Source organism: Malaclemys terrapin, chromosome 1 (genome assembly GCF_027887155.1).
Source record: "Malaclemys terrapin pileata isolate rMalTer1 chromosome 1, rMalTer1.hap1, whole genome shotgun sequence".
Classification (NCBI taxonomy): Eukaryota; Metazoa; Chordata; order Testudines; family Emydidae; genus Malaclemys; species Malaclemys terrapin.
This window is the reverse complement of record NC_071505.1, coordinates 79,160,801-79,283,275: the sequence shown is the minus strand read 5'-3', so window position 1 is coordinate 79,283,275 and position 122,475 is coordinate 79,160,801. Positions and strand designations below refer to the sequence as shown.

The window sequence follows — 122,475 nt, the reverse complement described above, 5'->3', positions numbered from 1 at the left end:
AGAGGAAGTCGAAATGCCCATTGTGATCCTGGGAGACCCCGCCTACCCCTTAATGCCATGGCTTATGAAGCCATACACGGGGCAACTTGACAGCAGCAAGGAGCGGTTCAACAACAGGCTGAGCAAATGCAGAATGACTGTTGAGTGTGCTTTTGGCTGTTTAAAAGCCTGCTGGCGCTGTCTCTATGGGAAGCTGGACCTGGCTGATGACAATATTCCTATGCTTATAGCCGCGTGCTGTAAGCTCCATAATATTTGTGAAGGGAAGGGTGAAAGTTGGCTGGACTGCAGAGGCTCAGCGCCTGGAGGCTGTTTGAGACCAGGGCTATTAGAGGGGCATAGCGTGGGGCCATAAGGAGCAGGGATGCCTTGAGGCAGCAGTTTGAAATTGAAAGCCACTAATATTTGTTGCTATGCTCAGGAGTGCAGTGCTTGTAATGCTAGGAGGTGCTTGTGATTGGTGCAGATGATACAATATGAAGGTTTAACATAATTGTCTGTTGCTTTGCAGGGCTCCGTTTGCTTTCAATTAATAGACTAAAGATTTCTTTGAAACCAACACAACTCTTTTATTCAAAACCAACAACCGGAGGAGACAGTCAAACAAAATACCCATAAACACCAAGGGTGGTGGTGGAAGGGAAGGTCCCATGAGGAGGTGGGGTCCCGGGGTGGCTAAAGGTTTGTGTATGTCTAAGGATCGTATCCAACCTTCTCCTTTGGAGTACAATGCAGCGGGTGCTGTACTTCAGCAGGGCCAAACTGCAGAGGGATGGGTGTCAAGTGCAGTGGGTAGTGGGAGTCCACAGTGCTGGACTGTGAGAGGGGAGGAGTGGAATGCTGCGGGTATGGACTGGAGCCAGGAGGTTGATAAGAGTGTGTTGGTGGTGGCTACAGCATGGGAAAGAGTTTTGCGACAGCAGCTGCATGGGAGGGTGGGTACGGAACTGCTTGGTTTGAAGAACTAGTATCACCTAAAGCGTGTCTGCTTGGCGCTCCATAACTTTTAAGAGCCTCTTTGTGGCTTCATTCTGGCATACCGCGTTCTCTTTTCAGTCCCTTTTCTCACTATCCCATCACTCCTTCAATTTCTGTTTCTCGGCGGCGAAGTGCATCATAAAATCATGCAGAAAGTCCTCCTTAGTTATTCTTGGCTGCTTTCTAATTCTGCGCAGCCATTCAGCTGCTGATAACAGAGTGAGGCAGGGCTCCCAATGTCATCTCTGTGAAATTTAAATGCAATATTTACAGAAGCAATATTGTTTGCAACACACACAACACTGATTCAGTGATTTAAAACACAGGCTGTCCTCTCACCTGTCACTAACTGGCTGACCCCAGGCAAGCACACATGAGCTGCAAGACCTCCAAAATGTGAGTAGCTGCAAGGCAGGGCAGGATAAATCACTCTTCCCAGATCCTGCTGTACACTGGGCACATGGCTCTTGGGGAGAGCCAGCACTGTAGGGTGGGCCTGATAATCATTCCTGTCCCCAGACTTTCCACAGGATGTGACCTTTATGGAAGATATCTCACTGCTGAGGGTAGGCAGTGAATCAAGGGTCTTCTCCAAGACTGCGGCTTCCGCCCTGGCCCTTATATGGCTCGCTTGTGTGAAGCAATGGTTCCCCTTCCCTCCCCCCGTGACAGCATGGTGGCGCAGGAAAGTTACCAAGAAACAAAGCAGCTCTGCCGAAGAACCTGCAGCAGCGGATTGCTCAGTATCTCCAGGAGAGTTTTCTGGAGATCTCTGAGGGAGATTCCTGTGAAGTGAGGGAGTCAATCAACAGCCTGTTCTGCCACTCCGACTAGGCATGCGGTGTGAGACAAGCCTGCTTTCTGCAATCCTCCTCCCCCAACAACTTGCTTCAGTGATTCCCAAAATCAAATCCACTTACCAGGGGCCTCCTCTCCTGTTTGCAATTCGCCAACATCTGACAGCTGTGACTGGCTAGCCTCCTCCAGAGTAGAAAAGAGCTCCTGGCTGCATGCATCTCTGACCTCAGAATCATCCTCTCCCTTTGGGTCCCCCTCCACATCCTCATCCAAGATTTTCTCCTCCTGCCTCGGTCCACTTTCGACTGACACGTGAGTCACCGAAGTATCCACAGTAGTCTTCGCAGTGGAGGTGGGGTTACTGCCAAACATCACATCCAGCTCTTTGTAGAATCGGCAGTTCGTGGATGTAGCACCGGAGTGGCAGTTTGCCTCCCATACCTTGTGGTAGGCATTCCGCAGCTCCTTCACTTTGACCCTGCACTGCAATGTGTCCTGGTCATGGCCCCTTTCTGTCATGCATCGTGAAATCTGTCCGTGGGTATCATAATTCCTATAGCTGCAGCGCAGTTGGGACTGGACATCCTCCTCTCCCCAAATGCTGATGAGGTCCAGCAGCTTGGCATTGCTCCAAGCGGGGGATCGCCTGGTGCATGGAGCAGGGATGGCCACCTGGAAAGATGCGCTGAGACCACTGCACACATCACTGAGCAAACAGGAAGGCGACTTTCAAAATTCCAAAGGAATTTACAGGGTGGGGATGATGATGATGATTGGTCACCTGAGGGTAGGGCAGTAGAGTTCAAACCGATGACCAGAGAGGCGAAAACAGGCATTGTGGGCCTCCCACAGGCCAATTGCAGCACTGTAATCAACGACGGTGTCTATACTGGCACTGTAGCCCCTGCACAGAAAGCTGTACATCTCTTGTTGGGGTGGTTTTTTTACAGCACTACAACTGCACAGTTTCTGCACACTGCATGGCAGTGTGTCCACTTTGGGAGTTACAGCGCAGAAAGTTGCTTTACATGCAGAAACTTCCCAGTGTAGACAAGGCCTAAATGTTAAGGCTGAAAGTTACTTACCCTCCATCAAAACAGCTGTGAAAGGGGAATTAGAAGAAATATGGCCTAAATTCCACATTCCCTTTTGAAAACTCTTAAAGGAACACTGTCAATAGGAGTTCTTTAATTTCCAAAAAGAAACGTTCAGGGAGCGCCCTTTAAATAGTATGTTCTGACCTTTTCAAAACACGGAAATCTCCTTTCCTGCTTCATGCTGATGATTATAAGGGTCTTTTAGGCAGGAGCAACACCAAATGTTCAGAAGCACACCTGCTTCTCCCTCCCCTTCATCTCTGCATACACCTACCTGCTATTTTTTCAGTTTCAGCTCTTCTGCTGTTGAACACCCTTTCACAGGGCCTGGCCAGAAGAGGCACATGAGCAATGCAAGACAAAATAGAGAAACTGCATTGACAGCACTTTATGTACAGTCAAAGCAAGAAAACAAACTTGGGGTGGAGGAGAAAATTTGTTTTTTGTGTTTTATAAAAATCTCAGATATTACAAGTAATACTACTTTGCAATTTTGAAATGGAAACTTTGTTTTTTAAAATAAAAGACATCAGCTTGAAGACAATCTCCAGTACAATATCAGAAGAAAATGAGAAGAAATAAGAGATATTTCTTTTAACAGACTGAGGCCCTCAGTGGGGTTGCAGGAACACACATGAATCTGCCCACGTGGTGCTCACTGCAGGATTGGAGCCTAAACTTTGTAAATGGAGGAGAAAGGGTGGTGGAGGAGAATTGGGGAGGGGAATGGCCTGAGTTTTAGAGTGTGTGTGTGTAGGCTAACCATGAGCTAGAAATGATACTGACATGTCTGGCATATTAAAAAATATCTGGAATGAGCCGTGCTCTGATAGCTGTATTCAATTCTATATGTAGGAGCCAGAGGATGAGAGGCAGGAGAAGGAGTAGCAGCCAGGGACTTGAGGGGGTATTCAGGAGTGGGGGAACTAGCATAGGAACTGGGAGTAAGGGAGAGGGAGCCAGGGATCTATAACCATAAGTGCACAGTCCCTTCTAGAGCTTGGAACTGAACCCAGGAGTCTTGAATCTCTGCATTCCTTTGTCAGCAAACAGCTCTGAAACTCACTGGCAAAGTGCGTCGCACCCCCTCTAGTGCCTAACCATATACTCAACCTACTGCTGCTACCAGTTACTCTGTTAAAACTATGCTGTGCTCTAAAGGTCTGACCCCTGCTGGTGACCAAAGTTGGGGGTCAATATGGTCCCACATAATAGGATTTCTGATATTTCAATTTTGTTTTAAAAATTAGGGAACTACAGTTAAAAAAAATCTATAAAAAGATAAATAAGGTTGCAAAGTAAAACACTCAAGCTAGGAAAGGACTGACTTAAGGTTGCCTCTGCAACTTTAATTCAACCACCTTGTGGATATGTATTATAGTAGTCTTTAATTACATGAGAAGTATGTGATCAGTAATTAACATTTTTTATCCTACTGTATATGCATAAGGTGGCAAAATGTAAGGTTACACAGGCAACCTTAGTTCTGTTCTTTCCTAACTTGAGTGTTTGACGTTGCAACCTTTTCATTTAGCATAGTTTTTTTTTAATGTTTATATATAAAATACAGTTTTCCCTAGGGATGTCAGCCATTAAAACAATGCTTTTGTTCCCAAGTTTGGGAAAAGACATTTTTTACGTGGTGACTTTCTCATTAATAATGACGAGGATTTTCATGTTGGACTAACACTTCTAGCAAAAACGAACCATTTTCACTCAGTACCTGAGGCACTTCCACACAGCTATTGGAGTGACTGCCAACTGAAACATAGTATTTTGATGCTATTTTTTGAGGCATCATTTATTACTGCCATCGAAGCTGTGCAATAACTTGGTACAGTAGATGGCACTTTTGTATCACAGAAGAATCATTCTGAACCTTAAAAGGACATAGGCAAATATGAGAATTGACAGAATTATTATAAATTTTGTTACCAATAATCTCTGATTACTCTTTTTTTTTAAATGAGAGGGGAACAAATACTTTCATTTGTTTATTAGGTATATTTGCTAGCTCTTTGTGTATAACTTTAGTTTACCTTGCTATCATGCACTGCTTTGGGGGAGCTCACATGCACATTCAAGGCCCAAGACCAGGGGTCGGCAACCTATGGCACGCCGCTCGCCAGGGTAAGCACCCTGACGGGCTGGGCCAGTTTGTTTACCTGCCGCGTTCGCAGGTTCGACCGATCACGGCTCCCACTGGCCATGGTTCGCCACTCCAGGCCAATGGGGACTTTGGGAAGCAGAGCGGGCCGAGGGATGTGCTGGCCACGGCTTCCCGCCGCCCCCATTGGCCTTGAAACAGAGTTTTTATCAGTAAAAGAGGCAGAGCTCCTGCTGTTTCTGAATTTTGGACCAAGGAGCTCAGGCAGGGTAAGAGTTGAGCTGGCTGTGAACAAGTGTCCGCTTCTTCAACCCCCTGCCTGCCTACCAGGGGAGGGGGAGGGCAGACAGTGGCAAGCCAAGAGACATTGCTGCTGTCTCAAGCCTATTGAGATGCTTCACTAATCAATGGCCTGCAAGCAGGGTGGTGGTGAAGTTCTGAGAGGCACAGTATTGTAGTTATGGGTAAACGCAGGTAAACAGTTTGTTAGTCTACCCACTTATTTTTTTTACCATTACACCACTGGTGAGGCCTGCAACAGCCACTCTCCTCTGCTACTTCTCTTCCTTTCTCTGTAGTCAGCTGAAATTTAGGAGGCGAGAGGACAGATCCCCATTGCTGAGCAGTGGAATACAATTTCCCAGTTCTCGAGAAGGAACACTCTTCCCTCTACTCCTTAAGACCCCTACCTCTGCTTCCTAATCATATTCATAGCTTCCAAGTTTTATGCAGATCCATGTAACATTTTATGTAAATTAGCTCATGAAATAATTTGCACATGACTGTAAACTTCAGCTTAAGGCCAATAAACCTTGCAGCGAGCACAAACTGGGATAAGACATGGAATTGCACAAAACTTGGCAGGTGGGTGGAGGGCTGGAGGCTAAAGTGTGTCGGGGGGTGTAGGGGGAGAAGGTGAAGAGAGAATTGTTAAGGGACAATGCCTAGACTACTAGCTTTGATTTTTGCCTCCCCTTTAGCTACCTTACAAAAGTGCTTTGGACCAGGACAGGAAAAGGCCTGTGATCCCAGGCAATCAAAAGAACTCTGGTGGGTTTAAAAGGGAACATTTGAACAAGGGTAGCTGTTTAGGGGAAACAGACTGAGATACGTGACACTCCATTAAGGGTGCCTGAAGAAGTTAGTCCTGCCTAGGATACAATCAGGGAACGGGAACGGAAGCCTTTAGGTAAGATCAATAGTCTTCTTAAAATCCTTTTTTAAATTGTAACTGCTTTGTTCCTACTATTAAAATAAATAATATTCTGGTTTTAAGAAGGCTGTCTCATTGTATACAACCAATTACAGCCTCCCTAAGGGAAGAACTGTGCAGGTACCCAAACACTGTCAGCCCTGCAGGGCAAGCCTGGTTTATAGACCAGGCTTTGAGCTACAGTACACCGTGGGGCTGCACTCAGAGGCCTGAAGTGCAGCTAGTCCCCTAACTATGACACCAAGATTTTCAAAAGTGACCAATGAGCTTTAGTATCCAACTTGGGACACCTTTTAAAGGAGCCAGATTTTCAGAAGAGAGGTGATCAGCCCTTTCTTACAATTTGGATCCCTTAAGGTCTCAAGTTGGATACCTAGAATCACTAGGAAAATCAAAAGTTTCTTAAAATCTTGGCCTTTGATATCTTCTGCTCTCCCCCACAACCACCTACTCCCAAAGCCCACCAAAGTCAACAAATCAAAAGAAACCTGAAGTTTATAGACCAAACCATTGTAGGGATATGAGCCAAAATTTAAATTTCCTGACTAGAATGAGATGTAGTATGTGAAATTTTAGGAGGATTAACTTTGTTGGGGGTAGCTGTGTGTGGGGAGAGAGAAGGGGTTGAAAATCAGGCTTGTAATTGGAAACTAGCCCAAACTATGAAGTGATTACTGCCACTCCATAATAAGCTCACCTTATCTGTCTCTACCAAAATATCAAATAACAAATAATGTGTTATTTTAGAAAGAGCTTCTAACTAAAATTCTCAGTGCAAATATGAAAGTTTGCCAAATCTGTTTACAGAAGCCCCAAAAATTTCATAAATGTTTACCATGAAAATTAGATTCATAAAATGACCAATAGGAAACTACGATGCAACCCCAGGTCCTCCCAAATCTTGCCCTTTTCCTGGTCCCTAGCCTTCCCATATCCTGGCAGCAAAATTTTAAGCCCCATCTCACCCTTTGTCTATGCTTTATCAAATGCTCAAGGTGCAACCCCTCCTCCTTTTAGCATTGATTCATTTCTTCTGTTGGGGAATCTCCTCAGTAACAGTCACCAGTTCCAATTACTTAAACAGAGCAATAATATTTGTCATAGAAAATACAGAAAAGTAAATCGTATAGAATAAAAGCGTACTAAGCTAGCTTATATTACATTACCTTTTCTGTAAGTAAGTGTTTTCTCCTTTCCTTGAGATCAGTAAGCAGTCTCCTTCGTGATTGCTCTATTCGGGGTTTATCCATTTCTTCCTGTCTGGCTTTAAGGAATGCAACATCTGGGAGAAGGAGTTTTTGTGATCTGATTCAGGCCATAGCCCATTAAATGATGGGTAAACAAATTTTGGATTCTGCCCATTTTCAGCCATTTCTATACATATTTTTATGGCAAGAGTCAATAGCTAGGACTGTTACCTGTAGGTTTAATGTTTTTTTTTAATTGGAAAAGTACTGTTCAGTCTTGAAGAAATGCTGCTGCTGTTAGTTTTGCAATGTTTCTTTTGGGGAGGAGCTGCAGGAAAGCAAGCAGCAGGAAAGGCTGATCTATCTTTGTGTCTCTAACTAGTCAGTTTTTGGGTTAGAGTTTCTCCCTGGGTATTGGTGAAAGAAGGGGTTGCTTGTGTGCTGCTTGACTGCCTTTGTTCAAGGAGTGGTGTAAATCTGTCTTTGAGGATTTATATGCCCTCCTCTATTACTGTAATTTCTGATCACCTCAATCTTTGAGATATTGATTTTATACAATGTAAATTAAAATAAGTAACCCTATTTAAAATACTTAGATTCTGCATCACTGATTTCTTCTATAAAGGGGAAACAAACCTGCAAGCCCCTGAAATCAGCTACTGCGCAGCAGATTCCCTAAGTATGTGGAGTTCATTCACCATCATACTACTTCAGGTAAAAGTAATTTTGGCAGAATTCATTTTTTTAAATTTTAAGCATTTTTTAAAAATTGAATACAATTTTCACAGTTGTGGGAAATTATGGGGGAAGACAATTATTTAATGACAATGAACAGTGAGATTTTAAAAGTTAAAGTTTTCTAACTGTTAAAATACAAACTCAATACCACCTGTTAAACTATACAAAGTGAATAGCCTTCAATTAAACTCTTGTCCTCAAGCAGCATTTTGCTTACGATGCCTGTCCTACGCTTTGAGTGGTGCAGATGAATGACTTTTTTCAACCCTGCCCGTGAAATTTAAATTCACTGACATTTGCCCACATTTACCATACAATTCTCCTTGGGCAACAATTCTCCTTTCCCCGCCCAACAGCTCCCTCGCCACAACACGGATGGAGCATGGCTGATCGAGGGGATTTGACTCTAACGCTCCCTGAATCTTAAGGCGCTAGGAAGGAAGGTGGGTCCCCCCTGAGTGCAGCTCCCCAAGCTGGCTCGGCGGGGTGATTCCCGGCCTACTTGCTTGGCCCGCTCCTCCTCCGGGCGGCGGGTCAGCAGCGCAAGCACCGTTGGGCGTTCAGTCCCGCTGGGCTCGTGCTGCTGAAGCAGAGGAGCCCGCGCTGCAGCGAGGGCGGGGGCAGGCCAGGGGCTAGAGCCGTAGCGCGCGCGCGCGCCTCTCTGGGGCCGTGAGGACTGCGCAGAGAGGGGGACACGGACGCTCATGGTAACCAAGCAACTGGGAGGGGGCTCACTGTCTCTTTAAGGGCGAGTCGAGTGCCTATCACATGGATGCGGCTCTAAGCTCGGCGCCGCGCTTACAGGGTTGGATGGGGCCCGCAGCCAGCCAGGGTCGAATTCGGGACTCGGCTAGTCGGGTCTGGAGCGCGGGGGGTTTGACTGGGCCGCGGCGTGGCTGCTGGTGTTTCAGGGCAGGGGATCGCAGCGCCTCGAGCGGGCGCGCCGGGCCCCTGTCCCATGGCGTCTGTGCTGGTAAGGGGGCGGGCCTGGGGAGACGCTGCCCGCCGAGCCCCGTTCCTGGGGCAGAGGGAAGGGAGGGACCTGGTAGCTCTGCTGTGCGCGCTGGGGGAGCCCCGGACAGCCGCCCGCCCGGCCCCGAACTGATGAGCGCGTCTCCAGCTGGGCACCAAGCGGCGGAGTAGGCTGGGGCCCGCGCCTTCTGGCCCCGCCCCATGCGCTGCCCCTTCTCCACCGGGACCCGCTAGTGCCCGTTCTTTTCCTCTACTCCTGCTGTTACCGCTAAGGGCAGCGCTCAGCTGCACGGTGATGGGCGTCTGGGGAGTGGTGGACGCTCCTCAGTGAGCGAACTGGCCAACTGGAAAGGGGCCTGGAGCCCAAAGAGAACGGGGAAAAGTTTGTCACAGCTCGCTCTGCCGATGGAAAACCCCTGCCCTTGAAACAGGGAGGGCGGGGGCCGTCCAACAGCTGTTCCAGGGTTTTCGTTTGCGGTAACCAAATCAAAACACATTCAAAACGCCCTCTCACTCTGATTTGTCAGAGGAGAGTTACAGTCCCTTAAAGGGGAGCAGGAGGGAGGCCTTGTATATGATTTGCTGTATCAGTCCTGTTTGTTGCAGGGCGTTTTACTGCCCTCCAGGGCCGGATTCCACACGGGCGGCAGGTTGTTGCTCGGGAACATCTGTGCTATAGGGACATTCTGTAGGGCCTGTCTTCTCGGGATTTTTCTCCATGTCAACATCTAGAGACCAGCACTTATGCCTGGGCCTCTTGGCTGTCACCGCACTTCTCAGAGCAATGCAACCTTGAGCAGCGTTCTAGCTTTTAGGATGCTTTGCAGTACTCTCCTTCCCCACTGTTATTATAATGGAAGGAAGTTTTATTCAGGGCCAAGGCGCTGCTGCTTTCCCAGAATCTATAAATTGTATCTGAGAGAAGCTACCTCCTTTCAATATTGATCTTGGTGTGATCTTAACATGGCGAGTTCCGGGTTGACATAGAGAACAAAAATCAGGTGGTGACTCAAAACTGAGTTCTCAGATATTACAACTTCTTCTCCAGGAGGATCCTATCTTAATTCGTCCCTTTAAAGGCCATAAAGCTGCAGTCACCGGCGTTGACTTCAGCCCGACCACCACGGCACTTGGTGAGTTTGTTACCTTTGGTTGCGCGTTAGAGTGCCAGCTTGTGCTGAACGCTTTGTGTAGGATCCAGACGCCCAGCTCCTGCTACGGGACTGTACTCAATGGGGAGGAGGGTATAGTGCCGCTGGAGCGCACGGAGGAGGAGCGAGAGGATGGCTACAGGTGGGTGGCCCCTACTGGTTGTCGCTTGGGTAGGAGGCCGTGTTTGCTCTCCGGGATGACTGAAGAAACTTTCTCAGCGGCTTCCGGAGAAGCGTGCTTGTGTGGCTGCGGGTCTAGCTCCGGCTCCTGTCGGGTGGGGCTGACGGAGGCGGGGCTGGCGCACAGGGTGGGAGGGGGGAGGCGTTTCTCTGGGTCGGACGGGCCAAAGGCTCCCTGCCCCTTTCTTAAGCGACAACTTTTTGAGCAAACCACAAGGCGGAGGGAGAGTGCCCGAGGGAGGGGCTTGTCCTGGGGACAGAGAGGAGGAAGTAAGGCACGAGAGAGCTGAGGCGGGGGCGTTCTGCACAGGAGGCGGGGAGGGGCCAGGGGAGGGACGCTGCTTCGTTGTTTTTTTTGCTCTGCATCCCCGCTCCGGACTCTATATCCGGGAAGAAGAGGACCTGCTGCAACCCTCCCGCCCCCCTCCACAGCAGCCTGAGCCCGGAACTGCTGCCCGTCCGCGGCTCCCGGCAGTGCCAGGAAGGGGCAGAGCGTTGCAAGAACTTACAGCTCTCTCGTCTGCCCGCGGCTGGTTTAATCGCTTGCAATGAGGATCCGTCTGGCCAGAAGATGGACTTGGCTTGGCAGAAGCTGCCTGTTGCTTGGCCTCTTGATGGTTGCCTACTTCGTAGTGGAGCTGTCTGTTTCTACCTTCCATGCCTCCTCCACCGGAGACAGCATCACCAATGGGAGATGGGAGAGGCACTTTTCTAATAGAGCAGAAAAAGCAGAGGATTTGGCTCGTCCAGTTTATGAAAAATCCCCCCCTGATTCTTCTGCGCCAGGAGAATGGGGTAAGGCCGCTCGTCCACAATTGACTCCTGAGGAAAAGAAACTTGAAGAAGAGCTGATTGAAAAATATGCAATTAATATTTATTTGAGTGACAAAATATCTCTACATCGTCATATACAGGACAATCGAATGTATGAATGTAAAGCCAAATCTTACAACTATAGAAAACTTCCAACTACATCCGTTATAATTGCTTTCTATAATGAAGCTTGGTCAACCTTACTGCGGACAGTTCACAGCGTTCTTGAAACATCTCCTGCAGTACTTCTAAAAGAAATTATACTAGTGGATGACTTGAGCGATAAAATATATCTGAAGGCTGAACTTGAAAAGTACATTAGTAACCTGAAAAGAGTTCGTTTGATAAGAACCAGCAAACGAGAAGGACTGGTTCGTGCACGCTTAATTGGAGCTACCTTTGCTACTGGTGATGTCCTCACATTCCTAGACTGTCATTGTGAGTGTAACTCTGGTTGGCTGGAACCACTTTTAGAGAGGATTGCTGAGAATGAGACTGTGATCATTTGTCCTGTTATAGATACCATTGATTGGAATACATTTGAATTCTACATGCAGACGGGTGAGCCCATGATTGGGGGATTTGACTGGCGATTGACATTTCAGTGGCATTCTGTGCCTGAACATGAACGTCAAAGATGGAAATCTAAAACTGACCCAATTAGATCCCCAACTATGGCCGGTGGGCTATTTGCAGTTAGTAAGAAATATTTTGAGTATCTTGGTACATATGACACAGGGATGGATGTCTGGGGTGGGGAGAATTTAGAACTATCATTCAGGGTGTGGCAATGTGGCGGCACCTTGGAGATCCATCCTTGTTCCCATGTAGGCCATGTGTTTCCAAAGCGGGCTCCATATGCGAGGCCAAATTTCCTTCAGAACACTGCACGTGCTGCCGAAGTGTGGATGGATGAATATAAAGAACATTTTTACAATAGAAATCCTCCAGCAAGAAAAGAAAATTATGGTGATATTTCTGAAAGAAAACTAGTAAGAGAGCGTTTGAAATGTAAGAGTTTTGACTGGTATTTGAAAAATATTTTTTCCAACTTACATGTACCAGAGGATCGTCCAGGCTGGCATGGAGCTATCCACAGTATGGGAATATCATCAGAATGTCTCGATTACAATTCACCTGAACATAATCCTACTGGGACTTACGTGTCTCTCTTTGGATGTCATGGTCAAGGAGGCAATCAGTTCTTTGAATATACATCGAGTAAAGAAATTAGGTTTAACTCTGTGACTGAACTATGTGCTGAAGTCCCTGAACAAAAGGATTTAATTGGCATGAGGAACTGCCCAAAAGATAGATCCCCTATCCCAGAAAATATCATATGGCATTTTAAAGAGGATGGGACTATTTATCATCCTCATTCAGGAAAGTGCCTTAGTGCTTATCGTACTTCTGAGGGTCGGCCTGATGTGCAAATGAGGACTTGTAATGCTGCAGATAAAAATCAAATTTGGAAGTTTGAGAAATAAAATAGCCACTGATGATAGTTATTACCTGAAGAACTTCAGAGTAAATTAGTGGCTGGCTATGCTTTGATACGTGGATGCCCTCTGAGAGCCTTCCCTATAGTAGTTTAGGAACTGAATCTCTTATGCTGAAGTGTACGAAAGTGGGTTGGCAAATACTGGGAATTAATATTTAAAAGTGCCTTTTCATACTGACTTAAGGTTTTTATTTTTGTAGAGTTTTGATTCATTAAATTCACAGAATAAATAATACGGTAGTACATGGCTGAGTTAACATTGGTGTGGGAAGTCGAACCTTAATCCTTAGTACGTTGTATAATCATCCAGGTGTTTACTTTATTGGAGATCTGCCAACTCCTAAAGGTGTTGAAGAGGTCATATTATTTTGAAAGGAATGAAAGTTTCTATTTTCTAACTACTTGGAAGACGGGAAACATTAGGACTGGCCGTGCTTCATTCCCTAATTCATATCCCTCTCCACACGTGAACACCTCTTCAGTCTTGCCCTAGTTCCTGAAAGCAACTTGGTTCTTCAACACCTCCTTCCTCCCCCCCCCCCGCCCCAATGCTAGAGGTAGTGAGGTAGTGGAACTAGGAAGATGGGCTAGCAGTATGAGAATGTTGGCCAGGTGGAGGTTGGGGGTGGGAAGGGGATGGTTAGGGGTGGGAGACTATAGAGTGTGTGTGGTGCATTTATCTTGAGTGTGAGAGAGAAAAGGATGGGTGTCATGTTGACATCTGTTTCTCATCTTTGAATTCTCAGAACTAGTATGCACATCCTGAGTGCTCTAAGCATTAGCTAGTACTCAATTTCTGGACACTTGTTTATATTCTCAACACTACCATTATGTTTACATAATCTTTTGCATTCTTTCTTGTGTTGTGTTTTATTTTTTTTGTTTGTTTTTAAATATATGTAATATTTTATATACCAGTATGTTAGGAGATTAAGGAAAGAGGTGCTTGTGTAGGTCTTTTCATAATGATATTAAGGCGGTGGTTCTCCACCTATTTACTGTTGCGGGCTGCATATGCAGCTCTCTATGTGTTATGTAGGCCACATTCACTCAATATGTATACAGCTTGTGTGGCCCTGAGGATGTCACGTGGGCTGCAGCTGTGTGCTGATTGGTCCGCAAGCAACCTGCAGTTTGAGAACCATTGCATTAAGGTGTTTCTTTAAATATGTGATCCTAGATAGGATGTTCAAATAAAGTTTCTTAGGTGTGTGATCATTGGATTGCATATTCTAGAAAAAGTACAATGCCAGTACCAAGCGTGTTGGGGCCTCTACATGATTCTTTGAGGCATTGGGCTTAAGCTTTGGCAAATCCAGGGTGGGGTGTTTTTTTTTTTCTTTTTCTTTTTCTTGTAGTCATCTTGTGGTGTCTATCAGTAGCCACCAGATACCAAAACTTGATCTTGGACTGACAGCTCTTACCTTCAGATGCTCACTTCCTGTCATTAATTTGTGACTAATAAAAATCTGGGGAAGGTCTAGTGGGATATAGTAGGTGGTGTTGGTTCATTACAGCTAGGGCTAGGCAGAAGGGAAAGGAGATGGCTATTTGGAGGGAGAAAGTGGGGTCGTAAAAGGGCTAGGGACTGTCTAGCAATAATGAGGCAAGAGGGAAAAGGGTGTGTGTTCAGGGGTATTTCTAAGGACTTTTGAAGGATTGGAGGGAAAGAAGTGGCCAGCAAGTTGAGGCAAGAGTCTCTGTGGCTGGGCTGAAAGAGGGACTAGATGAGGAAGATTCTGGATTAGTAGTGTAGTGCAGGGCCATACTAAAAATGATTGCCACTATGTGGCACTGGGCATTATAAGTCTCTCTGTAATTTATTTTAAAATGACTAATTTGAAGTCTGATTTGTGTAAATTGGTACAGAATAAGGGAATTGTAACATTATATTGATCAGCAAGGCACTCCTTGGCACATTCACCAAACCGATGTGCCAAGGAATACCTCTGCATTCCTTTGTAGACCTACTCCTTTGAGAGACTACCGCCCATGACATTCTGAAAGAGCAAGCTTTATATGGTCACATGTATTTGTGAAAGCCTTACCATAAATAAATTTGTTTCAGCATGCACACTTCCAAATGGATTCATGCTTGCATACGCATCTACCTTGTATGCCATGCATATTTATTTAGTGAGGGAAACGAAGTACTGTGCATGCAGACTATGCAATTTTTATTCAATTCTAACATTTATTATTTTTTTAAAACCTAGAAAATATTGTGCTCCTCTTGGAGGACTATTTTATGAATTGGAAGTTTAAAAATAAGTTGTTGAGCTATCTGAGCAGAAAATAAGAATGAACAAGTTTCTTAAATGTTACACTTTTTTCAAAGCACTTATAACTAACAAACAATTCAAGAGAATTTTCTTATCCCATATTTCAGGTTTTTTAAACAGAAAAATAAGACTAAGAATGCAACACTTCTGTCCAATCGGAGCAATTTTTATAATATTATAAATATCTAATAGGAACTTGGAAATGGCAATCTCAACCATAACTGAAGCATTGCTACTGTAATCTTTTAATTCTGTGTGCAGATTTCTGGAAAATCTGATACTCTGAGAAACAAAGGTATAAATATATCTATTTTTAATTCTATCATAGTTTTTTGAGAATTTTGGGGGAAATAAAATTACTGTATGTGGATTTTAAACTACTGATTTTAAATGACAAAAGAAACTCTGTAAATTTAACATTGATTAAATGTAATTTTTTTTAAAAACAGTAATAAAAATTATAATTGAACGTCGGTTAGTTTTCTGGCTTTTGTTTTGTTTTTGATCTTTGCCACTTATATTAGTGCCCACTACATTTAGAATGAACTCCAGTATTTTGGCATTTTATAAAGGTTAATAATATTAAACCTCTTCTGCTTAATACCCAATGAAGATTCGGAATTTAAGCAGCCTCTCCATCCCTTTGGCAGAAATTTATTTATCATTAAATAGAAACTCCTTAGAATTACTGTTGTATCTGTATTTACCACTGTAACTAATGATGAAAGAATATTTGATAGAGGCGTAGTTGTTTTAATGTCCCCATTTGATTTGAATATTTAAGTTCATCTACACTGTAATTTCTATTTTACTGCATGACCTTGTTACAGCAAGGTAGCCTCCTAATATAGTTGAGCATTAAGTAGATGTGTTTAACTGTCTAGCAGTTCTACAAAAGGTCAAAGTTGTAGCACAGTTCAGTCCTACTAAATCTTGTTAACAATATCAGCACTGCTGTGGTGTTCGGGGGGGCCGGGGGGTTGAGTACAGTAGGAGTTCCACTCTAGATGGAACCTTACTGTCTTTGATAGACGTGATCAATATGGCCAATTATTTTTCTTCTGAATTTGGCAGTATTGAGAGGTGGGGGAAAGCTTATATACTTCGAGAAGTAAGTCCAGATGTCTTTATTTACTGCCAAAGAAGTATCCTTGATTGAGTGCCCTTTTACTAATAATTGCAGCCCAGAAATGTATAAAACTGGTGTTTGCATAGACTATCATTCCATTGTTGGATGTGCAAGTCTTTGATTCATATGAAGAAAAGCAAAATATGTAAAGAAAAATCTATTGTTAATTTCTATTGCCTGTATCATTAGATACTTAAGTAAAACTGTGGTTGTAATGTTGTTTTTTGTATGCAGACAAGAATCAACAATGTTATGACATGAGGTTTGTGCACAGTCAAGTTTTTGCCCTGTTAAAACATGATTGTTTTAGTGTAGAAGGGTAGTTAACTAGAACCATGTTCGAACATGAAAGGTGTTCACGTACACCAGACGTGCTCGTGTTATAAACTGTTTTACAAACTAGTCTATGGACCCACCTAGTGTGTTTAAAGGGTGTAACATGGCAATGTATCATACCTATGTAAAGATCAGACAGCATTATACCACACTACATTTTCCAGTGTTGATGCATCCAGTAACACATTTTGTTACAATTAGGCTTGGTCTACAATGGCTTGGGACATCATATTTAGCCCCTGCCTGGGAACAGCCATGTTTAAATAGGTATTTTAACATTTTATTTGAATTTTGTAGAACTTAATGTATTTATAATATCTTAGGGGGGGGGGAACATGGTGCAAAAAGGGAAACAATTTTACAAATAATTCTGTGAAATACTTTGCTTGGATAACTCAGAGAACCATCTTAAACTGGAATAAAGAAACAGAAGACTTAATTTAAAGGTAATAATTATTAATCACTTATAAAGTGCATTTTGTTACAGATAAAGAATAATTTAAATTCGGTTGCAGCTAATATGGTTTCAACACCACTGTTGGAGAGCGAAGTTGTTGCTGTTAGCAACATTAACCATGGATGTATTTATAATACACCTCTACCTCGATATAACGCTGTCCTCGGGAGCCAAAAAATCTTACTGCGTTATAGGTGAAACCAGGTTATATCGAACTTGCTTTGATCCACCAGAGTGCGTAGCCCTGCTCCCCCGGAGCACTGCTTTACTGCATTATATCCGAATTCGTGTTATATTGGGTCGCATTATATCGGGCTAGAGGTGTAATTCTTTCCCGCCATGTCTTAATTATATATTATTGTGCTAAGGTATTCTAGAGGTTTAAGATAGTGTGAAATCTTATGTAGAAGGTACACCACAGTTAGTCCCAATTCCTGGAAGCGGAAATATTCAGGCTATCTCAGGATCCCATTGAAATTAATGGGACTCAGTTCTCCCAGAATCGGGGCCCTAGTTAAGGATGGAATGAGAGCTTCAGCTCAGAATTTCCTTTCTTTTCATTGTGCTCATCTCATGTCTACCTCTCTGTCTCCTTTTTTTTTTCCCCCCAGCTTAATATAAACAATTACTTATTTGTGGTAGTAAAGCAGTAAAAGGAAGGAATTAGAATGCAATTTAAAAATATGTTAATGTCTGAAAGCAAGGAAGAGGGCCAGTGCTATGTGCTTATGCTCCAGGGGTTGCTGGTGGTTTGTGGATTATATTTAGTTTACAAAGTAGTAGCCTAATAAATAATCTGTCCCATTATTTCAAAGGTGGTGAACTCAAATTCTCTCTTCTACAGCCAAAAAAAAAAGATACAAAATATTATCAGAGCCTACTATAAGTTTTTCTAAATTTGAAAGTACGTTATTTTATCACATACCTACAAACCACACACCCTCCAAAGTAGGGGATCCAGGGATAACACCTTGCCTCAGAGACTACCCTTCTCCTTGGCTTCTGGGAAAAGCGGGGATTAGATCCATGGAGAGAACTGTGTAGACTCTACTGGGGGGCTCATCATCTTATGTACTAGTCTTGTCTTGTGCTGTATATATCTCTTTAAATTTAGAGGTTTCTTCCTCATCTCTTGCTTCCCAAATTACTGCCGTCACTGGTGCAAGTTGGGCAGAGAAGTATTAACTTCTTCACATCTTCTGCAATTGCAAGGGAGATCCTATTCTCCCATCCCGTCTTTTCCCCACTTGCAGTGAGGAAGGAATTATTTGTTTCTTCTCTCCTTTCTTTTTTTTTTCCTTTCTGATTACGCCATCCCCACCCGCTACACACAAGTCATTCCCATGCCTTCCTTGCCTTCATCTTTTCCAAGCACTGACATAGAACTTTACCTAGGGTGACCAGATGTCCTGTTTTTTGGGACTCTTTCTTATATAGGTGCCTATTACCTCCCCTCCCCCCCACTCCCGTCCTGTTTTTTCACAGTTGCTATCTGGTAACCCTAACTTTACCAGACTGGTCATTTTCATTCAGCTGCTCAGAAACTTCCAGACAAAGTCTGGAAAACATTTTGCTTAAAAAGTTAAACACATCATTATACTGAATTATGTCCAGTATATGATCAGCTGTTCTGACTGCAAAGACACACAAATATGTTCCAGTGCTTGCTGTTATTTAACCAACAGCCTCAGTTTCCCATTAAATTCACATGAACTCAAAGAATGTGCAAAATGTTCAAACTTGAGTACTTAGATACCTAATTACTTTTTTGGACACGTTTGTTCCAATTTAGGTGACTGAAACAGATATTAGGAGTGGAATTTTCAAGTAGAGGTTTAGCACAAGCCTACCTCTGTGGAGTTAGGCCAACACTTAGTGCTTTTTGAAAATCCCACAGTAGAGACGGAACTTTAGGCACCCATCTGTGAAAATGTGGCTCATGTCACCACTGTGACTTTAAATAGCTGCAGATAGAAAAGGCAGTATTCGCTAGCCTGTTTCCAGATGTTTTAAATTTTGTTCAGCATTGTCAAACCTGTGTTATAGTTATTGGAATATTTACAGTATTTTCATCTTCTAAGTGCTTTGCACCCTAATTTGCTCAATACACCTCAAAAAAATGTCCTTATTTTACAGATGAGAAAATTTAGAGTGACTTGTCTGAAGTCACAGTGAGCCAATGTTAGTGTCAAAATGTCTGTTTAGGAGTTCCTGGCTGGCTCCCAGACTTTGTACTAGGGCCACTAGACCAAACCGTTCTCTCGAAACATTAAATAGATAATAAATTCAGTGGCATTGACAAAATCCGCAGTAATTGTTTTTGTAGGCATTTTGTGTCATTTGACTTCCATATTAAAAATTAACAGATTGTTAATGATAGTGGAATTTAAGGTACTGTCACCAGTTAAGTATGTAACTATTATGTATATTTTAAATTTGAGTAATTATCAGAATTCTTATAATTTCAAGTGATGTTGTTGTTTGCTTTTAACAAAAAATAGCTTTCAAATTATTTTTTGCCAGCCTCATCTTCTTTGGATAGATTTCTTATGATATGGAATTTGAAGCCACAGTCCAGAGCTTTCAGATTTGTGGGTCACGTGGAAGCTGTGACCAGTGTACAGTTTTCACCAGATGGGCACCTCGTGGCATCTGCTTCTCAGGATCGGACTGTTAGACTATGGATTCCCTGTGTGTGAGTATAACTGAAGTGTATTGATTATATATTTTGATACTGCAGTACCAATATAGGAGAAACTTCAGATCTGTAGATTATTGCCCCCTTCCCACATCAGGTGGACTTGAGGGATAATGGGAGTCTGTGGGGAGCTGGAAGCAAGGTTCTTCATTCTCGTTGGTTCCTCTGCAGTTCTATAAGAGTACAGAAATTAGGAGGCCTTAGCTCAAGGCAGGCAAGAATGAGTGGGTAGCAGGAGGAGGAAGGCCTAAATTCACGTGGCAGTGTTTCTTTCAAACTCAAAGGATACATTTACTTAAATGGGAGTTGTACGGCTAAAATTCTGTTCAACCGTTTGCAATTTGGGGGTAAGTGTTGAAGGAAGCCAAGACAACACAGCAACTTTTATTCATTCAATCAAAATTTGTCTGTTCCTTTAGAGAAAAATGGTAGTGATTATGAACAAAAAATATTTTAAAGACATTTTACAGTATAGAGGCTAGTGTTTACCTTCACTCTTAAGATTGTTAGATTATTACAGTATATTCAAATATTTTTATTTCATTAATTACATATTCTGAACTAAATAGCAAGGCAAATGCTGGCAAGGCAAAGTACTTTATGTTTTAGAGTTAGTCATCTAGATAAATAAACTTCTGCTAGATTAGAAAACCTGTTTTTTCAAAAATGTCTGTGTGGCTTTGTCTAAAGTCCATAATCAGGTTTTACCAAGAGAGATTGTTCTTGTGTATAGGTGTATTAAGGGAGAAATAGATTAATTTTGATCTTTTAATCAGTGTCAGATTATTATTGAGTTTTATATCCTCTACAAGGTTAATATTGTGTAAGATGTTAACGTATATTTTCAGTCATGGAGAATCTTCAGCCCTGAAAGCCCATACTGCACCTGTCCGTAGTGTGAACTTCTCACATGATGGCCAGTTCCTAGTTACAGCGTCCAATGACAAATCAATAAAAGTATGGAGTGTCTACCGGCAGCGCCTTTTGTTTTCCTTATCCCAGCACACACACTGGGTTCGCTGTGCCAAGTGAGTGTTGTGTTATTGTGTTCTTTCATAGTGCATTTGTAAAGGAGGAGCATTATATGCCAATTTCCTTGTTTAGAACTTCAAACAAGGCATTTTATTCTCCAGAGGCTGAACAAGCATGCAGAAAAATGTGTAAATGATAGAAAGCTGTTAAATGTGAATGATGTATCATAAGGTATGTTATTTCATTTTAATAAGTTTAGTGCTATAGGCCCAGATTTTTAAAGGTACTTAGGTGTTGCTGAGCTCAGTGTACAATGCCTAACTGATTTAGAAACCAAAATCCCCTTGCCAGTTGCTGGAATTTGGGCACCTAAGTTCCTAAATCCCCTTTGAAAATGAAATTTAGCCTCCTAAATCAGTTAGGCTTTGTACATTGAGCTCAGCATGCCTAAATACCTTTAAATATCTGGGCTGTAATACTTAAATATATCTAATTGTTATCACTGTACACAACAAATATTGAAAAAATAATAATATATATGGGAATTTTGTTTTTGAAGAAAAAGTAAGACTTACTGTATTTTTATCCTGTTTTTCCTATATTCTGTATGTGTGTGTGTAATTGTGTTTGAAACTTATGTTTTAGCTTTTCCACATACATACAGTTTCTTTCAAATTCCTGTTTTTCTCTTCAGATAGTAAGGTTACATAGGGATGGTTACAAGCCAAAGTAGAAAGCAGGTTGTTATTTATGACTTACAGAAGTGGATAGTGCACCAGAAAATGTCTTTAAATGCACAGTTGGTTGCAATGTTGAGGCTGTGTTGGTCCCAGGATATGACACTGACAAAGGGGAGGATGAGGTAATGTCTTTTATTGGGCCAACTTCTTTTGGTGAAAGAGCCGTGCTTTCGAGCTGCACAGTGCACTTCAGAGGAAGAAGAGCTCTGTGCATCTCTTTCACCATCAGAATTTGGCCCAATAAAAGACAATAACTCGTTCACCTGGTCTCTCTTTAAATAAAGCAAACAATAGGGCTGGCTCACTATTTAAAGGCAGGTTTCAGAGTAGCAGCCATGTTAGTCTGTATCTGCAAAAAGAACAGGAGTACTTGTGGCACTTCGGAGACTAACAAATTTATTTGAGCATAAGCTTTCGGAAATAAATTTGTTAGTCTCTAAGGTGCCACAAATACTCCTGTTCTTTTTACTTAAAGACAGAGCAAATCTCCAAGGACAGTGAGAGGGGAATTGCCCATTACTGTTCTGCTTGGTTCTAAAGAAGAGGTTCATCAATTGTTTGATTAACATCAGCATTGATATTGAATTTTGAAAAATATGAATATATTCTGATAGCAGCGCATAATGAAATTCACCTTAGAACACTAGAGGACTCAACTGGTGAAAAGAAGAACAGAACCATAAGGCAATCAGATTTGAAAACTCCCAGAGGATTACAGAAGTGCAATACTACACCTGTATTTAAAAAAGAGAAGTAATGAATACTGGAGAAACTAAACTAATAAGTTTGACTTTGATTTATGAAAAATTGCTTTTAAAAATAAGAAACAAAACAAATCAGATTAACCAGTCTGGGAGAGTTTAGGGTAATTATTGATGGATCATTGTTAGTTTAGAAAGACTTACTTAGTGAAAACTCGCAAGCATGTGTACGTTTAATACCATTAAAATATTCATGGTAGAGAAAGCCTTAGTTTAAAATTTAAATGCAGAGTTCTAGTATGACACTCTGTTTCCATTCACTTGTAATGTTTCTGCAAATTTCTCCTTTAGAGCTGAAACTTTCATACTTGGATTCAGCCTACAGGTCATTCTTCTACTCCCTCCCCCATTCAGCTGTATCGGTGTTTAAAAATATATTTTAGTTTTTAGATTTCAGGGGTGGAAAAGGTTTTTTTTTTTTTTTTTTTTTTTTTTTTTTTTTTTTTTATAAATGGCGTAGGAAGAGGTAATCTTTTCTGCCTAGTTTTGCGAACTTGAGGTTTCTCAGTAAGTATAACACCCTTAAACTGAAAACTGAGATTGTTCTAGAAAATACCTTTTAATATTTATTTACTATTCAGTTATCTTTATTACTGAATATTTGATACTACTTCTTAAATAGAAACCTTTTTTATACTTTTCAGATTTTCACCTGATGGAAGATTAATAGCATCTTGCAGTGAGGATAAAACTGTTAAAATCTGGGATGCAGCAAATAAAATATGCATTGATAGCTTTACAGACTATGAAGGGTAAGTGCCATGCAACAGAAGAATGCAGAAATATATTTAACATGATATGAAGTTCATCTTTTGTGCTGCCTTAAATCAAATTTCACCAACATCTCTATGCAATACTTGAAAATAGATGCAAACTTTTCTACCAGCAGATGGAAATCAAAGAAATGCAAAATTTTTTATTTTTAAGAAGCCAGCTGGCTGTCTAAATGTGCCCATCTGTTTTTCTGTCTTCAGGAGATGAGACCAAACCTGTCTTGAGAAGATGACTGGGTTAGACTTTTGACTACTTTTATCTTTGAATTTTTCCCCAATACTTTCCTTTCTGTTAATTTAGAGTAGGATGTTTGTTAGTGAAGAATTCTTAATTTTCCCCCTCATACTCATTAATTAGTTGATAAGGTTGTTAATATTCTGCAAGCTACAGTGTGTTCTGCCTTCTTTGGCTGTAGAAAATACTTTGGTTTCATATTATCCCATATTCTTTTAAACATAAAGGGAGTCAGAGCTTTTGGAATGCAAAGAACCTCCTGGAAGAGCCCAATATATGCACTTTATTAGTTTCACTAGTGCTATCTCTCTCCACCCTTTGTCTGAGCTGAAAAGTACTTTGAGCTCTGCGGCCTGTCACTATCACAGGCTAGGTCTACACTACCCGCCTAAATCGGCGGGTAGAAATTGATCTCTCGGGGAATGAATTATTGCATCTCGTCGGGACGCGACAATCGATCCCCGAATCGATGCACTTACTTCACCAGCGGAGGTAGGAGTAAGCGCCGTCGACGGGGAGCCGCGGAGGTCGATTTTTGCCGCCGTCCTCACAGCGGGGTAAGTCGGCTCCAATACGTCGAATTCAGCTACGCTATTCGCGTAGCTGAATTTGCGTATCTTAAATCACCCCTCCCCCCACCCCGTAGTGAAGACCTGCCCTCAGTCTTCCTGCATGTATAGCAGCAACAGCACTTCAATTTTCCTATTGAGAGCTTGGGACTTGCTTTCTAGAATGAAATGAGTTTTCTAGGTTTAAGGCTTCAAGCACTCCTCTAATGGAGAGCTTTTTCCTGTTGCTGAATTCAATGAAGGAAATTTAACTCCTATCCTTAGTAGGATGGCAGAAAGGAAACCAGATGATTTCCCTCTCTCCCTCCCCCCCCCCCCCGCATGTTTTTTGTTTTTTTCCCATTCTTGGTTAGTCCAAGCTGCTTATTCTAGTCATCTGCTGTTTGATACCAATGATGTTCAGATGTGGAAAAATAAGTGTAAACAAATACATAACCAGAGCTTTGGCAGATTCCTCAACAGTCAGACCGCACTGAGCTTTTGGGAATTCTTTTGTTTTTGTATTTGTCCCTAATCTTGCAGTAGATGCTCAAAATAAATATAAGTCAACAGGAGAATCTTTCAGAAATATTACAATTATTAAAATAAGCGAGTTCCTGGACAAAATTTTGGGAACTTCCCAAAATTCTACAAATTCTATAGCGGAACCCCCAGCACTTTGTAGCCATTGACATTGTACAAAATAATTTTAACCTTCCTCTATAAGGACATTTGCTAGTATATCAACTCTTTGAATAGTCAAGATGATTTGACCCATTGCTGTTCAATGCACAGCCCTTCATATTTCTGTGCAAGGGATAGATCATGTTTTTCTGAAGAAATCACTGTAATGGAACAGGAATGGTGGGCTCCCAAGTGTCTTACCTAGACCTTTGATGCTATGGAAGCCTGCTGTGAGTGAGGGGCAAGGTAGCATGGGGCTTTTCTTTGGTGTAACAATAAGAGTTTAGAAGCTGGGAGGGACTGCAGGAGGGAAATCCCTTTTCCTATTTTTTTTTCCTTTTGCTGCTACGATTGGTGATTATGTTAGGGACACTTGTCACTGCTGATGCTGCCATGAGAAGGCAGATTGTAAACTATTCTATTTTTCTAGATACTCTTCCTAGGTCTATTCTGTTCATTTGGTACCTCTGTGTGTGCTCCCACTGTCTGAGGAGACTTGAAGGGATGTTTGATAACGTCAGTTCCTTAGTTGTAATTTGTGTTTTCCAAGTCTCTGTGCCAGCCGAAACCTTCCGTTCTATTGGTGGAGTTAGGACTGTCTTTTGTCTAAGTATTTTCTTTAGAATAAATAGCATTTTAATTGCTCTGAAAGTCCAAAGTCCCTAACTGAGCAGAGTCAGCCATCTAGTGTAGCAGGAGTGTTCTTTTTTCCCCTATTTCTTCCTATTGATTAGGTGAATTTAGATCCATGACTAGAACTAGATGAATGTGAAGAACCCAAATTACCAGGTGGCAAATCACCATATAATGACCGCTTCTTGGAATAGCTAAGTCCTGGAACCCACAAGGGGAGAGGCAGTTCTTTATTTAGTCCTAAGTGGAGGACAGGATCTGGACCAGGAGGTGCATATATCTGAACCACTCAAAAATAGTACCTATAATGTAATTAAATTTAACATCCTTTAGGGAGGAAAATACCAAAGAAACCTACTACAGTAGCATTTAACTTCAAAAAGGGGACCTACACAACAGTAGTTAAATGGAAATGAAAAGGAATACTCACAAGAGTAAAATGCCTGCAAGCTGCATGGGGACTATTTAGAAACACCATAATAGAGGCTCAAATTAAATGTATACCTGAAATTTAAAAAAAAAAAAAAGGAAGAGGGCCAAAAAAATACCACTGTGGCTAAACAACAGAGTAGAAGAGGCGGTTATAGGCAAAAAAGACATCCTTTAAAATTGCAAGTCAAACCTATTGAGGAAGATAGAAAGGAGCATAAACTCTGGCAAGTCAATTGTAAAAGTATAATTAGGTAGGCCAAAAAAGAATTTGAAGAGCAACTAGCAAAAGACACAAACTAAAAGCAAATATTTTTAAGTACATCAGAAGTAGGAAGCCTGCTAAGCAATCAGTGGGGCCACTGAACAATCTGTGTATTAAAGGAGCACTCGAGGAAGACAAGAGTATTGCAGAGAAGCTAAATGAATTCTTTGCCTCAGTCTTTACTGCAGAGGATGTGAGGGATATTCCCCATACCCAAGCCATTCTGAGGAACTGTCCCAGATTGAGGTGTTGGTAGAGGAGGTTTTAGAATAAACTGATAAATTAAATGGTGCTAAGTCACCAGTACTAGATGGTATTCAACCAAGAGTTCTGAAGAAATTCAATATAAAATTGCAAAACTACTAACTCTGTTATGTAATCTGTTTCTGTGCCAGATGATTGGCAGCATACTAGCTATCATCCAATTTTTAAAAAAGGTTCTAGAGGTGATCCTGGCAGTTACAGGCTTGTAAGCCTAACGTCAGTACCACACAAAGAATTAATTATCAGATACATAGGTAAATAAAATATGTTGGAAAAAGTCAACATAGCTTTTGTAAAGGGAAATCATGCCTCACCAATCTATTAGAATTCTTTGAGGGGGTTCAACAAGCACGTGGACAAGAATAATCCAGAGTTTATAGTGTACTTTGACATTCAGGAAGCCTTTGACAAGGTCCCTCACCAAAGGCTCTTAAGTAAAGTAAGCAGTCATGGGATAAGAGGGAAGGTCCTCTCGTGGATCAGTAATTGATTAAAGACAGGAGGAGAAAAAGGGTAGAAATAAATGATCAGTTTTCATTGTGGAGAGAAGTAAATAGCAGTGTCCCCCAGGGATCTGTATTGGGACCAGTGCTGTTCATCATATTTATGAATGATTTGGAAAAGGGTGAACAGTCAGCTGGCAAAGTTTGTAGATGATACAACATTACTCAAGATACTTAAGTCCAAAGCTTCTGTGAAGAATTACAAAGGGATCTCGCAAAACTGGATGACTGGGCAACAAAACGGCAGATGAAAATCAATGCCGATAAATGCAAAGTAATGCATGTGGGAAAACATAATCCAAATTATACTTGCAAAATTATGGGCTCTAAATTGGCTATTGCCACTCAAGAAAGAGATCTTGGAGTCATAGTGGATAGTGTTCTGAAAACATCTGCTCAATGTGCAGCGGAAGCTTTTTTTAAAAAAGCTAACAATGTTAGGAACAATTAGGAAAGGGATGAAAGGGATAGATAATAAGACAGAAAATATCATAATGCCACTGTACAAATCTGTGGTATGCCCACACCTTGAATACTAGATGCAGTTCTGATTGCTCCATCTCAAAAAGGATATATTAGAATTGGAAAAAGTACAGATAAAGGCAACAAAAATGATTAGGGGTATGGAACAGCTTCCATATGAGGAGAGACTGGGCCTATTCATCTTAGAAAAGAGACAACTAACACGGAATATGATAGAGGTCTATAAAATCATGAGTGGTGTGGAGAAAGTTAATAGGAGAGTGTAACCTATCCCTTCACATAACAGAAGAACCTGGGGACACCCAATGAAATTCATAGGAGGTTTAAACACACGGAAGTGCTTCTTCACACAATGTACAGTCAATCTGTGGAACTCATTGCCAGGGGATGTTGTGAGGGCCAAAAGTAGAACTAGGTTGAAAAAAAGAATTAGATATGTTCATGGAGGATAGGTCCATCAGTGGCTCTCAGCCAAGATGGTCAGGTATGTAATCCCAGGGTTTGGGTGTCCCAAACCTCTGATTGCCAGAAGTTGTGAGTAGATGACGGCATGGATCACTTGATGATTGATCTGTTCTGTTCATTCTCTCTGAAGCTTCTGGCACTGGTCACTGTTGGAAGAAAGGATACTGGACTAGATGGATCATTCATCTAACCCAGTATGGACGTTCTTACATTCTTATTAATTCTCTTGAATTATAGATATTGCTTTTAAAACAGCAAAACTCATTACTATTTTCATAATTTCCATCTAGGTTTGCAAACCATGTTGATTTCAATCCAAGTGGTACATGTGTAGTTTCTGCAGGTTCTAATCATACAGTGAAGCTCTGGGATATTCGAATGAACAAGTTACTGCAGCATTACCGAGGTAAAAGCTTACATAGCTCATGGTAACTAAACCTGTTTACTTAATTCTTCTATAATTATATTATAAATTAAATTATATTAGAATTTCTTTAAAATGGAAGCAATAAAATGTCTTGTAACATTAAGAAATATTCCCTTAACTATCCTTTATTTACATTTTAGTGTACCTTGATCTCATTTTATACTGTTGAGAATACTTTTCCTTTTCCTTCTGCTAATTCTCCTTGAGAGAAGACTGGTGAAATTATGCCCAAAATGCAATTATAAAGTGGCTGCACAAGGTTGATTTCATTCAGTTTAACAGTTGACTTTTGAGGTTTTCTTGGCAGGAAATCCCACTGCCTCTTAGATTTGAAGACGAATGCTGTTTTCTAGTTTTTAATGCAGAATCTTCTACCTGGCCATTGTGAAAATGACATACGAGCTAGATTCCTCAATGACAATAAACGTCTATAAGAAAGTTGTTGCTTAATAACAGTTAACTCGGAGAAAGCGTGGTCCAGTGATTAGAGCGTGAGACTGGGAGTTAGAGCATAGGACTTTTGTCTTTTAATGCTAATTATGCCGCTGAGTAGTTCTCTGGTCTGGGACAAGTTACTTATCCTTTCAGTGTTTGGCTTTCCATATAGGTGTTGCAAGTAATAGTTAACATTTGAAAAGTGCTCTAGAAAATAGTTATGAAAAGATAAGTATTTTTATTATTCAAATAAGGCAGAATGTGGGAGAAATAAATGGCATGAAAATTAATGTTCAAGTAGTTTTCATGTTACGTTGAAATAATACTCTGAGTTTCAAGTTCTAGTCTATTGTGAGAAGATACAAATTTAGGAAAGACTGGAGATATGGGGAGGAGACAGATGCATCTATTCAGAATTTTTATTTAGAACTAGTAGCTGAAAGCTCATCCTGTTACACATTTAGGAATTACACCCATGTATGTCAAAAAGCTGGTAAAAAGGGCTCTTGTTTCCATGTGTTGTGTTGCAGGGAGCAATGTTGCTGTTTGTACATGTTCCCCAAAGTTTGTACACAGAGCAGCCCCCTGGTTGACAGCACAACCATCTCCTTGTTACCCCACATAGCTGTTACTCCCACTTTCTCTGATCAACTGTCACTTTCCAACCACCACGGAACCTTTGGACTCCAGCATTTGATCTGGTTCTGACAGCCAAACTGATGCTTGAACCTCATGATATTCCAAATAAAAAAGAGCCATCAGCCATGGTTCTAGCTGTTTCACTTCACAGTGACTCACCAGACATGCTAGGCTTTAGAGTGACACACAGACAGAGTGACAATCCTGGAAGATTTGTGTTGATTTTGTGCAGGTGGCAAATGAGCAGTGTTCGCTGCTGTGAGGGTCTCTGTGTTGGTTGTGTTGTTCTGTAAGTGGTTTTGGAAAAACTGGCAGTTGGGCCAAGTAATCCACCGTCTGTGCAGTCTCCTTCATACAACCAATTAAAGTGTTGCATAAAAATTAGTTGTAACACAGTGGTTTTCAACCTGTGGTCCCCAGACCTTTCAGGGTCCGCAGACAATATCTAAAATTTCCAAAGGGATCCACATCTCCATTCAAAAAAATTTTAGGGGTCTGCAAATGAAAAAAGGTTGAACACCATGTGAAAGGATGGCAATTGGTTGAGTTACCTCTGATATCACAATGGTGTAGGTCTCTTGGCGTACCATAGACACATGCTTTACTATAATGGTGTAGGTCTCTTGGCGTACCATAGACACATGCTTTACTATAGCTGTACTGCACAACTATAATTAGTAAAGTCAGAGTGGCTGAGAACTTAAAAATTGGATGGTAACAGACCGTGAAATTCAGTGATAATTTAACCAGGTGATATTCTGAACAAAAAGGGTCCTCAGTCATGTTTGTAGCTATTTCCAAGTTTGCGTTGACTCTGCAGACATTCTAGTCTACAGTGACAATCCGTGAATCTTATTAAGTAGGTGTTATTTTTCTTTGTCTTCCTCCTTTTGATTTTCAGTATATTACAGTATGAAAGTTTTAGAAAACATACACATCTGTGATTAATAGCATAAATCAATATTTATAGAATGTCAGTTTCCTATTAAGGGCTGATTTATACTACAAATTTAGGTAGGCGGAAGCCACTTTACATTGACCTAATATATGTGTCAGTACTACCAGGCTTCTTCCTCTGACCTAACTCGCCTGTAACATCGATTTAATTACACCACCTCCATGAGAGGCATAGTGCTTAATTCAATGTTGATGGTTCAACAGAGCGGCAATGTAGACACAGTGTTATATAAGGTGACTGAATTGGTCTCCAGGAAGTGTCCTACGATGCTCTGCTGTGACTGCTCTGGAGATCGTTTTCAACTGCGCAGCACAGGAGCCAGGTACACAGGAAACAGTCCCTCCCTTGTTAAAGCCCTGGGAACTTTTGAATTCCCATTTTCTGTTTGATCAGCATGGAGAGCTTGCCAGTCCAGCTGATCATGGCAACTCAATACCTCACACACACTCCAGCCTGGAGTACGCAGGAGGTGGTGGATCTTATTGCTCTGTGGGGAGAAGAGTCTGTGCAGGCACAGCTTTGATCCAGCCGAAGAAATGTAGTCATCTACTCAAAGATCGCACAGGGCATGGGAGAGAAGGGCTACAGCAGGGACATGCTGGAGTTCCGCGTAAAAATCAAAGAACTTGGCAGGCGTACCAAAAGACAAGGGAGGCAAACAGTTGTTCTGGTTCTGCATCACAGACATGCCACTTCTACAGTGAGCTGCATGAGATTCTCAGCGGCAACCCCATCACTACCCCCAAACATTGCGTGGATACCTCCCAGGAGTCTGAGTCCCGAGCTACCTCAGGCAACAACGAGGAGGACATTCTGGACAAGGAAGAGGAGGAGAATGGGAGACAGGCAAGGAGTGGATCCATTCGCCTCAAGAACCAGGAGCTATTTTTAACCTTGGAGTCCAGCCAGTCACATGACAACATGGTGGCTGAGCGTGATGCCAGGGAAGGCACCTCTGGTTAGTATGCAATTCCAATCAAACTGTAGGGGTTACATGCTCTTATATTTTGTTTAATCTGAAGAAAAAGTGAGGGGCAGTGGATATCTGCTTCACAGTGGCTGCTCCAGCTACATAAAGAGTGCCCTCCGGAAAAGACTGTGTGTGCACAGGGATTGCCCGGGAATCCTCAGTGGAGATCTCTAGGAAACTTTCTAGGGAAGGGCTGCCTAATTTCTTCTACCATGATAGGACACTTTCCCATGGCACTCCAGTATTAATTCTGCTGGCATTGCGATACACAGCATAGCAATGTAAGGACCGGGTCCGTTCACAAACGCTTGCAGCATCTGCTCTCTTGCCACCTCTGTTTCCTTCAGGAGACTGATATCACATAAGGTCACCTAGGGGAGATGGTGGAAGCTTACATTATGAGTGCTCGTACCGCAAATATTAGAGCATGTGATCCACCACCCATGGTGACTTTTGGGTCCCTCAACCACACTTCCTTTAACATGCTGGTGGTTTTGTTGGCAGGGATTGGTGCTGACCTCACATTCTGCAAGTCCAGGGTGACTATTACCAGCAGCATTAAGAGAAGTGGGGAGTGGGCTTCTGTGCTTTCTTGTGGCCACAAACCCCTGCCCCTCCTCCTTGGACAAAGACTGCAATTTGGGAGGCTTAACGCTGGTCCCTGGTCTCAAAGCAACATCCATGTTGCTAGGGGGAAGGGGCATGGTCCACATGTGCTCCTGATGTGGGTTTCCCACAAGTTACAGCACAAGGCCTGCGCCTAAGCCACTGAGCCGTGCTCCCCATGGGTGAAATAGCAAATCGGTTCGTTAAATAGCTAAGGATTCTGATTATGTTCTGGCTTGAACTTGAGTGTAATAAGGAAGTGATTTTTAAATAGCAACCTTGTGCTAGACCCATGGTATGCACTGACAATGGTTGCCTTGTGCTTTGCATGCCTTACAGTAGCAAGCTTGCCCTTCAGCACATCCTCCACACCAGCAGAGAGGCTTTCACAGATTAGAAGGCGGAAAAAGAGAACATGTGATGATGTGTTCAGCGAGATAATGAATGCCTCTGGGACTGCTGACATGGCGCTAAGAGCCTGGAGTATTTCATTGTCTGAAAAATTGGACATGGACATGGAGAGCATCCCAGGAGCATGAGGGTGGCATGCAGAATGAGATGCTGATTATGAAGGGCCAATCAGATATGTTGAGGCATCTGGTTGAGCTTCAAGAAAAACAGCTTGAGGCTAGACTCCCTTTGCAGCCCCTGCAAAACTGCCTGAAAGCATTGCCCTGTTCCCAATCCCCCTCCTGCAAATGTTCCAGGAGAGGGGTGCGGGGGGAAGTGCAGTATCCCTTTCACTCAACTCTGGGAGAGGGTACTAAGAACAAACAGCAGCCATTCAAAGACCTTTGATGGCAAGACTACTGTGCTTTCACAGACAAGCTGACTTGGTTTCTTCCTTCCCAATTTTATCACATTGTTTGCCCAAGGTTAAATTATTTTCCCAGTCTTTCAGTTTCTTTATGCTTGTGCAATAAAAATCAGTGTTTCAAGAATGAAATGCTCTTTATTTATTCCAATCGTGGGGACTTGGTGGTGGGAGGGGGGTACAGGGAAACTGATGCAACTGGGGGATGGTATGGGAAGGCACAACGCAGATAAGCGGTGCACGTTACTGTGGCTCATTACCGAAACAGGTTTTCAAACCCTCCTGGAGATGAAGAGCTCCTTGCTGGGCTCTTCTTCTTGCCCTGGTATCTGGGTGCTCAAAATTAGCTGTGAACCTATCTGTCTCCATGCCCCACCCCTGCAGAAACTTCTCTCCCTTTGCCTCACAGATATTATGGAGCGCACAGCAGGCAGTGATAAAAATAGGGAAAATGCTTTCACTGAGGTCTAACCTAGTAACCAAATTGTGCCAGCGACCCTTTAAATGGCCAAAGGCACATTCCTCCACCAGTCTGCACTTGCTCCGCCTATTGTTGAACCATTCCTTACTGCTGTCCAACGTGGCCACTGTATGGCTTCATGAGCCATGGGAGCAAGGGGTAGGCTGGGTCTCCCAGGATCACTATTGGCATTGAAATGCCATCAATAGTTATTTTGTGATCTGGAAAGAAAGTTCCTGTTTGCATCTTTCTGAACAGACTTGTGTTCCTATAGATGCGCACGTCATGCACCTTTCCTGACCATCCCACATTGATGTTGGTTACACGCCCCCTGTGATCCACCCACATTTGCAACACCATTGAAAAGTATCCTTAACGGTTTATATACTCTTTGGCTAAGTGGTCTGGTGCCAAGATAAGGATATGCATTCCGTCTATCGCCCTGCCGTGTAAAACCATCCACGATGTCCCGCACGTTGCCCACAGTCGTGACCCTTCTTAGCAGAAGTTGATTAATGGCCCTGCACACTTGGATCACAACAGCTCCCACAGAGGATTTAGCAACTCTGAATTGATTTCCCCCTGACTGGTAGCAGTCTGGCGTTGTAAGCGTCCACAGAGCGATCACCACTCGCTTCTCCACTGTCAGAGCATGTCTCATTTTGGTGTTGCTGCATTTCAGGGCTGGGAAAAGCTCTGCACAAAGTTCCTGGAAAGTGGCCTTCCGCATTTGAAAGTTCTGTAGCCATTGTTCATCATCTCATAGCCGCATAACAAAGCGATCCCAACGGTCAGTTCTTGTTTCCCAGGACCAGAAACGGCGTTCCACTTTTGCTCAGCTGCTGCGTGACTGCCAGAAGCAACCAGGAATTGTTTCTTTCTATGGCTTGCAGCTGGGCTGCTTGAATGACATTGCAATGTTCCACACTGTGGCTCCTGTCTTGGCTCTGGAAATACTGCAGGATAAGGCACAAGGTGTTTGTAATGCTCACAACAAGAATGCACAGCTGAGCGAGGTCCCTGCTTCTCAGGCTATTGCATATGTGTGGCTAAGCCAAGCTTTCAAAAAAAGACACAAGAAAATATGGGTTGTTTGCCGTTGATATCAGGGGAGGGATGGAGGAAGCGGGATCATGGGAGGCCGAAGCCATGTTCGCATTCCTCCCGGTGACAATGTTTTGGTCCCATGAGGTGTTGCAAGCCCTTCCCATAACCCCCTGCAGCTAGTTAAACTGTGGGATAGCTACCCATGGTGCACTACTCTGTGCATCAATGCAAGCGCTGCTAGTGAGGATGCACTCCACTAACACAACCGACCAACTTATTTAGTACAGTGTCTGAGTGTCAACTTACATTAAGTTGACTTAATTTAGTAGTGTAGACATGCCCTAAATCTATTTTCAAATGTTTAGAAAACAGCTAAAATACAGACATCTCCTTTTCTTCCTCCAAAAACAATTTTTCCTTAAAAATCATAATTTTGAGTTTTTATAGTGGCATGACTGCTCAAAGAGGCTTTTTTGTGAGTGGAGTTTAGTATAAAACAACTTTTTTCTGTTTTTGTAACTATTAAAAATAGCTACTACCCATTTGTAAATTGAAATTCACCAAGCCATTAGCTTGTAGCAAAGACTAATATTTTCCACTAAATAACCAAATTTTAAAAATGATTAAAAAGAGCTGTAGTTAGTGTGATACTTTGTTTATTGGGGCAAGGAAAGGAGATTCTTAATCTGCTTTTTATGCCTGGGCCACCATCCTTATGACCGAATAGGAGAATTGGCTCCATTCAGTGTCTGTTGCCACTCGGTAATGGGCAGGTCTTACAGTGTGCTGATTGTCCAGCTGCAGTTGGTTTAAAGTCAGTAGGATCCAAGGAAAATCAATAGGAGATTAATGTGCTCTGCATCTCACAAGATCTGGCCCTGATTGACTAGGGCCCTGATCCAGTGAAGCACACGTTTAAGCATATGTTTAACTTTAAGCCTGTGCATAGTTCCATTGAAGTTAGCTATGTGCCGAAGTATTTTGCTACATCAGGATGTGACAGTGTGATTAATATGACTCAGTCCCTCTTCTCCAAGAACAGAAACTGACAGTACAGAAAACAATAATGTAAACATTTAATATTTATTAAATGTCTTTTCTATATGTTTTAGTGACTCAATATTACATTTTGTCTACATTTTTAGCTTTCAGAAGAATGCCATTTGAGTTAAAAACTGCAACGTATTTCAACTTGGTCCCTTTGAAACTGTCCTATAATTTTACAACTCTGAGAAGTTGCTGTAATCTTAAGAATTCATATTTATTTTATTTTAAAAAGCCCCATGCTGTGAAAGTCAGCTTAACCATCTGAGTTTGGCCAATAAAAGATGGGACATTCAATACTAAGGCTTTCTTATCATCCTAAGCTCATGTTATTGGGTCAAGGTACCAGAAAACACACTCACGGGTATGTGATCATAAGGAGTTTAGGTTTAACAGTATGAAATTAACCACAGAAAATAGCCTTTGCTTTGAATTGCTTTATATTTGTTGGTTTGTCAAACTCTTTAATATCATGATTTTTAACATGCTATATGTTAGTGTCTGAATTATTTCTGTCTCGATAAATTTAATACATGATGCCAACAAAGCTCCTCCTACACCATGAATACTTTTTGTAATCAATGAATTGATTAGTATTACTATAACTGCAATTATACTCAGATATTTTTTCTTTGTTAAATTAATATCTTTTTAAATGAATTTAAATTAATTCCCCCTGCTAACTGGAAAGCAAACAAGTCTGCATCCTTTATTTTAATAAAAGCATTAATTACTTTAGCATCTCAGAATTTTTCTTCATTTTGTAATTTTTCTGTTGTATTAGCATGGAACTGAGTAACTGCTTTCTTTCACATTTGTTTTTCTTTTCTCTCAGTAATAATGGGAGTTGATTATTGTTTTGGGCACTAAAAAGCAACTACTATAAGAAACGTAGATTTTATTTCCAATAGTTAGTATCAACGTCTGAATTTTGTCTCTTGTGAATTAGTTCACAGAGGAGGAGTTAATTGTGTATCATTCCATCCTTCTGGTAACTATCTCATCACTGCTTCTACTGATGGTACCCTTAAAATTATGGATCTCTTAGAAGGAAGACTTATATATACGCTTCATGGACACAAGGTATAGCAGTACTGTAGTAGTTCTTTTTTAACTGAAATGTTAGTAGATTTTATCATATCGATATGTTTAATAACTTCATTAGAGGAGAAATAATACACTTGCGTGGTGGACTAATGATGCCAGTTATTTGCCAATGCACGGCATTTTCAATGGAAAATGCAGCTTCTCACAAGTTGACAGAAATTGCATAACCTCAAGTGACAGTCATGCCACTACAGTGTATGTTCTTTAATGCTGGGTAACAGTTTTCATACTGAATTAATATCTGAAATCAAGAGGGTAATGTTCTTCAGTAATTTTGCAGATGAACAACTAATCATCTACTAGATAAGTACATGTGCTGTATAAACCTTCTGTAGTTAACGGGGGAGTGTGTGACAGTCTTAACAAGAACCTCCTATCACCACTTTCCTTTTCTCTCTTCCTCCCTAATATGCAGCAAGCCCTACTTTCTGATTGAATTATTTATGATAAAAATATCAAATATATAGTAAAAATATAAAGTAAAATAGATATGGGAAATATAGTATTGTTTAGAATAATAAGTAATACGGCAATAATCATGACCTAATATTTTCCTGTGATTTGTAGTATTCATCTTTCACTCAACTTTAATTTTGTAGAAATCATCATTGCAATTGGACTATTTCTCATTAATTGTTTGCAGTGTTGTTGTAGCTATGTTAGTCCCAGGATATTAGAGCGACAAGGTGAGTGAGGTAATATCTTTTAGTGAACCAATTTCTGTTGGTGAAAGAGACCAGCTTTTGAGCTGTACAGAGCTCCTCCTCCTTCAGAAAATTTGAAAGCTTGTCTCTTTCACGAACAGAAGGTGGTCCAATAAAAATATTACCTCATCCATTTTGTCTATCTTATTCATTAGCATTAGAAAGTTGTTGCACTTCTGGAGTTCTGTTGAACAACAGATGACTATCTATATTTCAGTGTAAAGAGAGAGACTGTAATAGAAATAAATTATTTTAGCACATTACTGAACTTGTTTTTAATTTTACAGGGACCTGTGCTTTCTGTGGCCTTTTCCAAAGGTGGGGAAAAATTTGCATCAGGTGGAGCTGATGCACAGGTTTGTTTAAAAACTAGATGTTCTATATAAAACAATCATTCTTTCAGTATTTATTACAGTGAGTGAATGAGTTAGTGTTTTGAAACATGAGAATGACAGTAGACTTATTGGATCCATTTTGCATGTTTTTAGTAATTGTTTCTAGGTAGGCTTATATGCAAGTTTAATTTGCGATATCTTATACTATTTTTTGTTTTGTGTAATAAAATTACATTTTTACATTCACTGGTTCCAATTGAGTATTCCAGTAAAAAACAGGACTGCACTCCATTTGTATTTTGAGTCCCATATCATAAGAAAGACACCAGAAGTAATGATTCAAGTTCAGGGAAACAATGTGGATCATAATACAGCAATTCAAACAAATCTCTTCTATTCAGAAGTGCACAGCAGGAAAGTAATTTTGCTGTGCTTTGGTTAAAGATGATGATTTTGATGATGATTCACATAGGATAGATATATCTACATACATGCTCTGTTTGCTAGGTTGTCCCTTCTAATTAGAGGAAGGTACCTAGTCTGTTAGTGCACAAATTAATGAGATATTAGAAAATTTGGGCTGAGATAGGGCAAAATCTGTTTAGATTGTTGTTCTGCCAGTTTAAATTAGCCAAAGCACTAGATTTCATACAGAGTATCAGTTTAATAATTCCACGCAAAATAAGTTTTATTAAACCAGCAAGTCATATAATTAATCCTTATCCGGACTGTGGATGCAGTAGATTGTGCCAATGTGGGTAAATCTGGTCACTATGAAATGCCACCATATCTGGTCTTAGAGCTGCTTCTCCAGGTCTTTACATGGTAAAAGAATAAAGGGGCACAATTAAGGAAAATAGAAATCATCTAGCACTTGGATTAGAACTTTATATTCTGTAAAATGCTTCCTCAGTATTATGTGGCAATAACAAAAAAAGAACAAAATGTGTTTTGGGAGCCCATGATGGAGGCACAGAGAACAGCTTTGTGGAAGTGACACTCCGGGGAGTTACTACAAACATGTTTCATATTTTGTTGGGGGAAGAAAAGGGTGGAATTTTACTCAACAACTAATAGAAAACACAACTTGAAGGAATAAAGTTCAAACTAAAGACTCAGGTGGTATTGGAAAGAAGACATCACAGTCTTACTTCTAAAGTGCAATCGGATGCAAAGAACCAGAGATGTAGCTTCATGTGGCACCTTTTCTAGAAATGAGTTGGGGAAACTCAAAGGAAATAAAAGAACTGCTGACATGACAGTGAATCTGCAACAGCAATCAAAAGACTGGCAAATATTGGAGAGAAATAAACTCTGACTGAAGCAAGGATATGGATGCTGGAGGATTTTGCTAGTAAAAAAGATTGAAATTTGAGATGTAAAAGATTTGCAGAAAGACACGTGGTCAATAAATGAAATTATTATGAAAATGAAGCTAGATGTAACAACTAAAATATTTGAGCATAAAAGGAGGAAATCTTACCAAATTCGTGCAAATGCTTTTTCACTTTACTATGTGCTAATTAAAGAGTGCAGTTTGGAGGTGAAAAAAGTACACCAAATAGTGGAATAGTGAAACTGTTATGGTAAACTTAATAGTCTTCAAAAGGCAAAAAGTTCTTATGAATTTACCTGTCAAGGAACACAACACTTTGTTTATCCATACATCTCAAGAAGATGAATAGGGCACTTTGCATCTCTTGGAGCTATTAGCTCTTCACAACCGTGAAGGATAGAAACATTTTAAACTATAGCTTCTTGAGCATTTATTCAATGACCAAAATACTCTATTATTTCAATTGAAGTAGAAATGGTTAAAAATAACAAAATGTTAATTAAAAAAAAAAAATTAAAGTAGCCTATACCTTACATTTTGCTGCACCTGAGAAGTAAGTCAGACTTCAGATCTGAAAAATTACTAGGAATTTTATTTGCATTAAGGAGCCAAAACAGAGTTAGCAAAAACAATTCTTAAAGGGCTCATTGTAAAATAATTATAATTCATAAACTAATTAACAGATTTACATGGAAATTCTGAGGAGCATGTTTCTTACTAAAAATAATAAGTGCTGTTCTATGGAGGATACAGTACAGTATTCTGTGAGGGGCATATAAACCCTCCACTGTAACAGCCAGGAAGGGGTGAATGGGCAGAACAGTTACTTCCCAAGCTGACCACCCACAGCTGAGATGAATGGCTGTTCTTGGAGAGAAGAGTCTCCAGAATAAAAGAGAAGAGAACAGGGAGGAGAACTCGCAGGAAAAAGAATTTAAAGAGACTTCCCAAACAGTTGGAGAAGGCTCATGGTGCAAGGGGCTGCACGCAGCCAGAGAACTCAAGGGGAGAGTCCCCTTGGGCACTCTAGCAGCATGCAGCCTCTTGCATCAGCCTGACAGCAGGAAGTGGCACAGGGAAACAGCAGGGAGTCTATGGAAGCACTCTAGCTGCTTAATAGAGTCCCTGGGCCAGAACCCAGAGAAGAGGGAAGGCCTGGGTTCCCACACTGATCCTCCAAAGTTATCAAACCTACGGTGGGGCTGCCAGGTCATTAGACTTCTGCTTTATTGGAGTCTTTATTACCCTGGAAGGGATGGACTATAGATGACCCGACCAGAGGGCTGAGTCATAAAAAGGGGTGCAAGCTACCTCAGGCTCGGAGTGAGCAAGGATGGGGGCACCAGAAGAGACTGCTAAACTATGCTCCGCCATGGGAGGGGGCACTGGCCAGCCAGTGACCCTTCTATAATTCTTACAAGAGTTTTTTAATTCCTGGTCTAAGCTAAAATCTCAACTCAACTTTCTGGAACTGCTATAGTGCTTCTCTAATAATCTCTATACTAAATGTATTCATTTTAGGGGATGTCTTGAGGTAATTATTAAAACTTTTTAGTAAATAGCTACAGTTAGTAGCACAGATGATGCACATAAAGGACACAGATTTCCCTGTAGTAATGCCTTAGGAGATCTAGTAACATTTGTCATCTGTTGAAAAGGCTACTTTATGTAAAGACAATAGAACAAAAATGTTTTCCAAAATTTGTCATTATGAAGTGGATTATTTTGTCAGATTACATGGAATAGATAAAGCTCAATCAGATGTCACTTGCTTACATTTCCAGTCTATACGGAGGTTTAAATTGGAATTTGTTTTGGATTTTTTTCTTTCCTTTTAAAATGCTTAAGGAGCATAGTTGAATGATGCTTTTGCACATCATCTTGAAATCCTACTCCCCTCCCCCCATTACATAGTGTTTTCTTTATAGCTGTCTGTCTTCAAGCTATTATATGTTATAGTATTGGCATCTCTTGTTGTGTTCTTAAAGGCTTTTTAAAAAATATTTTTTAACTTTTGCATAAATCACTGTATCGTAGATATTTTCAGTTCTTAAGGGAGAACTTAATTTAATGCAAGAAAATCCTGCATAACACATGCTTTTTGATTTTGGGGGTACTGTTATTACATGGCATTTTTGTGAAGAGTTTTCATAGGAACATACTCCATATCATGTTGGCTATTGCTCTGTAAAATGTATAAAGTCTCTGTCAATCCTATTTTACCCTGTTTTTATTTACAAAGAAAGAGCTCTCTTTCTTTCCCAATCATAATTTTATCTGGTTATAATTTTCTTGGTGTCCTGTGTATTTTGCTATAGTTTACATTAATATATCTTAATCTTTAAAATTTGGCACAACAGACCATGGAACCTTTCATTTTTCTTTTTTTAAGAGTAGCAGGCTATAGTTGTTCACATGAACAGTGTTAACCAAATTCTCTCCAGTGAGAAGAGGAAATGGCATAGTTAAATTGAGTGGCCACCCACAGAGATGAAAGGGGGAATGTAATGGGGTCTACAAACCCCATACTGAACATAGACAGAGCGGGGAGGAGAGTCCCTCCTGTTTACAAGCAAGCATCTTGATCACAACCCCTTGCAGCTGCCAGACCCACTAATGATGGAGGCAGGCACCCACAGCTGCAACCAATAAAGGAAATAGGGTCTGCTGTAAAGAAAAGAGGGCAGAGAAAGAAGGGGAGGCAGAAAGGCCTGGGGTAGCAAAGTGGTGACAGCCTTGCACCAGGTTGGCTCCAAGAAAACAGCCAGAGACTAGCAGAGAGACACACCTAGGAAGTAACAGGCTTTAAGGAATGTAAGGGTCCAAACACTGACCTCACTGACAGCAAGTTAATGGGGGGAGGGCAGTTAGGTGAAGCTGAGGCCACCCCAAGAGCCCATGACAGGGAACAATTCCATAAGGAATGTGTAACCTTCTAGGACCAGTGTTTTTTTTCAAATGTTTTGTACAGTTAACACTTTAGATTTCCACTCAAGAAGCAGCAGTATGGAAGAGGTGAGACTTGAAACAATCATGTAATGAAGATTTTTAACAGTCAAAAGTAACAATAAGAGTCCAGTTATTTGGGAATAGAGTAAAGGTTGAACTGCCCAAAAACTACTTTAGTCTTTCTTACAAGAATTAATAAGTGATGAGCGCATTCTCTGTATCCTACCTGCCTCTGACGAGGGCATGTTCTGTGAAAGCTCCCAGTCAAGGGAGTAGTCAAATAGTTAACATTACTGAATTTCCATCAACCCTTTTTTTTCTTTTCCTGCTATACACACAGATATTGTAATTTCCTCCCAACAAACATTTTAGGTACTGTTTCCCTGGTGTTCTCTGTCATGACTGCAACAAATAACTGTTGAGTAGCTAGTCAAGCAGCTATAAAATGAACATGTGAACAGCTATAGATTAAAATGAAGAACAGGAGTACTTGTGGCACCTTAGAGACTAACAAATTTATTAGAGCATAAGCTTTCGTGGACTACAGCCCACTTCTTCGGATGCATATAGAATGGAACATATATTGAGGAGATATATATACACACATACAGAGAGCATAAACAGGTGATTAAAATGTTTCTCTCTTCTCCATACCAATCTTTCTTAAGTTGGAGAGAGGCTACATAATTGTCAACTTTTGTTCAAACTGGCATGTTGGAAATAATTTCCCCAATAGATTTATCAAGGTTTGCCAGGATTCTTTTTCCACGCAAACATTTCTTTCTTATTCCAGAGTCCATTTGGTGTTGGTTACATCAAAAATAACAATATAACTATATACACACTTATTCTCTGTATCCTACTAACAATTCAGTTATAAGCATTGGCCAAAATACTTACAACAGGATCAGGCCCTGGGTGATACCTTCCTATCATGGTATGATTCCAGAGGGGTAAGGAAAAGCTCTCCTGAAGACATTCATTCCTAAAGAACCCTGATTTTATATACTATAGTAAACAAGTGATGTCATTGCTGGTAATTGCGCCTTAGCTAAAGCCAAGGGAAGGAATTTTTGGGCTGAGCCCTGGACCTAGCACCCAATTGACCATGTTTTCTTAATTTCTGTTACTTCAACCTAAACCTTAAATAAGATAACACTGGTATTGCACGGGTCATTACAGCTTTAATACAAACAATCCTCCTTTCTTGTGATCTCATTCTTTTTGGTCAAATGCTTTGGGCCTATCACTCATGCTAATATCTAAATCCAACTTAAAACAATATCTCATTGAGGCCAAAACTAGGCCTATAGTCCTACATGGAGTCCTTCCACTAAAGAAATTTAAAGGAAACAGACATTTGATTTGGTACTGCATGACATTTTAATTAAAAAAAAACTAGAACAATACAAAATTAACATGGCCCATATTAAATGGATTAAAAACTAAGTAACTGATGGGTCTCAAAATGTAATTGTAAATGGGGAATCATCAATGAGTTGTGTTTCTTGTGGGGATTTGAAGGGATTGATTCTTGGCCTAAGCTATTTAATTTTCATCAATGACCTGTAAGAAAACACAAAATCCTACTAATAAAATTGACAGGTTACACAAAGATTAGGGGAGTGGTAAATAATGAAGAGGACAGGTCACTGATACAGGTGATCTAGATAGCGTCCAGCTTAACAAGCAATCAAAAATGCATTTCAGTATGGCCAAATGTAAGGTCACATAAAGAAACAAAGAATGTAGCTCATACTTACAGGTTGGAAGACTCTACCCTGAGAAGCAGTGATTCTGAAAAGGACTTTAGAATCATGGTGGATAATCAAGTCAATATGAGTTCCTAGTATGATGCTTTGGCCAAAAGGGCTAACACAATTCTCGGATGCATGAATGAGGGAATATTGAGTAGGAACAGAGCAGCTCTATTTCCTTTGTATTTGGCTCAGGTGGGACTGCTGATAGAATATGGTGTCCAGTTCTGGTGTCCAAAATTCAAGAAAGATATTGAAAAATCAGAGGGCTCAGAGAAGAGCCATCTACTAAATGAAGGATTGGAAAACGTATCTATAAGAAAATACTTAAGGAGCTCAATCTCTTTGGCTTATCAAAAAGAAGGTTGAGGTGCCTTGACAATAGTACTTACACGGGGAATAGAAATTTGATAATAGAGGGCTCTTCAGTATAGCACAGATTCATATAACAAGATCAAATGATTGGAAGTTGAAGCTAGGAAAAATTCAAATTAAAAATAAAGTGAAATTTTTTAACCGTGATGGAATTAATTATTGGAACAATTTACCAAAGATGGTGGTGGTTTAGGCTTAATCAATTTTTTCCCTTTATATAATTTCAGACAAAATTATTGTTACTTACAGTGTCTGAACATATATTTATGCCATGCAATAATAACAGAGAAGACAGAATTTGTAAACGACCCAAGTTACCACATTCTGGGGCACTTGTACCTTCCATGATGGTCATTGCCTCCTCTGATATCCTGGTCTGGTCCTTTAGTCCAGTACTTCAATTTCTGGTTCGGTGTTTCTACAGTTTGGGCAGAGTTCACTTAGGTCTTTTGTATCTTTCTGCGTTCCAAATTACTTCATTTTATCCAATTGGCCTTTAGCACATCACCTGTTTAATTTTTATATGTATCCATACATTACATATGAGTAACCTTCAGTTACCCAACTTCTGCATTTTTCCGGATAGTTTTGCAGGTTCTGGATCATGTTGTTCTGTGTCACCATGTTCCTGGATCTTCCCAGAAAAAGAGGTTTTTATTTATCATTACATGATTGTATACCTCTTACTTGCATCTTCCAACACAATACATTACTTATCTTGACAGCAAATAACATCATCTTAAACAATTCAGCAATTTTATATCAAAGAATTGACAAAACCACACTGATGCCAGGCAAGGGCTTGACCTAAGTTTTAGCTTATCTATAATTAATTATTCATAATTTCAAATTAGTAAAATATAGCTATATCAAAGCTCTTAATCTTATTTAACAATCCTTCATTTTCTAGTTCAGTATAAGTATGTTACCCTGTTTTATTCTTTAATCTATTAGAATCGGGGTGGGGTCTGGAGCATATGCTATAATTCGTTAACATTTCTTTATCTTCTGCAAGCATAGGTTTGTCAGGGGACAAACCCTTATATTTATATTTCAATTCAAAGTCCAAAACCTTATACTGTATTGCCAAGACTCGTTAGGGTTTTTGTTTTTTTTTTCTGTTACAAATTTTGAGGTGCTTGTATTTTTAACTGTAATCAACAGAATATCACTAAACAGTTATGGTTTGGATATTAGAATATGCTGAAAGTCAAATTCCTAACATTGAACCTTTATTATTTTAAACAGTGTTTTGCCTTTAAAATGATATTGTAGGTTCTTTATGGAAATTGCACATATCTATTGTATTGCAATTTGGAGAGCAGAAGATTTGTACCATTACTTTTTGAAAATCAAGTTCCTGTAGTTTTCCTTTTGAAGAGTTATTTTCCTTATTAAAAAAATTATTCAATTTTAATAAGGTTGATGGTTGATTTACAGGTATTACTGTGGAAGACGAATTTTGATTCATTTAACTATAAGGAAGTTCTTAAACAACATAGAAGAAGAATACATACTGATGACCCACCTCACCTTCTTGATATTTATCCAAGATCACCTCATCCCCATGATGGGCAATCTCAGTCAATTGAAGTAAGTTCTATGATTATCCACACTAATATTTACAGTTTCTCTCTCTCTAACTAACATTGGCTGTCAAAATATCATTTATACTGAGATGAGGTCTGTGTGGCATCACATAATGCAGTGCTAAGCAATTTCTTGTCATTTATTATCAGTATCAGCGTTTTTCTTTTTTGTTTCAAAGAATATAAAATTTTTAGAAACAGACACTGAATGTATTGAAATATCTTTATTAGTCTTTCTAAAAATTATTGACATCCTCATTTTTCATAACATGAAAATAAGACTTATGATTATTGTAATTCAGAAATTATTCCCTCTCATTAATGAAACCTAAAAAATGAATACTGTAAAGATTTAGAATTGTTTAAAGTAAATTATCAGGTGTAGCTTGATCCATATTTTTCCTATCACTGCAAATTCTTGATCGTAATGAGGAAGATTTGGGTATATATTTTGGATACAAGCTCTGTGTTCTTGTGAGCAACTAAGTGCAGAATGCTGTCTCTTGGCATTTCTCATTAGCACTAACTATACTTGAAAGTTTGTGGTACTTCACTTTGTTGGCCCTCATGTTTATAATCAGACAGAAAGAATCATAGAAGATTAGAGTTGGAAGAAACCTCAGGTGGTCATCTTGTCCAATTCCCTGCTCAAAGCAGGACCAACACCAACTAAATCATCCCAGCCAGGGCTTTGTCAAGCTGGGCCTTAAAAACCTCTAAGGATAGAGATTTCACCACCTCCCTAGGTAACCCATTCCAATACTTCACCACCCTTCTAGTGAAATAGTTTTTCCTAATATCCAATCTAGACCTCCCCAACTGCAACTGGAGACCATTGTTCCTTGTTGTCATCTGCCACCACTGAGCACAGCCTAGCTCCATCCTCTTTGGAACCCCCCGTTCAGGTAGTCGAAGGCTGCTATCCATTCCCCTCCCCCCCCCCCCCCCCCGCTTACTCTTCTTTTCTGCAGATAGTTATGCTAGCTGTAAGATTTTGTCATATTAAAAAGCAGTGGTCTCAGCATGATGGCACAAATACAAAATGTGACAAACTCAGTCAGCAACAATATGTAGGTGACCAATAATAACTTTGGCAATTTGTTGTTGTTTCTGTGATTTAAGTCCTCCATTTTAATGTCTCATTCCATCAGCAACATTTAAAAAATAATGTTACAATGTCACCAATAGATAATAATGAAAGAAGTACTGTAACTTCTCTCCAGCTGTCTCATATGATATAAATGAATCATCAGAGCAGCAAACAATAATGCCGATGATAGCAAGAGGTTGCCTTAAAATTTTGAATGACCAATTAATAGCTAAATCTTTGAGGTGGCATTTGTTAGTAAAAGCATTTACCATCTCTGAAAATTGCCAGATCCAGTGTACTCAGTTTATATGTGAAAGAAATTGTTTTGTTGTTTTTTAAGAACATTCAGACTTGCAAACTAAGTTGAAGATGTGAAAGTCAAGCTGACCTTTTCTGAGTATGCCTTACCAGTAAGCCTTGCCTCCAAGTGAGGTGTATTATATAGCAGGTACAATCAATTGTGTAATTGAAGCACCTCAGTTGTGTAGGGTTCACTGCTCACGAACTAGTAATAACACAAATTGACTTTCATATCCCATGTTCAGTTTGCATGTCTCAGAAAAAAGTTTTTTCTAAACTGAATAAACTTGACCTGGAAGATGTATCATCCCGTGTCTCATTATGCCATTTTAGAGTCACTTTTCAGATTATAACTGCACTCTTCTTTTGTTCATACTTCATTTCCTGCCCCTGAAATAGCCCTGCTATTTCCTCTCCCCCCAACAAATAGGGGTATGTAGTATATTTCAGCCGTAGGACAATCTGGTTATGATACTTAATCCTTCTAGTAACTCATGTCTCCAGTGTGCAAGTAAATGGAGACATTAAACAAAAAGCAGAGCTGCTTAGCTTTGACAAACAACAAATGATATATTTTATGGGGAATGGCAGGTGGAGAAGTTAGTCCTTAACTAAATCTGAGGCTTATATATTTAAAATTAACTCAGTGATGCTGGGCATTGTAGCACATTAAGAGGCCCCAGGAGCTGCTTTTTGTATTCTTTAGAATGTATACAAGCATTAAGGGCAAAACCACAAATAGGTTAATCAATTTTAAGTGGCAGTAATAAAAGAATGCATAACCTTTCAAGCCTTCACGGAGACAGAAATGCAATCCAGCAATATTAAATATACCTATCTCATAGAACTGGAAGGGACCCCGAAAGGTCGAGTCCAGCCCCCTGCCTTCACTGGTAGGATCAAGTACTGATTTTGCCCCAGATCCCTAAGTGGGCCCCTCAATGATTGAAGAAGATTGAATATTCAAGAAGGGTTGAATATATTACTACAAAATGTGTCAAGAAAGAGACCTAGACACCTCTATAGCAGGCATGAAAACTATTTAATTGCCTTAGGAAAAAAATACTAAGGCCTGGCCTACATCTAAAATTCTTCCGTTGACATAGATACCTCCTTTCAGAGAGGTGGATTACCTATATGTACAGAAAACCCCCTTTCTGTCAATGTAGAAAGTGTCTACACTACAGCAGCACAGCTGCAGAGCCATAGCTGTGCCGGTGCAGTCACTCTAGTATAGATATACCCTAAGAATGCATGACAGTGTGTGGGAATCAAACAAGTCCATAAAAAAAAAAAGCACAACTTATGAATCTTAAGGACTTCCATAATTAGTCCATCTCATGGTATTCTACCGCCTATAGTGACAGAAACCTGAAGCTTCCAGGGAAGGTGTGAGTACATCCAGATTTCATCTTGATGATTGTGTAATGTTGTACACAATGATGGTACTAGTGAAGGTATCTTTCTGAATTCTCCAGGGGATCACTCTACTTTCTAAAGCTTAACTGGTAGCTACTATAATAATATATAATCACAACTAGTGAGGAATTCATCCAATCCTGCTTAAAATTCAGATCCATTATGTGTCTTAATGTATGGCACCAAATTCCATCTTTATAGTTTATAAAATTTTACGATTCGATAAATTAACATCATTTAAAATGATCAGGCTGATGTTTGAGATTAGGAGTAACCAGAGCTCCAAGTATTCTGCAGTTCTCAAAAGTAAGCTTTCATTATAAAAAAAAAAAAAAAAAAAAAACACCTTATAAAGAATGTCTACAATGTGATAAGACCCATGGCTGGCCAAGGTAAGCTGGCTCAGCTGTGGGGATATAACAGTACAGTGTAGATCAGAGGTGGGCAAACTATGGCCCGTGGGCCGGATCCGGCCCCTCAGGACTTTGGATCTGGCCCGGGGGATTGCTCCCCATGGCACCGTGGGCGCCGTTCTCAGAAGGGTCCGGCATCACTTCCCTGCGGCCCCCAGGCACTGCCCCCCGCAGCTCCCATTGGCTGCGGTTCCCCGTTCTCGGCCAGTGGGAGCTTCAGGGGAGGCACCTGGAGGCCTGGCAAGGGCAGTGCATGCGGAGCACCTCGTACACCCTGCACCCCTCCTGCACCCCAAACCCCTGCCCTGAGCCCCCTCCTGCAGTCTGCACCCCTGCCCTGAGCCTCCTCCTGGACTCCGCATCCCTCCTGCACCCCAGCCCCCTCATGCATCCCTCTTCTGCTCCAATCCCTTGCCTTGAGCCCTTTCCTGCACCCCCTCCCACACCACGCACTCCCTCCCGCACCCCAACCCCCTGCCCCGGCCCTGCATACAATTTCCCCACCCAAATGTGGCCCTCGGCCCAAAACGTTTGCCCACCCCGGGTGTAGATTTTCAGGCTTGGGATGGAGTTTGGGCACTGAGACCATGTGAGGGAGATGTGCCTCAGCCCAAGCTCCACAAGCCCGAGTCAGCTGATTCTGGCTCTGAGACTCAGTGCCTCAGGTTTTTTTAATACAGTGTAGACATACCCATAGTTGCTGAGATAGTCTTGAGAACCAGCTAAAGAAGCAGGTGCTTGGGGCGGCCAATACCAAGGGGCGGCACTTTGGCTGCTATTGGGACGGCACATCCGGGGGCAAAGGACCTGCCGCTGAATTGCCACCGAAGAGTGGAGTGGTGTGATCGCGCTGCCGCTTTTTTTTTTTTTTTTTTTTTTTTTTTTTTTTTGCCGCTTGGGACGGCAGAAAACCTGGAGCTGGCCCTGCTTGAGAATGTCTACAGACTGTAAATAGATCCAGTGTTGTCTTCCTGTGTTAACAAGGAGCCTGAAATAATAGTTCTGAATTGTCCCATTCATCTTAATCAAGAGCTCCTGGTTGTGTAGCTGCAAATATTGGCATTTTTCAGATATGCCATAAAATTTACCATTTTGGTTGATGCAAGCATCTGATATTTTATTTTCTGTCTCCATGACCTGGGCCCTGATTGTTGCTGCCTCTTACTACCCATCTTCCCCACAAGGAGGAATTATTGGATTACAGGTGACACTCCCTCCATGTTCATAAACTAAACAATTTAAGAATCTCTCATAATAGATCAGACTATAGGTCCATGGAGCTAGGAAGTTAGGGAGCCAGAGCTGGAGTCCAGTTTACAGCCTATGAACAGAGAAAATTAGTAATATAGTTTGAGCTACCTAGAGAACAACACAGAAGTCAAGGCTTAGAGAAGTGAGTTGCTGACGCCAGCTGCAAGCTACTCTCTTCCTTGGCCTAAATGGAGACGACGGTTCTGAGCCAGGCCACCTAGTAGATGGTTCTGCAGGAGTTGAGGCCCACAAATTGGAGCTGGGTTACCATACTTGAAAATAAACATTGACTTACTTTGCATCTGAATATCGTAAACTCCTAAATTGCCATTGAATGTTTTTCGAGGCATAACTGGATGGGAAAGAAGAGTGTTTGGACTACAGAGTAATTTTAAGATTACTGTAGAATTTAGGCATTCTTGCCATGGAATTTGGTCCCCTTATGCTATGGAATACATATGGGCGTTGGGAGTAACCAAATAAACTGCTATATGTGCAGTAATTAACATAATTATCTAGATAATAATCTAGAGTTATAGTAGGAAACACTGAATTAAAAGACTAAATTAAAATCTACACAATACAAAACTGGCTTAGATTTACAGTTAAACTTTTAACGGGAAGAACATGTTCTGTACATAAGGGACTTCTTGTCTTTCATGCCATATGTTTAATGGATTTTCTGTGAAAACATAAGTTGTATTATTTATCTGGAGATAGCAAGGTTTGCTTTAGGTTTAATTATTCAGGGGTACGGTTGTAGTGTAATATGCTAAGTTGCGCGCACCACTCTGGAAGAGACTAAGTTGTGATTTTTGAGCTTTCTGTATTTCTGCTTTAATTGAATCCTCCGTATGTAGGCGAGGATTTTAAATGGATGGAAGGTTGAGCTAGTACATCACTTTAAAAATATGTTCAAACTTGAATGTAATATTCTGTTATATTTAAGTGCATTGTGTTTGTGTTTGTATTATGAGTTTGAATATGTTTTGCTTGTCCAGTTGCACATTTAAATTTTCTGCGTAATTTTAAATCAGCATTTTTCTTAGATGAACAGACTACTAATCCACACTAGGTGGCAGTAAAAATCAGAGAATATTTTCTTGGTTTGTTTTACCTTGAGGACGTCAACCCAGCACAAAATCAGATTTTCAGATTAAACACACTATAAAACTATAGTGTGTAACAATATTTTTATATTAATCTCTTCAAGCCAGTTAATGGAGGTCAGTAAAATAACAATCGTGGTTAAAGCACAGAAGTAGGAGACAGTAGACCTTGATTCTAGTAGTTTTTTCTGCCATACTTTTTCCCTGTGATCTTCAGCAAATGACCTAATCTCAGTACCTCATTTTCTTAAGCTATTATCCTCTACTTTAAGACCAAATTCCCTTTTAATAATTAATATTCAGAAAGTGCTGAGAGATCTTTGAATGGAAACTTCTGCAGAAGTGCTTATTTTTTATTGCATAGGTCAAAGGTTAATATTCCTTTAGAAATTATTAGAGTAGATTAATGAACATGTTTAATATTATAATCTAATTGACTAGGTACTTTTTTAACTAAGGAAGATTCTCTAGTCAATCACCCTGTCAATGGAGAATTATTTGATACACTGTACTTTCTAGGGTTTTGGCCAGTCTCACTCTTTTTAAAAAAAAGTTAAATGAAATTTCCACCAATACCCTTGGGGAGACTATTCTACAATCTAATTCATCTTGATGTCAGGAAATATTTTGAGAGATTTGTCTTAAATATTCTCTCTTAGCCTCATTCCATTTTTTCAGATTATGCTTATATGTATTGCACTAAATAATTATCCTCAATATTTATACCCTTGAAATATTTGTACACTGTTTCATGTCCTGCCTGCCTTACTTTCTTGCTTTATCTATACATATTTAGTTCTTTTTTTTTTATCTTGCAGACAGGCTCTGCAGCCCTTTTTGGTTCTCTGAATTCTCTCTACCTTGTCAGTATCTTTCTGATGTGCCCAGAAAGCATATTGCAGACTCACATAAAGAGAGACTGTTACCTTCCTGCTCCAGGATGAGATTGCTATTGCATGAAAAGTCCTAAGTCCCCCTGCCTTCTTTAGTCAGATCCAGTATCTACTGGCTTTCCAGTATCTTTTCTAGGTCTCTTTCAGGATGACCACTTCACATGTTTCTCCCCCCTATTAAGTAGAGCTGGGTGAATAATGGATATTTCAGTTTGCTGGCACTCGTGAAAAATCATGGGAAAAAATCATTGTGTTGAACCAAAACCAATATTTATTAATTTTTCGGCAATTTGGAGAAGTAAAAGTGTAAGTTCCCCCTCTGCCTGATGTGGAGAAGGGATTTGAACTTGGCAAGAGAATTGCTCTAGCCACTGGGTTATGGAATATTCTGTTGTGGGTCTCTCTGTCTGTCCTGTTGAAGCTGTTCCATGGTGTGTAAGAGCAGGGCCATGAACGTGGGCTTCTCACATCCTAGGTGAGTGTCCTAACCACCAGGGTCTAGAATAATTTTTGCACTTTCTATGGGCAGGTGATTCATTGTCATTCACAGCAGCAGTTCGTAGTCATTCATGTCTAGAGTTGCCTCTTGTTTACAGTTTCAAGCCAGGTTTCGTCCTCTGCATTAAGTTCTTATCTAAGCCAATTTTAATTAAGTTTTCATGAAACAGTAATAAATGTTTTATTAAATATATTACATGCAGTATGCTTCTGTTGTCAACTGATTTTTGTGATTTTTTATTAAAAAAAAAATGCAATCAGGTTTGTCTGGCAGTGCTTATTCTTTATCAGTCTATGCTGCCTATTGCTCATGCTTCACCTTACTCTATAAATGGCTAGGGATTCAACTCAATCGTGTTGTACAATAAGGCTTGCATTATGTACACTGTGTAAGATACTTTCTTTTTACAGGTACCCTGTTCCTCACACTGGGCATGAAATTCATTTACTATTCCTTAGCTCTATGACACGCTCTTCTACTTTTTATCCAGTCCAAATATTTAGACTGTAAGAACATATTTGGACCAAACATGTTTGAATTGAAGAACATATCAGAGGGTTTGATTCTCAGATAGCAAGGTGATGGAAATGGTATAAAAACATAGGCTTCCACAGACATGCATAACACTTCACATAAATAAGATAGATTCCCTAACCTGAAAAACGTAGTGTAAGGTCCTGACCTGCATGTTGCTTCATGTAGGCAGGCCCCTTGCTACTATGTACAGCCTCACTAACTTCACTGGTCCTCCTCATGGGTGTTAGGATCCGTCAACATGAAGCAGATTGTGTGAGTGGAGCCAAAATAAACAAAAGGCTAGCAAGAGGGGAAAACAAAGGGAAAAGATGGAGAAAGAATAGGACAGCAGTGAGAACATAAAGATTATATTAGTCACATGGGATGATGTATGTTTTGGTGGTGGTTTAGATTTAATTAAAGCTATGGTTTATAGGCAAGCTTATATAAATTGGATTTTAAGAAGGGATTTTAAGGAAGAGGGAGACTGTAATACACAAGAGAAGCAGATATGTGGTTTTATAATAATTTTGAGTTTGACACTCATGAGCCATTGGAAACATCAAAGTCTTCAGCATATTTTGGAATAATATATGACCTACATGACATAGCAGGAGTACAGGGCTCAGCATTCAGTGGCTCCAGTTGTTCCTCTCCAACAGAGCTCTGTGTCATGATGGGTAATTGCTCTTTCTCTCCAAGGGCTGCACATGGAGATCCATATTATCTCCTCTCTTCAATATCTACATGAAATCAATGCAAAAGACAGTGAGATGCAATGTACTCAGCTGTAAACAGTATGCTGATGACACTCAACTCATTTGCCCCTTTCACCCAGAAACTCTCCCAGACAGTAACTCTCTTAGCACCACCTAGTGCTGGTAACAAACTTAGACAATATAGGACAACATAGAGAAAAGGGTTCTGCACCATCTGGGCTCAGCTTTCAGTTGTTTCCTCATCCGCTGTAGAGCTCGACTCTCAGGGCTTTTCCGCTGTGGGAGTCTTCCCTCATCCTCTTCCAGGCTGTCTGCCTGGGAGTTATCCTTCTCCAAGGCCTGCCAGAGGTGCCATTTGCCCTTCTGCAGCTTCTCTCTCCAGACTGAGCTCTCTCAGCTCTTCACAAGCATCCCATGCTCCCATCCCAACTGGGTCTAATAATTAAACAGGGCCATCTGATTCCTATCCAGTCAGGTCAGCTGGGACAGTAGCTCATCTATCACAGGCAAGGCTGCGTCCAACGCCCCTTAAGGGGCCAGCCAGCCTGTGACAAATCTCCCCCAACTAGAGTTTTTACTCAAAATCACTCTAAAGTCCACAATAAACTATTATGTGTATTTTACATGCAAGATGCTCCGATACTATGGTAATTGGCAGTCATAAAATCTTATGATAGGTGTAAGAAGGATTTTCCTTCTATGTTTTCATGAGGTTTTTATATTACATTTATATTAATATTTCTCTTAGCTCTCCCATTTTAGATAAAAATTTTCAGAACCATGACAAAAGGTACAAATAAGCACTTCTAACTTCTGTTCAAACTTATAGAACCAAACAATGTCAAATAATTTAGTGTCCTGACAGCACAAACTTCTGATATTTTTGTGGTGTGTAGCTATGTAATGCATTTCAGGCAGAATGCAGATCTTCATAGTCAATCACTTTCATATAATAGCTCACCATGAATCAGTTTTTGCATTTTTTTCAGACACCGTGACTTCTATTCAGACGCTTGACCTACCACAGAAACCACTGTTGCCTCATAACCTAAAAAACAAACATGATTTGCAAATGAGAATTAGAGTTCTTTTGAAAGTAGGGCTTAGGCTCCTAAGTCATTTGGATGATTTTGAAAATTGTACTCCTAGTCTAGCTATGTGCAATCATATTTCCAGAATGGAAAAAGATGAAATCATAGCAGAAATTTTACAAGGAATCTTCAGAAGAATAGACTGCAAAAATTACATACTGCCCTTTTAGTTTGGGCTTCAGATCACATGAGAAAATATATAGAAGCCACATTTGGAAGCTTGGAAAAAAGCTTCCTGGAATGCATTTCTTCAAAGGTCATTAGTGATTCTATTGGAGATCAGCAGCTGGCTTAAATTTTGGGTAACATCAGTGTTAACTGCCCTGATTAAATCAATTTTATAGTTGCTATTTCCACTCCTACATTTTCATATTCTATCATAAAATTTAACTTCTTGATTCGTAGTTCCTGTGCTAAGAATAAGATAAGAACCTTTGAGTCAATTTATTTTTTGGGGGTGTTTGAGGTTTATAACAAAAGTATGGACTGTAGACCTATTTGATATGACCTGCGTTAATATAATTGGTTTCTTTAATGTGTGTGGTTACCAATACATTATGATTATGATAACAGGAAAGGCTTCAAAGAAAGCAGTTTCTTTTATGAATATATTACCCTTACCTGTAGCTGTGTTGATAGGCATGCCCTCATTTAACATATGGTCTTTGTGGGCTCAGTCTTGTTTCCATTTTCTGTTGATATAGAAATACTAACAGCAAAATTTGTTTTTGACAGATAGATCCTAGCTTCGATGTGACAGATACACAAACGCTTGACCCACCTGTCGTAGATATTAGTTCCTCCGTGTATTTCAGTTCTCCGGTAAGTTTCCTGGGGGGGACATGTTCGGAAGGTCAAAGCATAGTTTAAATTAATAGGTTAGTGGCAATGTGGACTTCTCTAAATTGATAAAATGTAGTCAGAGTCCAATAAATAGTTTTACTATTAAGAGTCTTAACTTCTTAGCCTCCATGTTCAAATTTCCTTCCACAATTCAGTGTTAACCAGAAGATGGTGCAAGAGTGAAGTTTTCACTTTGCTTAAGAGATTTAATCTTTTATTGTACTGAAGAGCAGCTCATAATTAGCTGTTGAAAAATCACATAATATTGTTTCTGTGTAAATATTTAATTTATGAAATATTTGATTTTGCTAACTTAAGTTGCAGACAAATAGACATGTACTGGAAAACAAAGAACAGTCTTCTTATTGATAAAGAGTGCCAATAATGATATGATTTGATTTTTCTCCTTTTATGGTATCAGCTAGTGCACATCATTCTAAGAAGGAATGATAGGATTAGTTCCTTTTAGTGTTCACTTTCATATAACAGTGGTGTGTGGGAGGAAAGAAAGGCAATATTTAAATGGTGCTTTCGTAGGAGGAGAAAAATGCACACTCGGTGTTGGATAATAAAGGATGTACTGTTCTAGAGTTAGGTTAAAATGAGAAATACTTTTCTAGGATGAGAATGTTTCCTCCCTCCCTCTGCCTCCCCCTGAATTATTAGCTCTGAAATTGTTCCACTGAATTTAATTATTAGATGACAGGATTTGTAAAGAGTGTGCTTTCTAAGGCAATGGTAATCACCATAAGTAGGTTTCATCTGGTTAGAGTGGATGGATGATTTTATGGTTAAAACACCGGACTGTGCAACAGATGTGTGTTTTGCTCCCTGTCTTCCCTCAGATTTTGTATGACCATGAATGTCACTTGATCTCTCTGTCCCCATCTATAAAATGGTGGTAGTAACACCTACATACAGGTGTGTAGTAAGAGTTATTTAATGTTTTAAAAGTGCTTTGAGATCCTTGAATGAAATGCTGTGTAGAGGTTCTAGTGCTGTTTAACCCTCTTTCCTCCCCAGCCAAACTGAAATCCTCACATAACATTTGGCTGTCGTAATTCAGATGCTTTGATCTCATTAGCAATTTTGCTGTTGTGTTTTCAGTGTCACCAAGAAAATTTAGCTCTTTAACCTAGCTGGGGTCAAAATAATCCACTCACTTTATAAATCTTGTAAGTAGTGGGAGAGAAAATACCAAAAAAAGACCACCAGAGTAGCATTTAACTTCAGAAAAATTAACTATACAAAAACGAGGAAGCTATTTAAGTGAAAATTAAAAGTTACAGTCACAAGAGTGAAACAGCATCGGTTTTCATTCTGAAGGATGTGAGGAAAATTCCCACACCTAAGCCTTTCTTTTTAGGTGACAGATCTAAGGAACTGTCCCAGATTGAGGTATCGGTAGAAGAGTTTTTGGACCAACTTGTTAAATTAAACAGTAATAACTCACCAGGGCTAGATGTATTTACCCAAGAGTTTTGAAGAAATTCAAATATGAAATTGCAGAACTACTAACTGTGTTATGTAATCTATCATTTAAATCTGTTTCTGTACCAGATGACTGGCAGCACACTAGCTATCATCCAATTTTTTTTAAAAGGTTCCATAGGTGATCCTGGCAGTTACAGGCTTGTAAGCCTAACTTCAGTAACATGCAAATTCGTTGAAAATATAGTAAAAAAACAGGATTACCAGACTCATAAAAGAGCACAATATTTTGGACACTAGTCAACTTGGCTTTAGTCAAGGGAAATGATGTCTCACCAAACATATGGACAAGGGTGATCTAGTGGATATGGTGTACTTGGACTTTCAGAAAGCCTTTCACTAGGTCCTTCACTAAAGGTTCTTAAGCAAAGTAAGCAGTCATGGGATAAGAGGGACCTTTCCTTTCATGGATCAATAACTGGTTAAAAGATAGGAAACAAAGGGTGGGGGTAAATGGTCAGTTTTCAGAATGGAGAGAGGCAAATAGCTGTGTCCCCCAGGAATTTGTATTGCGACCAGTACTGTTCAACGCATTCATAAATGATCTGGAAAAAGGGGTAAACAGTGAGGTGGCAAAATTTGAAGATGATACAGATTACTCAAGATAGTTAAGTCTAAAACAGACTGTGAAGAGTTACAAAGGGCTCTCACAAAACTGGGTGACTGGACAACAATATCAATAAATCCGAAGTAGAGCACATGGAAAAACATAATCTCAACTATACATATAAAATGATGGGGTCTAAATTAGCAGTTATCACCCAAGAAAAAGATCTTGGACTCATTAGGGATACTTCTCTGAAAACATCTGCTCAATGTACAGCGGCAGTCAAAAAAGCTAACAAAATGTTAGGAACCATTAGGAAAGGGATAGATAATACAGTAAATATCATAATACCACTATATAAATCCCTGGTATGCCCACAACTTGAATACTGTGTAGAGTTCTGGTCGCCCCATCTAAATAAATAAGTGAATATTAGTATTGGAGAAGGTACAGCAGAGAAGGGCAACAAAAATTATTACGGGTATGGAACAGCTTCCATATGAAGAGAGATTAAAAAGACTGGGACTGTTCCGCTTCGAAAAGAGATGACTGCGTGGGGGCGGGAGGGCATGATGGAGGTCTATAATGGGGTTCTCAGACTTTTGTACTGGTGACCCCTTTCACACAACAAGCCTCTGAGTGTGACCCTCCTTATAAATTAAAATCACTCTCTTTTTATATATTTAACACCATTCTAAATGCTGGAGGCAAAGCGGGGTTTGGGGTGGAGGCTGATAGCTCACGATCCCCCATGTAATAACCTCAGGAACCACTGGTCTATAAAATCATGAATGGTGTGGAGAAAGTGAATAGGGAAGTGTTATTTATCTCTTCACATAACCTAAGAACCAGGGGTCACCCAATGAAATTAATAGGCAGCAGATTTAAAACAAACAAAAGGAAGTACGTCACACAATTCACAGTCAACCTGTGGAACTCATTAACAAGATGTTGTGAAGGCCAAAAGTATAACAGGGTTCAAAAAGGAGTTTGATAAGTTCATGGAGGATAGGTCCATCAATGACTATTAGCCAAGATGATCAGGGATGCAACCCCATGCTCTGGGAGTCCTAAGCCTCTGACTGCCAGAAGCTGGGAGTGAATGACAGGGAATGGATCACTCAGTGATTGCCTGTTCTGTTCGTTCCCTCTGGGGCATCTGGCATTGGCCACTGTTGGAAGACAGGATACTGGGCTAGATGGACCATTGGTCTGACCCAGTATGGCCACTCAACAGACAGAATTTTCTGGCTGTTCAATAATTTTTTGAAGTGTGTTGCATCTGAATCTTACCACTGATTGCAGGACTCAAGTGTACATGTATAGATAACAAAGAGAGATATTATAAAGCCCCCAATCACATAATTTTATCAAGTTAATCTCATTAATTTGTTTACCTGACCTATGACTGCTTTATGAAACGTTTGTGTCCAGAATGCATCTTGTGGAGTTGAATAATAAAATGAAGCGTTGATACATCCCTGGTAGCATCCCCTTGATTGCTGACAGCATCCCTTTCGTTTTATAGCCTTTTGTCATCCTTATTATAAGAGATATAACTACAAAACTCACCTATATGACTCTGCCAATAATGTACTAAATGTGAGATGGGTTAGCTTGTCCATCTATCACTCAGCCATGGCTCTCACCACACCCTTCTGCATCATAGTATCTGTGCTTTCCCCTTTCTTTCCTCCCTCTGGCTTCATTTCAACATAATTGTTCCCCTTACCTCCTACAGTCCCCACCTTCTCCTTTCCCCACCAGCACAAATCCAGATCCCACATCTACACCCTCCTCTTCCCTCTCACGTATGATGACATTTGCCCCACCTTCCCTCCATCACCCACCGTCTCCTTGTCACCCATTCGTCCCTCTTGTGCCATCATTCCTAATCTCACCCCACCTCCTTGCTGTTTCTGGGACACCCACTCCATCTCTTAAAGAAAAATGAAACAAAATGCTCCCTCCCTTGGAAAGATACAGAAGGCTTCTTTCCCCAAAATCCTTACAAATTTTAGGAGATTATTTGGGGGAGTTCTCACTAAACCTTCCCACAGCGAGCCTAATCCTTTGTCGCTTTGAGGGCCTTCTGTATACCTTCCCTTAGGACTCTTGTATAGGGGCCCTGTAAACCATAGGAAACTCAATAGGGCCCCAACCTTCCAGGAAGAATGTTTCTACCTATTTGGGGGGCGGGTATTGCTACAAAGAGTCAAAAAATGTTAATTTTTTAAATTTTGAATAACTATCTTTTTAGGGTATTCTAATTCACTTTATACTCGGTGGAAAAATTCTACCTTGAACCAAGATCTATCCTACCATCTTTGAGAATGATATGACTTTTTTTGTGTATTTTAGATTAAGGGACAGAATTAGCCTTCTAATGAGAAAAGTCTCAATAACCTTAATTATGGAGTATCTGGCAGCCTTATTATAATTATGAAAGCTTTGGGAGTTATTGAATTATATGTTGAAATAGTTCTTGGGCATTATGGACTATTGATTGTTTGTTCTGTTGTCTGTTTCAGTAAAATTAGGAAAGAAAGCAATCCCTAGATGTGGCTGTGTGTCAGCTTTTCCTTGTTTGTTTGTTTTTTTGTTGTTGTTCATACAAGAATAATAGAATAGCTAGAATTTGCACCATTGTTAGCAAGAAGAGACTGCCAGTTCTGAATATTTCCCCCCTGCAGTCCTGTTGTAGCCAATAAATACTACAAACTGGGGGGGACACGGTGGGGCCCAGGCTAGCCTTCACAGGGGGCAGGGAGGGGAGGGAGCACCACCTTGCCCCATACCCAGCTGCAGCTCCAGCCCCAGCGCCAGCGCTCCTGGCCCCCACCGCAGGCCTGCTCCCGGCCCCAACTGCGGCTCTGCTCCTAACCCCAGATCCCAACCACAGTTCCTGGGGGGTTGGGAGGTCCAGACAAGTACCATTACAGGTGGGGAGAGGGCGTGCCAGAAAAATTTTTGGGACCGCTGAAATATTATATGGACAAAATATATTCAGGAAGAGAGAGTTCACTTGTGAAGACAGAGAAAATATTTCAGTAAATGTTGTGACACTGGGGTATCCTAGTTACTAGACAACATTGCAAAACCAGTTCAGAGCCACTTCCTAACTACTTATGTAAACAGAGGTTTGGAAAAATCTATTTGAAAGAACACAAATTATAAAGATGTAAAAGTTTAAAAACTAAATGTTGTACTATCTTCAAAATCAATGTGGAAAAAAGTAATTCACCTATTGTCCCCCTCAAATTATGCCAGTAATTTGTAATTAATCTGCTAAATTTATAATGAATAGTAAACGTAGCTCATTTAAAAACACATTGATCTTTAGGATAATAACATTCTTCATTGGCAAGATGTAGAATCACAGATTACAGTTCTTTAACGTGTGAGAATCTCAGACTATTTAGTTTTTTTGTTATAAAGGTGGCTTTCTCTCTTCCATTCAAAACACTACTTGCCTTCTCCCTCCCACCCACCCCTAAATGTATTACAGCCATCTTAGTATTGTCTTTGTGTTCCTGAGTTACCAAAAAGTAAAAGTTGGAAAGGACTTTTTTTTCCCTGTAGGACTGTTTCTTTCTGCCCCATCCTTTGGTTTTTGCTTATATGTTGCAATTAAATGTGCAAACCAATGCACAGTTAACCTCAGGTCCCATGATAAACCCGGGATAAGTTGATGTCTCGCTAGCTGTTCTGACAGCAGCAGGAAATCACTGTGAAGGCTCTCTAGTGTTCCATCTGTTGACCTTGCTCATGTAAACAGGATTTGAAGGAAGCAGAGCAGTGTGAAGTCTGAACTAGCAATGCTGCCTGTAATACACATTTGCTGCCCTCTCCTCCACTGATACTTATCAAATGCAAGATGTATTTTTTTGTTCGTACACAATATCGACTCTACAACTAAGACTGTGTGCTAAATATTTTAAGGGGGGGATAAGCATAGTTCCTTTTTGCTTGGTGAGGAGTAGATTAATTAGAAGGTTTTCAAAAAAAAAATTAAGTGATCAAACATTTTTTTTTGGAGACAGCGTAACATTTTAAAGAAGGGGTTAGGAACAAAGTTAATGCTCAGAAATTATTATTCAGAAAGATGAAATATTGCTAACTAGACCATGCCCCTTTAGTAGTAGGTGTCTGGATTTCTCGATGCTAAAAGCAGAAAAGATTTTGTTTTATTTATTTTCACAGACATTAACATAGACTCCCCTTCTTCTCCCACAACCCCACCTAAGAAAGGTGCCTATCCAGAACTCTAGCAGGTTTTTTTACACACAACTGAAATTCCATTCTGGGATGTGACTACTACCAGTATAGATGAATTGTCAATTATGCCACGTAGGCAAGTAGTAGCCAATATGGCAGCAAGATTTTTGCACCATTTTTTCCTCCCAATGTACAGGCAGTCTTCCCCAGCTCTTTCCCTACCTTACTGGAAGAAGCTGCCATTGATACCTCTGCCTGGGGCACCATCTTTCTTCCTTGGCTTAATGCAGCATCAGAATTACATGGAACAGAGGAGGACAAAGAAAATTTCCTCTAAGAAAAAGTGAAGGAAGAATGGACCCTTCTGTTCCTCTCTCTACAGTTTTGAACAGGGATCCAGACTGTTCATCCTCCTCCTCCCCGGCCTGACCTGTACAATACACTAAATTAGCATGCTCTTAAATTTCCCTTGGTTAGTATAGGCTACAATACTGTCTTTCTCTCTTTGGCCTCTCTTGCACATTTCCTGGGCACAAGCTCTCTGTTACTCCTTCAAGAAAATGGGATCCTGCAGCCCAGCTGCTCTAGGCCCCAGGACCAGTGCTGACCCACCCAGCCTCCCCAGTAACTTAAGGACACTCATTCCCTCAGCTCCAACTGTGTAGTCACTCTAGGTTTATGGTTTAAGTCTTCTGGAGCATGTGATAGGTGAAGCAAACAGACACATAGATAGGCCTTGCAAAGGTTTCCGAGCACACTTACTGTTTTTACTCAGATAGCACAGAAGACCTACAGATCCAGAAAAATATAATAAAAACCCTACACACACTTTCCTGCCTCAGTTTCCTCATCATTCTGGAGCATTTCCTTTGCTTATGTCAGAGTTCTCTGAGGAGTTCTGAAACCTTCTCCTCCAAATCATGGAGTCTCTCCTTCTCCTCCAACTCAGCTTCCTTTTACCTTGCCGCGTTCCAGAGTTAAACAGCCCCTGCACTCCCTGTGCCCTCCTCGCAGGATAGCATACCCCTCTCTTTCTTTCTCTTGAGTTTATAAGTCTTACCACTAACTCCCGGTTCCTTTGTTCTGCTGCTGGGAAAATTCTACTGCTCCAAATCCTAACCCCTCTGCAGACAAACTTGGTTGAGCTAGTTTCTCAACTGGAGTACAGTCATTAGCTTTAACAACTGTCCTTTGTCCCTGGTCTTGGAAATACAGCCCCATGGCTGACTGCACATGCAGTGAGACATTTAATGATACAACAATTTAATAATTTCATCAATCAGAATTCATAAGTTGTACATAGAAAGAATCCCCAAATTGTCACAGGTTTTGATTCTCTTGTTCTGGAATGCAGTCACATCACAATTACTTGACATGTGCAGTGTACCTGACTTTAAGAGGCACGCTAGTGCAATTGATCATGGATCTAAAAATTAGCTATACACAAGAGAAAAGTAATACATATGTAATAAGGGAGGAATGTGATCTTAATGGCCTTTCTTTGCACTGTTTATAATGGTATTCTAACAGGACATATAACTACTAGTATACTAAGAAAGAATTGGGAATGTATGTTGCACTGCCGCATAATTAAGTAATAATACATGCCAGGGTGTTCATTAATCGTGCTTTGAGTGAATTGAAGACTGAACTTGACTTAATATCCTAGATAGTTGGAGAGGAAGATTTCCTGTGCTATTTTTAAGTATATAGCCTGTGCCCAATAATTACATTAGTTCAGCTACAGTATTAGTTAATATGTGAAGTCATTAATCATGTTTATAACAGTAGTGCTTAAGGGCCAATCAAGACCCTATTTTGCTAGGCACTGTACAAATGCAGAGTAGTGGACTGTACCAGATGTAGTCAAGCTCCCTCGGCTGGACACCTGCAAAACTGCTGCTGGGGAATCCAAACTCTGCATTCCATGTACCACTAGTGTTCTGGGGCTGGGCACAGTTTAGGCGCTGTCCCTGGCTTTGGGCCTCTAGGCAGGCCTTATGTCTGACCCCACGCTCTTGGCAATGGATTCCCTGCAATCCCATTATCCAAAGTTAAGCCATTAGAAGAGTAGCAGCCAAAGCCGGGATCTCTGGACAGTCAGGGCTTGTCCAGGTGGAGCTATAGTATGCAGCCTGTGCCAGGGTGTGAATGTACAGTGCTATTGCCACACACACAGCTTTACTCGGCACCTGCACCTCTTACCCTCTTCTCCCCTGTCCCTCTTCCTCCTCTCCCTTTCCGTTTGTTTCCGTTTAGCCAATCCCCTCCTAAGTAATCCCACCCAAAGGGTGGAAAGAATCATGGAACTGACATGTTTGCCACCATCATCTTGTTCACTCTGTTTGTGTGTTATGCTCAGTGGTGGATTAGCCACTGGGCCAATGGGGCCCATGTCCTGGGGCCCTGGGCAAATAAGGGGGGGCCCAGAAAATTGGGTGCCCCCCAACCCCACCCAGCACTCCTACCAGGGAGCCAGGGAAGCCCCCGTGCCCCAACTCTGCTCCCCAGCAGGAGTGCTGCGTAGGGGTGGGGCAAGCCCTCGCACCCCAACCCCATTTTTCCAACAGGAACATATGGGAGGGGCAGGGGGGACTGCAGGCAGAAGGGGTGGGGAGGGGCTCCCACTTGCTCTGGCCCAGGGCCCCACAAAATCCGCCTCTAGTCATACCCCTTTCCCCACCCTGTGTCTGTCTTACCTATTTAGATTGTAAGCTCTTTAAGACAGGGTTGGCAAAGGGGCCCTATTCTTGGTTGGCCCTTAGGCAATACTATAATAAACGTGATTAATAATGAAATTCTTAATATTTTGTTTCATGTTGTAAAATTAACTGATTATTTTCTAGTAGATATGTTAGAGCTGGCCAAAAAAAAAGTCCATAAATGTTTTTTTTTAATGTGGCAGCAAAACACAGTGTTAAGTGAAATGGTTAAAGAAAGTTTATCAAGTCAGTCTGTTCTTTTTTGTAGTTCCTTTAGCAAATCAGCACATTTCTGGGAACTGGATGTGTAAAAGTTCCAGGTATTATTTCTGTGTCATAACTTCCTGTGATACTGTACTTGTAAGCTGTCAGTAATTTTTCCCCTAGGCTGGGAATCTAAGCTGTTTATCCAAGTTCTCACAGCTGATTCTGAGGCATGTAGAAAATGTCCGACAGCTATCAACCCACACATCCAATAACAACTGGTTCCTTCCTCTTCCTGTGGAAGAGTAACATCCTCTGAGAAGAACTGTACCCTGAGGAATGCAAAAACCAGCAGCTAGTCTTTCACACAGGAAATAACTACTAAAGCACTTTCAGAAAAGCGCTTCTTTCACTTGGACTGTCAGCTTGTAATGATCTTTCTGCTGACATAGAATATGATTTATTACTGGTCTAAATGCCATTTGAGAGTCTGTTAGTTCAATGGAAAATAAAGAACCTAGTATTCACCAGTTCTGTAAATCTTTAAAACCCCTCTTGTTTTGGATATAGTGACACAAGTGAATTTAGTTGAATATTTTATTCAGTTAATTTAACTGAATTTAAAAATGATGAAAATGTTTGGTGGTTGTTGTGTTCATAGTGTGTGTAATATGTGTTTTCCCCCTTCCCTTAAAAGTTAATGGGTTATATTTTATCTGAAGTTGTGTTGTAAGCCTGTGACCCAAACTGACACAAAGCTAGGGAACAAGACATTAAGTCTGGAACAGTGCCCTTGACTTACCCTGTTATTCCTAACCATTGCACGAGTCTGAGGTTGGTACAGGATGCTGACAGCCATGTGTGCTGCAAAATTTGAATGTGAACTGAAATGCTTATTTAACAAAACAAAAAATAAAAATATTTAAGATTCAAAATGAGTAATAAAGCACATATTTTAAAGTGTATTTCTCTTTGTAACTGATTTAAAAGCTGTTCCTCCTTTGCTTGTCTGACAGCTCTCAAGTCAAGGCTGTAGAATTCTGTTTATCCTGTTACTGACTACACTGCTAACATCTCGTTCAGTCAAGGAATGCAGCCACCCGCTCCACTTTAAATGATGAAAGTGACTTATGTCCATGTCAGCTCCATTACAGTGGCTCTCCCTGCTGCTGTCTTGGTACTCCCTATGTGGTCAATAACTAGCAATAAAAGCAGCATTGCAGTGCCTATTGTGTTTCTGTGCATGAGGAAAAAGTACTTATTAATAGTTAAGAACAGAAGGGACCATTATGATTGTCCAGGCTGACCACCTGCATATCTCAGGCCATGGAATTTCACCTACTAATTTCTGCATGAAGCTAACATCTGCTTGAGCTAGATCATATGTTTTTTTTAAGAAAGATCTCCAATCTTGACTTAGATTTCAAGTGATGGAGAATCCCTTGTTATGCTTTTATCTGTTACTATCAGAAAACTTCTCCTCTTTTAGGTTTTTATGAATCCAGACCACGTGAACTGTTTTAATCTTCTCTTCATTAAACTAAACAGTGTTTTAAGACTCTCACTAAAAGTTTTCCAGACCTTGAATCATTCTTGTAACTCTCTTTCTGAACTTCTTCCAGTTTTTCCACATCCTTTTTTGAAGGGTGGACACCAGAACTGGACAAAGTAATCAGACAATGGTCTTACCAATGCGGTAATACATATTTAATACCATCTTCATCCTCCTACTTGATATTTCCCTACTTATTATACAGTCAATGATTACATTTGCACTCTCAGCTGTTATATCACACTGCAAACTCTTGTTCAGTTGATTATATACCATAACACCTTAGTTCTTTTTAGTGTCACTGCTTTCCAAGATAGATCCACTCCCACATCCTGCCAGTTTGATCTATGTTATTTGTTCCTAGATGTGTGTCCTTGTATTTGGCTATATTAAAATTCATGGTGTTTGAATGAGCCATACTTACCAAGTGACCCATATTACTCTGTTGTGTTGACCTGTCTTTATTATTTACCATTCCACCAATCTTTGTGATCTATAAACTTTTTCAGAAATTATTTTGTTTTCTTCTTGATTATTGAGAAAGATATTGACCAGCAGTGGGCCAGTAACAGATTCTACTGGAATTACTAGAAACACCACCATTTGTTGATGATTCTCCATTTACTTTTGAAGATTCATCAACTAACCAGTTTTTAACCTATTTCATGTGCTACACTGACTTTCTATAGTGCTAATTTTAATCAGAATATCGTGCAGTATGAAATCAAATGTATTACAGAAGTCTAGGTATATTTTGTCAACACATTTCCGTTTTTTTCAACCAAGATTACAGTCTAATCAAAAAAGATATTAAGTTTGTTTGACAAGATCTATTTTTCATTAAAGCTCCCTGATTGGCATTAATTATGCTACCATTCTTCATAGATTGCATCTCATATCAGCTGTTCACTTGATTTTTTTTTTTTTCAGCGACATCACTATCAAGCTATCCTACCTAAAGTTACACAGGTCATTCTGTTTGCCCATTTTAAATATTGATGCATTAGACTTGGAGAAATTCCAGAGGACTGGAAACAATATTCCAAGATATATTAAAAAATTAACATCAGTGGTTCACTGGTTCAACATTTAAGATTTTGGGGTGCAAGTTATCTAGTTTCCCAGAATTAAAAATGTTTTAAGGAGAGTGTTAAACAACATCTATATTTGTTATTGTTGGAATAGAAATTATTTCTTTACCACTGTATTTTGAAAGATGGATGTATATTCATAGCTTAAAGAACAGAAACACTTATTAAACACATGCTTTTTGTGCATCATTATTAACAATCTTAACACTGCCATACTATAAGTCTACTATTTTTGTTTTGTTTTTTGTTTTGGAATATTTAAGAAAAATCCTTATTGTCCTTTGCCCTAATAGCCATAGACATGTTCCTTGATACCTTTAGCTTCCCGTATCAAATGTCTACATGTCAACTTCCCCTTTGTTTATATTTATAATACATTATTGCTTTATAATACTAATAATAAAAAAATCAAGCTCAGGCCTTAGAGCCTGGGCTCCAGCCCAAGCCCAAATGTCTACACTGCAATTTCATAGCCCCACAGCCCGAGCCCCGCAAGCATGAGACAGCTGATGGGAGCCAGCTGCGGCCATGCTGCCGGTCTTTTAATGCACTGTAGACACACCATAAAGGCCTGAACTTAGAAGGACAAAAGCTGTCAATTTCCCTTCAATTTAAATATAGATGTTAAAAGTAATCTGTTCCTGTTCTGGAATCTCAAATTGAGGGCAGTTTGTATTTGATGGTGATGATTTGATGGGGGTGAGGTTACAGATCAATGGCAGTGTGATTTATTTTGTTTGGGAAGTGCTTGCAGGGAGATTGAGGAATGAACTGGGTAGGTAGGATGATTCAATGGCCATTGTAGTCTCCCCTGGGTGTTTCTATTCTGGCATCTAGCTGTGGTGTTTGCATCCTTTGGCCACCTTCAGGTGGTTGTGAAGATGGAACAGTGCTGCCATTTACAGGGGTTATGGGATGGGGTTTTTAGTTATGAGGACTTTGGCTCCTCAGTTAACTTGGAAGTGGGCAGGTGGAGACAAGACATGAAGAAATCTTGTTTACAGTTTAAACCAGAACCTAGATGCTTATTTTCAGCCCCTGATATTTCACCTCTAGGTAACTCTCAACTTATATCAGGCACCTACCGTTCTAAACTTTTAAATAAATCATAATATATTTGCAATTTACAGCAATGAAATAGATAGTAAAATCTTGTATTTCAGTATGTAAACTGATTATCTGGGGGGGATCAGGAAGTAGTTCTCTCTCCATGTACAACATTAGATAAGTGCAATTTATAATTTTCACATTCTCTTGAAGCAACAGGTTTTGGCTGCTGTTAGAGGCTGAATATCAGGCTAGATGGGCTGATCCAGCATAGCAGGCTCTCTTCCCACATTGCTAAGTAAAAACAAAACATTTTTCATGATGTTACTGTAGTGTTTGGGTGATTTTTTTTTTAAGTAAATATCTGATGCCATGCAATACATATATGATAATTAAAAATTGATAGCCTGATTAAATATTCAAATTAATTATTTGGTCCTGTTGTAAACATGGTCAGCGTGTAATAAATGGGAAGTAGTATAATGTTCCTGTTAATGCATGTCTGTCTTCTACCACAGTCGATCGTAATGATTCTCTTAGTTATTCCCCTAGTATGTGATGTATAATGTACTATTAATATAATTACTTTAGTAAAACAATTAAATGTTGTTGGCATGCTTAATTGCACCTTGACCTCATATTCAGCTTTAAATGTCTTTTAAATATAAATGAGACCCTAAACCTGCATTCTAATCAGCACAGGCAGACCCTTGTGCCTGTGCAGAGACCATTCATTTTTATGTTTACATAAAAGGTACATGGGTGGACCCTTATGCTTACGCAAACGAATGGCAGGATCTGGACCAATGTTTGTACCCACAAGTTCTTGTGTGTAAACAAGCTATGCATTTAATCTGATCTTTGTAGATGGTCTTTGCGTATGTTTCATCATCATTTTAAAAGTGCTTAGTGTATTTTACTTTGTCTGATATAGGGAAGCATGTAGATGGCATATAGCATTACAGTCTGCACCTGCCTTAAAAATAATTAAAATCAGTAGCCTAGACCTAAAATTCTTGTGTCTTTCATGCTGCAGCTGCTGCTTTTTGCATTAATTCAAAAACAGTGCACTCCAAGGTTAATGTGCTTTTCTTGTGAATAATATCCTTGCACTTACATAGTTAGTTTCATCAGAGGCTCTTGTACTTATAAAAAGATGGATGAGCATTATCCTACTTTAGAGATGCCTTATCCCACACTCATTGAAATCTGTAGCAAAGCTCCCATTAGAAATAGAACCCAAGTTTCAGGACTGCAATTGTCCTGTTTTAACCATCAGAGCACAATTTTCTAGACCAAATCTCCAGTTGTTTCTTATTGTATACCAATACAAGAAACTCATATTGTACAAAGCTCAAATATGAGGTACCACACACTTTGACTTTCTATCCTAGTCTTGGTATGTACCTGTATTTGTGTTTCAGCTGCCAATGTAAATTAATCACATTAAAAGGAAGTTCATTTAAACTGGAAAAAATGATTTATGTTTGAGCTGAATCTTTTTGTCAAGGCTTTGACATGGCATTTTTAGGGGGATGCACCAATTTGTGCAGACCTAGCTAATAAAAATTGACATTGAGTAATATAAGTCTTGACAGTTCCTATCTGGAGGTCACTGATGTGAATATAACATTGCATGCCACTGTATTGTGGAGCAACAGAAGAGTTTACAAGGGTTGAGCAATGTTTGTGAATATAGTGGTGTATAAACTTCACTTTGTTTTCTATTTTGAGCACAAAGGGAATGCTAATTTTATACCAATACTGTATTTTTCTGTGTAGTTGTGTGTTTACCTAAACCCTAACATCCAAAAGTTGTTAATTGTCCAGTGATATATTTATTATTTTTAAATCTGCTATTTTGTGATGCTGGCATTTTGTGTAAAAGATCTGCAGCAATGTTTGGGAAGTGAATTTGCCTGGGTAAGTGGTATGAATAAAACACATCTATAATATTGCATTAGATATAGTACCTTAGCTTTAAATGATAAGCATTCTATTCAGTGTTCCTGTTTTCTTTATACACCTCTACCTTGATATAACGCTGTTCTCGGGAGCAAAAAAAATCTTACCGCGTTATAGGTGAAACCGCATTATATCGAACTTGCTTTGATCCACCGGAGTGCGCAGCCCCGCCCCCCCCGGAGCACTGCTTTACCGCGTTATATCCAAATTTGTGTTATATTGGGTCGCGTTATATAGGGGTAGAGGTGTACTTAAGTTTATATTTATGGGGTGTGTGTGTGTGTGTATATATATATATATATACACACACACACACACTCTCTCTCTCACTCTGCACAATACAGAGTGTTATGCCATTTACATTACAGGTAATAAGGTTTAAATTTTTCATTTAACAACAATATTGCCACACAGTTAAAATTATGCACACAACTTAATTGATATACTACATTTACACACATTTAATTATGTGGAAGGTACACTGAATATATAGTGTATTTCTAAATACTAATCAATCCACAGTGAATCTGTTCTTTAATCTTTTTTTTTTTTTAATTGTGGCACTAAATTACCACATAATTACCATGTTGGTGAATGATAGAATGGGAATGTCTGTGTTGGTTATAATTTTTTTATAAATCTGCAGCGTCCCTGATATGATGCCTATTTGTAGCATCCCATTTATATCTATTATGTGGAATATTACCACATAAGGGAATGGAAACCCCACACATTTCAACACATGGACTTTCCTTTTTATGCTTACATTAGTGTTGAGACCTATGTTTCAGTTCATTAAAATTGTGGAGTTCTGGGGATCTGCTGGAGGAAAGAACTATCTGTGTGGATCACTATCCTGCTCTATCAACTGAATTCTTGCCTTTCTGCAGCTCTATGACAGCATGGGTCCTGTAGGAGCCCTGAGGCAGGACTTCCTCTAACTTTGTCGCCATGTTGCAGAGAGAAGGGGAACTTGTGCATGATTTTTCTTCTTGGGTTTGGAGAGAGGAGACCACACTGCAGCCAGTCCAGCCATCTCACAACATCAGTGGTGGGTCTGAATCCCTCTGGAGTTTCCATACTGGGCTTCTACAAGATCTCAGAAAAGGGGCACCATTTAGTGGACCCATTCCTTCCCTCACCCATCTCACCCGTTTCCTTGGCCCATGTCTGCATATTTTGGCTTTCCTCCAGTGCCACTTATGGATGTGGAAAAGCGCACAAAGCCTTAAACATGTTAGTCTACATTTGTACTTATTTTGAGGGTAGTTCACTAGTGTTATTCTTTGAGTTTAACAGAACTAATTAAGGTTATATTCACTAAATGGCTGTGACCATTGTGTCTTTTATTTAGTTAATAGGGATTGTGGTCTAAGTTTTTTCCATCTCAGGCCAAAAACATGCACACTCTGTCTGCTTTTAAATTCACAAAATTGAAAAGAATTATTCTCAGTTTACCAAGTATAATTTATGAATGTCAGATGTTGGCAGTTAGAAAATAAACCAGTCCACTCAGTGATGCGTTTCCTTACATAGAAGGGGGGGGGGGTGGTACAAACAGCATTTTATAATTACTTCTAGATGGGCAATACAATTCCATATTTTTATATTTGCTTATATGATTATATGTGCAAGATAATTTGAATATTAAAACTGTAACTTGAATATTAAAAGTAACTGAGGGTTTCTAACACTTAGTCTCTAATATTATTTCCCTAATGTTGGCACCTCAGCTAGGCAAAAACTTCCTAAACATACCAATAGTGGCATTAGTTAGTATGTAAATTTGATTTTCAAACTCCAGTAGCCAACAAGTTCTCTGAACATTTGCTCACATTTGCTGTCTTGTCACAGTTGTGACTTGAATTGTATCCTGGGGCTCTTTAATGGGCTGCTGGAACCATGACCCTTCTCCTGATACCTAGGTATCTATTTCAATTTGGGGTTTTATTTTTTCTTTAAGTTTCAACAATAGCAGCCCAAAAAGCTCTAGTCAGCTATAAAAGTGCTTCAAAACATAGTTCTTTACAGCAACCTTGAAAAATTACATCCAAAGTATTACCAGTGAATTCTCTGGTCTTAGTGCAACCAAACAGAACTTGTCTTTCTATATCTACCAAGCTTGTGTACCACCATGTATAACACTTTAATTGTTGCTGGACAATGTACATGTTTTGATAGAACTTCTAATAGAAACATAGAATATCAGGGTTGGAAGGGACCTCAGGAGGTCATCAAGTCCAACCCCCTGCTCAAAGCAGGACCAATCCCCAACTAAATCATCCCAGCCAGGGCTTTGTCAAGCCTGACTGTAAAAACCTCTAAGGAAAGAGATTCCACCACCACCTCCCTAGGTAACCCATTCCAGTGCTTCACCACCCTCCTAGTGAAAAAGTTTTTCCTAATATCCAACCTAAACCTCCCCCCACTGCAACTTGAGACCATTACTCCTTGTTCTGTCATCTGGTACCACTGAAAACAGTCTATCTCCATCTTCTTTGGAACCCCCTTTCAGGTAGTTGAAAGCAGCTATCAAATCCCCCCTCATTCTTCTTTTCTGCAGTCTAAATAATTCCAGTTCCCTCAGCCTCTCCTCATAAGTCATGTGCTCCAGCCCCCTAATAATTTTTGTTGCCCTCCACTGGACTCTTTGCAATTTTTCCACATCCTTCCTGTAGTGTGGGGCCCAAAATTGGACACAGTACTCCAGATGAGGCCTCACCAATGCCGAATAGAGGGGAATGATCACGTCCCTTGATCTGCTGGCAATGCTCCTACTTATACAGCCCAAAATGCTGTTAGCCTTCTTGGCAATAAGGGCACACTGTTGACTCATATCCATTGTCCACTGTAACCCCTAGGTCCTTTTCTGCAGAACTACTGCCTAGCCACTTGGTCCCTAGTCTGTAGCAGTGCATGGGATTCTTCCGTCCTAAGTGCAGGACTCTGCACTTGTCCTTGTTGAACCTCATCAGATTTCTTTTGGCCCAATCCTCTAATTTGTCTAGGTCCCTCTGTATCCTATCCTGACCTTCCAGTGTATCTACCGCTCCTCCAAGTTTAGTGTCATCTGCAGACTTGCTGAGGGTGCAATCCATGCCATCTTCCAGGTCATTAATGAAGATATTGACTGCAGGACAGACCATTGGGGTACTCCACTTGATACCGGCTGCCAACTAGACATGGAGCCATTGATCACTAACCATTGAGCCCGATGATCTAGCCAGCTTTCTATCCACCTTATAGTCCATTCATCCAGCCCACACTACTTTAACTTGCTGGCAAGAATACTGTGGGAGACTGTATCAAAAGCTTAGTATAATAGAATACTAATGACAATAAATGAGATGTCAAAAATATACCAGGTATGTCAGACCAACCTACAGAAATGTTTCTTGAACATTTAGGATGAGATTCTCCAAAACTTTCAGCAATGGCTTAATTCTTCTTCCATTGGCTGCAGTAGAAGCAAGGTTAGGCCAATGCTGAGCACTTCTGAAAATCCCACCCTTGTGTTCTACTAGGCTGCACTGAGTGTTACATGTATCCATACAAATTAGAGAGCATGTCCCAAATGGTCTATGCATTACTAAAACTCCCCAATGAAATGGATTAACATGGTCTTTTTCCATATACATACAGTTTTTCAAAATAAATTTTCAAACATGTTTTCACTTGGAATGTTTTCTCAGACAAGTATTGTTAGAGCACTTTTTGTCCTCTTGAAACCTTACTTCATCCGCCATTTTAAATGTAATGTTTATTTAGTCAAGTACTGAAGTGCTGCCACCATTACATAGTACTATTTCTCATTTTCCTGGCTGGCAGTCAGGGGTTTAGATGGCAAGCTGTGAAATACTATTTTTCTGGCACTAGCATTTGGCTCTTTGGCTGACTCCTCAATCAGTTGTGCTGGCAGCATTGGAGTTGTCTCTGGGGGTCTCATGTGGCTGTGTTGCAGATGGGTTTCTTGTGCTTCTTACTCCATGACACATTCTTGCAAATGATTTGACTTGGAAGGATTTGCTTTTCTCCACAGAAGTAGAGCAACATATCTTGTGCTGTTGTAGGTAGCTTCCTGTTGTTAAATTCTCCCTCCCACATCATAAGGGGAGAGAGACTGATAGCTCTTTTACAATCTCAGATCTGCCAAAGAAGCATGGGGGGTTGTTGTTGTTTTTTGGGGGGGGGGAATCTGTTGTATGGCGTGGTACCAGAGTATCTGAACACCTCACAAACATTCATTAATTTATCCTCAAAAACTCTTGTGTTGGGAGAGTATTATCTTTGTTATACACAAGAGGAACTAACATACTAGTGACCCTTGCTTGCTGCTTGCTCATGCAGGGATCCAAGGAACCATCTTATTCCCCCTGCACTTGCTACCCATATCACAAGTAGCAGCATTGGAGGGAAAGAAAGAGCCACAGGGCTGCTGTTCTTCTTTCTATACTGAAGAATGAGCAGGCATAGGTGAACCTTAGCTCCCTGCCTTCCTTCCACACCCATGTACTGGCCCATGCAGAGTAGATTATGATTCCGAGTCACTCCTGGTCTGCTCCTGAGCCGGTGCAACTATGCACTACCCCTTACTCAGGGCAGATTGTAAAACTACACTCTAGCATAGTACAACTGTAGATAGTCAGATTCACATGGGAAGTGTCTAGTATATCAGGAAGAGAACAGTTCTGAATCCCAATCCAGTGCCTTACCCAAAAGACCATTTTTTGTGTGTGTGTGCGCGCGCATGTGCACATCTACATGATCAGTCTTCCTAAATGTAGTTGTGGTTCTAATCAGGCTTTGTGTTCTGGAAGAGGTTGTTTTTTTTTGGGGGGGGGGTAAGAGAAAATAGCTAAATTAATAGAAATCTGCAGTAGCTTCAAAATAGCTATAACTGGGAATGCACTTAGAACTAGAGCTGGCTGAAAATTTTTTACCCGCTATTTTTTTTCTGATGCAAAATGCCATTTTAATTAAACTTTCATGAGGAATATTCTGTTTCTGTCAAAAAAAATTCAGATTTCATTGAAAAAACAAAAAAAAATCCTCAGTTTTGGCATTTTGGAAAAATCCAAAAACTGCCAATGAAAATTTTTGACAAAAATAAACTTTAATTTTCTCCTAAAAATTTAACTTTGCAAACAGGTCTTGTTAGAATTGTTTCCATTTACATCCCTTTTCTTTGTTTTTATTGAGTTTTGCTCTGTATCCGGATATGCCAAAGTCTCCAGGCTTCAAGCACTGTTCTGGCTACAGTAAGTTGATGCCAATCAGCAGTCCTTACTCCAGCTACTTAAAGTGTCTGGCTGACGGCCTTGTTCGGGATAAGTGCCCCATGTGCAAGGTTTTTAAACCCTGAACCAAAAACAGCAGAGCGGTTTGTTTTAGAAATCTTTTGATGGAGGCAACTATGTGCCCTCACTCAGTACCCAGCTACTCAATATGGGAAGATTCTGTCTAAACTCCCTCCAAGAGGGCGTTGCCAGACTTAGCAGCTTCTCTGTGCCAAAGGGAGTGGGATAGAAGACACCATTCCCCATTTCCAGTGCTATGTAAGCACCTGAAGAAGTCTGGTGATTTGGCTTTGTCTAGCCATAAGAAATCTGGGGTTTTCACTTTATGCAGCCACAGTCTCTTCTCCTTCAAGGGCTAGATTCTTGTCAGACTCCCATAAGGAGAAATCAATTTCAAGGTTGGAATCACTGACCAGGTGATCCCCTTTACTGCATTCTGCCGTAAACCGTACCAAGTTGTCAGTTCTGCCAAGTCAAGGGATATCATCAAAAACGACTCAATTTCCTGCTTTGTCTGAGGCTTTGAGTTTTGTTCCCCCAGCTGTTTTATCAGTACCACCTACGGCCAAGGCGTATGTGGTGGCATGGGATCTCTTACATTTGTTAGTACTGCATTTGCTGCTCGTGCATCATGCAGGATGACTCTCACAGTTTCAAGATAACAGCACCTGTATTCCTCTCCTCCATAACCCACCAAGGACATCTATTTAAAGGTTTCCGGCTCCCAACTGCTACCTCTTGGGCAAAGACCTATATCTCTCCCATTCTTGGCCAGAGAATTCTAAGTTGCCCAGCTCCCTGGATTTACACTGTGATATCTGCAGCCAGACAGACTGCCTAAAAGGCCACTGCTTTGCTTTCTCTTTGAAGGCTAAGAAGAGTGTAATTGCAAACAGTTGCAAATTATCACACAGCTCTTTCTAAGCAAGCGTATTTATTCTTAAGGTGAAAGCATTACAGAAAAAGCATACCAAAAACAATAAAAGACATACAAATGAGCTAAAAGGCTTACCAGAGGTCACCCCAACTGTATAGGTGTCAGTCCTTGAAAACCCACAACTGGGTTTCCCCCATGGTTGCAAGTTCACAACTATTTCAGAACCAGAATTCAGACTGGGCAGTTCAGCTGTTCTTCACGCAGCTTGGGCCTTTGATCTTGTCTCAGAGATCACGTAATCAGCAGACAATGTCCTACTCCTCAGGACATAGCTTCAGAAGGCTGGGGTTTAGAATAGCCAGAGCTGGAGGATTTGCATTAACCTCTCCCTAGGTATTCCCCAGGAAATCCACTTCACCTAATTGTCCCAAAAATCTATTCTTTTCTGGCACATTTTCCATATAGTCCTCTGAACTCCCAGGCCTCAGATCACTTTTCTCCTCTAGAGAAGTTACATACAATCCTAACCCACAATAATACATAAATTTTGCATTTATTACAATGGATCCCAAAGATACATAAACTTAATTCAATAAGGTTTTTCAATGATATTGTAGGAAATTGGCCCTTCTGGAAGTTATGGGGACATCCCCCAGATTTGAGGTCCTCTTCTTGTTGGTTGTCCAGCCTGTGCCATCCAAAGTCCTGCCATCCTCGATACTAATGTGACGCTAGACCACCTTCTAAGCGCTGTTTCCCACCTGGGACTATCCTTGATAGCAACAATAGGCCAGCTTCACTAACAAGATGCTGTTCCCCAGTTTGGTACTGCCTCTGGTATCCATCAGCTACTAAGGATTTATCTACAGCTATTCTTCTTCCTTCCTCAGAGGTTCTTATACTAACAAACCAGCCTGATACACTAATACACCCCCTGATGAGGCTACTGTCTTTGAGTCATCATCTCCTGTCACTGATAACGACAACATTTACCAGGAGCCTTTGAAGAGGATTGGGGAATTCTCTGGGGATTCAGGGTGCATTGGTTCACCATTCATGCCCCTACTAGTGTGGCTTTGGGGCTCACCAAAATCCTTTGACAGACTCCCTCTTCTTTAGCACCCACGGCCAAAAGAACAGAGAGGAGGTATCAAGCTCAGGGGCATGAATATTTTGACTTGCATGTTATCCAGGTGTCTTTAGTGGTGACAGTTATAAACAAAAAATTGAAGCAAAGCCAGATAAAATTGACTCCCAAGGACAAAGAGCCTAAAAAAATTGATTTGTTTGGGTGAAAGCCAGTTTACAATTTAGAATGGCAAACCGCCACCACATTTGTTCTCGGACAAAATGGATGAGGTGACCCTAAAATCTTTGGGCATTTATACTCCTGCTAGAAAAAAGAAGCAGTTTAAGCCTCCGATCCACCAGAAATATCCATCATACTAACCAATGAGTCAGACTGACACCTCAGACACGTCATAAGTTTAAAAGGAGGAGATCTCTGCCCCCACCTCCTACATCAGAGGTTCTTAAACTTCATTGCACCACAACCCCTTTCTGACAACAAAAATTACTACATGACCCCTGGAAGGAGGACTGAAGCCTGAGCCTGCCCGAGCCCCACTGCCCCTGGTAAGAGGGCCGAAGCCTGTAACCTGAGCCACGCCACCCGGCTCAGGCTTCAGCTTCAGCCCCAGGCGATGGAGCTTGGGCTTTGGCCCGGGCCCTAGTAAGTCTAAGACAGCCCTGGTGACCCCATTAAAATGGGGTCAGGACCCACAGTTTGAGAACTGCTGTCCTACATCTATTACATCAAGACAGCCATCAGTTTCCAAGTATACTGTTTGACTTCTTGGTTGAGGGCAGCAAACCACTCCTGCAGACTTCTCCCTCCCTGGCCTCGTCAAAATTGGTTTTCAAATCTGTTCATAGAATCATAGAATATCAGGGTTGGAGGGGACCTCAGGAGGTCATCTAGTCCAACCGTGCTCAAAGCAGGACCAATCCCCAGACAGGGATCTGGGGCAAAAATCTAAATGGCCCCCTCAAGGATTGAACTCACAACCCTGGGTTTAGCAGGCCAATGCTCAAACCACTGTTGAACCTCTCCATTCAAGATCCAGTTTCCCTTCCTTTGGATCCAGACATAATATCACAAAATTATGGCCAGGCTGCATATCCCAACCTGATCAGTCTGCATCTAACCACCTGGATGCTCAATGGTTAGAGTCTCTGGAGTCTGCCTGTTCTGTGGCAATTCAGTACATTCATTTAAGTCGTAAGAAGATATACATACCTTGAGATACGCATACTTTGTAAAATAGAATATGTCTCCTTCCAAGGCTACTATCCAGTTTGTCCTGGATGACCTCCTTCACCTAAAACAGATGGGGCTGTCAGTTAGCTCACTGAGGGAACACCACACTGCATTTTGTCTTCTTATAGCTGGCAAGCCTGTGTCCTCCAACCCTATCACTATCAGAAAGGTTTGGACAGACTCTTGCCTTATGTAAAGGATACAATTCATTCCTAGGTTCTTTCAGGATTGATGGGACTTCCTTTGAAACCCAAGTTGCATTTTTAATAGCTGTTAGCTCAGCTAGGAGGGTTGCTGTGCTCCAGGCTCTCATGACTGACTCTCCATATACAACTTTTTAAAACAAGGACAAAGTGGCTCTATGTCCTCACCCAAAATTTCTTATGAAGGAGTCTGGGAGTTTCATTTGAATCAGACTGTTTATTCACCAACCTTCTTTCTGAAGCCTCACTCTCAGGCCTTGCCTACACTTGCGAGTTACAGCACTGTAAAGGCTCCCCCAGCGCTGTAACTCACTCACCGTCCACACTGGCAAGGCATTTGCAGCGCTGTATCTCCGTGGTTGCTGCGCTCCATGTACTCCTCCTCTCCGAGAGGAATAGTGAGTATTGCGCTGCGGCGCCAGTGTGGCCGCCCAATGCACTGTGAATGGCCTCCAGAATTATTCAGCAGTATCCCACAATGCCTGTTCTAGCCACTCTGGTCATCGGTTCAAACTCTACTGCCCTGGCCTCAGGTAACCAACCATGTGACCTACCCTTTACATTCCCCGGGAATTTTAAAAATCCCCTTCCTGTTTGCTCAGCCCGGCATGGTGTGGAGTGCTATCAGCGAATCTTTCCAGGTGACCATGCCTCCACGCACCAACCGAGCCCCAGCATGGAGCAATGGCGAGTTGCTGGACCTCATCAGTGTTTGGGGGGAGGAAACTGTACAGTCCCAGCTGCGCTCCAGCCGTAGGAATTACGATACCTTCGGGAAGGTATCAAAGGAAATGATGGAAAGGGGCCATGACCGGGACGCCCTGCAGTGCAGGATTAAAGTGAAGGAGCTGCGGAGTGCCTACCGCAAAGCCCGTGATGCAAACAGCCGCTTGGGTGCTCCCCCCGCGACCTGCCGATTCTACAAAGAGCTGGATGCGATACTTGGGGTTAACCCCACCTCCACTCCGAGCACCACCATGGACACTTCAGAGCCGGTGGGGCGGGGGGGGGAGGAGGAGGAGGAGGTGGGGGAGGAAAACAGGAGTGATGGTGGTGGGCCGGATGGAGACACCCCGGAATCCCTGGAGCCATGCAGCCAGGAGCTCTTTTCAAGCCAGGAGGAAGGTAGCCAGTCGCAGCGGCCAGTACTTGGTGGAGGACAAACAGAAGAGCAGGTTCCCGGTAAGCAGGTTTTTTTTTCGGGAAGGAATTTTTTCAGTGCGGGCTCTTTGGGAGAGGAGGGTTAGGCATGCATGCCTAGATGCGGAATAGTGCATTGATGTGGTTTATCACATCACGGTAATCGGCCTCGGTAATTTCCTCGAATGTCTCATCCAGAACGTGTGCAATGCGCTTGCGCAGGTTTATCGGGAGAGCCACCGTGGTCCTTGTCCCAGCCAGGCTAATGTGTCCGTGCCACTGTGCCGCGAGGGGCGGGGGGACCATTGCTGCACACAGGCAAGCTGCACATGGGCCAGGGCGGAAGCCGCATTGCAGTAGAAGACCCTCCCTTGCTTCCCAGGTCACCCTCAGCAGCAAGATATCGTCCAGGGCGAACTCCTGTGGAAAATGTTGGGACAGTGTTCAGTGTAGGTGCCCCCTGAAGCTGTTGGCTCTCCCCAAGGCACAGAAAACCAGAGGACAGCACAGCCCTGAAACAATCAGTCCCCCTTACTCACCATTTTGAGGCTCCTGTGGGATGTGTGTGCTCTGTTTCGGATGGGAAAATTATGCTATTGTGTAGACCCTGCGTGTTTTCTATTCCTTAAGTGCCAAGGGAATCATTACTCTGTCTGGTATAAACAATGCTGCCTCTGTTAAATTTTGCCTATACAGCTGCATCAACCTTGAGACCTCAGCCGTCCCTCTTATCGCCTGCTCAGAGACTGCAAAGACCCAGGAAGAGACCGCGAAAAAGCAAAGAAGACATGCTGCAAGAAGTGATGCGGCAATCTATTAAAGAGAATGAGAAAGCACTGGACTGGAGGGAGAGAGAAAGCAGGATCCACCAGGAAAACGCAGTGCACCGGCGACAAAGCACTGCGCACCGGCAGCAAAGCACTGATAGGCTCATAAGCATCCTGGCGCACCAAGCAGATGCTATCCAGGAGCTGGTAGCCATGCAGAAAGAGGAGCAGTACTGCAAACGCCACCGCCCCCCCTACAGCCCTTGTCCCAAAACTCTTTCCGTTGTGCCCCACTGTCACCTCCAACCCACTTTCCCCAACTTCCGTGTTCTTCACGCACCCGCTGCCTCCAACACCAGTATCTTCACCACCCAGCCCTGAAAACCACGACCCTTACCCTCTGCACTCAACCCCCATCACCATGCAGTATAGCTGTCCTGAAGTGCAGCACTCACTGCACAGCACACCAGACAGGACATACGCGAATCTATGATTGTACTGTTCCCCACTCCACCCCCTTGTTTCTTTTCAATAAATGGATTCTTTGGCTTTGAAAACATTCTTTATTATTGCATAAAGTAAAAGACTCCTTAGCCCAGGAAATAAACAGGCACTGCAAGTCTGCTTGTCTGCTAAGCAGACACTGATTCCTAAAGATTGGAACTACTGCACTTCATTCCTGTGCAGGGCACCAGATTTCACTGCTGGTTTTCAGCCTCAAATTGCTCCCTTAAGGCATCCCTAATCCTTGCAGCCCCGCGCTGGACCCCTGTAATAGCCCTGCTCTCTGGCTGTGCAAATTCAGCCTCCAGGTGTTGAACCTTTGAGGTCCATGCCTGAGTGAAGCTTTCATCCTTCCCTTCACAATTATTATGGAGGGCACAGCACACGGATATAACTGCAGGGATGCTGTTTTCGGCCAAGTCAAGCTTCCCATACAGAGATCACCAGCGGCCCTTTAAACAGCCAAAGGCACACTCCACAGTCATTCGGCACCAGCTCAGCCTGTAGTTGAACCGTTCCTTGCTGCTTTCAAGGCTCCCTGTGTAGGGTTTCATGAGCCATGGCATTAACGGGTAAGCAGGATCTCCAAGGATCACAATGGGCATTTCAACTTCCCCTACCGTGATCTTCCGCTCTGGGGAAAAAAGTCCCGGCCTGCATCTTCCTGAACAGCCAAGTGTTCCAAAAGATGCGTGCGTCATGCACCTTTCTGGGCCAGCCTGTGTTAATGTCAATGAAACGCCCACGGAGATCCCCAAGCGCCTGGAGAACCATAGAGAAATACCCCTTCCGATTAACGTAATCGGATCCTAGGTGGGGTGGTGCCAGAATAGGAATGTGCATCCCATCTATCGCCCCTCCACAGTTAGGGAACCCCATTTGTGCAAAGCCATCCACTATTTCCTGCACGTTACCCAGAGTCATGGTTCTTCTGAGTAGATGCGATTAATGGCCTTGCAAACTTGCATCAACACGATTCCAACGGTCGACTTTCCCACTCCAAATTGGTTTGTGACCAACCGGTAGCTGTCTGGAGTTGCCAGCTTCCAGATTGCAATAGCCGCCTGCTTCTCCACCTGCAGGACAGCTCTCAATCTCGTGTCCTTGCGCTGCAGGGTGGGGGCAAGCTCCTCACACAGTCCCATGAAAGTGGCTTTTCTCATCCGAAAGTTCTGCAGCCACTGCTCGTCATCCCAGACTTCCATGTCGATCTGATCCCATCACTTGGTGCTTGTTTCCCGAGCCCAACAGCAGCGTTCCATGGTGCTGAGCATGTCCATGAATGTCACAAGCAATTTCGTGTCGTACGCATTACGCGGCTCGATAGCATCGTCGGACTCCTCACCCTCACTCTCGTGGTCACTTTGGATCTTAAGGAATAGTTCGACAGCCAAATGTGACGTGCTGGCAAGACTCGTCAGCATACGCCTCAGCAGTTCAGACTCCATTTCCCGCAGACAGATCGCGCTGCACGGAAACCGTTGAAAGATGGCGCCAAAGGTGGATGGAAACAAAGGGATTTCTGGGATGCGAAGCAATGCATCACGGGGCATTGGGACAGGACCCAGAATCCCCTGCACCCACGCCCCCTTCCCACAACCCACAGCTCCAGAATGGGAAAAGGTGCTCTGTGGGATAGCTGCCCATAATGCACCGCTCCCAATAGCACTGCAGTTGCCGCAAATGTGGCCACGACAGTGCACTGGGCAGCTGTCAGTGTGGACAGACTGCAGCACTTTCCCTACTCAGCTGCACCAAGTCGGGTTTAATTCACAGCGCTGTACATCTGCAAGTGTAGCCAAGGCCTCACAAAGATGTATGCAAGACATCAGAAGGGCATTGGCCTTCTATTTCGACAGGACTAAAGACTTTTTGGGCATCTCCTCAACTGTTTGTTTCATTTGCTGATTGAATGAAAGGGAAAGCAGTTACCTCCCAAAGGATCTCCACCTGGATTTCCACTTGTATTCATTTGTTATGACCTAGCTAATGGGGCATTAGGTCACTCCACAAGGACTTAAGAGGCTTCAGCACTTTTCTTAGCTTTGTGACAAAGTTCCTCCTCTATCTTGGTGGGTCCCGCGCTTATTGGTGGATTTTCTTGCCTCAGAGATTCACCATGTGGGTTGGGGAACAGCCCAGAGACCTTCCCCTCGGGAAGAACCCACAGTCCAGGTCAATTGGTAGGTTTGGGGGGAACCCGGGCCCGCCCTCTACTCCGGGTTCCAGCCCAGGGCCCTGTGGACTGCAGCTGTCTATAGTGCTTCCTGTAACAGCTGCATGACAGCTACAACTCCCTGGGCTACTACCCCATGGCCTCCTCCATACACCTTCCTTATTCTCACCACAGGACCTTCCTCCTGGTGTCTGATAGCTTGTGCTCCTCGGTCCTCCAGCAGCACACCCTCTCACTCTCAGCTCCTTGCGCCTCTTGCTCCCAGCTCCTCACACTCTCACAGTACAAACTGAAGTGAGCTCCTTTTAAAACCCAGGTGCCCTGGTTAGCCTGCCTTAATTGATTCTAGCAGCTTCTTCTTAATTGGCTCCAGGTGTCCTAATTAGCCTGCTTGCCTTAACTGGTTCTAGCAGGTTCCTGGTTACTCTAGTGCAGCCCCTTCTCTGGTCACTCAGGGAACAGAAAACTACTCATCCAGTGACCAGTATATTTGCCCTCTACCAGACTCCTGTACCCCACTGGTCTGGGTCTGCCACAGTTTATATTCCCATTTCTGACATTTGCATTGTTGCCCCTTGGTCTTTGGTTTGTACATTTACCACTCATTATACCAGGGGTAGGCAACCTATGGCATGCGTGCCAAAGGCAGCACGCAAGCTGATTTTCAGTGGCACTCACACTGCCCGGGTCCTGGCCACCAGTCCAGGGAGCTCTGCATTTTAATTTAATTTTAAATGAAGCTTATTAAACATTTTAAAAACCTTATTTACTTTACATACAACAATAGTTTAGTTATATATTAGTCTTATAGAAAGAGACCTTCTAAAAATGTTAAAATGTATTACTGGCACGCGAAACCTTAAATTAGAGTGAATAAATGAAGACTCGGCACACCACTTCTGAAAGTTTGCCGACCCCTGCATTATACCATCTTCCAGGCCTCCAGAGACCATGCTAATTTGGGAGAGTAGTGTTGCAGTCCTTGTTTAGATAGACTCTGATACCTTTTTCCATCAGGAACTGCTTGTGATTCACTCAAGTGGAATGGACATGTGCAACACTTGAGGAAGGCAAAATAGTTATAAACCTGTTCCATAACTGCTGTTCTTCCAGATATGTTGCACACATCCATTCTACAACCCACCCTTCTTCTCCTCTTCATCTGAATTATCACACATACGGTCTTCCAATGTGTGAAGGAAGTGAGAGTGGTTGGGGCAGCCTGCCCTTTAGGCTCCTAGGAGACAGCACAAGCACATGGAGGGTGCATGCTCTTCCCCAAAGGGTACCACTATGGAAAAAAGTTATCCAATTCCAATGCACTGGCCATGTACAACATATCTCGAAGAACAGTTACAGAAGAGGTTTGCAACCGTTTTTTCTGGTTCTTAGCCCAAATGTGAACTTGCTCATAGAGCCTGATAAAATTCTCTTAAGCCATCAATCATAATGTTTTCTAAGCAAGTAAAAAAGGAGTTTTTTCTCACTTTATAATTTTTCTCACAAACTTTTTGTACTCTGACAAATGACAAAAGGCTTCTTTTTGAAATGTCGTCTTTCTATGGACTTTAGCCTCAGTGATGAGTCATACTTTTTTCTGATAATCAATGCTTTGTTGTTCTGTGTCATTGCAGCTGCTATAGCACTGTGTGTGTGTGTGTGTGTGTATTTGATAAGCAACGCAAGTAGTGCTGCCTGTAGTTAAAGTTATAAAACCCTGTTAAAGTTCTTAGTGAGCCAGTTTTTATTTGCATATAACTAGAGCTGAATGAAGTTTTTCCACCAAAACTTTTTTTGATGAAAAATGCGTATTTGGTGACACTGAAACATGTAGCAAATTCCTGTTGATTTTGCTGAATTATTTTGGCTAGAAAAACCAACCTTAAATCTAAAAAAATTGAAATGTTTTGACATTTTTGAAATGAATTTTTTTTATTTTTGATTCAAACAACTTTGTTTCAAAATTTTCTCTTGAATTTTATTTAAAAAATTATAAAACCAAAAATGTTAGAAATCAAAACAAAACATTTTGTTGCTGGTGGAACAAAATGTTTTGACCAGAAACTAATTTGTTTTTTACTCTTTGATTTGATTTTCATTTTTGGTTCAATCCAAAGCTAACTTTTTTCTTTCTTTTTCTTTTCTTGCTTGTAAATACAAAAATCCATTATTCACCCAGCTGTACTTATAATTTTGCCAAACTTAAACCATTTTAAACTGCAGGCAGAGTTTTGTGGGGTTTTTTGTTTTTTATGTTTCAGCTTAAACAGTTCTGCCATTTCTGAGAATACAATTAGGGGAAAATGTGTTTTGCCCAGGTTTTAAAAAAGCTTAGAACCATTTCACTGAGAAACTCTAATGCCTCTATCCTTGAAATTTAGCCAAGGCTTTCCCCTGATGTCAGGATTTGCCTTTTGCCATCCGTTTGAAAATTTCCCAAATATGCCCGAACTATAAACCTCTGAAAATCAGTGTTTGTGTGTTATCAGTAGAGACTTGTTAGATTTTTGGCTGCTAAATTTTCTGAAAATTCCATCTGCAGTGAACTCACAGCTCCTATCTGTGACTAGACTGGTCCTGTAGAGCAACTGAGCAACGTGGGGCTGAGCAGGGTTTTGCCAACGGTTGCTTCTCCTGGAGCCACTCTGACATAGGACATAGGAACTGAGAGCCAGGTTATTTGTATATATAATAACATAATGAATTGCTGTAGCAGATACAATTATATACCATTATAAGAATATAATTCTTTTTCTGTGAACTTTTACTTTCCAAACTGTAGGAACCAAGGAAACAGGGAGACTCCCTAGGGTGAAAATGTTCATTAGCATGCTAGCAAACTGCTCCAAGGAAGTTGTCCTCAAACACACAAGAGGCGTGGCGTATTCTTTGAAGTGCTCCACGGTACTGAAGTTAAATCATATGAACTACTGGATTCGTTTTTATACAGAACATTTGTGTATCCAATTTAAAGGAATCACTACTTAAACAGCAACAGAGGGTCCTTAAACAGGTTCCAAGACATCTTTGAAAATTGGTGAAAGAACGGAAATGCAGCTGCAAACCCAAATAAATTAATGGAAGGGAAGACATTGCATATCTGGAGAAAATATTAATCCAATACGTTGGAAGTGTCACTGTACTTATGTGCTGTTACTTGGCCTAAGAATAAGTTAATATATAACATGTTAATGAACACTAACACCTGAACTTGTTGGCCATGTTTATGCTAGAAAAAAGCATCATGTTTTAAAAGTGTTAACTAATATGATATTAAACTATTTGGCTTTTAGTGTAGACCAGGAAAGTTGTGTTAAATCATGGTTACTTACCTCATTTTAAAACACAATGCTTTTTCTTAGTGTGGACATAACTTTAAAGATACACTGGGGAGAAATGGAGCTAGAGAGAGAGACACTGGCTAGAGACCAAAGGCTCCTCTTCTTTCAGGGAAATATTGGAATTCAATTTGTTGGGCTACAGAAGAGAAGACACAGATGAGTAATATATAGTCTATAGAGAACGTCCAAACTTCTATTACTAAGCTTGGAGTCTTGCTAGCTAGACTTTGGAAATATTTTTAATCTAGCTGTTTTATGTGCTATATAATGTGTTTGATTTTTCTCTTTGCTTTCTACCCTAAACCAAGTAAACTACTTTATTTAAGATAACTGGAACTACTTGTGTATTAGTTGTGTAGACTAATAGCTAGGGAACAACTGCTGTCAGGCACCTCAAAGAGAAAGAAACTGAGCTGTGAATTTCTTGCTCAGTTGGTGGTGCAGAGAAGCAGAAGGATGATGGGATGAGTCACACTTGCTATGTTTTTAGGAAATGTCCTTAGAAAAAATAAAGTGTAAAGGGAAAGCTTTGTATTGAATATGCATGATAATGGCTCAGTTTGTGAAATTTAGACACAGCCTGGTCTTGGGCAGGGGAGCAGCACCAGAAGGCATTTTGCCTTAGGGAGGTAGAATAGCTACTTGGAGTGGCTGTACAGTGGCTTTGCACCTGCTAATGGCCCTTTGAGGGGTGCAACTTAGTCTTCTCCTATGCAGCTGGCCAGCTCTGCTGGTGTGTTTTATAAGAAGCACAGGGATTGGAGCTGTGGTTCTACCTCTTCCCCACCCCATTTGGAGCACCAGACCCCTCCACAGATGGCAGAGCACGAGGAGCTCTTGCACTCCCTGGAGTACATGGGCTGCAATTCTGCTTGGCCCCCTTGTGCATGCAGTGCAATGTGAGGGGTAGGTTCTTCATGTCCTCTTCTTCTCCTACCCCCTGCTCACCCACATAAGGGCAAGACTGAAACTGACCTTCAGTGATTTTCTACTACCTTTTTCCCCCACTAAGGTTTGGTGTTCCAGATACATACATATTTCATTAGCTCCTCCCTCCAAGTACAGTGCAAACTAGTTAAGACAGGTTTTTCCCAGCTACCTGAAATCAAAAGGTTATGAGCTTATTAACTCCAAGAGTTAATTTTAAAAAAAAATTAATTTCTATGTGATTTGGCTTTGGAACATAAAGTTGAATGAATTGTATCTGGCTTGTCTTCCCTAGTATTAGCTAGTTATCAAAGTGCGTAGTTGACATTTGACAGGTTTGTCTCTTCATAATGAATCATTGGCTCAATAGCCTCTATTTCCTTGCAGTGTCTAGTTTGGTCTATGTGGTAGTCGGTCTAAGGTTTATTTTTAGCTTATCCCTTTCTAATATCCAAGACAGGACAAAATACCATTCCCAGTACTGGAAATCAGGATCTGGCGCCAAGTAGATATAATTTTCTGACTCAGATATTTTTCTTATGTTGCCAGTTACTGGAAAAAGAACATTCTCTTAGCTGTGTGAGAAAAAGAAAGTTCTGTAAGCTGAGTCTGATATTTCAAAGCACTTTTTAGAACAAAGTTCAATATATCGACAAAGCCAACTCATCATATAACGCTTTACTGTTAATTCTACCTATAAGATGTTTCCTTGAATGTGTACATATGTAGTCTGAAGTAATTCGCTGTAAATTAAAATTGGGTAGTTTATTTTGATTGTGAATAGTGGGAATGTTTCAGTGGTTTCATGTTATCTGTCCTGAGTTTTAAGAGCTTCCTGCTGTAGCTATTTACAGATAAATTGAGGACCAGCCTTTACTACATTCCTTTACCTTTTTACCATGGTGTGCACATTGTTATTTTTAGTCTGTGAGGTCTGCAGAAGTATTTTTGTAATTTATGAAAGTATTTCAATATGCTTTTTTCCTGAATTGTTATATTTAGAATTGACTGTCTGGTAGGGAATTTCTCACCTTTGGAAATGGAACCTTTAATGGTTTCAATCTCCTGTGTGGTGGTTGCATTTTTTGTTTGATGTTTTGTTTTGGTTTTTTTTAACCTGTGGTTCTTTGCTGGTGGAAGAAAACGGAACCTTAGCCAATTTGTTTTTTCTCTAAACACTTCAGTAAATGGCGAAATCTGATTAAAATGGTGTTTTTTTTTCCTGTTACTAATTCCAATAATACTTTGTTTACATAGCACTTGTATACTTGCAGTAACTTTATCAAAATTTAGTTGTGGGATGAATCAGGAAAATCAGAATATTAAGGAAATGGAATCAAATAACAAAAGAAACTAACTAGGTCCCTTATCCTGCAATGGGATTTGCATGTGTAAATCTATATTCATCCAGGGAATCTCATTGATATGAAGCATTTGAGTCCGTGCATGAGGATCCCTTTGCAGGATTGGGGCCTGAATATACAGGGAAAACTGTGATTCAAGCTATAAACAAAGTGCTGTCAGCTGAACAAAGTGAACAAACAGTGGGGAAAAAAGAAACTATCTCTGACAGCTATAGAAATTGTGGGTGTTAGTGGTAACTATAGGAGGTTTTAAAAAAACAAAACTTTAGATCAAAGTCAACTTAAAAACAAATCACTTATGTCTGAAGTATATCAGAGAGAGAGAGAACAGAAATCAGGGAGTACAGAAGTTTTTGCTATTTGCAAGCAAAACTGCATTTCTTTTTATTTGGGAAATAAATTATATATACTTGATTACCTACATCTACACTGTACTAGTGTATCCATTACAACTTAGACCTCATGCACTCTACCGTGAGCGGAACATAAACATTGCCACAAGGCCCCTGATTTCTCCAGCAGTCTATTGCAGCAAAATTTAAAAAATGGACGGTTTTACTGAGTTAAATATGAAAATACTTTTTGCATATTTTGATGTTAAATGCAATTTGTTTTACTCTCCCCCTAAAATGTTGGTTTTTCAATATGCTGCCAGGTCTTGTATTGTGCAAAACTGCATTGTAAAGTTGTCAGTGTGAAGTTGAAGATTTTAGTAGCTGGATACAGGGGACACTTAGGGACTTGGAATCTAGAAAATTGAGGTGCAGTTTGGGTTTATGGGATAAGTACAACTTGATGTTTCTGTCTGTCAAATACTTAACAATGCTAACATTTTGTCCTCACTTGCTTTCGGAGTGAATACCCTGCAGTCTTAGGAAGAGAATATTGTTTACATTTGGTTAACATTTGGAAGGTTTCATTATCATAGGGGCTATAAATATAATTTTTGTAAGGAAAGCTTGGAAGCTGGAGCAAAATTCTGTTTGATGGATTCTGCAGTAACCTCTGCAGGCATGGAATCGCACAATATACCATGCACTGATTATAGGCAAGCGTATTGTATCTTCTCAGTGGATAAGTATTGAGTATAGTCACAATCGTGGGGAAATTAATAATAGAAAATGTTAGTTTTAATACTTGTTTGCAATAATACTCACAATGTCCTGTGCACTTTCCAGACATATAAGAAGGGTCAATCCCTCTGCTATGCAACTACATCTATTCAGAATACTCCTAGATCTACTTATTGCTATGAACGTGGCTCAGAGAAGCTTGCTATTTGATGCTGTCACAGCTGTGCTAAATTTAACACAGCTGTAATCCTGTGTTTAAAAAAAAATAAATAAATAAAACTGATTTATCAGAGCACAGCTGCAGATGCGACAAGGACTTAAATTTGGTTTTGATACAACCAAGCCACCAGTTTTTCTTGTTCTCCAATGACCCAGTCACCTCTAAAAGTTCAGTCCGCTTAAGGCTGAATTTGTTAGTTGAATGAATAATAAAGTGCTCAGCAATTTTAGGTGAAACTATCTACTTTACTAAGAAAATAGTTTAACCCTTTTCAGTTTGTTGACTGTGAATGTGGTTTCCGATACTGCCACTCAGAGTTGGGCTCTTAATTAACACACGTACTACTTACAATGCTGGTTGCCTCACTGGAGTGAAAGAGGCCAAATGTTTACTCTCTGCGTGGGTAATATGAGATATACCTACAGTTCAGCAAAATTTAAATCTCTAAATTGGAACACGGAGAAGGAAGTGAGAATGAAACTACAGAGAAGTTTAGGTCAACAGAATATACTTAATATGGATTCTGATTAGGATACTTGGGTTACTGATTAGGATACTTGGGTTACCCGCATACTTGATACAAGTGCTATAGGGTCTTTAATGACCATACCACCATGACCCAACATCATTTTACATTATTTATAATTTTAAATAGGAATGCATCTGTCACATTCTCTAGGTAATCACTAAAGCCAAATAAATTAAAACTTAACAATATTGACTCAACTATAGAAAAATCAACTAATTCTTCAATAACAGAAACACAAACTTCTCTTAAGCCATGTTGTCAAGCAGAAGCCTGGGTAAATAGATACAACTTGCATCACTTCTTTGAAGATTAACAAATTCTCTGGCTTTGTCCAGTGAATGAGGAAAGCAAGTTCCAGAAAAAAGGACCCTCCTCAAAGCCTGCTCTGTCTCCAGCTTCAGACATACAGAGCCATGTAGCTGGTCTCAAATGTCTGGACAGAACATAAAGTAAAACACAGTCTAAGAGCCAAATTGACCGTGCTGAAGGATTGTTATAACATAGTGATGCTTTCACCATGCTGTTAACACAGCATGGTTTGTCTCTATTGAGTGAACTAAACCACATAATATATTACCAAAACTTTAGAGGGCAACTTGTGGGCTGCTGTGGCTTATGATACACTCCCCCATTTCAGACTGCCTTTGTAAATGAGCTGTAAGATACCTAGTGCCTAACCCATACTGGGCTTTAAAGATTAAAATCAGTACCTTGAATGGCACACAAAACTAAAAAGAAGCCAGTGCAGTCTGTGCAGTGCAGATGTAATATGTTTCAAGTGAGAGAAACTGTTAAATGGGGATACACGTTTCACACTACAGCAGCTGATAATCTTTTAAGCTTGCCCCACAGAGAGCACACTGCAGTAATCCATTTTGGAGGTGACAAAGTCATGTATAATGCCGACAAGATCTGCATTTGAGATGAAAGGTCACAGCTTCCTGGCCAAGCAGGCACCTTTAATGTATCTGCCACTACTACATGATGATCCAGAAGCGACTGAGAATCTAACAAAAGACCCCAAAATATGAACCTAGTTAACAAAAATATTGTCCTATCCTAACCTCCCTTCCCCCAGCTGCACTTCATCTAGCTAGCTCTTACCTAGGTCCCACAATATTCTCCATTCTTTGTATTCAGCTTATCGACGATTTTTAATAAACTAAAGCAGGAGTCGGCAACCTTTCAGAAGTGGTGTGCTGAGTCTTCATTTATTCACTCTAATTTAAGGTTTCGTGTGCCAGTAAAACATTTTAACATTTTTAGTAGGTCTCTTTCTATAAGTCTATAATATATAACTAAACTATTGTTGTATGTAAAGTAAATAAGGTTTTTAAAATGTTTAAGAAGCTTCATTTAAAATTAAATTAAAATGCAGAGCCCCTCAGACCGGTGGCCAGGTCCCGGGCAGTGTGAGTGCCCCTGTAAATCAGCTTGCATGCCTCAGGTTGCTACCCCTGAACTAAAGTGTTATATTGTGACGTACATTATCATGGAAACTCCAGGATTGCCATTAATGTGACTGGGTAGGATAGTCCAGATCTTGTAATAATGCGAGGGAGGGAGTTTTGTAAACTGCCAAATAAAAAAATAACATTGAAATTCTTGCTCATTATAAGCCCATTTTATTGATGGGTTGTGCATTGTATGTGGGAGATAGAAGACTAGGTTGTGATGCTTTTGTTCTTTGATCTGTTTGGGCTTGTCTTGTTTGTGACGCATTGTTTTTAGTTATTTTAATGTTAACAGGCAAGTAGACCATATGCTCATAACTGAAAGGATGATTATTTAATAACAGGCCTTGCCAACTTTGGGGTTCATTAACGCTTGTCACATTGGTAAGTTCTACCTTCAATTCCATCCTTATTATAAGACGATTAGGATATTCCACAGGAAGCTATTGAATATGCTTTCTATATGTGGAGATTTACAGAAGATTAAAGGCAGATGTTTTGCAGTTGTGTGGGTTGGGTTTGTGTTTTTCTCATTCTTTCTCCAAAAGAATTTTTTTTTTAAAAAGTTTCTTTTTCAATAAACAAGAACATGATCAGCTCAACTATACATATGAATACATCCATCTTAATCAATTATTATGATATATGAGGGAAAGAGAGTCTTTACAATATTTGTTTATAGTTGATAAGTGCCAAAGCTCCATGGGAAAACATGCAGGGGTATGCAAGGGTGATCAGGTTACATGAAAGCTCCTTTCACAGATTTCACAGAGTGCCACCCACAGAGTTTTGGCCATTTTGCTTGACAAAAAGTGAAGATGATCAATTATCGTGTGCTGACTATGACATCATTCATAGTCTAAATTTAATTTCCTACTAAACATCCGTTTGGTAATGCTATAGAAATAGCTTCCTATTGATTCATTATCTCTGCTCCTTGTCCTTCTAATTTGTCAGTTACATTAAGTTGCTCAAATGTGAATCAGTTTCACTGTTAACAGGTAGTGAATGGAAATACTGTACCTATTTTAATTTTCTTTTTAGTTTTGTTTAAAAGTAATAATTCAAAATATGGCTAATTCTTGCCTAGTCCAACTGTATTCATTGAAAACAAGCTATTTCTCTAAAGTCTTACATAGCAGTCAGTTGTTTGAACAGTAACCTAATTTCCCAACGTAGTTTGCAGTAAATTGAATTATCAGTGTTTATGAATTGTTAGTATTCTGTGTGCTCTAAAGAAAGAGGCTGCTTTGAAGGGATGGGGACACTCAGACTTCATTATATAAACCATCCCATGAAAAACAGCACTGTTAGATGGAAGCAGTTAATTGAAAAAATTGTTTATTAAAGATCACTTGATAGTGAGTACAAATGATGGATATGTACTAAAAATGATGCATATGGACTAATAATCAATAGTTTTCCCTTACCACTTTAATAGCATTCAGTGTCATTCCTTGACACCAAACCTTAGCCATTTGAATACTAATTTGGATTCTGTTGCACAGCTTCTCTCTGAGTTCATTACTCATGAGCTAATTCCTGCCACCTGTGGAATTCAGTGGCGGACCACTGTTGTTGCTGGAGACTCCAGGACAAGGCTCCAACCTTCTGTTTATGGAAACTTTTAAATAACCACCATAATACAGGTTCAAACTAAATGTATACCCCAAATTAATTTTTTTTTAAAAAGCAATAGGAGCAAAAATATACCACCATGACTAAACAAAGTAAAAGAGGCGGTTAAAGACAAAAAGACATCCTTGAAAAATTGGAAGTCAAATCCTACTAAGGAAAATTGGAAGGCGCATGAACTCAGGCAAGTTTAATGTAAAACTATAATTAGACAGGCGAAAAAGAATTTGAAGCTCAACTAGCAAAAGAAACAAAAACTAAGTAAATAAAAATTATAAGTACATCAGAAGCAGAAAGTAAGACAAAAGATTAGTGGGACCACAGGACGATCAAGGTGCTAAAGGAGCACTCAAAGACCAAGACAAAGCTAAATGAATTTTTTGTGTCAATCTTTGCTGCAGAGAATGTGAAGGAGATTCACACAGCTGAGCCATTCTTTTTAGGTGACAGCTGAGGAACTGTCCCAGATTGTGGTGTCCATAGAGGAGGTTTTGGAACAAATTGATAAATTAAACAGTAATAACTCACCAAGAGTTCTGAAGGAACTTATCGCTTAAATCACCCTCTGTACCAAATGACTGGAGGCAGGACCGGCTCCAGGGTTTTTGCCACCCGAAGTGGTGGGGGGAAAAAAAAAAAGCCGCGATCGCAATTGCGATTGGCGGCACTCTGGCGGCAGCTCCACCGCGCCTCTTTCTTCTTCGGCAGGAATTCGGCGGCAGGTGCTTCCCTCCGAGAGGGACCCGCTGCCAAATTGCAGCCAAACAGCCTGACATGCCGCCCCTTCCCCTTGGCCGCCTCAAGCACCTGCTTGCTGGGCTGGTGCCTGGAGCCGGCCCTGACTGGAGGATAGCTAACGTAACATCTATTTTTAGAAAAGGCTGCAGGGGTGATCCTGGCAATTACAGGCCGGTAAACCTAACTTCAGTACCAGACAAATTAATTGAAACTATAGTAAATAACAGAATTATTAGACACATAGATGAACGTGATATTTAAGGAAGAGTCCACATGGCTTTTGTAAACTGAAGTCATGCCTCAGCAGTCTATTAGAATTCTTTAAGGAGGTCAACAAGCATGTGTTCAAGAGTGATTCAGTGGATATAGTGTACTTAGACTTTTAGAAAGTCTGTGACAAAATCCCACACCAAAGGCTCTTAAGGAAAGTAAGCAGTCATTGGATAAGAGGGAAGGTCCTCTCATGGATCAGTAACTGGTTAAAAGACAGGAAATAAAGGTTAGGAATAAATGGTCAGTTTTCACAGTGGAGAGAGAGGCAAGTAGTGGTGAACGGTGAGGTGGTAAAGTTTGCAGATAATACAAAATTACTCAAAATAGTTAAGTCCAAAGCTGACTGCAAAGAGTTAAAAGAAATCTCACAAAACTGGGTGACTGGGCAACTAAGTGGCAGATGAAATTAAATGGTGATAAATGCAAAGTAATGCACATTGGAAAATATAATCCGAACTATATGTACAAAATGGTGGGATCTCAATTAGCTGTTTCCACTCAAGAAAGAGATCTTAGACTCATTGGGGAAAATTCTCTGAAAATGTTTGTTTACTGTGCAACAGTAGTCTAAAAAGCTAACAATGTTAGGAACTATTAGGAAGAGATAGAAAATAAGACAAAAATATCATAATGCAACTATAGAAATCCATAGTATGCCTATACCTTGAATACTGCATGCAGTTCTGGTCACCCCATCTCAAAAAAGATATATTAGAATTGGAGATAGTACAGAGAAGAGCAATAAAAATGATTAGGGGTATGGAACAGTTTTCATAGAAAGATTAAAAATACGGGGACTGTTCATCTTAGAGAAGGGACAACTCGGCGGGGGGGTGGGGAGAGGGATATGATAGAAGTCTCTCATATTATGAGTGATATGGAGAAAGTAAATGGGGAAGTGTTATTTACCCCTTCACATAACGCAGCAGTCACCCAATGAAATTAACGGTCAGCAGGTTTAAAACAAACATAAGGAAGTACTTCACACAATGCACAGTCAACTTGTGGAACTTATTGCTAGAAGATGTTATGAAGGCCAAAAGTATAACTGGGTTGAAAAAAGAATGAGATAAGTTAATGGGGGATAGGTCCGTCAATGGTTACTAGGAAAGTGGTCAGGGATGCAATCCCATGCTGTGAGTGTCTCTAAACCCCTGACTGCCAGAAACTGGGACTAGATGACAGGGGATGGATCACTTGTTTATTGGCCTGTTCTTTTCCCTCCCTCTGAAGCATCTGGCACTGGCCATTGTCAGAGGACAGGATACTGAGCTAGATGAACCATTGGTCTGACCCAATATGGCCATTCTTATGTTCCAGGTCCAAAAAGGAAAAAGCATGTGTTTCCTTCCTAAGGCAACAATTAATATTGTTAATGAACAAGTGGGGCAAAAATGAGAGGTTAACACCCTTCTCTGTTGCCTTCTCCCTTGAGGGAGTGTTTCCTGGGGCTTTTCTCCTACACAGAGGTTCTCTCAGTGCTCTGTATCTTGTCACCACCGCTGCTCACCCTGCAGCAAATCTTGGCTTCAGAGAAACCTGTTCTTCCTGTGCAGCCCTATCTCAGGTTGCATCCTAATGGGAATTGTGCCTGTCTGGCTTTCAGCCCAAGGAACCTCGTTGTGCCATGGAAAGGGGCTTGAATTTCATGAATCAATGGAATGGGAATTGTGCCATCTGATCATCAGCCATAAACCCTTGGTCTGCCAGGGAAAGAATTTCAGACTCTGTAAGGCAGAAATGCGTCTCTCTGTCTCTCTATCCCTCCCCTGCTCCACAGGCTGGCTCCACATTAAAAACATATGAACAGGCATACAGGGTCACCCAAATGGTCCATCTAGCCCAGTGGCAGGTGCTTCAGAGATAATGAACAGAATAGGATTATTTTGAGTGATCCATCCCTTGTCATTCAGTTCCAGAGTCTGGCAGTTGGAGGTTTAAGGACCTCTTACCTAATGGTCATTGATGGACCTATCCTCCATGAACGTACCTAATTCTTTTTTTAATCCAGTTGTACTTTTGTCCTTCACTATGTCCCCTGGCACTGAGTTCCACAGGTTGGCTGTGCATTGTGTGAAGAAGTAGTACTTCCTTATGTTTGTTTTAAACCTGCTGCCTATTAATTTCATTGGGTGACCCCCTAGTTCTTGTGCTATGTGAAGGGGTAAATAATTCTTCCTTATTCACTTTCTCCACACCATTAATGATTTTGTAGACCTCTATCATGTCCCTGCTTAGTCATCTCTTCTCTAAATTGAACAGTCCCCGTCTTTTTAATCTCGTCTCATACAGAAGCCATTCCATACCCCTAATCATTTTTGTTGCCCTTCTCTGCAACTTTCTTGATGCTAATATATCTTTTTTGAGATGGGGTGACCAGAACTGCATGCAGTATTCAAGGTATAGGCATACTATGGATTTCTATAGTTGCATTATGATATTTTTGTCTTATTTTCTATCCCTTCCTAATAGTTCCTAACATTGTTAGCTTTTTTTGACTGCTGCCGCATATTGAGGAGTTGTTTTCAGAGAACTGTCCCTAACGACTTCAAGATCTCTTTCTTGAGTGGAAACAACTAATTGAGATCCCATCATTTGTTAGGATTATGTTTTCCCATGGGCATTACTTTGCACTTATCAACACTGAATTTCATCTGTCATTTTTGTACATAGTGTAGTTGAAGCCATGTCAGTCCCAGGATATTAGAGAGACAAGGTAGATGAGTTAATAAATTGTATTGAACCAACTTCTGTTGGCGAGAGAGATGACATACAGACAACCATATACAAGAAACCCACAGATCACCACATCTACCTTCATAGGTCCAATAATCACCCCAAATACACCAAGAAATCTGTTTTCTGCAGCCAGGCACTCAGATCACACAGAATATGCTCCAAGGAGTAAATCTGCGATATACATCTTAACACACTTGAACCCCCTTCACCAGACAAGGACCCTCCACCAGAGAAGTAGATCACATCAGGGAATGGGCCACGCAAATACTCTGAGAATAACTTTATCAATACTGAAATAAAACCTTCTCTGAGCACACACCCCTAGTTGTTACCTACCACCCCACACTGGAAGCCATATGGGGAATCATCAGATAACTACAACCCATACTCCATGAGGACCCCATCCTGACAGAAATCTTTCCTAATCTTCCACTTCTGGCCTTCAAACAACTCTCCAACCTTTCCAAGCTCATCATCAGAAGCAAGCTCTCCATAGACCAGGAAACCAACTCAAAGCAGCACCAGACCATGCCAGAAGAACAGATGCAAAACCTGCAGACATATCTCCACTGCTACAGTGATCAACACCCCCCACAACACACCTTTCAAGATCCATGGATACTACACATGCCTATCACAACAAGTGGTATTCTTCAGCCAATGCACTAAATGCCTCAATAACAACTATGTGAGTGAAACCAGACAATCACCGGGCTCTTAAATGAACTCACACAGGAAAATAAGACAAAAACACCATATCACCTGTGGATGAACACTTCACAAAGCGATCACTCTATATCTGACCTGTCAGTCCTCATCCTCAAAGGAAACCTGCACAACACCTTCAAAAGATGAGCCTGGGAACTTAAATACCTAACTTTGCTAGACTCTAAAAATCATGGACTGAACAGAGACACTGGATTTATGGTTTATTACAACAATCTGTAAACTGCTAATCCCTTTTTTTTGTCCTATGACTGCAGAGGTGTTAACAGTCCAATCTACTTTGAATAGTCCCTTGCAACATGTGCTAACTACTTATGCTAAACAATCTGTTCCACCTTGTGTTTAGCTGTAATGCAAGAGCTTCTATATGGCTTGAAAGCTTCTCTCTCTCACCAACAGAAGTAGTCCAAAAAGAGATTACCTCACCCATCTTTTCTCTCTAATCTGCCATTTTGTCACCCAGTTAGTGAGATCCCTTTGTAACTCTTCACAGTCAGCTTTGGATTTAACTATCTTGAGTAATTTTGTACAGTCTGAAAACTCTGCCACCTCATTTTTCCTTAAAGCTGGCACTTCAGGCAATCAGTGACTGGAACAGAGGCACATGAGGATCCCACTCCCAACAAAATTGCACCTTTGTGGGATTACAGAGGGGTAAGTGAGAAATCTCTTCCCATATTCAGGATGATTCTGATTTACTGAGTAAAGCCCTAAGTGGTACTAAGTTACTCCTACAGTACTTTCTTGGGTGTTAGCCAGCTGATGAGAGCAGGCAGACCGCCTTTCAGGCTCCCAGGGCCATTTAGCAAGTTACTTCCCAGTTGAGATAGGTTTACAGGTATCTCTCTGTTGTGTGGTTCCCATGCCAAGATGAATAGAGTCCTGCCTTCCACCGTAAACAGCCAGGCAAGGTAGTACGACATATGCATCACTCCCCCCCCCCACACACACACACGAAAGTAATAATTATTAATGCCTTTGAAGGTACACCTCTACCTCGATATAACGCTGTCCTCGGGAGCCAAAAAATCTTACTACATTATAAGTGAAACCGCGTTATATCGAACTTGCTTTAATCCACCGGATTGTGCAGCCCTGTCCCCCCGGAGCACTGTTTTACCACGTTATATCCGAATTCGTGTTATATCAGGTCGCGTTATATCGGAGTAGAGGTGTATCATAAAATCCAAATGTGACATCTGACTAAACTAAATGTTTAACCAAAATGTTTATGTAAAAACAAAGAAATGGTGTACATTTGGAGAGCCTAAAATTGGTGCAGCAATAGCTTTACCAGTGAAAGACACATTCATACCTTCAGAAAGGGACTTCCTTATAAAGGACTCCATAGACTGTATGAGTGATGACACCCTGCACAGCAATTTCAAAGCCTTGGCTATAGATTTTCAGATGAAAGCTTTTTCATCTGTTTAGTAAGGAAAGCTTCCGTTGTGACAAACAAGTGGCTTACTGTCTAGAGGTACGAGCCTGGCTTGGAGTGAGACATCTCTGGTTTTCTCTTGGTTAAACCTTTGATGTGATTTGTGATGAGCAATGGATTCTAACTTGGTGGCTATAAGGAAGCCATTTTATACACACTAATAGCCATTACTGATTTTAAACAGGTATCCTGTGAATGCAGATTTGCTGGTGTAGAGTTATTGGGGGAAATATTAGAGAAATTAGTAGCTGAGATTGCAGAGAGGCCTCAACTCTCACTGTCAAAGCTAGTATAGCAATCCATTGGTTGCTACTAACACCAAGAGTATCCAAGATTACTCTGGCAGGTGGAAAAATCTGGAACAAAAGTTTCCAAGGAAACCTAGATAATTTTTTCTCCAAACCAACAAAACCTTCTGAGGACATAGAATAATGTACTTGATGCAATGCAAAATTAGGTATTCTCAGATAACATCCAAATGCCTCTTTTGGTATGTCTGTACTGCAATTAGACATCCTCAGCTGGCCTGTGCCAGCTGATTTGGGCTAAGGGGCTTGGGCTAAAAGGCTATTTAATTGTGGAGTAGACATTCAGGCTCACTGGGACCCTCCCACCTCACAGGGTCCCAGAGCTCAGGCTCCAGCCCGAGCCCAAACGTCTACACCACATTTGAACAGCTCCTTAGCCTGAGCCCTGCAAGCCTGAGTCAGCTGGCATGGGCCATCTGTGGGTTTTTAAATGCAGTTAGACATGCCCTTTGTGGGTAGATAACTACAAACAATATGCTGAAAGCAACCCAGCTTCCACTCTAGACCCTTACATACCCACTGTGGAAGCAAACATGCTTTCAAGACCATTTTCCATCCTTATAGTACACATCATTTTAGTTCATTAGACACCTCTGTTGGGATGTCTTTAAAAAAAAAAAAAAAAAATCAAAACCTGCAAACAGGCCATACAGGGTCAGACTTAAGGCCCATCTAGTCCAGTCTCTTTTCTGTGACAGTAACCAATACCAGATCCAACAGTAAAAGGTGGAAGAAACCACACAATGGGCAATTATACTGGCAGAGGAAGTCTCCCTCTACTTCCCATTAGAGGTTGGCTTTGACTGAGGCATGAGTTTTTATATCCCTTTGTAAACTAGGGAGTAAGCATAGGTCACAGCTTCTCTGTGGCATAGGAAATAATGTCCTGATTAGAGAAGAATTTATTACCTTTCAAGACAGTTCACATAAAGGATACAGTTGGCATGTTAGGCTTCTGGGAAACTATTCAGAGAAGTCCATCAGAGGCACTGGGTGGAAAAGTATATGAACCTCATCTCAGGAAGTTTTGCAAAGTAAGTTTCCATTCCTCTGCAGAAAGCATCCTATGATTTCCACGTAACTTCTTACTTTATAAAGATCTTGCTTTATCGGGGGGGAGCTCCCGTTCCTTCCTATTATTCTTCTGGAATAATTAAACTCTGTTTATCCTTTTCCTCCTTCTGGCATTCGCTTGCTACTTTCCATGAATAATGAATGAGTAGAGAAGCTTTGCAACCAAATGAGAAATGTCTTACGTGATGATTTTCTTTCTGCTAGCACTTTTCTCTCTGGATTCAACCCATCCTGGCAGTCTGGTAAATGGCCAGAATATACATTGAAATTTTTCTCTACAAGGAGACAGACATATGTTGCCTTAAGGTTAATTTAATGTATTAGATCAAGTTGTTTTAATGCTAATAATTGGTTGCTGGAGTCTTTCTCTGGCTGTGGAAGAACTCTTTTGATGACCTAGTCCTGGAGCCTCCAGCAACATGGGACTGCCTCCAAATTCTACAGGTGGGAATCATTGGCCCATGAGTAATGAATGTGGAGAGAAGCTGCAAACAGAAAATTAGGTAAGATTTCTCATTTCTACAATTATGGCTCCTTCACTGAAGTGAAGAAGATTGCTGCTCTTGTATCATCTAATGTGGGTCATGTTTTGATAGAAACATATCTAGATGTCTTCAATGCCAGCAATCGTTAGGTACGTAGTCATACTCATAAATTATCTGATTGAAGTTTGTAAACCTTTACCAGTGCTCTTTCCTTGTTTATAACTAAGTTACAGATTCTTTGGGCACAATTTATGATTTTTTAAGAAAACTGGTTTATCTTATTTTTGTGGCTTTCCTCTGCATTGATTGTTTTCCTATCAGTATTTGGTCCTTTCAAGTTTGACAACTATTAAGTCTCTTTGTCTCCCACTTATTTATGTAGCCCTTCCATGCCATGTCATGTCCTGAAGTCTTTGCAGACAATATCAGTGTCCCAGGGGTCCTACTCAAGACACTAAGATAGTATAATACTTTCCGCCTGAGGAAGTGGTACATGCTGAATTGACCAGAGGCACTGATGTACCTAGCTGCAAAACACTCTCCACTAACATTCAACTGCTAATGTCCTAGAATGTTAGAGCATTGTTCTGTTGTTAAATCAACAAAAAAAAATCTTTTTTTATTTATTTCCTCATGCTGCTTATTCAAGTTGACAGCTTTTTCTCCCTGGAGTTTTAAGGATACATTTGTATTGGATTTAGTAACAAAAGTTGTGGGAGTTCATAATGAAATTTCTGTCTGATTTACTTACAGTCTGCAGAAATTCAAAAATACATCTGTTGTATCAGCACCGAGACTAACAGGAAACCTCAGCTACCAAGTAGGTCACTGTTTAGGGCAGAGATTCTCAAACTGGGGCAGGCAGAGTGGAATGTATTCTCGGGGGCGGGCGTGAAGTTTTAGGGGGGAAAAATGTACTGCACACATTTTTCCCACAGCAATGAATAACTAGCTAAGCTGATTCTTCCAAATACATCAGGTCCTCAGGTTGCGCTGTGCATTTGACTCTAGATGACGCTGTGCGTTTTGATGGATTTCTGTTAAGCTTGCATAGCATTATACAGAGTCATTGCCATCTGTACATTAATCCGTTTCCTACGATGCAGTGTGGCTATTTAATTGAAGGTAGAAGGGGATCTCTGGATAGCTGTCTCAAGCATACTACCCAGTATGGAATTGCTGTGCTCCAAAAAATAGGTGCACCCATCACACTGGTAACAGCATTGTGATACAAGTAAGATCTCACTTAAAATGTATATTACCCTATACTTAAATGGCTCGGTTTGACTCAATGCCTTACGGTTTTTAATATGTAGTAAGAGTTGCCTGTTTTTTTAAATCGGTATATGTACTTGTATAGTGCAGGGTGTTAACTACTACAGACACAAAGAAGGGGGGCATGATCAAGTATGTTTGAGAACCACTGGTTTAGGGTAGACTTATCAGCATCTAATATTCTTAGAATTCTTCTTCCCCCACGCCCAAAAAATGAATGTGTGTGTGTTTTGTTTTGAACTACTTGGCAATCATTTTAATAGCTTATCAAAAAACTTGATTTATAAAGCAGTAAGCATTCAGAAAAGACCAGGATTGTGTTCTATATTGCTTAACCACATTTATAATCCTTTCGTTTTTATCTCATAAAAAGATGTATTACTCATGCAGCAAGAAAATGAATTTGCTTTTCAAAAATATTATCAGAAAAAAATAACGTTCTTGCAGTTTCCTGTTATAATTAAACATGAGAATCCTCTTTCTTCTTTATATTAATAGGTTGTAAGACGAGAATGATTCTTGGTATATAGCACCACAATTTATTTTTCTTATTTTTCTCCATTAACCAATTTTGGAGAACTTTTCCCGTTGGTAGTCTGGCCCACATGCAGAAGAACCTTATTAATCCTATTTCATAAGGATCCTAAAAAGCTAAAAACATCTTAGTGAGTATGAGGTACTTTTATGATCTGGGGGAAGGGCATTCCACATACCCAAAGCTACAGAGGCAAGATATGAACAGTATCCCTTCTGCCACAACAATTCTCAAACTGTAACAGCCCCATTTTCTTCTTACATGTCTAAAAATACATAAAGTCAACAGCACCAACTTTCTAATGTGCCGGTGGGGGTGGGGGGTGGGGGCTAAAAACCCGAGTTCTGCCCCAGGTCCTGACCCCACTCTACTCCTTCCCCCAGACCCCTGTCTTTTCCTGCCCTCACTCCATCTCTTTCCTCAAGCCCTACCCCACCCCACTTCTTCCCACCCCTTCCACGCCCCCACTTCACCCCCCCCTCCTCTTCCCATCCCATTCTGCCCCCTCCCCTGAGTGTGCCCCACCCTTGTTCCTTGCCCTCTCCCCCTAGCGCCTCCTGCACGCTGCAGAACAGCTCATCTGCAGCAGGCTGCAAGAGTTGGGAGGGAAGGGGAGGTGCTGATCGGTGGGGCCGTCAGCAGGCAGGAGGTGCTTGGGGGGAAGGGAGAAAGATGGCTAACGGTGGATGCTCAGCACCCACCATTTTTTCCCCCTGGGTGCTCCAGCCCTGGAACACCCATGGAGTTGGCGCCTATGCATAAAATTATATAGGAGCCAGAAGGCAGTGAGATATTCAGGACCCAGTCAGTTAAGGGCTTTGAACATTTTAGAATTGAAACCTACAATTGAGTCCATGCCCAAACAGACAGCTGATGCAAAGAAGTGGGAATGCAAATTTTCCCCTGCCCACCTTGGACAACTATCGAGCCATTTCTTTCTGCTTTAGTTGCATGCAGAAGATCAGCTCCTTCATAAAATAAAGCTAATTGGAGTAGTTCAAGTGTGATGTCCCCATAGATGGCTGCAGACTGGTAACAGTCTCAAAATGGCAGTAAGCCTGCCATATCCATGGCTGCCAAGTGATCTTTATAATCAGCCCCAGTCTAGGGGGGGGCTAATAAAGGAAAAAAGCAAGTGGGAGAAATAGATACTAACCGCTTTTTTTTTTTTTTTTTTTAAGATCTCCAGTGTACAACTAGAATACTATACTCTTGAATATACAGTGTTGATGCGTATAAATGTTATGGATTATCTGGTAGCAACAGCTAGCAACACTATACTGAAAGTTCTGTACAGTGTATCCTTTATAAACTCTCTCCTGAGTTTATAAACAGTCACATGCGAGAAATTGCTGCAGGTTCAAGCTTTGCAGACTAGGTCTTGACTGGCAAACAACTTTAAAATAAACTACATTCCAAATGCCAGATTTTCAGACTCTGGTGCTTAACATTTGGGAACCTAAATCTCTGTTTAAACACCTAAATCTTTTTTTTTTTTTTTTTTTACTGTTCCGGTCCAATTCCTATGGAAGTCCGTGTAACTACTGATTAATTTGCCTAAATCAACACCTAGCGCCCCAACTTTGAAAATTGGACACTAAATCAATTCAGCGATTTAAGTTCTAGAAAATTATGTTGGTCATGAGAAGGATTTTTTATGAATTAAGATGTATTTTATGATTCTCTAATTTGAAAATATATCCAGTTTTAAATTATTAGCATTTTGGAGGATTAGAAAGGTAAAATATCAGAATTTTATCTTTCCATTGCTAAGCTTATAGGGTCGTTTCACAAGACTTAAAGAACCTTTAGAGAGGCAGTTACAATTTTAACTTCTCGTGTATTCTGTTTCCTTTTGTAATCTAATGGATATTACAAGGCTAATTTGTGTAAGAAAACAAAATGTGGCTGCTATCATTAGTTTATTTTGGAGGAAGATATTTGAGGCATTAAAAGAATGTGACCCTTGGCATCTTGATAGAGCCAGGTAAAGTTGATGTGAGTGACCATCTGGTGACTGCTGACTTTGCAGCCTCTCCTCGCAAGAGAGTGCCATTAGGACTCCTGAGGGTGCAAAGAAAAACAGAAATATAGCAGCATGAAAGGAACTGATACTGTCACTCTGATCTTGAGGCAATGCTCATATATCAGGGTTGTTTGATAGTTTAATCTCCTTTCTCTCCCTTGACTTCAAGTTGTGTGTACCCTTTCAACCTTTTCCTCCTCTTGTTCTTTGGGGAAGTCAGTTTCCCAGGAAAATGTAGCTGAATGAGTAACTAAAAACTATCTATGGCTGTTTTTCATTGTATAGGATACCTTTCTCTTTTATTAAAGAAAGATTTACATTGACTTTAATCTCCAGTAGTAAAACCTCTAATCCCTCAGTCATATGTACCCAAGATATAGTAGTTGGTGTTGACATCATCTGTGAGGATTGCTGAATTTTCTCCATATACTGTGAACTTTTGTTCCCTCATATATCTGCCACAGCCAAAATTCTCTCCTTGGTAAGAATGAATGGATGTGATATAAAATTGGACCTTATACAGAAAGCAAAACTGACCCTTTTGTATGTGTTTATGTATGTGCCAATATATTTTTGAAGCATAAAAAAGTAGATCTTTATACCTTCCTTTCCCTATGATTCCAACTAAATGAAGTCAAGGACAACTGGCTCTTCAAATGGAGTTTCCCCATTCAAAGATGATATGAGCAGTGAAGATCTGCGGTATCGTCCTGCTTTGTTCTCACCCGCAAGCTCAAGAAGGCGGCTGGAGGACGAGGTTGAACCAGCTGTGTGTACCGTGGACAAGCGCATAGGCATCTCGCCAGCTCTGGGTAATGCTTTAGAGCACATTGTGGAGCAGCTGGATGTTTTGACTTTAGTGAGTATGCAATGGACTAGTAACGCTTCCTTAATTAATATGGTAATTCCCTCATTACTGGGTAAAAAACCTGGAGCCACACTCATAACCCGAAGTATTAAAATGTTGTGTGGGCTGACTTTACAGATGGTTAGAGTCCTGCTGAATTCTTTCAATCTCATGAAATGTTGGCCATATGAATTAAATTCATTAAAGTCAACATAAAAGGTTCTTTAAAAAGCTTTTTCTTGTTATGCAACTGCCAATGGCATTTTAAAACTTTGAAAGGCTATTGTTATATTTTTAACTCTTTGGCTGGGAAGTTGGGATTTTTCAGTAGTAACTGCTAATGTTGATTTACCAGAAGCCTGCTGTTGACTAGAGACTGTTAGATTCCAACTTGAACAATCATGCTCTGACAGAGGATGAACAAAGTAAGAAAGGCAGAACAGTTGGAGAAGAGCATCCCCATCTTTTGGTAGTTCCAGGACTATAGACATTTTCAGCCTGAAGGCTCCAGGTTCTAAGTATCAAGATAGAGTCCAGGCACAGGCATAATTCTAAAAATCAGTGTGAAACAGAGCAAATACCAGCATTAATCAATGGCTTCTGATTCAGTTGAAAATTCTCATCATTTCCTCTCAGTAACTCAGCTCCAGCCAATTTATATTTAAGATATTGCACTTTACTTGGTAATTTATTAAAAGTGTGCCTAATTGAAATGGGGTAGTCAGATAAATGTAGTGAAAGAAATGCAGAGCGAAAATGCTTAATTAAAGGGCTGTCAGTTAATTGTGGAATAATGTAGATTAAAGCAGAACAGTCTAGAAAGTTACCTTTCTAGAAATAAAATGAATTCTTGGAGGATGCCTTGTATTTAGTACTTTAAAAAAAAAAAGACACTTTTTTGGTTGTTTCTGCAGTGCTTGTTTTTGTAGCTGGAGACCCAAACAATATGTTCCATTAATGGATGATATTTTATTTTATTTATATTAAAGCTTGTGTAGATGAATAATTATCCAGGGATACAATACCCTCCAGTAAGTTTTGTTGAGACAGGTTTATGCCTTTTGATAATCCTCTTAGTTAAAAAGCCATAGTATTAATTTTGGGTTTAAATGGGAGACTATCTAAAGCCAGTATTGCAACCATAGTCTTTTCTGTTATTCAGTATAAGCCATTGTTTTTGTGAATAAAACATTGTGCACATTTATGATATTGCAGAAATATGTAAAAAATACATGACTGTCCTCTTCTTGCAGACTATTTCAATCCTGGAGCAGCGACTGACTTTGACTGAAGATAAACTGAAAGAATGCTTAGAAAATCAACACAAAATGTTACTTCAAGCTAGGCAAGGAGAATAAAAAGTACAAATGTAGTTGATCTGTACTGATGAATATGTTTCATACATTCTCAGGGAACTAATAAATGATGATGCCTTTAATCTCACAATAAGCAAAAAGCAAATTTTGTCTCTTATTTTAACCTATTGCTGAAAGGAGAAAAAAGTGGAAAAAGCACATGCAGTATATTTTAAAAATATAGTGGCAAACTAATGTTTGGTTAACATATTTAATAAAATGTAGTTTAGCAGAAGATTAATACAGTTTTAATACACATTTTGGGTGACTCTTTGACATCCATAGAGTGAGGATTTCACTCTTTATTTTGTTTGTTACTTCTCAACCTTTCATCCTCATTACATTCTACCAGTTGGCAGCCTATACTTAAATATTTTCCCAGGCCTAAGAAACTTTTTTAAAAGCACTGAACAACAAACTATGCAATTTTAGATGGAAGGCATTTATTGTGAAAGGAGGTAAGGCAGCTTTTTCAACCTAAGTGAGACTTACTTAAAATGAAGTTGCCTTAAGAACAGCAGGTGGAAATTATACACATAGAGAAATGACAAGACCTGCCCAACTCCTAAGAAATTTCAGGGGTATTTTAGGGAATTCTGTTTTTTTAAGGGTAAACAGATTTTTTATTACAAATATGAAATATAGCCCATCCTGCACCCCAAGCATCTGCCCCAGCCTTGAGTCCCCTCCAAGAGACAGCACCCCATACCTCCTCCTGCACCCCAACCCCCTGCCCCAGCCCTTACCACCCTCCAAGAGCCAGCGCTCCATACCCCCTCCTGCACCCCAACCCCCTGCCCCAGCCCTGACCACCCTCCCAGAGCCAGCACCCCGTGCCCCCTCTTGAACCCCAACACTCTGCCCCAGGCTCAGCTTGGAACCCCTCCCACACTGTGAACCCCTCAGCACCACCCCAGAGCCTGCACCCCTCCCGAACCCCTGCCCCAGCCCAGTGAAAGTGAGTGAGAGTGGGGAGAACGAGCGACTGAGAGAGGGGTGGATGTAGTGAGCAGGGCAGGGCTTTGGGGAAGGGGTGGGGCCTCGGGGAAGGGGCAGGGTAAATCCTGGGCTGCCCTTACATTCAAAAAATGATCTTGGGAGTAAAAAGGTTGGAGACCACTGGTATAGCTGAACCCCTTTTCCTGTGTTGAGCTGCACTGAAATCACTAGAGCACAAGGGCACATCCATGGAGATTCGATTGCAGAGCAGGGGTCAAAGGGGCAAACAACATATCTCAAACATTGTTATTTAAAACTCTGTCATGATCACCCATTTCTGACCATGCATCACTGGAATCTGTGATGCATAATAATCTGTGAATTTGGTCGATCAATATATATAAAAAAAAACAACTAATCAGATCACATATTTACATTTTGGTCTTGAACTATACTTGTATTTGGGGGGAAGAGATATTTCATAGGGAACTAGCCTTTCAATTTGGTCGTCTGGGTGCATATATATTTCTATGCAAATATGTACTTATAAAATGTCTTCCATAATGGAAGTCATTGTTGTAGTCGTATCTATAGGTTTAAGATAGATCTGACCTTGGATTATGCAATTATTTATACCACTATACAATGTGTGGCTACATAAATGCTAGCTTTTAGATCAATGTATTTTGCTTATTATATTTTAATATTTTCACATTCTTACTTAACACTGAGTTTTCCTCATTTGATTGAGAGGATTAAGGGCTTGTCTACACAGAGCAGCAATGCTCACTATAGGGTGTGATTTCTGAAGCACACTAAGGTGTTTCACATTAATTGGTCCATGTAGACCCTGCTGGTGTGCGCTAAAGGTTCCCTAGAGCACTGGTTCCCAAATTGGGGTTCGCGAAATGTTACAGGGGGTTCTCGGGGAAAAAATTCCCTAATGGCGAACAGAACTGTCCCTAGGGACTCTGGGCAGCACGGGGCCAGCAGCCTGGAGCCACTGGACTTCCAAGAACTAAGCAGATCAAAGCAAGCATAATCTATCACACTGAGGAGATTTAAACTTCAAGGACTCCTTATAAGAAATGGAAAGGGAGGTGGATATATTTTGCTGTTTTTAAAATTAAATAGGCAGCTAAGCTTTGTTGTAACGTGCATTGTTTGCCTGGACTGCTCAAGACTTGAATGCTTGTGTAGGAGAAACTCTTTAAGTTGGCTTCTTAAATACCTTCATGCTGTTTTACATCTGATACTCCTTGATGAAACATAGGAGTTTTGTCTTATAACAGGCTTATTCAAAGTGATACAAGCTACGAAAGTGAGATCTTGGAAGAGTGTTGCCGTTTTCATAATGTAATAAAAATACTGTAATGATAAATAATAATTATTAATAACGTGTGTAATAAGCATGTCATAAAAACAAATTTTATATTTCCAAGCTCACTGCTTTTATAATTTATACTCAGGTAAAGGAGAAAACCCCTGGAAATATGTATTTTTAGGAGGGGGTTCGCGAGACGACATTTTAGCAAAGGGGGTTCATAGGTTGTTAAAGTTTGGGAACCACTGCCCTAGAGTACACTTTAACGAAGTGCTGTTTGAAATAGAAATCACCCTCCCTCCCCCCATAGGATTTATTACCCCACCATGTAGAAATGTACCTCTTTAAATCTGATGCAGTTGCTATTTTCTCCTAATGAGCTATCCTTTATTAAAAATAAAAATCAACCTTATCAACAGACATCAGAGGGGTAGCCGTGTTAGTCTGAATCTGTAAAAAGCAGCAGAGTGTCCTGTGGCAATGCGTCTGATGAAGTGGGCATTCACCCACGAAAGCTTATGCTCCAATACTTCTGTTAGTCTTAAAGGTGCTATAGGACCCTCTGTTGCGTCTTATCAACAGAATCATTTTGTTGTTCTTTGAGTGATTGCAGATGTCCATTCCACTGTAGGTGTGTGAGCACTCCAGTGCAGTTCTTGAAGAGTCTTTCCCTGAGCGGTACCCATTGGGGTGGCACGAGCACCCTCTGGTGTCTTGTACCTCATGTACAGACATAAAGGGCCTTGGGGGACACACAGTTGGGGACTGGGGCTGTACCAATGTCCCTTTTTGGAACCCAAGAGGTTCTCCCCTCAATCAAGAGTGTCCCCACAGTCACCGCTCCTGGCTCGATCTACTGGCTATCGGGAGCATCGATGCCACAAGTACCCTAGTGTAATGAGCCTGGCACTGAACAGATTTGGGATCTCTCTCACGAGCATCCACAAGAGGAGCAGGAACTGGATTGGCTCCCAGTACCATTGGCATCCACTTCCTCATCCCCCGATGAGACAATTGTGCTAGAAACTATTTCTCTACCTCCTGATGAGTTAAGACTCATTAGGATGAGGAAGATGGCTATGGCCCCTGACATCCACCCAAAGAAGTTCCAGAAAAAAACCCACAGGTTGGTGGACATCTTGGCATCTGCAGCCCCAGATAGAATAGCTCTCCCTATTAATGATGCTATTTTAGAGTCTACCAAGGTCCTCAGGCAAACCCCAGATTCCCTTTCAGACTGCAAAAAGAATGGAGAGAAGGTACTATGTCCCCTGTCAAAGGTTCAAACTCCTATATAATTACCCTTTCCAGGTTCTCTTGTAGAAGCTGCAGCCAATGAGAAAGAAAGACGGGCACTAGACATCAAATCCTAAAAATAAATTGGCTAAGAGGCTGGACTTGTTTGGGAGGAGGCTTTATTCCATAGACAGATTACAGCTTCGTATTGCAAATCAGCATGTTTTGCTGGGGCACTATGATTTCACCCTATGGGATATATTTTCAAAGACAGGCTCCCAGATGAGATTAAACAGGAGTTCCAAACATTAATAAAGGAGAACAAGTTGGTTTCCAGAATAGCTCTGAAGGCCTGGCTGAATACAGCAGATTCTGTAGCTCGCAGCATGCCCTTTTGCCATCACAATGAAGAGCTGTTCTGATTACGTTCTTCTGGCCTCCCTCCAGAGATTCAGCAGACCATCCAGGACCTCCCTTTTGAAGGGCCATTGCTCTTTCAGAAAAGGCTGATGAAACTCTGCATAGTCCCAAAGACTAGAGCAACACTGAAATCCCTGGGCATTTGAAGCGGAAGACATTCTGTCCTCATCAGTCCCAACATTTCCCAGGGTTTGCCTCTTGAGCCCAGGACCTGCCAAGGAGAAAGAGCAGAGATTATGAAAGCTGCCCACCAGTACTCTCTGCTTCAGCAGCCACCGGTGGTCATCTACACAAGTGGCATCTTCCAAGAGCTCACTACCAGTTCTTAGAGTGCCATCTTTTTCTTTTACAATTTTTCCAAACCACCTGTCCCACTTCCATTGTGCTTGGGACCCACATCACAACAGATCAGTGGGTTGTAAGCATAGTGGAAGTGAGATATACACTCCAATTTATTTCTACCTGCCTCCCATTCCCCTTCCTCTTCAGCAACCTCTCCCATGAGGCAGTGTTACTGCAAGAAATACAATCGCTTCTCCTGGTGGGACCTATAGAAGAAGTACCTCCTTCGTTCCAGGGAAAGGGCTTTTACTCCCAACACTTTCTGAACTTGAAAGCAAAATGGGGTCTTAAGCCTATTTTAGGTCTAAAGGAGTTAAACAACTTCCTAAAAAAAATCAAAATTCCGGATGGTCTTTCCAGCCTCTCTTATTACTTCCCTGGAGTGAGGGGACTGGTATTCTGTTCTCGACTTAAAGGATGCTTACTTTCAGTGGCAATTCATCAGAACCACAGAAAGTTTCTGAGATTCATCATCAGCATTCGCCATTGTTTGCTCACAATCCTTCCCTTTGATCTCTTGGCTGCCCTTTATATATTTACAAAGTGTATGGCAATGGTAACAGCATTCCTCTGGAGGCGAGGGGTCCATGTCTTTCCTTACCTAGACAACTGGCTGATAAGAGGTCGATTCAGGTCACAGGTGATGTCCAGCATAAGCATAAGCTGATCCAATTGATGCACTTGGCCTGCTGATCAACTTAGACAAGTAAGTCCTGTCTCTGATATAGAAAATCTAATTTATTGGAGGCTCCTGGACTTGACAATGGCGAGGGCCTTACTACCTCAGGCAAGGCTTCGTGCAATGGAAACCTTCATTCTAGACTTAAAGGCTTATCCCCTCATCATGGTGAGAAACTTTTTAAGGCTTCTGGGGCATATGGCAGCATGCACCTACATAGTTCAGTACACCCTGTGTTTCAGAGGGCATACTGTGTAGCAGAGTTGTTTTCTCCAAGAAGGTACCACATAAACATGTTAGTGCATGTATGAGGTCATCTGTTATCCTCCCTAGCTTGGTGGATAGACCTAATCAGTGTCTGCAAGAGAGTTCTTTTCCCCCCACCTCAACAATCTCTTTCCTTAGGCCTGGTCTACACTACAATGTTAGGTTGATACAAGGCATCTTATGTTGACCTAGTCATGCATGTGTCTATATTTAAATTGGTCTCCCACTGATTTAAGTGCCCTGTTAGGCCGACATAATAGCACCACCTCCCCAAGCAGCGTAGAGCAGAGATGGGCAAACTACGGCGCGCAGGCCACATCCGGCCCTTATCCGGGACCCTCCTGCCCGGCCCCTGAGCTCCTGTCCCAGGAGGCTTGCCCCTGGCCCCTCCCCTGTTGTTCCCCCTCCCCTGCAGCCTCAACTCGCTCCGCCGCCGGTGCAATGCTCTGGGCAGCCGGGCAGCGCAGCTGCAGAGCTGCAGCCTGACCCGGTGCTCTGGGCAGCGCTGCTGTAATGCTCCAGCCACCAGTGCTCCAGGCAGCGCGGTAAGGGGGTGGGGAGCAGGGGGGTTGGATAGAGGGCAGGGAAGTTCGGGATGGTGGGCAGGGGGCGGGGGTGTGGATGGGGTCGGGGTGGTCAAAGGGCAGGGAACAGGGGGGTTAAATGGGGGTAGGGGTTCCAGGGAACAGTCAGGAAGGGGGGGGGGTGGATGGGGTGGCGGGGGGCAGTCAGGGGCGAGAGGTCCAGGGGTGGTCAGGGGACAGGGAGCAGGGAGTGGTGGATGGGGTAGGAGCCCCGGGGGGGGGGCGCCGTCAGGGGACAGGGAACGGGGGAGGTTGGATAGGGTAGGAATCTCGGGGGGGCTGGATAGGGGTCGGGGGCCACGCCTGGCTGATTGGGGAGGCACTGCTGTTTGGGGAGGCAGAGCCTCCCCTAACTGGCCCTCCATTCAATTTTGGAAACCCGATGTGGCCCTCGGGCCAAAAAGTTTGCCCACCCCTGGCGTAGAGCCACAGTCGATGTACTTAGGCCTATGCAGTGCGAGTGTAGACGCTGCGTTACTTATATGGACCCTAACTGTCCTCCAGCAGCTGTCTTTCAATGCCCCACACTGCTCTAGTCACCATTGTGAACTCCACTACCCAGGGTCACAGAGAGCAGAAGCCCCCCCTCCCTTGTAAAGCCCTGTGAATTTTTGAAATTCCTTTGTCTGGCCTGGTGAGCAGACCTAGCACCTCTCCATTATTGAATGTACTGCCCGGCTTACTGCACTGGCTACATGCTCTTGCCTGGAGTAGACAGACGATATTGGCTCTCCTGGCCTGTGGGGAGAAGAGGCTGTGCCAGCACAGATCCAAACCAGCCACAGAAATGTCGACATCTATGAGGAAATTGCTGTTTAGCATTAGTTCTGCTCATGGGGTATTTCAAAGAGTAATTGCACAGATCTTCGAGGGATCACTAAGTACTGAAGTTATAATGGATGATGTTTTAATAGTAGGGGCCTTAAAAATACAACGATTTAGGCAAATTATGCAGAGAGCAAGAGCTCTTATTCCTAACACTGAAATATATGAAATGACATATTGGTCTAACAGTAGTTGTGTATAAATTGAGCAAAAATGGCTTAATTGCACATTCAAGTAAACTAAAACAAATCATTGAAGTGTCCATTTTAAACTGCTCAATGGCTCCTCAGAAGTTTAGTGCACTGATAAACTATTTGGCAATTTCACTTCTACTTACGGTCACAGTAACATTATCGCTGGGAATACAGACAAAAACAAGAATGTGAAAAACACCGGTCAAGCTACAAATTTCACAATATTATGACTGCCTAAGTCAATTGCATTGTCAGATACGGGAAGAGAGGTGGTTACATTTCCCTAAAAAAAGGCAGAACGCAACTGTGTCCAAATTGACAGAGATGCTGTAAATTCCTAGATTACCTTAAATATTGTCTACGTATTTGTAATCCCAGCACAAGTTAGATAAAAGTTTCTTTAAACTATCTTTAGGTACTATGTGTTTCACTGTTGGTATGTCAAATAATTTACATTTGTAAACTCTTATGGGCAGGAATCATGCCTTCTTTTCATTATAGGAAACATTTAGCACACCTTTGGGTGTCCGCAAAAATAATAATACTTAAATACTGGAGATTCCTAGATTCCTATTGACCCAGGAAAAAAAAAAACGGGGAAATGATTCCTTAAGCAACAGTCAAGATAATTAGAAAGCATGTGTCAATGCTGGAGCAAGCAGAATCATTGGTCACGAGCAATGATGAGGTTGCCAAGTCCAAGTTGCGTCTCTCTGAGACCGCAATATAATCTAGCTGGAGTGAGTCATGTTAGCAGTTTGTCTTGGGGGAAGAAAACAGCCAAATACATTCAGGATTAGACTGAATTATCAATTCAATTCAATTAAACTGTAATTGACTAATTAAGTGACTTTTGAAAAATATTTCAAAATATATTGATCAGTTACATGTTATTTTAAAGTTAATTGTGTTACTTTAGAGGAAGTAAAGAGGGTACAAGAATAGATATCAAATAACAAGTCCACAAAAAGGAGTTTTAGTATGCGAGTGCGTGACCCAAGGACCTTTTGATGCCAATTGACAGAGGGCACAGGCCTACATAAGTATACTGGGATCCCCTGGATTCACAAAAAAAAGTCATGTAAGGTTTCTAATGAAAGCCTGTGTCACTGGTCATCATAGTCCTTGCAAGGTATATGTATGGAAAATATATAAGAAGTTATGTATATATGCTGAAAATTATGTTCTCTAGGCTTTGTAGCTAAAGTTGGATCACTCAAAGGTACCATGCCTGGAGAAAAACTTCTCCAGGCAGTAGGTGGGAGACGGTTATCTCCTGAGTGGACCTCTGTGTATTCTACGTCTCACATAAGAAGTTTATTAGCATAGTGAGTAGGGTGACCAGATAGCAACTTTGAAAAAAGGGGACAGGGGGTGGGGTGTAATAGGCACCTATATAAGAAAAAGTCCCCCAAAATTGGACTGTCCCTATAAAAACAGGACATCTGGTCACCCTAATAGTGAGTCAAATGCTAACGAAGAAGTTACGGAGATTTCAGAACGAAATTAACAGGAAAAGGTAAATAGCAGGAGGAAACAGGTACCTTATTTTCAGATGAACATCAAAGGGCTGGGCTAGTGTATTTGGGGATGCAGAGAGATGCTCTGGCATCCTTCCATCTGCGAGTTCAAGTTGCCATTGGGCTTAATCTTATGAAAGGGGGATGTCAGCCACCCAGCTGAAAACGCTCAGAAAAGGACTTGGGGTAAATGATTCTGTAGGAAACGGGGGAATGTCTAGTGAGTTTAAATTTAGGCTCCAGAAAGCATGTTATGATTTTGTTTTAAATGTAACCATTTGTTTCCAATATTCTTTCTTACTATCATTTGAATCTCTGTTCTTTGATAACAAACTTATTCTTGTTTTCACTATAAATATATCTAAGTTCTGTGTGTTAAGCAGACTGGTGATCCAGAGTTAAAACTAGTCAGCTGGTGTGTACTATTCTTTTGGGAGCAGTGGATCATAGTTCTGTGAGTGGTCAGTGGGCCAGGGGCTGGGCACTCCAGTGGGATGGTTCAAGGGCTCAGACGTTGATGTGTACCTATTACTTGCCTGCAAAGGGACAGTGTAGCCTGCAGGGGTTGAGAGGGGAGTATTTGTGCTGCCTGTGGCCAGGGTTGTCTGAAAGCTGACCCTTGGCAGGTACAGACAAGGCTGTCTCATGCTAAAAGTAGGTAGTAGCAAGGTGCATCACCCCTGTGAAGCATCACCAAGTGACTATGTTACAGCCTATCTTAAGCTTCTAACCATGCTTAATGTGAACTAGATGTTTCTAGATACCACAGCAAATTCAGACTGATGTAACTGTTCATGCCATTAATAAAATGTACTGTGCCTTTTCTCTTGACTAGAGCTGATGAAAAATTTGGTTCAGGAGCCAAACTAAAAATATCTGGAAAAAAATTTGGTTTGCTTCAGACCATATCTGACTTTTCAGTTTTTCTCACCAAAAAGGGGAAAAAAATACATTTTGTTTGACCGAAAACGAATGGGGTTTGGGGGGGGGGCATGTTTCATTTTTGGTCATTTTGGGGTGTTTTTCACCCTTTAAAAAAAAAAGCTACATTTCTATATGAAAACACTATTTTGAAATGAAGTCAAATGCCTAGTTTCTAAATGGTCAAAATTAAATGTTTAGTTTCAAAATGCTCCATGCATTTCATTTAGAAATGGCCAAAATGAACAATTCTGGTTTTTTTTAAACAGTTTTTCCATTTAGTTTTTGCCTAAATTATTCGCTGAATTGAACCCAAATAGTTTCAATGCCCCCCAAATGCATTTTTGGCTAATTTATTATTCACCAAAAATCTTTCACCCAGCTCCTGGCAAACCTGATTCCTGAAACGTTATATGGTGTCAGATATTATATTGACCTAGAGCAGTTTCTTCCTCCAAGGCACCTGAGTACTTACTCAACACGATTGTGAATGTATCAGTTATCATCCTTGGGCTTCAGAGCTACAATTTCTCGAGACAAAGGTACATGAGATACTCCCACATCTCTTAGGGATTGATCGTGTTTAGTTGCAGACTCATTAAGACCAACACTGCACGTTTCACATTCATAATCTTTAAAACTAGAAACTTTTACAATGAAAGTATAAATTCTGAAGAAACTAACAAGCCCAGGAGAAAAGTGTTGGTTGAGTTTACAAACTGCTATTGACTCAATCCGACCACTAATAGAAAGGTCAGGTCTCTTTACCCCTCTGAAGTCTGGCAACTCCTCACTTTTCTGACATGATGATTAGTCACAAACTCCGAATGTTTAGCTCTTAGAGTTTCCCTGTGAAATTTTACTACTTGTGATTTTCCATGGGAGAGCATCATCTGGCATTAAATAGCTCAATTATAATAATTTATGCACTCAGCACAGTCTCCTGAAATACAGCTATCTCTGGAGAGGTGATTGGCAACTAACCTGAGCAGGTCACAGTAGTATGGAAGAAGGAAGAATTTGATTAAGGACATCTGGGCAAATGCCTACCTTAAAAAAAAAATGCTCTGGGACTTTTACTGTCCATATAAGCAGGTAGAACTTCCTTCTTAAATATTTTATTACAGAGACCTTGCCATTGATCTGACCATTGTCTTTCACACACCCCTTTGAATTCTCTCCTGGATTTGCAATGGTGTGAGATCAGAATCTAGCCCCAAGATTCTGATATCGTCGCTCATTTCTACTCTATGTACTTGTAAGCTTTATGAAGTAGAGAAATTCTGGACTCTTTGCCCCAAATGGTTAAAGAATGCATTCATGTGCATTGGATCCAGGAACACCATGTATTTGTCAGAGTGTCCCCTCTGGGAATTTTTCATGCTTCAGATAATACAATAGAAGCCCTTGCTTTGTGGGAAAATCAAAGGCAGCTGTTAATTGAAAAAGCACATAAAGGTATTTTTCTTTGCAAGGAACGTAGATTGCATTTGTTGTGACTCACTTCCTAGAACAGGTGCAATACCCCAATACCCTTTATCTGTGTAACAAAAGTTGCTCTCTATGTACAATATTGATTTTATTGTAGATTTTAAAATTAAGCTGGAAAATTTCTTCCCAAGCCAGTTCAGTGAATGGTAATTTACTACTCAGCGTTACAAGGCAGGTTCATGACACATTAATGTAGTTGCTGTTATTTTAGTGTCTTTTTAATAATAAAGTCACAAGGTCTGATTTTATTTAACTGTATATTGATGAGCTATGGTACTTAGCATTGATGCAACTAATATAACACAAAATGACTTTTTCCCTTTCCTCTCTCAGATTTTTCTGCCATGGAACTTAGCAGTTCCTTGGGCAGTACTAGATAAGGTACCTTTAACATATTCATAAATGCACATTACAGGTATGTTTATAAATAATCAGAAAATGGTTCATTTTCATCTTTGTGCTTTACTGCCTCTAGATTGTAAAATTCAATTAAATCTCTTCTTTCAACCTCCTTTCAGTTCCTGCCCTTATCAGCAAAAGGAGAGATGGGGTTGGGTAGGAGGTATAACATCATGGTATGGGTGGGAAAAGAAAAGGAGCTTCGAGCCTGACCCAGAGCCTGTTCAAGTAAATGGAAAAACTCCTGCTGATCTCAGTGTCCAGAGCCTTTGCATCAGACTCTTATTCAACAAAACATCCTCAGCTATGCTAAATTTCTCAGATCATTTTCTTGAAAAAAAATCCCAATTGCGAGTCCTAGGAGCAACAAGGATTTACTGACTTGGTTAAAACAAATGCAGCAGCTTCTCCCGTTCAGCTGCCAAAGAGGTAGTAATTGCCAAGACAGGGAAAAAAAAGACTTCTGTTATATAGTCACCTTTTTCATTCTTTCGTGCTTTGTCTTGTAATAACCTCTATCTCAGGTTGCTTCCTACTTCTAATCCCCAGAGGAAATCCTTATTCCTTTCAGAGAGATAAAACATTAGAACAAAGGGAAAGTAGCAGGAACTTGCCAGTCTCTGTACTATAGAATTTCACTGAAGCCTTTCCAGGCCCTGATCATGGAACCCAAAGGCTTACGGTGTTTATTCCTACACCTGTATTGAATATCAAGGTCTGGGATAAGATTAATCATTTAGAAGCAGAGCGTGCTTGCAGGGGCCATTATTTATTAGGGCTTTACAAACAACTGTGTCAGAGATAGAATTATGTGATGTTCAAAGCTGTCAAACCTTCTGCCTGCTGATTTTTTTAAAAGTAGGTGAAATCCAGAATAGTTTCATACAAAAGGCCTGCTGCTTCATGTTACCTTCATCTTGCACATTTTGGAAAATGAAACATTAAAGATGAAATACTCGGGAGATGAAAAGGACAAAATACTCCAGGCAGCATTTCTTCCTCATGAGAGCACCTGTCTAACACATTAGGAGCTTTTTAATCGTTTTTTTTATTTTTACCCTAAAATATATGTTGTGAGCACAGAGCCCAAGGTTTGGGTTAGAACATAAATAGAGTGATTTGAAAGAGAAAGGGCAATTTAAGATGGATAAATTCCTAATTTATGACCAAATTCAGCATTCAGTTACACCATAGTACATCTAGAGTAATTCAATTAAAGTTAAATGGAGCTACACTAGATTTACAGTGTTGTTGCTATGGTCAGAATTTAGCCCTTAGTTTTTATTTGTTGCAAACACTTATCCTGTTAAATTCACAGTTCCCCAGAGAGTTTTGCACTTGCAGTAATCTGTAGTTAAACAGTAAATGTAAACAACGGCGGGATAATGGAATACGGATTTAAGCACAATTAACCACACTTGGTGCCCTCAGTCCAGTAACTGGTGCCTATTTATCTACATCTCAAAAACACCATATGCTTTGGCATGACTTATGGAGTAGCCACAATATTATAGGACAGCAGTGAGATTCACTGGAGAAGCTTGGACAGCACTTTTTATGCTCTAGTCTGGCTAGTGCTAATATATTATAACCCTGATTCAACAAAGTACTTACACAAGTAAGTAACTTTTGGCACAAGTAGTCTCATTGAAGGAATGGTTCCATTGAAGTCAATAGGACTATTTGCATTCTTAAAGTTACCCGCATACTTAAATATTTTGTTGAGTCTGCCATCATACTGAGCACTACATCCTCTGAACTCAAAAAATTAATAGCAATTGAAGACTAACTTTTCCATAAGGTAAATTAAAGACAGATTTATAAGTAGAACTTAAATTGCTATTTTCTTTATTGATATCTACATAACAAACAGTCATTGGTTTTTTGCTTCTTAGTTAACTGATTTAGGTCCTTCACGCTCTTGGCTCATGGAACTCCTGCTGCACTGAATGGAGAGCATGCAGGATTGGGCCCTTAACTTGAACAAATATGTTGTTCTACAGCCTCCTGGATTCACTTTAGGAAGACATGCAGACATATAAGGATTTTCCAATGCAATTAAAAATTATAACAAATGAAATGTCATTAATTTTGCCCTGATTTTATTAAGAAAGAAAAATGCTCTGGAGACTGCGCTGCTCGGCAATTATAAGTTATACATGCATAATTTACACTCTGAGATTTATTCTTCTTTTCTTGTGTCAAATAGTGGCTACAGTAGGAATTTCAAGGTGGGAGAGTTGTGCCTTTGCTCTGTATTTTGAGTATCTGAGAGGTCTACATGCAGTTTAGAAGGGAAATACCCAGGCACACGTATTCTTCTACTTAATAGATTTGGCAGGGCCAGAGAAGGAGAATATAAACCCAATTACTTATAGGATTTGAAAGATCCTACATAGAACAAACTATTGATCAGGATAAAATGATCATTGACCCACTGATTAGCTCATAATTTCTTTTTCTATATGCAACTATTTAGGAAGTTCTAACGGGCTGACAAATCATTGCCATGTAAACATCAGAAATAAAACGTTAACTGTTACAACACAGAGCTTACAATGTGGTTTAGAGAAACAGGCTGTAATATAATCATCAAATCTCTCTGTTTAGCAGATTATTTACCATACTGAAGAGTGAGCTTCTTTACACCACTTAGGATATGTTGTTTCTGGTGATTTTATTAAATTAAATTAAACTATTGATTCAACTCATATTAATCAAACCAAACATGCCTATCAAACATTAAAATTCCAAAAAATAGAACAGTGGTGGTGGGGGTGGATCCACCCCCACCCCCTGCAGACAAATGTATTTTGTCTGAATAGTGAATAAATGGTAACAAAATATTTAAGTATCTTTTTGTCCTCTCTCTGTTTTGCTAGATACATAATTGATTAATTTGTTTTTCTATAATAACTTTCTATATTTAAAAAAAAAACATTTATCAAATTGTGGGCAGCTTTTCATTGGAATAAATGTCAGTAGCCTAGAAGCTACTAGCAGATGAGAGATTAGTTCTTCATCTCTTTGGGTGTGATCATTTCTGCAAATAAAGGTTTTTTTGTACAAAATCTGGTTTTCTCCTTCAGTATTCTCAGGCAATCTCTTAATTCTGATATTGCTTCTCCTCTTTCTATTTTCTACATCAGGGATTGGCAATCTTTGGCACGCGGCCCGCCAGGGTAAGCACCCTGGCGGGCCATGCCGGTTTGTTTACCTGCCTCCTCCACAGGTTCGGCCGATCGCAGCTCCCACTGGCGGCGGTTCACCGTTCCAGGCCAATGGGGATGGCAGGAAGCAGCAGCCAGCATATCCCTCAGCCCATGCCGCTTCCCATAGCCCCCATTGGCCTGGAGCAGTGGAAACCGCGGTCGGACGAACCTGCGGATATGGCAGGTAAATAAACTGGCCTGGCCCGCCAGGGTGCTTACCCTGGTGGACCACATACCAAAGGTTGCCTATCCCTATTCTATATCATCTAATTTAAGATGCATCTCCCTTTTTCTCTGCTCCAGCAGTGCCATACAGCTCTTCATCTCTCTCTCTCTCGCTCTCTCTCTCACTTGTTTCTGGTAGGCCATTTTCTAGAACAGTGACATGATCTTCCCAAGTCAGTAACTTCCTGCTTTACTGCTAGAATCTTGGACATCAGATTGTTTCTCAGGGCCTTAAATTCAGAGATGAACTCCCTGATGTCTGCCATTGTGGCCAGTTAATTTACTGCCCTGTGATTTCTGCCAGTTTTGACCTCCATGTTTTCAGTTAGAGTCAGAGAGGCCCA

At 40.9% G+C, this 122,475-nt stretch overlaps 2 protein-coding genes across 8 annotated transcripts; both read left to right on the top strand.

Moving 5' to 3' along the window:
- Window positions 1-8,202: 8,202 nt before the first annotated feature.
- POC1B (POC1 centriolar protein B) lies at window positions 8,203-108,094 on the top strand. 7 transcript variants are annotated; one of them, XM_054027765.1, is made up of 12 exons: window positions 8,235-8,825; window positions 10,139-10,223; window positions 19,463-19,634; window positions 20,486-20,665; window positions 22,755-22,862; window positions 27,683-27,798; window positions 35,742-35,875; window positions 36,891-36,959; window positions 44,796-44,948; window positions 54,980-55,066; window positions 105,986-106,210; window positions 107,452-108,094. In XM_054027765.1, the coding sequence occupies exons 1-12, from the start codon at window positions 8,823-8,825 to the stop codon at window positions 107,554-107,556; spliced, it is 1,437 nt and encodes a 478-aa protein (XP_053883740.1). In that variant the 5' UTR covers window positions 8,235-8,822; the 3' UTR covers window positions 107,557-108,094. The 7 variants fall into 7 exon arrangements, with proteins under 7 accessions (XP_053883748.1, XP_053883773.1, XP_053883722.1 ...); XM_054027755.1 differs by lacking the exon at window positions 8,235-8,825 and adding an exon at window positions 8,999-9,091; XM_054027791.1 differs by lacking the exon at window positions 8,235-8,825 and adding an exon at window positions 9,121-9,567 and having other exon boundaries at window positions 19,441-19,634.
- Window positions 10,791-14,167, top strand: GALNT4 (polypeptide N-acetylgalactosaminyltransferase 4). The gene has a single exon (XM_054027736.1). The coding sequence runs from the start codon at window positions 10,970-10,972 to the stop codon at window positions 12,719-12,721; it is 1,752 nt and encodes a 583-aa protein (XP_053883711.1). The 5' UTR covers window positions 10,791-10,969; the 3' UTR covers window positions 12,722-14,167.
- Window positions 108,095-122,475: the final 14,381 nt, after the last annotated feature.

Bases quoted from the DNA above. Each gene is read 5' to 3' on its own strand.
- POC1B (XM_054027747.1), top strand. From the start codon at position 8,887: ATGGATGCGGCTCTAAGCTCGGCGCCGCGCTTACAGGGTTGGATGGGG. The intron at 22,863-27,682 runs GTAAGTGCCATG...ATTTCCATCTAG, and splicing joins AGCTTTACAGACTATGAAGG to GTTTGCAAACCATGTTGATT. The intron at 55,067-105,985 runs GTAAGTTTCCTG...AACTAAATGAAG, and splicing joins CCGTGTATTTCAGTTCTCCG to TCAAGGACAACTGGCTCTTC.
- GALNT4 (XM_054027736.1), top strand. From the start codon at position 10,970: ATGAGGATCCGTCTGGCCAGAAGATGGACTTGGCTTGGCAGAAGCTGC.